The following is a 141,713-nucleotide window of genomic DNA, read 5'->3' on the forward strand; positions in this document are numbered from 1 at the left end:
CCTGCCACAGCGCCTTTGCCTCTGCCAGTCCCCTGACCAAAATGCTCACAGTCTTTTGTGGCCATGGTAACATCATGTATGCTTCATCACGGAGAGCTGGGCATAGACTGTAGGTCCATCTACACCAGCAGGACACCTTTACTTCTAGAAGGAAAGACCCTGGATCCACCCATGTTCCATAAGGTGACAAAGTAGACAAATACATCTGCCTAACTTCCTGGGAAACTGCCCTGGAATGTTTCCACACACACAGAACACCCAGGAGAGCAAGCTTGGTAGAGCTGAGGCCTCATTCAGAACGCACCCCGCCCCCCCCCCCCAGGCTGGTCTGTGGCTGGCAGGTGCTCCGTGAGCAAGGACAGAGCCTCTTACACTGGTGTGAGGTGGACAAGGGACCTGAGGCTTATGTCTTTGGAAGGACTAATGTGACAAAACCCAGTCTCTCTCGAGGGGCATGAGGCTGGCAGGTCAGCTTCTGCCAGGGGCTGGCATGGTGACCACCCCATACCTAAGCCTGGGCTTGCTCCCAAACGTCCCTGCTTCTCTTCACTGTTCTCCCAGCTCTGCTTTCTTCAGTCTTGCCATGTTAACCACCCAGCCTGATCTACTTTATGACTCTCTGGAGTGAGGCCTTTCACCTTAACCCTCTCTGCCTGGAAGCACCCTTGAGGCAGGTTGGAGTTAACTCTCTAGGCTGAGTCTGTGGGAGAGCAGAATACACAGGAGTCTGGGCCTGAAATAGGAGTGAACCCATCTGGTTGGACCTCCAGGGCGATTTCCCCAGGTGTGGAGAAGGTCGGTCAGGGAGAGAATGAGGCAACACTCGGAGGCTCAGGGGCTGGTGAGTCACCCAGCTTACGGATTCCCAGAGGTTCTGGAGAGAGACTCACAAAGAGGTCCCAGGGCCTGACGAGACCCCACAGGCCAGCAGGTCCTCCTTCCTTCTTCCTCCCCCTCGCAGCGCGGCCTCTCCTGACCTCCGCGTTGCTGCCCTTTTCCTCCTTGCAGCAGAGTTCCGGTTAAGACAGTTTGTAGGTACAATTGGTAGTGCCCGGGGCAGGGTTCTAACTGGGTTTTTCTGGATGTTTCTGCTGCCCCTGAGGAGGCAGGCCATTATGTTCCAAGTGAGTTTTTAACACTTGTTGAATTAATGAGTGAATGAATCAATGACTTAACACATGGGTTTCCTGTTTTGAATACAGATGTTAGTGCCATTTACAGCTATGTTGCCCAGTACAGTGGGGACCCCCACTTGGTGTAGTCCCAGCTCCCACACCATAGCTGGCTCCCCTCTGTCCCCTCCCCCTTCTCAAAGCTACTCTTGGGGTCAGACTTGGAAGGCCCAGCAACAGCCAGGGACCACCAGCTCTGAAGCAGGACTGAAAGTTTGCTCAGATGTCTTCAACCTGGACGACTTGGACGCTTCACACGGTGTCACAAGCCTCTCTTTCACAGACAGGGCCGTCCTCTAGGCTGGACTTCCCTGCCAACCTTGACCCCCTGAGTAACCTGACAGGACTTTTGGAATCTCTCTTTCCCTTTCCCGCTTCCCTCCCTCCCTCTCTCTCTGTCTTCTTTCTCCCTGTCTGCCTGTCTAAGCTGCCTCCTTTCATCTGCTTGCCTGCCTGCCTGCCCGCCCGCCCGCCCTAACTATCTCAGTAAGGAGGATTTAGGACTTTGGGAAGGCACCCTTCCTCCTTGGCCATTGGTCCATCGCCCAGAAGGGCGCCCCCTGCTGCCTGTGATCAGCCCAAAAGGGCAGAGGTTGCTCTGAGGCCAAACTCTGCGACCCTGGCTGCAGGAAACTTGCCAGGCCTAGGTGACTCAGCACTCAGCCGAGCCGCAGGGACTGTGGGTGGGGGCCTGCTGCCCTCGCCCCTCCCCAGGCTCACCTCCTCCCTCTGCAGGCCCCCTTAACCCGGTTGTTAATCATTAATGTCTCCTTCCAGAGGGAGCCAGCTGACCTAGAGCCTCAGGCCACATCTGCTCCAGGCACAAGTGAGACTCCAGCCAGGTCTCAGTGTCTGGTGGGTGAGAGGGCCCTGAGCTGAGAACTTTCCCCTCCTTGGCTGCTGCTTTTCCTACGCTCAACTTCTCTGCATCTAAGTGGATTTCCCGAGGTCCTCACAAGTGCTGGGAAGCTTAGGTCTAGCTAGGATTCAAACTAAGGCCCCAGCCTCAGGGTCAGGTTGTCTCCCAAGCCCAGAAAGTCACTATGAACTGCTGATTTCACAGCTGCCTGGGTCCGGGGCATCACTGCTCCCCTCTCCACAGCCCGCAAGTCACCCTCTGCTTGCCCCGCAGTCTTTGTCTGTCTTGCCGAGGATGGATGACGAGCCACCGAGGTATTACACCAAATACTGCTTTGGGTTAAAGTAGTTACTGGGTGCAGAGCTGAAGGGACAGCCCCTCTGATGGTTGTTCACAGAGGAACTCTCTCATAAAAATGATTATATGTAGTCGGAAATAAACCAGAAAGTTTCCAGCCCTGGGCTTCCCCGTCCCTAGAGTAAATATAGCTTGCATCGGAGGGACCTACAAGTAGCACTGCAGGGTCCAGCAACATCCTGGTGTGGTTCGTGAAGCCGTCATGCTCTGCAAAGTCTCTTCCCGGAATCAACACAAGATGTCGCTGTTATTCACAATTACCCGACCCCGGGCAAGAACAACTCCCAGCCCTCGGTTTTTGTTGTTGTTGTTTGACTTTATTTTTATTTCTGGTGGAGCCCAGAAATATCTTTTCCACAAGCACATTAAGGTTTGAGAACCGTGGGAAACCCTGCTTCCCTTAGTTCCTCTCTGGGCAGGTCAAGACAAACCTGTCTGCAGCTCGTCTGGTACTCCGGCCCTGCTGCCCTAACTCTGGGCAGACTCTGGAAACCTGACAGTGGAAACGTCCAGACTCCTAAAAAGTTGTCAGAACTGTTTCACTCACACTCGTACCAGCAGTGTGGGTTTCTGCCTCACGCTGTCCAATTTTCTTTCTTCCTTCCATCCTTTCTCCCATTGATTTATTTATTATGTATACAATATTCTGCCTGCATGTTTGCCTGTACGCCAGGAGAGGGCACCAGATCTCTTTATAGATGGTTGTGAGTTACCTTTGCTGGGACTTGAACGCAGAACCTCTGGAAGAGCAGCCAGTGCTTTTAACATCTGAGCCATCTCTTCAGCTCCTTTTGTCCAATTTACAAACTCTTCCCCCCCTCGGTGCCCCCCTCCCCCGTCTGTGTCTGTGTGTCTGTGTGTATATGTGTGTGGTTCTATTGCCTAGCCTTGGGTAGCAAGAAGCACTTTCTCCCTTGATTGACACAGGAAAGCCAGGGAGCAGCAGGCAGGGTGGATATATCCCAGATAAAATGCCAGAAATCTAAAGACAAGGATGTTGGGACCATTTGGAGTCCTGGCCTCCAGCTGCTCTTCCCTGCTAGAGATCTTTACTTTCCTTCTGATTTGAGTTACTGAAAGCTGTGTCAAAGTTGTTTACCAGCTCTGCTTCACGAGCACGTGTTGCCTTGCCTTGAGGATCAGAGGATGAGGTTTTCACCTGTTGGCCCACCTGACTCTGTTGGGTATATAAGCCTCCGTGGTGCTATTGAATAAAGGGCTTCTTACCAGTGACCAGAGATCCGTGTCTCTGTCTCTGTGTGAGTCTTTGTATGTTTCAACCTCCAGCCCCTTGCCCGAAGCTCGCAAACTGTATGGTAGCGCATAGAGCACAGACAGGCATTGTGCGCTGCAAGGGGAGATCATGACAGTAACCAGAAAGAGAAAACCGGGCTGGAGAGATGGCTCAGAGGTTAAGAGCATTGCCTGCTCTACCAAAGGTCCTGAGTTCAATTCCCAGCAACCACATGGTGGCTCACAACCATCTGTAATGGGGTCTGGTGCCCTCTTCTGTTCTTCAGGCATAGACACAGACAGAATATTGTATACATAATAAATATAAAAAAATTAAAAAAAAAAAGAGAAAACCTCGGAAGCCAAGAAGACACCAGAGTGAAATAAAAATACTGAAGGGATCAAAAGCCTATCCGCTCACCGTTCTATGTGCTAGAGTGAAATAAAGTATTGAAGGCTCAAAAGCCTATCCGCTCAGTGTTCTATGTGCAGCAGCATTATTTCGTGACATAAAAATTAAAAGGAGAGGGGGCTGGAGAGATGGCTCAGAGGTTAAGAGCATTGCCTGCTCTTCCAAAGGTCCTGAGTTCAATTCCCAGCAACCACATGGTGGCTCACAACCATCTGTAATGGGGTCTGGTGCCCTCTGCTGGCCTGCAGGCATACACACAGAATATTGTATACATAATAAATAAATAAACATTTTTTTAAAAAAATTAAAAGGAGAGAACACCATGTTAATCAGATTTACTGGGTATAAAATGATAACAAGTTTATCAGCAAGAAGGAAAATGACTGATGTGTTAGCTTTTCCCGGGGAGACGTGAACCAATGACGGGCCAAACATCTAGCTTGGTGAACCAATGAACTCACTGAACTTACAGAAACATGGGTGATCCCAGAATAGATGATGATGTCCCCAAAGCTGCATGGGGGAGGCCCCTCCTTCAGTTAATGCTTTTCCCATTAGCACCCGTGAGACCACGGGGACGAAATTACATGGAGGTGGGAGACAGGTGCTGTAGGAAATGAATGGCTGGACTCCAGGTCAGGGTCTCATGACCCCCGACATTTCCCCTTCTATGAGAACTCAGCATCCCTGGTCATTTTGAGCAATTATAGCCTCTGAGTAAGATGGTAATAATTAAGTTTTGCTCAGAGGGGAGCAGTCCACAGGACATGACTCAAAAATGCAGACCTCGGAAAGAACTTATATAAAAGACAAAGAGAAATTGACAATTGTTCTTATTCTCAGCTGGTCCAAAATGTAACTGCTTGTTTAAAACAATCATGGTACCACGGTCTCCAGTGATTATAGCCTATGTATAACTGAAGTAAACGGCAACATCACCCTAAGGGCCGGAGGGGAATTGGTAAGGCCACCACAAGTTGCTCATACCACACATGGAGCAGTACCCTGCTATCTGAAGACAGATTCTGTTATTACATATTGCGAACTTGAGGGTAACCATTTAGTTTTTTTTAAGAACATAATTGACAAGCTAAAAGAGGTGATGAAATAAACCTGTGGTGGTGGTGAAGCCATGACTCGATGTTTGGAGGTGCTACTGTTCTTACAGGAGACCTGAGTTCAGTCTCCAGGACCCACGTTAGGCAGCTCAGCAGAAGCCTGGAGACCAGCATCTCCTCCTCAGAGCCCACTTCCAGGTGGAAGGCGGGAACGACTCCATGTTGTCCTCTGATTCCTCATGGGTGCCTGACACTTCCAAAAAAACCGAAATCCAAAATAGAAGACAGATCAAGAAAGGAAGCAAACGCTCACTTATGAAGGGACGTTCCCAAACGATCCCAGGAAACAAAGCAAACCCAGGAAGGTGTCAAACAGTTCTTACTTCATAACCAGATAGGACTTAACAGAGTACAAAGTAATTCACCATTGAACAAATTAGATGCTGGAATTCAAGGGGTGAGCACAGGGCGACACGGATGGGTGAGCACAGGTAGGTGCAGTCCGGGAGGAGGACCCCTGAAAGTCACACTTTGAGACCACCATGCACGGGCTACAACGATTGCAATTAGAAAGACCATCTACACCCAATGAAGGCGAGGATGTGAACAGCTGAAACAGGACAGCTCATGGATGGGGCAGCAAGCGAGTGTGATTGATTGACATCCTGCCTGCCGCACAGCAGAAGCCAGCACAGAAGTCAGCAGGGGCTCCGTGTCCTCCCAAGATGCTCATTCACGCAGGCCTTTGTTCATGCAGGAACCCTGTGTGTGCTCCTCACAAGCCACAGCCCCAGGGCCCTGGAGTGGGGTGTTACATAATTGTGTTTTGTTTTGTTGGGAGAAAGTCTCAAGTAGCTAAGACTGATTCTCCTGACTCTGCCTCCCCAGTGCTGGGATTACAGGCATGGACCACCATGCCCAGGTGTGGTATAGGCTTTCATTTATAGGTCTGTCCAGAGTTTGAACAACGGACACCTGCCCCTGCCCTGCTCTCTGGTGGCAGACAAAGACGGTCACTGGAGGGGTGTACCTTTGGTCTGTAATACATTTGTGGGGGGGCAGGTGAAGGGTTTTGCAAGGTGCTGGTGTCCTTTATTTCAAGATGGCTTCACAGAGGTTTTCAGGGGAGATGGGTGATTGCAGACTGGTGGGTCCCTCTTCAGAGGGGCAGATTTGTGGTCAAATGATGCACATTTGATCCCACTGCCTTAGTGACAACTGCATACTTCTGAGAACAAAGATCATTGCTGCCAAGATCTCCTGCTGCCCTGAATGTTTTGCCTCTGTGTGATCCCAACATGTAACACAATTGACATTTGCGGCTATGTATCACATGTAGGCCCAGTGCTGCAGACAGCAGGAAGTGTTAGATTCCCTGGAACTGGAGTCACAGAAGGCTATAGCCACCATGTGTGGCTGGGAACTAACCCCAGTCCTCTTTAAGAGCAGCCTGGACTCTTAACTACTGAGCCATTTCTGCAGCCCTGAGGTACTGTTTAGAACAAGAACAAAAAAAAATAGTAAAAAATAACCATACAGAAAAGTATTAACATGTCTTTATGTATTTTGTACGAGCTTGAGACCTGTTCAAAGTAATTTTGAGCCAATAATTTTGTTCTCTGTAGCCTCAGGCGGCCGGGGCAGGAGAGAGATTTGTCATTCCTTACACATCTGTGCCTTGTTGCTCTGCTGTCAGCTGCAGGAGTTTGTCTGACAGGATTAGCGGACTTGGATCAATCAGAAGAGGGAAGTCACTGGGGCACTCAGCAACCATCCCCAGGGCCAGCTGCAGCACCAGGCTGCCTTGCTTTGAATCACGTCGTAGATTTCCACTTGCTTCCTGTGAGCCCTGGGTGGTTGTTTAACTCATGGCCATGTTCTTCCGTGTGTAAAGTGGAGGTGGCAGTTACACCCAATGTGCTGGTTGGTACGGACTTACTGCATTTAATGATAATTTTAAGTTTTTGCACGTGCATGAGCAACATGGCGCTAGTTGCACAAATCAAACACAAATTAAACTCTCAAGAGGCAAGCTTTGTGGGCATCTGTGGAAGGATTCAGACTTGATGTGGGGGTTGGATCGACCTCTATCTAGTGACTTAACCTGTACTTGTGCAGAAATGTGGTCCTGTGGTCAGCGTCATTAGAGAGAGATACCCTGGACCAGCAGTTCTCAACCTGCGGGGTGTGGTCCCTTTGGGGGTCACATGACCCTTCCACAGGGGCCGCCTAAGGCCACTGGAAAACACAGGCATTCATGATTGATAACAGTAGCAAAATTACACTTATGAAGTAGCAATGAAAATAAAGTGTGGTTGGGGTCACCGCAACATGAGGAACTTCATGAAAGGTCACAGCATTAGGAAGGCTGAGAACCACTTGCTGTAGAAGGGAGAGGCCGTGTGATTCAAAGTCACAGCGGATTCCTGAGCTCTCTAGAGGCAAAGGTCTGGTCAGAAGGAGGCTTGGGCAGGGGGAGTCCACAGGGAGTGGAAGGGAGAATGCAGGGGAAGTCCACCAAGACTGTGGGAGAAACTGAATCCATCCTCATTTATGGTTTCACCAATAGCAGTACTCCAAATCAGAGTGGCAACAGAAGCCAGGTAACTGTTGCTATGTTTACCTGCCTGGGTGACTCTGGGGACCGGGGCATCCAGGAGGAGCACAGCTGAGCGTTGACGCTTCAGCCCTGGGAGCCCGGGCCAGGCTTCTCTGGCGCCAACTGGGCACAACAGGGAGGAGCTCTGGTCAACAGGGAATTCTGAGCCTGCTCCCAGCCACCCAGACCAGGGAGCTGTGGGCTGATCCTGGGTTACCCCCACACAAACCAGGACTGCTGGGGAGCTGAGGGCAAAGCAACTTGGGAGCCTTCTTGAAAACCTAGTTCTGGTTGACAATGTGAGCATCAAGGCTCGGGGCCAGGATGACGGTGATGGAGAGCAGGTGCATGTCAAGGATTTGCCCATTTCTCAAAGGATGCAGAAAGGGGCCCTACTGTAAGTTCAGGCTCCATAATGTTATCAGACTTGGGGGTCACCACTTGTGTATGCTCCAAGTCCGGTCCAGCCACCTCTCCAAAATAAGGCAATTACAAGAACCCAACTAAAAGAGGAAAGCAGAAAAAGGAGATTTATTTAGTGTGGCCACACTGGGAAGAGGGATAAAGAGATTCAGAGAACCCCCAAGTCAGTGAAACCAGAGTTTAAATAGAGGCCGAGGTTATAACATCTAAGCAGTCCTGGTAGAGGTGTGGCCCTGCCCACTGCTGACCCGTCCTAGACTGAGTTTTAGTCTCACCTTGGAAGGTGGACTGGCAAGTGAGAATGGTGTGGAATCTCTTTCCAGCAGAGATCTGGCCGGGGTCTTTCTTTCTCCCAGCCAGGGTGAGAGTCCAGGGGTGTGTGTGTGGGGGGGGGGGGATTACCCTGTCCTATTGGGTCCATTGTTACACAAGAGTCCCTTTAGAGTATCATTGCAGGGTCACCCAGCAAACAGGTGTCCAGTCCAGATTTGGATCCTGAGAAGTGGCCCCTTGAAGGGTATCGACCCTCTCAACTCTGGCTTCACAAGGCTTCTGTCTCTGTACTAGGATCCTGGAAGGAGGGGAACTTCAGCCCCGTCTTCAAGACTTGAGAGCAGACAGAGGACCTTGAACCCTGAGGGAAAGCCATCAGAGGACAGGAAAGAGTTCCAAAAATTTGTCCTTTACGGCCTGGGACTGCACAGATCCACCTACATTCCCAGTGCTTTGAGAATTGCTTAATGTTCTGCAAATTATATGCAAATATATGCAAAGTATGCAGAAAGGATTGTAAGGAAGCACTGACTACCCTGAGGATTAGGGGTTTGGTGACATCACAAAGCAGGGGGGCCGAGTTCCTTCATTTTGGTTTTGTGCAATTTTTTCTTATCCAAACTTTGTCCTTTTATAGAGACCAAATAATTTGTCACCACATGTTCACTAAGAGATGTTTTCCATCAGGGTGGTGGTGGCACACACCTTTGCTGCCATCACTCAAGAGGCAGAGAAGAGTGGATGTGTCTGAAGCCAGTCTGGTCTACAAAAACTAGTTCCAAGACAGGTTCAGAAGCCACAGAAAAACCCTATCTCTAGGAACAAAACAAAGAGAGGAGATGTTTCCCCAAAAATGAACAAACTTGTCAGCAGGTAGTTCTGTGGTTCTCAACCTTCCTAATGCTGTGACCTTTAATACAGTTCCTCATGTTGTGGTGACCCCCCAACCATAAAATTATTTTGTTGCTGCTTCATAACTGTAATTTTGCTACTGTTGTGAATTGTAAGTATTTTGGGAGGCAGAGGTTTACCAAAGTGGTCATGATCCACAAGTTGAGAACAGTTGAGCAAGGTCAACAAGTAGCACTCTCTGTTCTTTGAGTGCAAGCAAGCACCCCTTCACCTGGAGTGCTGCACCCCTTCACTTGGAATGACACCTGAGCTCCTGGTTGTGCTTCAGGCACAAGTGAGACACAAGTCAGGTCTGTGTCTGGTGGCAGAGGGACCCGGCTGTGGCTCAGATCCTTCTCTGCCGCCCCAGATACAGACCTGGATTGTGTCTCCCATCCTACCTGGGGCAGTCCACCATGGATGCTGTCTTTGGATGCAGAGTTGGGGATGCTGATGCACCTGTAATTCTGAAGCAGCTCCTTCCTTGCCCGTCATTGCTGTCTTTTGGATGCATGGTTGGGGATGCTGAGACACCTGTAATTCTGAAGCAGCTCCTCCCTCGCCCATCATTGCTGTCTTTTGGATGCATGGTTGGGGATGCTGAGACACCTCTTATTCTGAAGCAGCTCCTCCCTTGCCTGAGAGTTTGCTTCTGATTCATGTCAGAGCAAAGCTCCAAACTTTGTCTTGTCATTTCTGTTTCCAGTCCTTGCTCCATGAAGCCCCGTGCCTGGAAGCTTTCACAAGCCACTTAGGTTCTACGGAGAGGCAAAAGGGGTCTCTGACCCCAGATGCCCACTGGTGCCTGGACGCTAGGCTGCAGCCCTTTGCTTTTCCTGCAGTTGCTTGGGCAACTCTGTTCTTTCTTCTGTGTGTGGTGGGTGAGATAGTCATAGTGCTTTTGGCTTACCTGCTGGGAAAGGGCCAAGGGCACTAGTTTAAAACAAAACAACAAACAAACGAACAACAACAGCTCTAGAGACCTTGCTGCTGGCACCCCATAAGTTCTAGCAACCAGCGGATTTCACAGAGGGCAAGTTCCTAATCTCAGCACTGAGTGGCACCACACATCTGCACTCTACGCTTAGCCCCAGGGTGCAGGTTCCATCCCTCCTCCTTCAGCCTGGCATGATCTTCTAGTATTTCGAGGTCTGCTCTTCTCTCAAGCAGCCTTTGGAACTCAAAAGGAAACATAATGCAGATTTGCACACTGCACACAGACACGGCCTGACTGCACACAGACCACGGGGACACGGCCTGACTGCACACAAACAGACACGGGGACACGGCCTGACTGCACACAAACAGACACGGGGACACGGCCTGCCTGCACACACACAGACACGGGGACACGGCCTGCCTGCACACACACAGACACGGGGACACGGCCTGCCTGCACACACACAGACACGGGGACACGGCCTGCCTGCACACACACAGACACGGGGACACGGCCTGCCTGCACACACACAGACACGGGGACACGGCCTGCTTCATCCCCTACTTCAGAGAACAGGGGATATATTCGGTGCTCTCACTGACACTGGGTGTCATTGTTAGGCTCAGGAGTTCTGGGAGTTGCTGAGGCCGCAGTGGTGCGGTGGGCAGAAGTGTGGTTCTTGCTTGCCTATTGTTTGTGGGCGTTCCCAGTCCCTTCTGACATCGTGACATCAGCAGGCCCTTGGTTGCTCCTGCTCAGGGATTCTCAGGACTGCAGCCCTATAAGGTGGTGGCCTGCCTTTTGGGTCTTCATCCTTGGTCCTGGGATTGGTCAAAAGCTCACGAGTCAAACTTTAGTTGAGGGAATACGGAAGGGGCTGGGCGGGCAGAGACAAGCAAAGGCTCCCAGAGAGAAGTGTCCCCAGTCCTGCTCCTGGCTCATGGCAAGGCAGCCACTCTGACCCAGGGGAAGGGTGCTGTCAGTTGGTCACCCTTGTCCTGGCTCTTGCCTCCAGTTGCTCTGGCCTTCGCTGGCCTTGGATGGAGGTCGCCTGGGAACTGTAGAGGAGGTCCCTAGCCCGTCCTTTCATGTGTTCGGGCTGCCATGATGTGAGCTTGCCAAGAGAGACATCTGACCTTAAGACCCAGCTCCTGACAGGAGACCCCACTGCCTCTGCCAGGCGAAGGAAGGCAGAAGAACCTGCACACTAACCACCTCCTACCCAAAACCTCCGATGTGCGTGCAGGAGGGGGTTCCAGTGAGTGGTGTGGCCTGGCGTACATTCTTCTTGGCTGAACTTTCTGCTTTCATTTCCATCACAAGTGAATGAGACGCGTCCAGAGCCACCCGCTTCCTGCTATGGGTTCAGCATCCTCTAGGATGTACACAGTGTGGGCTGCTGCAGCTCACTGGGCCTTCACAGGGTCCCATTCCTTCCTCAGGGCCTCTTCACAGCTGCAAGACACACAGTGCTCGTGGCCTAGAGCCAGAGTAGCTTACACGTGGCACCGTGTCCACAGAGCAGAAAGGCAGGGGCCTCATGCTGAGTGGGGTGAAGGGCTCAGCAGGGAGCCTGTGCCAGCCCCTGATGTAACCCAGACTCCTCGGGATCCACTTCCTCTTTTCTCCCTGGACCTCCCTTTGCCCTCTGTGCCTGGGCTTGCTGTGAGGGCAGGAAAGACAGAGAGGGCGGCAGTAAGGGAGTGGAAACGGTGAAGTCGCCGTGGGCCCCGACGTCCAGGAAAAAGTCCTCCCGGAGGAAAGAGTGCATCTGGTTCAGGAACCATCCACCAGGCATCTGGGAACATCTGCCGTGAGAAGATGCGCCAGGAGTCTGGTGGGGTCAGTGGCACTTCACGGGTGGTGCTGGGAAAGGAAGGGGTTCAGATGTCTCCTGGGAACAGAGCTCTCTCTCCCAGCCCGACCTTCTTGCCATCTGAGTCAGGTCACCCTCCCTCATCAGCTAATACTGCTGCTGGCCAAGAGGCTTAGGTGGGTCTCCATGGCAACCGCAGTTGGCCTGCCTCCAGGTTCTGCAGGGAGTAGTGGCTCAGCTCTAGGGACAGACACACACTCCACAAACACCAGCCCAGCTGGGGCCCTCCTCCAGTTGGTGCCTCCAATAAAACATCCTTGATAGGAGAAGCAGAAAGTCCAGGAGGCAGCCAGCAGAGAAAGAGTTGGGGGGCAGTGTGAGGATGGTGCCCACCGTTCTCCCTCTGCCCGTCTGCAAATGCTCAACTTTCTACTTCCCGTAGAAAAGATCAAGGCTCTCTCCTCCTAGACTGGGAAGCGGAAAACAGGACCCCTACATTGCCCCAGAAGGAGGTGGATCTCAGGTAAGTGTGTGTGTGTGGGGGGGGTGTCTCCCTAGAAGTGGCAGCTTCCTGCCCTCCAAGTGAGCAGCTGCATCTTTAGGAGTCAGCCACACTTGGCTATGAACTTGGAGGGGAGACTCCCTGGCCATCTGGGAACCAGACAGTAGGCTGGATCTAGGACCCAGGTGGTGGTGGAAGGCTCCCTCAGTCCTCACTGGTCAAAGATGGGGCCGGGGGTTGCCTAGCCTGGTTCTTTCTTCATAAACTTGTGGGGGGGCTACGGCTGTTGTCTACTCTGGGCAGAGTGAGCCTTGGAGAGAAACCAGCCTTGGTGTTCCCTCTTGTGCTACGCAGAGGACACAGGCTAGGGGAGAAAGCAAATCTCAAATCAGAGGGTGTCATCCATCTGGGAAATGTAAGTTCAGCACCTCTGAAGGGCAGAGTCAAATCTAGACATACAGCAGGGACCAAGGAATGTGTGGTCCCCTCCATAGTGGAGCAGCCTATGAGGTCCCAGAAAGGTACCAGCGAGGGAACCTGGATGGAGGTGGGGAGGATCCAGGGGGTTGTGACATTGGGATGAAGGGAGAGTTTCTTGGAGATTGTCCACCATAGTCAGACCTGAGTACTTGCACCTCTGCCTCAGTGTTAAGAAAACTGACTGAGACTCCACCCATTGACCCGTCTGCCATTCACCCACGTACGGCCCCATCTATCCACATGTACAATGGACCCACCCATTCACCTGCCCTCTCACCTGCCCATCCACCCACCCACTGACCCATGCACCCACCCACTGACCCATCCATCCACTCACTCAGTCTTTCCCCTGCCCACCCATCCCCACACCCAGCTGCCTGTGTAGGTGCCCGTCCTTCGTTACAGACGCTGGAGTGATGGGTCCCATGGCTACTGAGATCCATGCCATCTCTGTGGGGAGCAGTGAGGGCCCGGCTACAGGAGGAAGTTGGCCCTCAGAGAAGGGTTTGAGTGTTGACCAGTGAAGCAGAATTCTCATAGGCCAGGCCCGTTCACACCTGGCTCAGTGAATTATAGGTAAATTTTTCTAATGCTGGAAAGAATCAAGGCTAACTTGCAGCCAGTAAAGTTGACCTTGGGCCTCTGACAAACAGAGCCCGGGAGAGAATTAGTGAGAGAGAGCAGTTACACGTGCTCTCTGGGCCTCTGCCGGAACCCAGGGTCTGGCCTTGGCTGATACTGCTGCTCTGAGAGGTAACCTATGCTCTAGGACAGCCTGGGTCAGGTGCCCTTAGACCCTAGGGTCACCAGGAACGCAGCCCTCTCTAGCCTGCAGATACTCAGCCAAGCTGTGGGAGCCCAGCCCTACAAGGGCAGAACAGCAGCAGCTGGCCTGGGTGTGGCTCCCTCTGGACTAATAAATCAGGGTTCTTGGATGAAGGACAGCATCCCCTTCAGTGTGTGGCACCGGCAAGCATAGTGGTCCCCTCTATTGTCTAGGACCAGACTCCTCTTCCCTTGGGATTCAGGGCAGGCGTGGAAGGTTTCGAAGATGGAAAGCCACTGTCCTCAGGGAGTCCAGAAATGGGTGGAGGAGAGGCTCAGAGCATGAGCAGAGGAGGCAGTGTGATGAAGGGGAGGAGCAGGAGGGGAGGGGAGAGTGACACCTAGGGGCAGTGGTGGGAATGAGGGCTTTTGTGTGGACCAGCCCAGGTGCCCACAACCAGCTTCTTTGGAAGATGGTGGCCAGGAACCAGGTTGGGGTGAAACTTACACTAAGTCGTGGGGTTGGAGGGCAGGGTAGGCTTTCCCTTCTGTTCTACAGACTAAGAAAGCATTTCTGAAATGTTTCTAAATGAAACATCACCCAAGCTGGGTTAGATAAACCAGCTCTATAGAAATGCAGCCAAGGAAATACTCATAAGAACAACTTATAGTGATATCTGTGCTTTTCTAGATAGGTCGGATTATACAATCTAGTGACATACCTAATAAACACCGCGTTTCAGAGTAGCGGTGAGCACACGATATTCACAAATAACAACGTTGAAGACTCGGGACTATATTTTTTATCTTGGCTGGAGGTAAAGTCTCAGGTGTCAGGGTACTCCTGGGCTATGTGGTGGTCATTCCTACCTGGGGGAGATGCTGTATTAAAATAATTTATATTTATTTATTTTATGTGTATGCGTATTTTACCTGTGTGTGTGTGTGTGTGTGTGTGTGTGTGTGTGTGTGCGTGCTCCACATGTGTGACTGGTGTCTGTGGAAATCCAGAAGTGGGAATCAGATACCCAAGAATTGTGAACCACCATGTATGTAGTGCTGGCCCTCTGCAAGAGCACCAAGTGCTCTGGACTGCATAGCTCCCTCTCTATCCCAGAAATGCTACATTTTAAATTAAAGGTGGAAACAAAGTGTTTCTAAGTTCCTAACTTGATTCTCCTAGGACCCCAGGGAAGAGTCCCAGCACTGAGGGCCAGTGACAGGCACAGGTGGACCAGCCTTGTGTTGTGAAAGCTATTGTCAGGCTTAGCTACCTTTAAAGGAACCTGAAACAGGCACCCTCATTGCCCCTCTTACAGATGGGAAAACTGAGACTCCGGTGGTCTGAACATAGACTAGATGCGTCTAGTCTAGTGCCAGGTATGGCTGGCACTCTCTCCTCAGCCTCAGCTTGGACACAGATGTATTGGATACGGCTGGTACTCTCCCCATTCCCAGGATGTCCCATCCGAGACAGAAATTGACCAAAGGGAAGGGGGACCACCAGGCCACCAAGCATATCTGAGGTTGAAGGGAAGGTAAGACTGTGCTCCTTATCAGAAGAGACCCAGGGAGAGAAGAGAGGAGTAGCTACCATTAGAAACAGCATCCATCCTGCCCATCTCCCAGCCACGGGAGAGAGTCATAGCCCCAAAATTCTCATAGACCATGGTGTTGGGGGTCCTCACAGTCTTGGGACCCTCAGTATCATCCTAGCTGGCCTTCATTTCTTCCTTTCCCCACCTCGTGTCACCGTAGGCCAGCATTCTGCATTTTTTCTCAGTCTTCTGGCAGGCAGAGAGGCTGTGCTCACTTCCAGACTGTGTACCTGGTTCTGGGAGGGCAGACCCAGGACTTCACACACCTTCTTTGGAGCGTCACAGAACTCTGGGGCGTGTGCTGCGCCGTGTGCCAGTTCCCGTGCGTAGGTGAGGACCGTAAGGCCTGGCTGAGAATGAGGCAGAGAGTTCTCAGTGGGGGTTTCCTGGTCGTCCTCTCAGACAGTCACACACGGATGGCAGAGGTTCCTTCCATCTAGGAGAGCTGACTCCAGAGGAAGCATTGCAACGACTCACTCTAGACCCCCACCTCAGACTCCAGACACTCATTCCTGGACGCACACTCCCCTAGGGAGCCTCACATCTAGTGCAGTGGAAGGCCCACCGTCTGCCAACCTCAGGCCAGCCCGGCTCTGCCTGTGCCTGTGGTGGAGAATTCCACAGCCGCGTATGCGGACGTGCAGGGAAGTTGGAAGAAAAAGACAACACCAAAAGGCAAACACATATACCCTCAGATAAAACAGCTGTTTTTGCTTATGCTGGAGTCACACATTTGTGTGTATAAACGCCCATGCGTGTTGCTTGTCTGAATGGTTGGAATGTAAGCCTGCCCACACCCACAAATACTCCAGCACAGTCTTCTAACATGCTCTTAGACCCCAGGGCTGCTTCACACCTAAGGAAACCAGCACTCACTCCCCTAGACACCAGGGCTGCTTCACACCTAAGGAAACCAGCACTCATTCCCCTAGACCCCAGGGCTGCTTCACACCTAAGGAAACCAGCACTCATTCCCCTAGACCCCAGGGCTGCTTCACACCTAAGGAAACCAGCACTCATTCCCCTAGACCCCAGGGCTGCTTCACACCTAAGGAAACCAGCACTCAGTCCCCTAGACACCAGGGCTGCTTCACACCTAAGGAAACCAGCAATCAATCCTAGCATCCAGGCTGGTATCTGAGACTGTCAGTGGGGCTGAGTGGGGAGCAGGCCTCCATGACAGGCTCTGAGAGCCCCAAGGCCCTGTCACAGGCTGCAGTGGTGAACTAGAATGTATGGGGCTTTGGAAGCTTGCCCGGAGTTCTGTTCCTGAGGGGGAGCAAGGCCTCCAGAGGGGGCAGTGAGGAGAGCTGAGGAGCAAAAACTACAATCCCGCAGGGCAGGTCACACACAGTCTGGCTGGTCCTGGAGTCTGTCTGTCTGACAGCTGTCTAAAGACTGTCCTTCCCTTCCCTGACCCTCCCTCCCCATCCTGTGGCCTTAAGAACTTAATCGGGCTTACCCCCTAGAGCTTCCTGGAGGAGCAGCTGGCACCCGGGACAGAAATAGCTGCATCAGAAGTCTTGCTGCTGTTGGATCTGGGCCAGTGTGGAGAAGCACGGGGTGGCGGTGGGGGGAGGGAAGGAGGGGGGAAGAAAGCTGAGAATACCCTCCCCTTTCCAGTGAGACTCCAAGCTGGGGCCAGAAGTTTAGGGTTCACAGAGCTCGGTCTCAGGAGGCCCACCCAGCCTTATCCGCTGAAAAACATCTGCCTGTACAGGCCAACTTAGGTCTCCAGGAGAGAGGGACCCAGGAGGCCCCTCTTGAGACCAGCTCTGGTGAGGGGTTGAACACTTCCCTGGGGGTACTGGCCATTTGGACTAAATCTTTTTGTTCATTTGTTTTTTTAACAAATGAACACTTTTTGAGACAGTGTTTCTCGGTGTAACAGCCCTGGCTGTTCTGGAACTCACTCTGTAGACCAGGCTGGCCTCGAACTCATTATAGATCCATCTGCTTCTGCCTCTTGAGTGCTGGGATTAAAGATGTGCACCACCACCGCCCGGTTTATGTTTTCATCTTTTGTGAACTGTCCATTCATTTTATTGGCCCACTTACTGACTCTGTCCTTGGACTTCTTGCTTATTCTTTTAATTCTTTGTGTATTTTAGATATTAATTCTTTGCCATGTGTGCATCCATCAGGTCGAAGGTTCTCTCCTATTCTGTAGCTCCTCCCACAGCTAACTCTCCTTTGAACGTCACCTGCCTCCGTTGGTCCATTGTCGGCCTTATTTCCTGGGCCTCGCCTATGCTTGTGTCTGAAGTGTCCCCTACGGTTTCTCTCACAGTTAATGGAAGTCTGATCACTCTGGAACTGGTTTGCACCGTGTTCTGCGCAGGCGCCCTGTGCACACCTGGGACCGGGGATGGGTCTTCCACTCTGGCCGCCATCTCTCTCAGCCCTCGTGTCTGACGTCTGACGTCTGACGTCTGCCTTCACTCTTACCCTCTCATCCACAACTGCTTCTCTGAACCCCTTTATCACCTAGTGTTCCCCATAGATACTGAGTGCGCTCTGCCCAGTCATGAGATTCAAGTCTCGTGTTCCGTGGAGAGCAGCGCACCCACACACTTCCCTGTTTGTGGCCCTCCACTGAGTGGCTGATGCTTGCTGGATGAATGAATTATGAACAGATAGTGGGTGAGCTGAGTTTTATCGGGGCGATGTCAACCTACACACTTTTAAGTGTATCGGCCTTAATCTGGAGGGATCCGAAACAGCGTTTTCTTATGGGACTGGGCCTGGGGTGTAAGTGTGTGTGTGTTGTGTGTGTATGTTGTATGTGTGTTGTGAGTGTTGTGTGTGTATGTTGTGTGTATCCCCCATAGATCATGGGGATACGATTGTGCTCAGCTGCACATGGACCGTTTCCTGTTTCGGGTAGGCTTAGTGAGATTTAGGGAACAATTTCTCTGGATTCAGTCACCAGAATTCCTTCAGGATTCTTATCACCATGGCTGCATACGTTATTTCTCTGTAATGTTTACAGTGACCTGAGCTTATTCACAACTGCTTCTCAAACAGCCCTATCTTGTTTTCCATAATTAAGAATTCTGCTTAAAGAGATTGTGACCTACACGAGGCTGCACAGCTGTAAGGGGTGGGGGTGGGAGCGGATATTTTCATCTGGATCCCAAATCTCCTCTCTCCTTCTTAGTCTCTTGGGTTTTCCACTAGCTGACAAGGGACACAGGGATGACCCACCCACTTCTCTGTCACAGCAGGGCCTGGAGGACCATGTCCCTCATCCCATGGTTCCGGTGGAATGACACCCCGCCCCGGCTGTCAGCCCGGAGCCCAGCTGAGATGGTGCTGGAGACACTTATGATGGAGCTGGCTGGGCAGATGCGCGAGGTGGAAAGGCAGCAGAGGGAGCGTCGCAATGCAGTCAGGAAGATCTGCACGGGAGTTGACTACAGCTGGCTGGCCAGCGCCCCCAGGCCCACCTATGACCTCAGCCCTGCTGAACGGCTGCAGCTGGAGGATGTATGTGCCAAGATCCACCCATCCTACTGTGGGCCTGCCATCCTCAGGTAACCCTAGCATTGCCCTGGGGACCAACTGTGACCCGAGGGCTCCAGAGAGGGTAGCTGCTGTTGCAGCTGCCTGAGGCACTAGGAGCCGAGCCAGAGAGCATGAGTGGCCCAGATACATGTTAGCTGGGATAGGGCAGGAAAAGGAACCCAAAGGGCATATCAGATGGGGGGGGGGGCGCTTCTTCTGGGGCTAGAGGCAGATCCTGGAGGTCCTCAGGCTGTGATTCCTTCCTTAGGACCTTTCCCCTCAATCTCTCCAAAACTAGTGTCTTAATTATTCTTTTTCAGCCTGAGGTGTGAGTGTGTGTTTGGGGGAGAGGGAACATGGCTCAGCGAATGTGTGAGAGTACAGGGCACCAAATGTGTAAGGCTTGGGTATAGCCAGATCCAGAGCTTAAACCACCTCCCTGAAGCTGTGACCCATCTAGCTCTGTCCGCACTGAATTGGCAAAGGCAGTTTAAAACCAGGAATGATTCCAAAGGAGAAGTTCCTCGTCGGCGTTTCTCTTTGTGGAGGACAAATCTACAGCTAATAGTGTTAACCCCAACTCCTGCAATGGCTGCCGCCACCTGTCCATTCTGTGCTCTCTCTTTGAAATGCTCCCCCAAAGAGGGCTTTGCCCTTATTTTCCCCCTTTGGTTTTGTGGTCTTCTTGCCGGCTGCCTTCCATTCAGACCCTGTCTCCCATTTTCCTGGTTCTACGTGAATAGGAGTCCCTGAAAGTATTCAGAAGAGAATGTGGGGCTGAGGTGGAAAGCCGCAGTGAGGGGACAGCCGTGTTGCCTCCTGGATTTCCTGTCTGCCCCTGTTGAGTGCTGGCTCTCTAGAAGGTGGAGGAAGGCAAGGATCAAACTGATGATTCTTGAGTTCCAGGGAGAAATCTTCATGGCAGAGGAAGCAGCTCTGGAGACACACAAGGACCAAGGAGGCACAATTGTCCTTCCTGCTGAGGAAGGAGAAGGGTCCCTGTGATAGCACAGTGTGTCTATCATCCTGAAGAGACATGGAGCTGGGGGAGCTGGGACTCTGTGATTACACACAATGACATAACCAGACATGCATCTCAGAGCAATCGCCAGGACAGGTGGGACACAGAAAGTCTTACACAGCCAGGCTGCAGTCTCGGTGTGTACCTTTAAGGACTCTGCCCCTCCCCCAGCCTTAGGCTGGTGTCAGGTTACTTTGTCCAGGCGCGTGAACCTTGCAAAAAGGCAGGAAATTGAGGCTCAGAGGTGAACAGAGCTAGGATTTGAGCTCAGTATTGACTGGGACAAGAGTAAGGCAGGGAGTTCCCGGCAGGTGGGGTGCTCAGCCCATCACGTCGTCCCTGCAGGTTCCGACAGCTGCTGGCCGAGAGGGAGCCCGAGGTGCAGGAGGTGGCGCGGCTCTTCCGCTCCGTGCTGCAGGAGGCCCTGGAGAAGTCGAAGCAGGAGGAGGAAGCCCATAAACTGACGCGTCAGTGGAGTTTGAGGCCTCGCGGGAGCCTGTCCTCCTCCTTTAGAAGCCGTGCACGCATCGCCCCCTTCGCTAGTGACATCAGGACCATCTCGGAGGACGTGGAGCGCGATGCGCCACCCCCGCCACGTACCTGGAGCATGCCGGAGTTCAGGACGCCCCAGGCCGACTGACTTGACTGACTTCCGTGGGCGGGCACCTGCTGGAGGGAATGACAGGCCGGTGACCAGGTTGCCGGTGTTGGAACCTCCCCACCTATCCCGAAGACCCACCAAGCAGCACTGCTGACCACAGAGCCGCCTACCCCACGGAGCACAACTGCTTGGCTACAGGGAGGAGTCAGGACTTGAGCCCTATTCCTCCCCAATAAGGTCTCCAGGTCCCAGGCTGATGCAGACATAAGGCCTGGCATCATCTCCTTCCCATCTCCTACCACTGTCTAGAACAGGGGACAAGCGTCTGCCTCCTCCTCAGGGCTTGCATCCTCATCCCAATTCCGGGATGCCCTATTCACCCCCATCCATTCAGGGCATGTTTTCAGATGACACTCACTGCAGGGTAGCCACAGTCTCGTAGTCCAGGACAGCTGCTGGGGACCACAGAGACTGTTCAACTCACTCTTGAGCTAGCAGTAAAAATGGGGACTCCCAAGGGTCTCACTGCTTTTGCCTTAACCTGGTCCCTCTAGTGTGGAACTGATCCTGCCTCTGAGGACCAATGGCTACATCTCCAGCCGCTGTATGTAGTCTTACCTATTCCTTACCACCACACGGGCCAGGTTGGGGTCAAGGCTGCTCTCCAGGAAAAGTAGTTAGGAATAGTTAGGATGATCACGACCCCCACGGTGTCATCATGCGGAGTGTGGCCAATTCAGTTACAGCTTGGAAGCCTCCAGACCCCTCTGCTCACACCTGCCCTCCAGTTTTCCTAGGAGGTGAGGTCACCTCCAGTGTCTGAGCGACCAGTGCCACGTAGTGTCCTACAGCTTCATGCTCTAACTGATGGTGCACGTGTGGGAGGCCTGTGAAAAATCTGGAAGGCGAAGTGCCCCCACACACTCTGGGCTAGAAGTGGGGTTCAGGGTAGTGGGTGAGCCAAGTGTCTGTCTCCAATTCCCAGTGCATGTCCAGAAAACACAAGTGAACCTTATAATAGTGCAAATAAAATGCCACGGGAGGGAAAAAGCACCAGGGAATGAGTGTAGTCCCAGGCTCAGTGGGATGTCTCCGTGTGTGTGTGTGTGTGTGTGTGTGTGTGTGTATCTCCCCTTCCTTCTCCTCTCTTCCTCTCTTCCTCTCCACTCCTCCCTCCTCTTCCTCTCTTCCTTCAAGACAGGATCCGACTATTCTGACTGGCTGGTCAAGTGGTTCTTCTGCTTCAGCCTCTTGAGTGTTGAGGCCACAGAATGGACACTCCTTTTAGGGATCTGGTTTTGGGTGACTTCCCTGGAATTGGGATTGAGAGTGACAGGGTGACTCCTCTCATCCACCGTTGTCAGGATGACGGAGCCGACTGCCTCATTAGTGTAACCCCTTCTAAATAAAAACACCTTGAACGTACCTTCACTAGAAGATACTGAAAAGTTCACTCCACTGCCAAGCTTGGGATGGAGACCCAGAGGGACCTGTGTTGTGTGATGGGGTTCACTTTGATTCCGTGGGTTTGTGGATGCTTCAGCTGTGACACCCAGAACTGAAAAGACTTTGAAAGAAGTCTACAGTTGGGAGGAAATGCTGAGGGAGATGGAGCTCACTGGGCACCCTGGCTGAGGCCCTCACTGTGAGGGAGGGAGGGAGGGAGGGAGGGAGTGAGGGAGGGAGTGAGGGAGGGAGGGAGGTTGGTTCAGAGGTGCCCTTGGAGGAAGACTGATTTCTTCTTCCAGGTCTCACCAAAGAAAGGAAAGCCTGATGTGGTGAACTTGCTTTTGAATGACAGGCAGGGCAGCCCACGGCCCTGTCAGCCTCCTCAGTGCTGTTCTGCTTTGTCCTGTTTCAGCTGTGACATGCAAGCCCGCAAGGGTTCCGGAGCCAGCTCTCTGCACCCAGGCTGTTGAAGGGCCTAATGGCTCTCGCTGCCATTTTTACCTAAACTCAGGAACAGCAAACAAAAGTGTCTGACAAGCAACTGGTGGTGGGGGTGGGAGGGCTGGATGCCTAGAACAAAGATGGATTCTCTATGCAGCCTTTGCCTGCTAAGCTGGGGCTGGAGCTGCACTACCTGAAAACTGCGATTGATTTGTGGGGCTTTTTATTTGTTATGAAAACTTCCAAGTACTAGAAAGTAAAGGGAGCTTGAATAGTTATTAATATTAATAACTAATATTTCAATCAGTTATCTGGGCAGACACTTTAATATGGATCTCAGTTATATTTCTGCACTCTGGAATACTTCAGTATGCTCTGTAAAGAGAACATCCCAGAAGGTGGGGTAAGAAAAGAGTGGCTGGGAATGCGGCACATGCTTTTTTGTCTGAGCACTCGGGAGGCAGAGGCAGGCGGATCTCTGAGTTCTAGGGCAGCCTGGTCTACAAGGCGAGTTCCAGGACAGCCGGGGATACACAGAAAAACACCCTTGAAAAAATATTATGTATTATATGTGTGTGTGTGTGTGTGTGTGTGTGTGAAACATGGCTGTTCTAACTGCTAATAACACTAACACTAACTCTTTCACATTATCTAATAACGAGCCCGCACTGAAATTACCTAGATAGACTTCCTCCAACATACGACTCCTGCGGCTTGTTTCTAAGAACTAGGGTCCATAAAATCCCTCACATCGACAGAAAGTTGTGATTGATTTGCACTCAGTCCTAGTGCTCTGGACCCCTACAATGGAGTGTTGTTTGTGGAGCACCCTAATAAAGGACAGTGACCCTGAGAGTCTCTAAAGATGCTCTCTGCTCAGATTGTCATCGTGGCTGTTTGGGAAAAATTCCTCAACACAGCCAAGATTCTCTCTAATTCTTTGAAATAATGTCCGCAACGGTACGGAAAATACAGCGGTTTGGATGTGGGTCTGACTTAAGGCGTGGTCAGCAGCTGGGGGTGTGGCCAGGAAAGCCGCTCTAGGGCACCTCCCTTCATCAGGGTAGTCTGTGGACTGAACCATCACTGATAGCATGATATGGGGTATGAGGCCTTGCTGGAGGAGGGGGTCACTGGGCTCTGTGTGTGTATGGCCTCTTCACCTGCCCCTCCCTCCACTTTCCCAGAGCCTGGACGCCCTTCCGCCTAAAGCTCCGCCTCACCACAGGCCCAGGTCAGTGAGGCAGAGCGAGCATGAAACTTCCGAAGCTGTGAGCCGAGCCGAGTCCTTCCTCCTCCGTGTTTCCGGGGTAAAATGTCCTGGGATGGGAGAGCAAGCACCACACTTAATCTGCTTTGTGTTCGAAGCCGCTCCTTGCCACACCCATTTGCGGTGTGTCTCTGAGCTTGCAAATAGCAACGAAAAACCATTTCCTCTTTCTTCTCATTAGAGACAGAACTAAAATCCATTAAAATAATTGAGGGGAAATAGCCATAACCATAACCGTAAAGGCAGGTAATGAAAAAAAAGTATTTTATTTTATTTTATTGCGAGGTTAGGGAGAAAATCCAAGGCTCAACCATGATAGGCAAACAATCCACAGCATCTTCAGTGCGGCCGATGTCCACGTCAGATGCCCTCGTTCTAAATTTCACCACGTTAGAAAGCATTCATCCAGTAACCAACAAAGCATGCTACTTCAAAGTTTATCCGACAAACCAGTTTTTAGACAACCATCTGCACGTGTTTCTAGTACAAGCGCACATGTACATGTGTCTGGAAATTAGCTCCTGTTGTTTTCTGCGTTGTCATGTGTATTACATTAAATCAACATCGTGAGATCTAAAGGTGCTAACCGAAAAATAGAAATGCTTGCTAACCCCTTCCTCCCCAAGTTGCTTTGGTCATGGTGTCCATCATAGCAATAGCCACCCGAACTAAGACACTTTCCAACATTTATTGAACAGTTCTGAATACAGTATCCACCTGGGAGCTGGGTCGAGGTGCGACTACCCGAGGGGTTCTCCTCGATGAGATAAAGCTCTGGGAGGAGGTGGGGTTTCCCAAGAACAAAATAACAGGTGTGTGTGTGTGTCTCAGTGAGTCTGGGTTGCTATACTCATTTTGACAATGCCTTTCCTTGCCCACTGTCCCGCTTGGCATGGGACCCTTTGGAGAGAGGCGGAGGCACCCGCACTAGTTCTGCATGGTGTAGTGATCAGGCAACGCTGGACTGTGTACGCAGCAGTGCAAACACTCCTAGCTGTATTACATCTGAGCACAACGCATCGCTCGCATGCCAAGTGGCATTGGGGCTGAAAACCTCCCCGGCTGACTCAGACCGGCAGGTGACAGTCTCTGCAGGACGGAGCCAGGCCAATGTGTATGTTTATGTCTTAGTTTTCAGCAAAAATTCAAAAAACTTAAATGTAAAAAAGCTTATTGAAGAGGATACAAAGAAATATTTTGGGAGCTGGAAAGATGGCTCAGTGGTTAAGAGCCCTGGCTGCTCTTCCAGAGGATTTGAATTCAGGTCCCCAAACTTCCACCGCAGCTCCAGTTCCAGGAGATCCAATGCCCTGTGGCCTCTGTGGGTACTACGAATGTATATGGTGCATATACATTCTTATGCAGACAAAACACCCATACACAGAAACTAAAAATAAATCTTTTGAAAAAAAAAATCCCCAAATGTCTGGGAGGTGAACGCCTGAGAACATCTCAGAATGCCGTTCTGTTCTCAAAACAACCCGCGTTTTCTGGCTGGTCTCCACAGGCATTCATTTCAACTCTTTTCCTAGCTTTAATACTTCTGCCATCTACAGGATGAAAGCCTTAAACTTCTGGTTTAGTTCTTTTTAGTTACAATTTTTTTTCCTAAGTCAGGGAGTTTTTTGAACACATAATTCTGAGAGTAGAGACCCTCAAACCTCCCAAGATTGAATACAGCATGTGAATGCGCATTTTATTTCCAGAGCAAGGTACAGCTTTTACTGAGTGTTCAAAGCGACGTGACTCTGAGCTTAAAGCGTGTCTCTGCACCCGGCGCACGCTGTCGCTCACTGCTCCCGTGCTGGGTCGGCGGCGGAGACGTCTGTGGGTCACAGCCCGCCTGTGATCGCCACTTACTGGAAACTTCCCTCCGACGGCGAAGCCGGAGAACCCGGGAACCCCGCGGACCTGAGTCCCACGGCCCACCGAGCAAGGCTGGGCGGGACTTCCGGGAGCGCTTGCACCCGCCCGGCCGAAACCGCACAGTGCGGGGGCGGGGCTAAGGGCTCTTCGGGCTCCCGCGGTGGCTCGGGCTGAGCCCTCTGGGCGACTTCCGGTTAGGACCCTCTCAGGTGTGGGTTCGCTTGCAGCTGCTTCCTCCCGCGGAGCCTTGTCACACGTGGTGGACGGCGTCAGGCTTTGTAATTCTGTTAGTCGATCGTGAGCAGGGTTTGAGACTACATGTTAATCTGCCCGGGTTTGAGGACAGCTTCCGTCTAGCGTCTTCCTTTAGTGTTCCGGGGAAGTGATTTTTCTTCTCGTTTTGCAGTATTTGTTTCAGGTTTGGCTCAGGCGGTTTTTGTTTTCATACTTTATCACCGTGATGGTGTTTGGTGGCTGATCTTCCTTTTTTTTTTTTTTTAACTCGACCTTTGTGTTTTGGTAGTTTGACAGATAACAATTTTGACTTTTCCCAGGAGCTTAGTACCTCACTGGATAGAACCTCCAAGGGCACCTGTTTCAAGGTGGCATCTTATGTTTCTCCAGATTTCTGGTAGACAGTTTTTTAAAAAAAATTACAATATTCAGCCGCGAGGTGGTGGCACACGCCTTTAATCCCAGCACTCGGGAGGCAGAGGCAGGCGGATCTCTGTGAATTTGAGGTCAGCCTGGTCTACAAGAGCTAGTTCCAGGACAGGAACCAAAAAAAGCTACGGAGAAACCCTGTCTTGAAAAATCAAAAACAAAATTTACAATATTCATTTCCTTGTCTGTGAGTCATTATTATTATTATTATTATTATTATTATTATTATTATTATTATTATTATTATTTTCTAATTAGAAATGACTAAGGTCTCCCAAATATTTTCAGTACCAGTCTTGGAGGTGATCATTATATATTTTCTCCATTGTTTAAAATAGTAGGTTTCCAAGTGGTGATTCCCCACGTGCAGTAAATGAATATGAATTACAGCGCCGTGCCGTTAAAGTTCCCAGAAATGTGGAGACAAAAGCCGGAGATGCAGGAATGGCAACAGATGCTGCATGGCCGTGTGGGGTCTATGGGACACTTTGCCGTGGACCAGAGGCAGGAGCTTGCGGCCTCTATCACCAGCGACTTTAATAACAGATGGGCCCTCCTCACCCTATGAGCCCCCAACAGCGCGTGCTCCCAAGTCAGGCCCACCCCAACACCTACAGGGGGAGCATACCCCTAATTCTTCTCCTATCGGGTGTGTTTTCCACAGCCCGTCCTTCCAGTCCCCACTTCAGCCTGTCCCTGAAGATGCAGACTCAAATATTCACACCCTATTTCCCTACAGGCCAGTTCTACACATCCTTGGCTGCTAATTGCCTGGTCCCCAGCCCCCTAGGATAAGGCATTTCCCAGCCCAGCCCAGAATTCCGTGCTTTCTCTGCTTGCTTATAGCAGTGCAACCATGGCCGACCTCTACAGCACGAGTCTATGGACCTGAACCAATAAGGCAGAAGCACTCAGATCTCCCAGAGAGTGCCAGACGTACACTTCAGATGCCTTACAATATTTGGGAATAAAACAATTTTTTTTTCTTTTAAGACTTTGTAAAACTGGGCAGTGGTGGCGTACGCACATGCCTTTAATCCCAGCGCTCGGGAAGTAGAGACTGGTGGATCTCTGTGAGCTGGAGGCCAGCCTGGTCTATAGGGTGAGTTTCAGGACAGCCAGAGCTACACAGAGAGCCCTGTCTCAAAAAGCAAAAGGTTTTGTAAAAAACTTTTGAACATTTCTTAGCCTAAAAGACAACTTTCCATGGGACATTCGTAAGAACTGTGCAGTAGTTGTGGCTTGAAGTAAACTTTCAGGCTGAGCTTGAGAGAACGGACTACAAGAGTGTGGGTTTTTTTATGGTTGTTTATCCTCAACCTTTTCCCTCCCTGTGTGTGATCCAAGTGTGCACTGGGAGACCCTGTCTGAAGCCAAGCATGTGCTCCTGCCCTGCACTGCCAATGAGTTTTATGTTTTTCTTTTAATTTCAAATTAATGAAACTATGTAATATTAACAGCTACTATTTACTGGTGCAAATAGTTGACACTTTTCTCTATTTTCCTCATTTTCCGAAGACTGAAAAAAATCTCAAGTCAAGCTGGGCTATGGTACCCCTTTAATTCCAGCACTCGGGAGGCAGAGACAAGAGGATGAAGTTTGAGGCCAGCCTGGTCTACAGAGTGAGTTCCAGGACAGCCAGGGCCACACAGAGAAACCCTGTCTTAAAGGAAAACCAACCAACCTGTCGATTGCGTTGGGTGGGTCACTAGTCTAGGGGTTGTGACCCACCCTGCAATCAGTTATTCCAGGGTCATGGAGGGGCGCTACCTGGAAGGGAATGAGCTAAGACAGAAGAAGGAGGCCAAGCATATTTGTCAAAGCCCCCCTTATTAGGATCATGGTTGCTGCTTATATAGCCCCTGAAGGGTAGGGAAACTGGACTCTTGCTGCGTGTTCCAGGTCACGTAGGCCAGGTTTGGACAGGTAGGCCAAGAAGTCACGAGTTGCCACACCTAGTTCCCTGGATAGCTGGAATGTGAGGCGGGTTCCGCTAACAGATAGCTCTCCATCAACAGCTTAATTGGGTGTGGGGCAGGTTCTCTCAATATAACATAATTATGGGTGTGGGGTTCCCTGCAAACTCCCCAGGGTGATGGTTCCTGTAATGATTTTCAGGGGGGAAATGGCTCGTGACACCAACCAACCAAATAACAACAAAACCTAAAGCCAGAGAACAAGAGATTAATGTTGCTTAAAATTAAATTATGTGGGGCTGGAAAGATGGCTCAGCAGTTAAGAGCGCTGGCTGCTCTTCCAGAAGTTCTAAGTTCAATTCCCAGCGTCCACATGGTGGCTCACAACCATCTATACTGAGGTCTGGTGCCCTTTTCTAGCATGCAGGCATACATGCAGGCAGAACATTATACATTATAAATAAGATTAAAAATTGAAATTATGTGTACAGCCATTTCCCCCTCTGTGTGCAAAGGTTCATCCTTTTGAACAATAACCCATTCCTCTTTTCTCCCCCCAAGACTTTCATACTCTAGAAAATTTTTATTTCATAAATCTGATCATAAAATCCAAGTATTAAGATCATCTTAGTAGGGTTTCTATTGCTGTGATAAATACCATGAGCAGAAGCAGGGTGGGAGATTTTCACTTACAACTCCCAGGTCACAGTGCATCCCTGAGGAAAGTCAGGCTGGGAACTCAGGCCAAGGACATGGAAGCAGGAACTAAAGCAGAAGCCATGGAGGGTGCTGCACAGTGCTTTCTTCTAGAACCCAGGACCACCCGCCCGGGCACGGCACCACCCACAGTGAACTAGGCCCTCCCACATCAGTCAAATAAAATACCCTACAGACTCGTCTACAGGTCTATGTTACGGGGGCATTTTCTCGAGTAAGATTCCTTCCTCCCAGATGACACTTACTTGTGTCTAGTTGACATACAAAGCAGCCAGAACAAAGATAATTTGTACATGTAGAGAGAAAACACTTTTTCAAAATACACAAGGCAACGGCCAAACTGGTGTATTGTTCTATGTTGGTGATTCCTGTTTCTTGAAATTTTTTCATTACTTTTCCATTTAACAAAGGAAAAAGAAGGGTAAGAAATAATTCCGCTGGGAATCGGTTGAGTGTCTGTACATCAGCAGTCTGTGACTGCTGAGTCATCTCTCCAGCCCCTGCTGGGATGATTTTCACACCCGCTCTGTCCTGGGGTTTCTCTACTCTGCTCTACCACACTGTGTACACCTGTAAAATTTGCAAGCAAAAACCCTCAACTGTTGAGAATATTTCATTAAAGTTGATTACTTATAAATATGAACTTTAGGTTACCATGTAGGCTGTTAAATTTTATGTTACTCATTCTTAAGCTGTGTAAGGGAGACAAAAATCTGCTACAAATGCTACACTATTGTCCATTGTTCTTAATATTTTTTAAAATACTACACTCACCCACTTTTGTATATTCTATTTTTTTTAAAAATCATATTTACTGAACCAGCTTTTGACTTTTATTGATAAACTATCTTAAATACTATTTCTCTTTCATTAAAAAATACTTTCAGTATGTTGGAGAATGTTATTTTCAGGTGTGTGACTTTTGTTTACGCTGCATTTGTTTAACTCTGTGAAGCTGTGTTACTTTGCCTGTCTGAAACACCTGGTGGGCCTAATAAAGGGCTCGACAGTCAATAGCTAGGCAGGAGAGAGGAACAGGTGGGGCTGACAGGCAGAGAGGATAGATGTGAGGAGAAGACTCTGGGAATGAAAGGGGGGGGGCTTTGACCCGGGTCAGAGGCAGGAAGACACAACTTTCCTCTGGGTCACGCCTTCAGCCGGTAGTCGGTCTAAGGACAGGAAGAAGGAAGCTTCTTCTGTTCCTTGCCTGCTCATTCTTCCCTTGCTTGCAATCCAATCCTTCACTGCCAGTGGAGCCTACTTCTTCAGGATTCCAGCGCCATGGAGACTTCCTTCCAGCCTTGTGGACTGAGCAGCTACTGGCTTATGGACTCTCTGTTCACAGCTAGTCACTGTGGGATTTGTTTTCCTGCCGTCTGTCAATCATTCCAATGAATTCCATACACACACGAGAGAGAGAGAGAGAGAGAGAGAGAGAGAGAGAGAGAGAGAGAGAGAGAGATATTCATTTTGAAAGTTGCTACTCTAGAGAACCCTGACTAATACAGAGATGAAATGGGAGCAGTAGAATGAGGGACCTGCTCGTTGGTTTCCGGCCGCTCAGCTAGCTTAGATCCGAAATAATCACACAGAAACTGTATTAATTAAATCACTGCTTGGCCCATTAGCTCTAGCTTCTTATTGGCTAACTCTAATTAATTAACCCTTAAACCTCCAAAACTCTAAGCCAAATTAAATGCTCTAATTAATTAACCCATTTCTATTAATCTGTATATTGCCAAGTGGCTGTGGCTTACTGGGTGAAGTTCACAGTGGCTGTCTCTGGTGGCTCCATGATGTCTCTCTGACTCTGCCCTTCTCTCTCCCAGCATTCAGTTCAATCTTCCCTGCCTGCCTAAGTTCTGCCCTGCTATAGGTCCAAATCAGTTTCTTTATTCATTAATGGTAATCACAGCACACAAAGAGGACTTCCACATCAAGGGACAACCCCACAGCATGTCCCCAGTCTGGCCTTTTGGGCTGGAGATTGGGTTTCTGGATTATTCTGTGAAAGGGTTGGCTGACCTACCCCTAAAGGGGTCGTGGCTGCCACAGTAGACAGAAAAAAACCCTGGTCATTTGTAGTCACAGAGTACTCAGGAAGGAAACTGCACAAGTTTCTACAAACACCCATTTTCTTGTCAATATATGAATTTAAAAGTTCTCCCAAAAGAACAAGAGTTACTGTTTTACTGATGTTTGGACAGCTGCGACCCACAGCAAATCTCTCACATCTTCTCCACCATAATACATTTGCTCATCTCCACACTATTATACAAATGTCATTTGGCTGAGTTTTGTGAAGCCGCTATAGTTGACCAAAGAAGATGGTTTCCATGCGGTCACACCTAATGGAATCTGCACTTGGGCTCACTAGACACGAACTGTCCATACCTCCTGCACTTGGGCTCACTAGACACGAACTGTCTGTATCTTCTGCTTCGTGTCGGTGGAGAGGGTGGAAATGGAACCCATTTATCAGCTGTTACAGAACTTTGAAAACTGTGCTTACAGACTGCTAGTGACTCTTATAAAATGATAGGTGATACAATTTCCAAGGGTTTGATACTTAGCTCAAGAACTGTGCGCCAAGTACAGCAGGCTGGCTCTAGCTAGAACACCCGTGCTGACTGGGATGGCCTGCCTGCCTCTGGAAGGATGGCTGCTGCAGGCTTGGGGCAGGTGTGGAAGCAACAAGTCAATGAGAAATGCCAAAGCATTCAACTGGGATTTTTTGTTTTGTTTTGTTTGTTTGTTTGAGACAGGGTTTCTCTGTGTAGCCCTGTCTGTCCTGGAACTTGGTCTGCAGACCAGGCTGGCCTTGAACTCAGAGATCCTCTTGCCCCTGCCTTCTGTGTGCACGCACTGCTACTGACAGGACCACCAGAGGCACTTCTTTAACATCAGTGAGAGAAGAGTCCCAGGCCTTACTGTCAAGATCATTAGAATTTTTCAGAACATATAAAAATATAAATAACAGCAATATTCCAAGAGTTTAAGTTTCAAACTGGGGCAGGATCCAAGAGAAAAGGATAACACTCAGACATTAAAGGTGAAGGGCGAAAACCAAGGGCATGTCTGGTCTAGAGCTCCAGGCTTAGAACGCGGTCATCTGCCCCTGCGCTTCCGGACCAAGGTTTCCTATCAGCTAAGATTTACAGATCCTCCAAGTCAGTCAAATCCACGGCCACTTTCAAGAACAGAGTGTCGTCTTTAATGTAGGTGTTCTTGGGGTGCTCCAGGGTAGAATGCGACACAAAGCGGGGGCAGCCAGAGGCAATGTTCATCTCGCCCTCGGGCCGTCTGAAGCTGCTGCTGTTGGGGTCAGCTTTGAACGTCTCCGCAATGTGGTTCTTCTTGCCACTCTGGTCCAGAAGCATCAGGGTCACCCTCTGCCTGAAGGGCCACTGTAACAGCGAGTCAAACTCACCCCTCATTACCACAAAGTACAGGGACAGGTGCGTCCCCTTCCCAGACCCGTCCCCGTTGAGGTACGCTCGAGCGCAGAGCCGGTAGCCACAGCGGCTGGTGTAGAAAGGCTGGCTGAAGACGGACACCACGTGCCCCTCCATGGCCTCCCTCTTCTTCACTTTGTAGTCGGTCACCTTCCAGATGAGCTTGCCGCTGTAGCAGGCGCCCTCCAGCAGTTTGAACCGCTCCTCGTTCTTGTTCAGCTGGGCCTTGTGGATATTAATGTGTGCGTCGTGCTTGCTGGTCTCCCCCTCCAAGACGACTGAAAGGAAAGAACAGGAGCTGCAGCACGGGCCTGCTGTCTGACCGCCACCAGGGAGCACTGGCACGGTTTCCACATGCACGCCGCATACACACGCGCACCGCATACACACGTGTACCACGCACATCACTAACATTAACTCAGCGTACGCCACACCTGGTAAGCTGACACCGAACAAATAAGGTTATGTCTTCTTCACCCCTTACTCGAGCCTAAGACACACTGGGCATTCACCTCAAGTGAATTCTCATGCCAAGCCTTCTGCTTCTTTAACTAGTGTGTGCGTGGGTGTGATGTATTTGTGCATTCTGTGTGCATGTGAGGCTTGAGTGTGCATAGAGAGGCCAGAGCAGATGTTGCTCTTGAGTCTTTTCAGCTGGGTCTCTCACTGAACCAATCCCCAGGGTTTTAGCTAGCTTGTCCCCGGGATCCTGTCTCAACCTGCAGAGTGCTAGGATTACAGGAACCCTCAAGCTTACTCAGAACTCACATGGCTCTAGGGATTCAACCTCCGGCCATGTTTACACAGTCTCCCCAACCCCCACAATGTATTCTACATTAAAAAGATTTACTATCATCATCATTATTATTGCGCATGTGTTAGGTGCAGGCACGTGTGTGCCATGGCATACTCGTGGAGGTCGCAGGACAACTTTCCATTCGTCCTTTCCCTCCACCTGTGGGCTCCAGAAATCAAACTCTGGATGTTGTATTTTGAATGAGCTGTGCCCCGTGAGTCTTGGGCATTGGAATTCTTGGTCTCTAGTTGGTGGTGGTTTGGGGAGAAGGTGTCAGAGGGCTGGAGGTTAGCACTCTCTGCTTGCTGTTTGTGGATAGAGATGTGGGCTCTTAGAGGCTGCTCCAGCGCATGCCTGCCGCCTACCTGCCGCCTGCTGCCTGCCTGCTGCAGCTGTGCTCCCTGTGTGTTGGTGATGGACTTGAACCCCTGTAACCCTGAACCCAAACAAACCCTTCCTTCTGTAAGCCGCCTCCGCCGTGGTACTTCACCATAGCAACAGAAAAGCAGCTGGTACCCTGGTCATCTTGACTGCACGGCAAGTCACCGCTAAGCCCTTCTACTGGCCCTCGTGTGCCTTTCATAGCCAAACCCTCTCCTTGTTTTCTACACCTAAGACAGCCAAGCCAGTCATCCGTTAGCTGTCTCCCTTGGAGAGCTGGGCTGTGACATGCTGGGGGCGTTGGCTCCTCTCCCAGCGGCATGCAGGGGAAGTCAGGAGAGAGAAGTGGACACGCACCTAGTCTCTGGTCACTGGCTTCTAGCAGGGTGATCTTCTGTTTCACAGTGTCAACCGCTTCCACCAGGGACCGCAGGTCCAGTCTGTTCTGCTGCTGGTTAACTGTATGCAGCAGCTGCCGCACCTGCGCTTCCAGCCAGGCCGACTTGTCGATGTGGCTGGTCAGAGCCTGGCAGAGCAAAAACAGCATCATACATGGAAATGAGACCACGGAGTCATAACTTGTTAAGATTGGATCTCAACACACATATTTCACATATAATCCACAATGAAAAGAAAGCGACCCAGGCCAGAGAGAAAATTCAGTGAGCATGGTGATCACCAGCCCCCGCCTTTCCCCCTCCTCCTCTCCCGTCTAAACTCCTCTGGTGAACCTTTGAGCCTTAATGTGTCTCCCCTCTCCACTCACATACATGTTCTTTAGCTTCACCCCTCTTGCCTTAGCACTTCCTGTCCTGAGACATCATTCTCCAGGTCCCCTCTGTAAGGAAGCTGAGACTGACCAGGCCCCTGTTCTGGCCCAGGCAGAGCAGGAAAAGGTCTGGGAGAGGCCTACATGCTCCGTGGCTCTTGGATGGAGGGCAGGAATCTGTCTCCCTTGCTCATACAGTCTTAATTCCATTTTGGTGGTCTCTAATTGGAAACAAATCAGGACTAATGGTATGATACGTTTCTTTTTTCTTGACATGTTCACACACGCACACATATCTGCACATACATGCATATCCCATGTAGAGCATGTTCATGTATGTCTGCATATATGTGTATGATGTACTGAATAACTAGAGATTATGTGTCCTAGATTTTCTGGAACAATATAAATTTCAAATATATTGTCCACATCATATGTCTTAAAATCTTCCACTGGAGAACTTTTATCTATTAAGGACCTGTTCATGATTATCTAACATTTATGGTCCATCAAGTGCTGTTGTATGAACTATTTTAGTGATGTTTAACGCATGTTCTTCCCAGGGTAACCAATGATTTTGCTTTGTTATCTTCAGAATGCAGAACTATGTTCTTGATGTGTCTCAAATGGGGAAATATTAACCCAACATTAATTAAAACCCTAATTTTCATACATACATACTAAAGTATGGTATAAACGTTACATACTAACATTGGTAAATATACTGGGTCATGAAAGCAATGGTGTCACTGTCAGAGGCAGAGGGCCACAACAGACGCAGCCTTCTTTCTGGTGGGGTGCAGGGCCACACACAGAGGAGGGGAGAGAGCCAGGACGGGCGGCTGGGACAAGGTGCGGCTGGGGATGGGGCTGTGCTGGTGCTGCGGGCATCGCCTAACTCTGGCAGCCTTTCTATGCATTCAAAACGGTTTCCAGTTAAAAAGTCAAGAGGAAACCCCTAGGGAGGGGGTCCAGCCAGCGGTGCTGACTAAAAGAAGGATCACAGCTTTGATGGGAAAAGTCATGTCTCTCCTGGATGTTTTTCCTTGCTTTAAAGGATTTATATTACATTTATTGTATTTCACGTGTGTTTTGCCTGTATGTGTGTCTGTGAACCTTGTATGTGCTTGGTGCCTGCAGAGGTCAGGATTGGTACTGAATCCCCTGGAACTGGAGTCATGGCTGTTTGTGAACACCACCATCATGTGTGTGCTTGGGCTGAGCCCTGGTCCACTACAAGAACAGCAAGTGCTCTTACCTGCTGAGCCATTTCTCCAGCCCTTCTTTATTTTTTTTAAAAAAAATATTTATTTTATGCCTATGTGTGTGTGCCTGAGTATATGTATGCAGAGGCCAGAAGGAAGTTCGGAGCCTCTAGAACTGGGGCTGTAGTGGCTGTGAGCAGCTGAGTCAGCACTTCTGATCCAGCCACTCACCAAGCCTCACCTGGACATTTGAGAGGAAACTCCCATTTCTGCCAAACATCTGCGTGAACTGCTTAAACTCCTTTTCGAACTTCTTCACGGTGTCCGCCAGCTGCTGGATCTTGCTTTCTTTCTGTTCGAGGCTCTGATATAAGTCAGAGATCTAATAACAGGCAGGTGAGCCAGGAGAGATGCGTCATTAAGTGTGGGCAGGCCAACGGGGAGGGGGAAGGGGCTTTCTAGAGGGGAAGGATCGGTGTGGTATGCCTTTCCAGGGCAGGGTTGAGTGCCAAGTCCCCTGTAATTCAGGGAAGTATCTGCAGGTACTCCTCAAAACCAGACCCACGGACTGCTCCATCCTTGACCCACGGTGACACCAGCCAGTCAGGGGTGTCACGTGGCTGAACTCGATAAACTGCCTCCTGCACTCTTTCTCTGCATGCTGTCAGACAGCCATGATACCTGCTAGCACCTCGCTGGATTTCTCCCAGCTCTGTCTCTGCCCTTCGAGTCCCCAAAGAGCCCCCTGGGGTAACTATCAGCACGCAAGCAGCAGTGTAGCCAAACTAGGTGGGCACCGCTAAACTTAGACATCGTAATCCTTCTGTGTGCACACATGCTTGTCTGCTACTTCCTCTGCTGTTTTGCACCTCTTCCCTTGAGACAGTCTCTCCTTGAGCCTGGACTCAGGCTGCTGGCTCTTCACTCGGGTCCTCACGCTTGTGTGGCAAGTGCTCTTACGCACGCACGCATCCTGCCAGCCCAGAATTTTCAATCTATTTGAGGGGAACAACCAAAAACCTAAGAGTGCTCTTATTCAGTCTGAACGCTGGTCAGCTTCCATTATACACAGAAAAGCTCTTACATCCACTTTTCACTTTGTCTCATCTGTGTGTTTGTTTGGCTTCTGGTTTTTGAGAGTCTGTGGCCCAGGCTGACCTGGAACTAGCTGTATAGCTGAGGATGACCTAGCTTTCTTGCCTCCACTTTCCAAGTGCTGGAATTGCAGGTGTGTGTACCACACAATACACATACACTCACAGACAGATACTCCCCCCCACACACACTCACAAAAGTCTGCCTGTTTTAGCAACCACAGTCTTCATCAGTTCCTACCTTGGCTGTGATGCTTCCTAGCTGATCCTACCCTGAGACCGCCTACTCTCACACAGGAGTGTTCCCTCCATGGGAGCTGTGATCATCTGGGATCTCACAGCAACTGGATGGAGCCTGGTACCAGTTGGTGCTGGAAAAATATCTGCTTAGTGGCAAATGTTCTGCAGTTCATTCTCCACATCACAACTAACAACACCAAGAGACAAATCTGATCTTCTGTTTCTCCTGCTTCAACGTCTCCAGTGGAAATGGGGGTTCTATACCATCTGATACCATTGTGGCTTCACAGTCATTTCTAACCCGAGTGCATCCTGACCAGCAAGGCTGCACAGCATCCAGCTAACCTGTGTGCATCCTGACCAGCAAGGTTGTACAGCATCTAGCTAACCCGTGTGCACCCTGCCCAACAAGGTTGTACAGCATCTAGCTAACCCGAGTGCATCCTGACCAGCAAGGCTGCACAGCCTCTAGCTAACCCGTGTGCATCCAGCAAGACAAGTACCTGGCTTCCACGAGTGAACTTCCCTCATCCAGAAACCACCGTCTCAGTGCGGTCACTCAAAGGCACAGCCTCTAGGAGTATGTCCTGACCTATGTCACCTACCCAAGTCTTCCCAGTCCCACTGGTACCCGCTGCAACTCATCTCATTCTTCTTACAGCTTGCTTCCACTGGTGTTTCTGTCCTTTTCCTCCACTAGAGTGTTACTGGGCCTACATCTCACTTCTTTATTCTCTGAGCCTGCACGATACCTTACGTGGAAGATGTTGGCTAGTGTTTGATGAAGGGTGTGCCAATGGCCATAGGGCCCACCTGACAGCCCCTCTGCCCACCCTTGCCTCTCACCTACTCCCGTTCTTATGGTGCCCATCTCAGCTGAGCACATTCCCAGGTTTTTTGCCTCCCAAGCTTAAAGCACACCCCTTCAACCTCAGGATGTCTCCACGTTATCTGCAGTCCACGGGCACAGGGACGGCCTCCGCCATCGCCTCTTCCGGCATCTCGATTCCTCTCAGCACTGGAATGCTTGTGTGCCAGGCGCTAGGCCGAGAGTGCAAACACATCTTCTCACTCCCATCTACCACACCGCCTTACAAGTGAGGAAATGGGGCAGGGAAGTGAACTAGGTGGTTGTGCAGCCTGCACTCTCAGGCTCCAGCACCCTCACTGTCAGCACTGTCGTGAAGGTAATGGTAATAATACCCATTTGAACGGTAATGTCCTTCTATTGCATTTTTAAAAAGCCAAACACCTAAGCACATTAGTTCTAACTCTTGGTTCTTAAACCCCTTCTGGAACAAGGCAGAATATGCATGCATAAAATAGTAACTGGACACAGTGTCCAGTATAGTGATACTTAGTTTGTGTTTTAATAAATAAAGCTTGCCTGAAGATCAGAGTGCAAAGCTAACCACACTAGTCAAGCCATACAGGCCAGGCAGTGGTGCACACACCTTTATCCCAGCAGCCACACTAGTTAGCCACAGAGGCCAGTTGATGGTGGTGCACAGCTTTAATCCCAGCACTAGAGAGGAATATAAGGCAGGATGAGAGAGGAGCTCACTCTTTTTCAGTCTGAAGATTTCATAGAGGTAAGAGCTCTCTAGGGGCTGGCTGCTTTGCTTCACTGATCTTTCAGCTTGAACCCCAGTATCTGTCTCTGGATTTTATTAGTCGTGCTACAGTCCAGCTTTACAGAGAAGCTCACTGCTGTCTTGATTCAGTCCATCAGTCCCCGGACATTCCCGACTCACACTTGGGAATTCAGGCACCCTGCCACTCCGTTTCCTTAAACTACAGCACCCTTTATACCAGCCTGTCTGGGCACACGCCCTCCCCCTGCACACTCCGCTTCCTTAAACTACAGCACCCTTTATACCAGCCTGTCTGGGCACACGCCCTCCCCCTGCACACTGTTTCCCTTCAGTGTCAGCCTGGGGAGCTGCAGAGATGGCTCGGTCCTTAAGAACATGTATGACTGCTTTTGCGGAGGATCCGAGGTCAGCTTCTAGAACCCATGCTGGGCAGCTCACAGCTGTGTCTACTCCAGGAGACCTGACCCCCTCTTCTAACCTCCTCACACACCGGCACTCATGCCCACACTCGCCATACACACAATTCAAAATAAGACAAATGAAGGTACAGGTTGGATGTCCTACCCTGTGAAGCCGTCCACAGTTATCCCAGAGTGCCTTGCTGCAGCCCCTGTATCCAACACAGTATTATTGTGTTCCAGAAGGCCCCACCACTTATCAGTTCCTATCTCCACGGTTCTTCATGGGGAGACTATGTCTTCCATGCCTCAGTGTCCCAATCAGTGAGCCCTATACCTTGCATCTACAGTCTATTCAATCAATGAAAAGATGCATAGGAAGAGCATAAGGAACCCAGAGTCCCCTGGGAGCAGGCCTGTGACTGGTTCCTGCTGAGTCAGGATTCCTAATTTTCTCCTGGCTGTGACCCTAAAAAGTCCATACCCACTGTGGTGTGGAATTGGACATCACAGAATAATCTGCAGTGGTCAACTCCTTTTTGACAGTGGGCCTGAAAAGTCTTCCAGAATGGTCCTGTAACATAATAAACGTTTATAGCAACTGTTCCTTAGTGCTAGCTTTGTAGACACTGTGGACGCTCTGGGAACCCTGACAGGCTTGGCAGCCATGGTCAGGGAGTATGTGTGAAGTTAGTCAATGTTTATCAGGTTACAGAGCTTCTCTAAAGCAGCTCAGCTCGACACCAGGACCCCGAAAGCCCACAGGACTTAGACCACCGACTACTGAAATGCTCAGATGGATTTAGTGTAAAAACAGAAAACAGTTAGTCGGGGCTCGCTAGGGATGAAGAGTGGACAGGCTGTGGAGTGTACAGGAAGCCACCGAGAGTGCTGGCTTGAGATCCAGCCACTTACAGGTGACTAACTTCAGGCTTCTTTGCTCTTAGTTCATCTGCAGGAGGCGATGAACCCAAAGAATTCAAAGGCACCTTCCAGCTCAAAGGTTCTGTTACATCAAGGGCGTATCTGGCCAGTAGCAGAAAAGCATGCACCTTTAATTGGCTTACATGGAACCAGAGAGAGCATGAAACACAGGGCAGCTAAGTGTCAGCATTTCCCTGCCCCTTCCCACGCGGTCCCAAGACTCACCTGCTGCTCTAGTTGGAAGTTCTTCTCTAAAACCAGAAGCATGTGGTCCCGTAGGGCTGCCTGCTCATGCTCCTGCAAGGTCCCCCTCTTACCCTTCAATACGAAGCAAAAGTGAGTCTAGTTATTAAGAAGCTCCCCAAATGAGGCAGGCGACAGGTTAACACAAAACCTCAGAAACTTTGCCGACTTAGTTTCCCATGCACTTTTTTTCCCTACATAGTTGCAGGAAAAATGACTCCACTGGGTCCTTTCCCAACTTTAGAATCCTTCAGCATCCAGAACCAAACAAAGACAAAGAATCATGCTGCTATCAAAACTCTCCTGCTGACTTTCTTCCTGCCCTGATGCAGGTATGGTCGCCACTCAGCTCTCCCCATGCATAGCCTGGGCCAGATCCCCCTTCTCCAGAGCGCATTTCCAAACTGCCCTGCAAGCTGTGAGCTTGCAGCGGGTTCTTAACTCCAGCTTCCAGCTTGCGCAAATGTGTTGCACTCAGAGTCACACATTTGAGAGAAGGAATGGTTACATCTCCCCTGACCGTTACATTGTTTATTGGCTGACAGGGTCTACTGCCAGTACAAGCAAAGGTCCATATTCCTATGTTTCTAGGCGAACATCCACCCTCAGCTTCCCTTCAGTGGCCCCCTTGGTAGCTGGATGCTACAAGGAAGGTTCCAGAGAACAACTCCCCTACCCACCCTGGCTCTTGACACTGAGGTTGGCACTAGGACACAGCCCAGTGAGAGGCGGAGCCTAACTGTGAAGTCTTTTCAGCACTAGAAGCAATGCTGCCATACACCCTGAAAGGTAAACCCTGAACCTTCCGCAGCCAGCACAGCCACCCGTTCTCACGATCTATTTAGAGGCTCCTAATGATATACAAGCTGCGGGTGGCGTAGGGACCAAGTACCACGCTCCCCATGTGCTCTACCACTGAGCCACACTCCAACTACTCAAGTATTTTTAAAACTAAAACAATGTGCTTATGTTAAAAATAAAATTGTGGTAATTAGACTTATAGAATATATGGGTTATACTCAGCATGATATTTCAATTTCTATTCTGATTGAATGGAACCTGCCAAAAGGTCCGAAGCAGAGGTCAAACTGTGTTCTCTTTATTTTTTTTATTCAACTTATTGAATAATTATTTTAAAGGTGTTTAAAAATATTGAAAATTATTTTAAAACATGATTGATAATCACTTTATTTCAGCAATTCCCCCCATAGAGAACAAAACCTATATATGCAAATATGTATGAGTGTAGGGGACCTGCGGGCGTGGGGCACACGAATCCCACAGCAGCAGAACGAGTCTCCCTACACATCTACATAATCAGACACATGAGCATGACATATACATATGCACATATGTACGCGGGTAGGAGTTCTGTTTCTCTGGAGAGCGCCAACTCTACTATAGTCCTAAGGTTCTAATATGTCCTTCTGCCCTTCAGTGTCTTGGATAGAGTTAAAGAATCAACTGAGCTCCCCATGATTTTAGCCGTAGAGATGAAGGTGACCCACACCTTACCTTGACGGTACAGCCATAGTACTTGAAGGGACAGTCTTGCTCAGCCTCAGGACACACAGTGAGGTGTTCGTTCACCTGCAAAATGGGACAGCCCATGCTATGGAAACACATGGATAGTTCAACTGCTGGGTATAAGCGGGGAGCCAGGGGGTACTGAGGAGGAAGTGAGGGACAGAAGGAAGAATTCTGGGGTGTGTGTGTGCAGAACTAGGATGCAAACAGAAGGGTGTGCAAGGGACGGCCCCAGAAGACAGAGGTGGAGTCATCACCAGAATCAAGCAGCCCTGAAGCCTTTGGCTATGGTTCTCACCAAACCCATACCACAAGGGTTGCTAACCATTTCCCCTACACTCTCCAGGGAGGGCTGTTGACTCACCTCAGTTCTCGGAATAGTCCTCAGACACTTGTTGGGACAAGACACTGGGTACGCAGGACACACGTTTTCCTCGTGATCCTGAAACAGTGTGTGGGAAACAAAGCCAAGATCTCTTACCTCAAGGTATTCACATGCGCGCCTCTGGAGAGCGTATCACGTGGCTTGCTCTCCATAAGAAATTATAGTTCAGTTTCCAAAAAAGTTCAGAGATGTCTGCTTTCTTGATATAAATTAATTCAACTAAAAAATGAAAAATTTTGAGCGTCTGAAAAATCAGAAGGTTTGTGGCTCAGAAAAGGCAGCCTGGGGATCCACCAGCGAGGTTCCTCTGCACGCCTAAAAACACCTGTGGTCTCTATGTTGCTATCCTGTGCTCCAGCCAAATAGCAGAATCCAGAGAGCAGACATTACCATCACTTCCGCATGACCATGGCCTTGCATCTCACCTCCCGTATTTGCAGCAGGGGATCCAATGCTGTTTTCACCCACGATTAATGTGTAGAGTCCCACCAAGTAAAAGGCGTAGCCTTCTCTGCGGAATCTCCAGCCACTCCCTTTTCCCTCCCCTGTTTGAAAACCCCCTCTCTGCGCAGCCAAGGATGAGCATCCTTGAACTTCAGGTCTTCTGCCTCCACTTTCCAGGACTTCCCACGCCAGAGCTCTGAGAGTACAGCCATGTACCACCTGGTTTGGGGGTGGGGGTCAAACCAATGACCTTATGAATGTTAGGCAAGCATGCTACCGCCTAAGCTCCAGCTCCAGTCCCAGATACAAGACCACTCCTTTTTAGAGATAGGGTCTTGTTTAGCCTGCTCAGACTGGCCTTAACGCTAAGAAGCCAGGGATGAACTGCTCATCCTCCTGGCTCCAAGGGCTGGGATGAGAGGTTTGAGCCACCAGGCCTGGTTTACACCATGCTCAAGATCAAATCCAGGACGTTCTGAATGTTAGCAAACATCGTATCAGCGGAGCCACATCCCCAGTCAGGTAAAGCCTCTCCTCAGTCCAGACAGGTAAAGAATGGACTTCTGAGGCCCATGTGACTCTCACCTGCAGGCTGGTGACCACCACGCCCCTTTTACAGTAAATACACTTCTCCTCTCGGAACCGGCAGTACGCGCTCAGGTGCTCCTTCAGATCTTTCCGGAGCATGGCTTCCCGGCACCCCTCGTTAGGGCAGGGCACGGCTTGGAAGGAGCAGTGCTGAAGATGGTCCTGCAACAGCAACAGCAGCCTCAGAGACAGGGCCAGTGTAGGGCACAGCTGGGCGACAGCCAAGTGCCAGTCGGGCTGGCCTCTCCCTAGCTGTCATGGAGACCCACTGCCTCTTCCTAGGACGGGGCAGGGAGGCACTGGGGCTGGCACTGAAAACTAGTCTGGCTTGTTGGGAACTAGGAGAGGGATAAAGATTGAGTGGGGTGGGGTCTGGGAGGGCTTGCGGGGCAATAACATGAAGCCCATTTAGAGTCCAGTGGCCTGCTCCTGTATGAAGGTGTCAGGTCGTGTGTGTTCTCCCAGCCTTTCCAGTGAGTGTGGCAGGTCTTTGTGGCATTTCCATTCCTGCTGTGTTTTTTCCCAGCCCCATTCCCAGCACTTTCTATTAGTCTCTGCACAGCAAAGGTAGGGCAGTCGGAAGGGAGAGAGGGAGGGGGAGGAAGGGAGGGAGAGGCCATGCTGACTCCACAGAAGTGGGGGGAAGGACAGGTAGGAAAGAAGTGGGCATGCCGACTATAGGAGGGGGTACAGACTAACAATGGGGGAGACACAAGGAGAGAGAAGACAGGTTCCTGGGCAGGAGAAGGATGGTCAGGCTTTGTTTAGTCATCTAACCTGGAATGTTCTTAATCCGGGTACTAGTGAATTGAGGGCGTTCATCCAGGGCTTGTCACGCAAGACCCCGAGAACCACCTCACCACTGCCGGTTACTATGATGCTGCTGAGGAACGAGAACCCATCTCTCACGTGACACCTTCACAGGGCTGCCCACTGGAGCCCACAGGCCAGATGTGGCCCCACTGCCTGTCGACCTCTGTAACCACCTCTTTTTCTGCGCCGTTGCATTCAATACCGCTATGGCTGGTTTGCTCTGAAGGGTGAGGGAGGAGGAAGTGGGAGCCATGCGGAGCTTGCATTCACTCTCCAGATCTTTTGTTGAGGTGTCAGGTGTGCTGGGGCAAAGTGGGCAAAGACAGGTGGGTCTCTGAGGCCAAGGAGCCTGGTTTCCATAGGGAGTTCCAGGTCAGTCAGAGGTACACAGTGAGACCAGATATAGATATAGATATGAAAGAAAATGAAAAACTTCATTACATTTACTTATTTGTGAAGGGGGGGTGCAGGTGGCATGGTGGTGTGTATGGAGATCAGAGACAACGGGGAGGAGTTAGTCTCCTTCATGCAGGTCCAGGAGCTGAACTCGGTCATTAGGTTGAAGCCGGCAGCTTTTCCTGATGAACCATTCCGCCTACCCTCCGGTCAGGCTCTCAGTAGAGGGGCTGAGGAACTGGGGGGGATGCCAAGCCTGCAAAGTCTGAGTCATTTTACTGCTGACTCTTCAAATTTTATTTGTTTACTTATTTACTTAATGTGTTTGGGTATTTTGTCTGTGTTCCAGATGGGTGCCTGATGCCCAAGGAGATCAGAAGAGGGCATGAGATCCCCTGGGACTGGAGTTACAGATGGCTGTGAGCCACCATGTGGGTGCTGGGTGTTGAACGAGGGTCCTCTGGAAGAGCTGATGCTCTTAATCGCTGAGCCACCTCCCCGGTGCCTACTATTAGGTCTTCACAGGAACAGTTGGCCGCCTGTTCCCAAGGGAAAGCAACGGGGTAGTTTTTTTTTTTTTTCTCAGCATGAGATGAAAGTTGTTTTCTTTGCCTATTGTAGTAAGCAAACTGAAAACCCAGACTAACTTGTGGATAGTCCCCTGCCTCACCTGAACCGTTAACATTCACTCAGACAGGGGAGACCCTCCACCTCACCACGCAAGCAAGCAGCAGGAGATGGGAGTGAGAGAGCTTGACAAACGGGAAGAATGCGGATCCTGATGCTCACAGCCGGAGCCGTGCTCTCTCCAGCTGTCTGTCGTGTGTGCAAGCCCCATTTGTTCTTCCGGCTTGGTGACACAGCTGGACAAGACGCCCCGGCTAGGATTCGTCACTCAGAGTGAGCGGCAACAGACGGTTGCCGAGAAAACAACACAGTTCTGTGAGCTCCCCCAGGGAGACAGAGAAAATCCTCTCCACATTTACCATCTCGGTGCCCAGGGTGTGTGTCTGTGTGTGCATGTGCGTGCATGCGCACACACACGTATGTGAGAGAGGGTGTGTGTGAGTGAGTTTCTGGAGGACTGATAAAGGGCTGAGTCACTTGACATGCATGCTGCAGACTGTGTGGGTGTGAGGGGAAAATCTCAGCAGCTGCCAAGCAATTCCCTGGAAGCGGGAGGCAGCTGAGTCACCTGACACCGGGTTGATTAAGCCTGATAGGGCTGTGTCTTCCCCATATGGACGAAACTGTCTTCCGGGACTCCACGTCCTGTACCTGCACCTCCCTGCCGCCTCTGTTAACATCTCCACCTGTGCCTGACTGCAGAGCACGTCCTGTGTGACCTGACCCAGGGCTCTGCCACGGGTCACACCAACAGACCAGAACGCACGGTCCACAGCACCAAGTGACAAAGTCAACACTTGGAGGGAAGAAGGGTCATGCCTGTCTCCATCCTAGGGCCCCACAATGATGCAGCCCTGCGGGATGGTTTTTGTTTCTTTTATTTCTCTTCTCTTCTCTTCTCTTCTCTTCTCTTCTCTTCTCTTCTTCTCCTCCTCCTCCTCCTCCTCCTTCCTCTCTCTCTCTCTCTCTCTCTCTCTCTCTCTCTCTCTCTCTCTCTCTCTCNNNNCTCTCTCTCTCTCTCTCTCTCTCTCTCTCTCTCTCTCTCTCTCTCTCTCTCTCTCTCTCTCTCTCTCTCTCAGACAGGCTTTCTCTGTGTAGCCCTGGCTGTCCTAGAACTTGCTCTGTAGACCAGGCTAGTCTTGAGCTCACAGAGATCCACCTGCTTCTGCCTCCCAAGTGCTGGGAGTGTTCTTTTAGCCTGCTGAGTCCCGCACCTTCTTCTTGACTCAATGATCCCGTAATTTGGGCTCTCTTCATGCTCTGGTTACACCTTCACTCTTGGTGCTCACAGTACCGCTAGATTGGGGACAGTATGAGAGAAACTCAGGGAGCCCTTCACAGGGTTCAACCAGGTCCCATCACACAAAGGTTAAGTCACTAGAAGGAGGCATAGACAACACTGGTCACAAGTGATACCGACCTGGAACCTTCCCAGAATGATCCTGGCGTCACACCCCGGGGCATTTCTGCAGTAGACCTGTAAATTGAGGACCTCTCTTTTGCAGCAGTTGTCTCTGAACACCTGAAACACAGATGCGGTCAGTCTCCCTCATACCATTCAGTACACCTGAAATACAGACATGGTCAGTCTCACACCGTCCAGTACACCTGAAATACAGACACAGTCAGTCTTGCACCATCCAGTACGCCACAGAGGCGCAAAGAAAGCTATGGTGACATTGGTCTTCAAGTCTGCCTCAGAAGCAGACGGAAAGTTCCAGGCAGTGGCTGAAACGGAAATTGTCACAAGACCATATTGAAAGTCAAGGCTGCCTCAGACATGCACTTCTAGGGAGTCATATAACTCAGTGCTCAACACCACAGACTGCAGCCAGGGGAAGCACAGGCTGAGCTTGACCTTACACAGTCAAAAGTCAAGAGGGGCTGAGGCCAAGGGTAGAGTGCTGTTTCCCATTCTGGCGTGTCAGTGCCCCTGAAGCTGTGCTGGTTGGTTATTTCAGCACAAACTGTGTATTTGGTATGCTTCCTCTACAAGGTCAGAGGGTAAATACTGTTAGCTGGACAGGCCACATGGCAGCCATTCTTGAACTTGCTCTGTAGAGATTCCCCTGCCTCTGCCTCAACTCTGATATCGACAAGATTCACACAAGTAGTCACAGCTGTGCTCCAATAGAACACTTATGGAACCAAAAGTCAAACAGCGTATAATTTTCATGTGTCACGGAACACGATTCTTTGATTTTGAATTTTGAGATGACTTATTTATTTGTGCCTGCGTGAGTTTGTAAGCGCCATGTGCATGAAACTACCTCCAGAGGCCATAAGAGGGTGTTTGAGCCCCTGGAACTGGAGTTACAGACCCTTGGGACCTGTTGTGCCATGTGGGTGCTGGGAACCGAACCCTGGTCATCTGCAAGAACTGCGGGTGCTCTTAACAGCTGGACTGTCACTCCAGCCCCTTTGTTTTTTTTTTTTAAAATAAGTTATTTTAAAATAATTTAAGACTCATAAGAGGTTGCAAAAATAGCATAATTTTTGTCTCTTTTTTTTCATGAATGTTAAGAATGTGAAAGCCATTCTCTTAGCTCAGAGGCAAAACTGGCAGAACTTGCCCCAAGGTCGTAGTATGCCTGTCCCTGCCCTGCCCTAATGGGAGACACACAGACACAGACACACAGACACACACGAGTTCTTGGCCCTCTGGAAGGCAAGTACTGGGAAGGGGCTGGTGAATCAGAACAGCTGCTCAGGGAAAACTTCAGGAGGAGGCAGAGTTTGAGTTCCTGAAACACAGAGAGAAAAGAAAATGGGACTGAAGAGACATTTTCAGGGAGAAAATCTCCATGACCCTGAGTTAGATGAGGGTTTCTTTGGAACAGTAAAAGGACAAGAAACAAACAAAACCAAAAGGACAATAGACAACAACAATTGTGTTGGTTAGTTGTTTTTTTTTTTTTTCTGTCAACTTGACACAAAGCAGAGTTACCTGGAAAGAGGGAATCTTAACTGGAGAACTGCCCAGGTTAGAGAGGCGTGTGGCCATGTCTGTGAGCCATTTTCTTAATTGTCAGTTGATATGGGAAAGCCCAACCCACTGTGGGCAGTGCTGCCCCTGTGCAGCCGGGCCTGGACTGTGTAAGAAAGGCAGCTGAGAAAGCCAGGGGAAACAGCCAGGAGGCAGTGTCATTCTCTGTTTTTCTGTGGCCCAAGAGCTGCAGGATTGATGGGGTCGAGAGCAGGAGAGCAGCTGTGGCCTGGATCTCTACAGAGAGGACAGGAGGCGTCGGCCTCCCTAGCAGAGGAGCCACGAGCAGCTGTGGCCTGGATCTCTAAAGAGAGGACAGGAGGCGTCGGCCTCCCTAGCAGAGGAGCCACGAGCACGCTGGAGGCCCTGGGGAGATGACCAAGGGCAACGGCAGGTTCCTGGGCCTCTTGGACAAGCTGTGGGTCATGGGTAGCAGAGCCAGAGAGGCATCACTGCCCATGCCCTCTCTAGCACAGAAAACGGTGAGTCCCGATGCCAGACGCTGAACCTTTTATACTGTTGGAATTCGGTTATGCTTTGATCTGACTATAACTGCTTCCTGGTTTTCCCTCTTGGAATAAGAAATATTTAACTTTTTTTTAAAAGCAGGAGCCCACAGGTTTTATTTGTTTTTGTTTTGCTTTATTTTTCAAGACAGGGTTTCTCTGTGTAGTCCTTGCGCTTAAGGCCAGGCTGGCTTTGAACTCAGAGATCTGCCTGCCTCTGCCTCCCAAGTGCTGGGATTAAAGGTGTGTGCCACCACTGCCTGGCTAGGAGCCCACAGTTAAGAGACTTGGTACTTTAAAGAGATGTTAATTTGTTTGTTATCAGTATTAACATAATCTTGGGGACAAAAAAGAAGGGAACTGTTGTAGTTTAATAGTGATGTACCTGTGTCAAACTGACAAGGGGCAATTGAGCTGGTTAAGGTCACCCAGAAGAGGGAGCCTCAACTGAAGAACTTGTCTGTAGGCAAGCATGTGCGTCATGTTCTTGACTGAGCTGTGCCACCCCTGGGCAAGTGATCCAGAGTTGTATAAGAAAGCAGGCTAAGTAAGCCATGGGGAGCAAGCCAGAAAGTAGCTCGGCTCTAAGGCCCCTGATTCAGTTCCTGCCTTGGGCTCCTGCCCTGACTTCTCTAGATGATGGTTTGTAACCTGGAAGTGTAAGGTGAAGCAAACATCTCCCTCCAGTTGGTCTTGATCACGGCATTTATCACAGCAATAGAGAAGCAAACTAAGACCACAGCAAAACCCACAAATAAGAAAAGCAGATAAACTAAATTTCAACAAACTGAAAACAATCTGCTTCAAAAGACATCACCAACAAAGCGAGAGTAAATCACGTGGCAAGAGAAAAATATTGGCAGACCTGATAACAAAGGACTTGTAATAATTCAACAATTAGAGAAAAACAATCCAGTTAGAATGGGCAAAGGTGGGGCTGGCGGGATGGCTGGGGGGGGGGGTTAAAAACAATTGTTGTTCTTGCAGAGGAACCAAGTTCAATTCCCAGCACTTGCATCTGATGGTTCACAACCACCTTTAACTCCAGCTTTCGGGGATCTGATGCCTTCTTCTGGCCTCCATGGGTACTGCATAGACACACACACACACACACACACACACACAGAATCTTAAGAGGCATTCCAATAGAGGAGACACACAGCTGGGCAGGTAAGATGATAGTGTCACCAGCCATCAATGAAAGTGACCGAAACCCTGGATAAATAAGGATTCACATCCATTGGGAAGATGCGGCCAAAAGGCTGGGAACTCACTTTCCTAAGGATTTGCTACCTAGAACCAGCCTGTGCTGTGTAAGGAAGGTACAAAAGGGGCAACTGTTTTGCAAAACAGACTAGCAGTTGTTGAAATGTTAACCCAGGCATGTGGTGGTGATACACGCCTTTAACCCCAGCACTCAGGAGGCAAAGGCAGCCAGATCGCTGAGTCCAAGGTCAACCTGGTCTACACAGTGAGTTCCAGGATAGTCAGGGCTACACAGAGAAACCCTGTCTCAAAATCCCAAAACAATAGCAACAACAACAACAACAAAACCCAAAACAAACACCCCAAAATAAAAACATAAGTAATTAAAAACAACAACAACTGAGTGTCGACACATTACTCAGGAGTTCCACTCTCAGGCATACGTAGAATTGAACATCTGAGTTGTGCACTTTCTGAAGCCAGCATGTAACAGCAATGTTAGCTTCTTAAAGTAACCTTTAAGGTCATGGATATAGTCATGTATATGAACTGTATCTTTCCTCCAGTCCTGGACACTGAGCCCCAGCTTGATGAACAGGAGCCCACACAAACCACACCTCAGCTTCTAATATTAGATACCAACTTTCCTTGGAGTGCTGGGGTAGATGTATCTATATCTATATATTTCTCATACATGTGTATGTGTGTGCGTGCCTGTGTGTGCCTGCATGCATGTCTGTGTGCCATGTGAAATTGAAGGCCTGTGGAGGCCAGAAGAGGGCACTGGATCCCCAGGGACAGTTGGTTGTGAGTCAGTGCTGGGAACTGAACTCACTGCTCTGGAAGAGCAGCCAGTGCTCTTAACCATGGAATCATCCATCTCCCCAGTCCCATATTTAAAAAAATTAAGATTTGTACATGAATATTCACAACAGCATTATTATTCTTAGCCGTCCAAAAGGTAGGCACACGCAAATGTCCACCAGCTGCTGACAGAGAAACCACATGTGGCACAGCGTACACCAGACTAGTACACAGCAGTAAAGGGAGCGAAGAGCTAACACAGCCAGCCAGGTGGATGAACCCTGGAAAAGGCATGAGTCCACCTATGTGAAACATCCACGAACACAGCTACATCACGGCAGAAACTAGACTGTGGTTTTCGCGGGCTAGAGAGGTTGGGAAGGTGAGGGATGATGGATGTGGGATTTCTTCTCGAGGGTCATTACACACCACAATGGCTACATGACTCTGAACACGTGAAGACCCGTCAAACCAGACATCTGAAAGGTAAACTCTATGATATATGAACTATATTAATAAAGTTGTTGCTAAACAGAACAGTATACAACATTATATCTTAGGAATTAGCCAGAGCAGAGGTGAACCCCAGAAAACATGTTCTACCTTTTCCAGCAGCTCGGTGTGGCGGGAGCTAGTGTAGGAAGGTGGTGAGATCTGAGTGTGGTGTGGTCAGCAAAACCCACTCATGCTCCAGACAGACAGGAGGAGAGTATGACCTGACCCACAGTGGAGGACTGTGGGTAATGAGCTGGGTTCCAACCTGGATGTCACCCTGAAGGAAGGTGCCTTCTCCAACCCCAAGCCAAATCAGTGCCCTACTCACCTCCTGGGGCTTGATGACCTCCTTGTCCACAGGGCAGATGGGCACCGCGTTCAGCTCTCTGAGGAGGAAAGCGAGATGAGGTGAAGGTGTTTAATCTTCACACGTTCTTCCAAGACCATCCAGGCACCGAGCCACCCATTAGCTCTGAGTGCCCAGTCTCTGTATTGGCATAAGCTGAGCACTCTTCCCAGGGGCAGCCTTGCACCCTGCTTCAGCAACGTCACAGTCTTACAGCCTTCCTGAACAATGCCTACCTACTGGCAGCATGCCACCAAACACAAGCCCCCCAGATGGTATTGATGGCCCCATCCCTGTCCAGCATGCTGTACTATAGCCTGCCTCCTTAGATGGGGACATACTAGAGAGCAGACAGCAGACACACACCGCATGTGGTTCTGCACCTTCAGAACCCAAAGCAGCCCGGACACACAGGTGCTAAGAGTGGAGGGAGTGAGGACGTTCTCCGCGGCCCTGGCGAAATATGGCGGGCACATCTAAAGAGTCCCCAAAGCCTGCTTCCATGCCTCTCCTGGCTGCCAACAGGTGGCGTGACCTAGGTTGCTATGGTTTAGATGTTGAGGGTCTCCCCAGCCCCATGTGGTGCCAGGAGTGGTGTTGTTGGAATGCCTTAGCTCTGGAATCACCGAAGAAACCGGCATCTGGGTGGATCCTTTCCAGGAAAGATTCCCTGAGAGGGGAAGCCCTTCCTTTGGAGAGGTCAGCACCTTCCTGCCTAGGATGGTGCTCTTGGGATGCCTTAGCTCTGGAATCACCAAAGAGACCAACATCTAGGGCAATTCTTTCTAGGAAGGATTCCCTCAGAGAGGAAGCCCTTCCCTTGGAGAGGGCAGGGCAGCACCTTCCTGCCCAGGGTGGTGCTGTTGGAATGCCTTAGCTCTGGAATCACCAAAGAGACCCGCATCTGGGAAGAAACTTTCAAGGAAGAATTCCCTGAGAGAGGAAGCCCTTCCCTTGGAGAGGGTAGCACCTTCCTGCCCAGGGTGGTGCTGTTGGAATGCCTTAGCTCTGGAATCACCAAAGAGACCCGCATCTGGGCAGATACTTTCCAGGAAAGATTCCCCGAGAGAGGAAGCCCTTCCCTTGGTGAGGGCAGTGCCTTCCTGCCCAGATGTGAAGCTTCCCAGGGAAAGCAGCAGCGAGTGCCTGCTGTCACTTCCTCCTGCTCTCTCCTGCTCTCTCACTGCTGCCGCTGTCCTTCAAAGGCTTCTGCTCCCAGATTCTTCAGCTCCCAAGGTGTACTGGAGACCAGCGGCTCTCCAGGAACCCTCCAGGCCTTCTGAGTCTGTCTAGGGGTGCTGCGGCATCCAGCCTGGTGGACTAAGCCCCTGCCGGGTTCTCAGCCCTTCCACATGCAAGCAGACACTGTGGGACGGCCCACACTGCAGCGTGAAAGCCCTTCCAATAACCCTCCATGGGTTCTGTTCCCCTGGGGAACCTAATACATTTTGGGGCCCTGGAGAGGTGAAGCCTAGTGGGGGCCCATAAGGGTGTGCCCATGAAGGGGATAGAGGGACCATGTGCCTTCTTCTCCCTTTCTTTTCCTTCCTGGGTGATGGAGGTCGCTGGTTTGGTTCCAGCATGTCCTCCCGCTATGATGTACCTGCTTCATTTCCAAAGCAATGTGCCTGCCAATCACGAACTGTTCCCCCAAAGCTGTGAGCCTAAACATACCCGTACTGAGCTAATTACCTTGAACATTTTGATGGAGTGATGTTACTGCGAGCTTTCCAGCTGCCTTGGCGGTGGGCAGCCCTATGGCAGTCTGGTCTCTTATAGACACGATGGTCTGCTAGCACAAATACATAGTCCTCAAGGCAGGCACCATGAGCCCTGCCAAACAGACAGCTATGGCGACCGATTGTGTCTGCAGGGTGAGTGTCCATGGAGGCGTGGCAAGCAAAGAGGATTACACTTTGGTTCTCGGCCAGGAGCCTGGGAGAGCGTCTCTCAAGACACAACAACTCCCCTAACCTCAATTACAGCCCTGCTGGCCACAGCAAGCTCAGATGCCAGGAACACCTCCAGCTGTCTGGTCAGTGCGGTTAGAGCTGCAGGCCCTGCACACTCACCTCAGAGACAGGATACAGTGCTGGCAGAAGCGGTGCCCACAGCCTGTCTGGTGGGGGTTGTGAAGCACCGAGCGGCAGAAGGCACATCTGTAGCGTTCTTCCAGCTGCTCCACAAACTGGTAGTCTGTGTCGGGCTCAAAGTCCAAGGAAATGGAGTTGCCGGAATTCTGGCGGATGAAGGCACAGGGGACAGCTCCTTGTTCCTCGGATTGGGACATTCTGGGGAGTCAGAGAGGCGGAGCACTTCAGTGTGAAATAACAACCCAAACGATAGCAGCCACCGTGTGTGGGTCATAACTAGCAATCACTATATTCATTATGCAGGATTCTAACAACTTCCTGCCACAAGGGGACACTTGTGAGGGTGCAGAAGGCTGTTAGCTAGGCTTTGTGATGGCCCCTCCTGACGGGACTGATAATCACCTTGAAGACCTTTGCAAGGGGATTAGCTGAGAGAGAACGACACCCTGAACGTGGGGAGCACCATTGCATAGATTGTGGTCCTGGGCCAGATAAAAAGGAGAAAGCCAACTGAGCTAGGATTTTCCTTCTCTGCTTTCAAATCCACAGAGATGTGAGCAGTCAGGCTCCCACCATGGTAGCCATGCCTCCCTGCTGACCTGTTGTGATTTGCTGTATCCCTTGTCTTAGTTTTTTTTTTTTTTATTGCTGTGAAGAGGCACCATGAGCATGGTAACTCTCATAAAGAAAACATTCAGTTGAGGTGGCTCGCTTACAGTTTCAGAGGTTCAGTCCATTATGATCATGAAGGGGAACATGGCGGCATGCAGACAGACGTGGTGCTGGAGCTGAGAGTGCCACATTTTCAGGCAGCAGGAAGTCAACTGACTCGCTGGACAGTATTCTGAGCATAGGAAACCTCAAAGCCCACTCCCACAAGTGACAACTTCCTCCAACAAGGCCATACCCATTCTGGCAAGGCCACACCTCCTAATAGTGCCATTCCCTATGAGATTATGGGAGCCAAATACTTCAGACTAACTACCACCTCCTCAAACCACAGACCAAATAAAGTCTTTCTCTCTTGAGTTGTTTCTTCGGGTATTTGGCCACAGCAACAAGCAATATCACAACTACACTTTACACAGATAGCTCTTCGTCCATCAGCCTTTTTACAGGACACCAAACAGTACGGGCGGTTGGGCCAGAAGCTGCACAGAACACATCCACCCAATGCACGATACGCAAGCGGCGAAACTGTGTTCCCAAGACTGAGAGAATCAGAAAGGAGCTAAGATCTCCCAGGAGAGTCTCACACCGCACACTTGCTCCCAGCTCAGCCTCTCACTTTCTTCCACTCTCTCCGACCGCCATTGCTGTCAAGTAGATGCGTATGTCTCCACAGGAGTCCTCTGTGGAGAAACTCAGCTCCAAGCTGATGGCATCTGGAGGTGCAGCATTTGAGAGGATTAAGTCCCCGTATGTGAGGTTAGCACCCTCCTAGAGAGGGTCCAGAAAGCTCCCTCTCCCCCTTTCCTCCTGCAACAATACAAGGGAAGCCTCACCAGATCTGAGCGTGTTGGACAGTGCTAGCACCCTGTCTAGACGCCCACCCCCAGGCAACGGGAAACAAATGTGGCTGGAGTCGCCAGGGCTACTACACCTGTCACCCATAGCACCAGGCCAGCACCAAGTCAAATCACGTCCCCTCCAAACTGAGGTTTTCTCCTCTACCCATTCTCTAAGCTGCACACCGGGATATTTCCAGGGCTACTATGGTTCAGTCTGGCTTCTCCTAGCTCTAATAAAAATGTCTTCAATGAAAGTTGGGCAGTGGTGGTGCATGCCTTTAATCCCAGCACTCAGGAGGTAGAAGCAAGCAAATCTTTGTGAGTTTGAAGCCAGTTGGTGTGGGAGGTCCTGTCTATGTGTTGCTTTTATTGGTTAATGAATAAAGAACTGGCTTGGCCTATAGCATGGGAGGAGGAAGGCGGAGTCAGAGAGAAGCTATGGAGTCGCCGGAGATAGCCAGTAAGCCACAGCCACATGGTGATACACAGATGAATAGAAATGGGTTAAATTAATATGTAAGAGCTAGCCATCAAGAAGCTAGAGATAATGGGCCAAACAGTGATTTAAATAATACAGCTTCTATGTGATTATTTTGGAGCTCAGCAGCTAGGACAAACAAGTGGCCCCCTCACAGTCAGTCTAGTCTACAAAGTGAGTTCCAGGACAGCCAGGACTGTTACACAGAGAAACCCTGTCTACAGGACAACCTCCCTGCCAAGCCTTGGAAATACTCAGGTCCTCTCTTGTCTTTGTCTACACTCCAGCCACACAGAATTCTTCTAGTTCTTCAGATTCACAGTTACACAGAGACACCCTGTCTACAGGACAACCTCCCTGGCAAGCCTTGGAAATACTCAGGTCCTCTCTTGTCTTTGTCTACACTCCAGCCACACAGAATTCTTCTAGTTCTTCAGATTCACAAGCTTGCCTCTACCACGGGGCCTGTGCACAGCTGCTCTCTCTGCCTGGGACAGGTCCCTAACGTGGAGTACTGCTTTCCACGAGTCTCATGGCTATGGCTGTCTCCCATCAGAGCAACAGCCATTAGCTACAAGAGACCCTCACAAGACTGAGGCCACTGACACTCCCCCACCTACAGGAGGGCTCACTAGGTACAAGAGGCTGATCTGAAGAGCTCATTAGAGGTTCAGGGGGTGGGGGACGAGGCCCTGCCCTTTCCTGAGGTGAGTGGTGAAGGATTGCTAGTGTGGAGGGGGAGACCCTGGCTATGTAGCAGCCCATAGGGTGCCCACGCTCCTGCAGGCTACACCTTGCCCATACCCTTGTCAGTAACCCCAGGTAAACTCATTGGTTCACCAAGCTAGACTGGTCTGTCATTGGACGGACTGGGATCATCCATCCCTTCCAGGCTCCTCTCTTTCGGAAGCACATGCTTGGGCTTTGCCTGGTCTCTCGGGCGTGCTCCCTTTAGGGGGCTTTCTAGATCCCTCCTAGTCTTACAGCTGAAGGAACCATCCAGCATGCACGTGGCCTTGTGATGGTACTTGTGAAAGGCGGGTAAGAGGAAGTCTATCACTATATAATCCTTTCCAGTTTTTGAGTGGGTGCATTACCAAATCAAAAATAAACACCTAAAGCTAAAGAGAACGCGGACTAAGTTCAGTCACCAGGTCCCTTTCCATAGCAACCCCTAGCCTGAGAGTAAATGCACTTCTGTGTGACTACGTGACTGATGTCTGTGTCCCTCAGGGATACAGACAACATCTGTTCTTGCTCGGCTCTGCACCCCGCCCCTTGGACTGTAGCTGTGGGGACTAGGTCCGTGTTGACACTGTGGTTCTGAACGGATTTTTAGGAGGGGACTATGTTGGTGCTGGCCTCAGTGCAGCGATTTTAAATGCGTGTGCATGCGTATGTGTGTGCGTGCGTGCACATGTGCATGCGTGTGTGTGTGCATGCATGCCTTATTCCTACTTTTGAAAATGTAGTAAAACTGCCTACCCAATCTGTGAGTGCACACATTCGAGGCCTTCTGAGCATGCCTGGCCCTCAGGTAAGGATCAGCAGTGATTCAAGCCCTGCTGTGGCCATGGTTTTCAGAGTCCAGCAGACGGTTAAACACAGGACCTTCTATGTGGGCGGGTCAGGAAGGCTTGGCCTGCAGACTCACTCTGATGGGTCGTCCAGGCCTAGCAGCAGCTGTGTGACCCTGCCAAGCAGGGCAAGAGGTGAGCGGTCTCTGCTGCGTGCATCTGCCAGCCTTTCTGTCTCGTGTCTTCTTCCCACTGCAGCCCTGACTCAGTTTTCCTGTGACCCTAACGTCACTCTAACATAAAATCTGTTTTCAGTAAAAGGAGGAAGCCCTAGGCTTCCTATCTGTGTGGGTCTCTCTCTTTTGACTTCTGCTATATTTGAGATTAAAATAGAGGAATTTAAAAACATTTCATTAATTTAAAAAAATTTAATTTATTTTATGTGCACTGGTGTTTTGCCTGCATGTGTGTAAGATCCTCTGGACCTGGAGTTACAGTCACGAGCTGCCATGTGGGTGCTGGGGATGGAACCTGGGTCCCTTGGAAGAGCAACCAGTGCTCTTAATTGCTGAGCCATCTCTCCAGTCCTTCATTAATTCATTAACACAAGCCAATCATATGCTACCATAATTAATTTTTAATGAAAAATCAACGAGTCACACTGTTTAACATTTGTCGTCCGTCTTCATATCATGCTCCACAGGACACAGCCAACCCCCCATCTGGGCACTACAGCATCCTGCCTCAGAGAAACTTCTAGAAAACACCTCTGTGTGTTTGTGAAGGGGGAGCAGAAGTGGCCAACGGTACGGTCTATTTGCGGGTGCAGATCCTCTAAACAGGAATCAGACAGCCCAAGGCAGGGAGAAACCACACCAGGGTTCTCCCACTGCGGCCAAAGCCAGAAGCCACTGGGCTCTCCCTACCTAATTCACCAGAAGCTGGCAAGTACCAGCAATGCGTTGCCAGCAGAAGCTGCTTGGGCACCACGGGTCCCTGGAACTCATTTTGGGAAACACATTTGGTTTGGCCGCTGGGCCTGTGTCCTACAGGGCTAGTGGTTCTATCTGTCATGGACACTCTCTTGCTCCTGGTGAGCAGAGAGCTGGGCATCAGTACTGGACATCTTTCTTTGCTCTCATGTGATTGTGTATTTCCTGGACCTAATCCAAACGCCTTTGCCTGTGCCCGTGAGCCCTGAACGCTCCTGAGTCTACTGGGGTCCAGCCATGGCTTTTCTCTCACCACTGTTCCGAATTCAGTGTGTTTGTTCAGCCATCAGGGATTCTGAGAGTGCAGGACAGAGTTCCTACACAGGAAAGGGAGTGGGGTGTGTCCCGAGGTGGGGTACTGCTCCTTCCTCCCAAGCATGCTCAAGCCTCCACCCACTTGGCTCACACACAGGAAAAGCCCAACTGGTATCTGCTGGCCCTAACGTGCTCTCTAATTAACTAGGTGCTTCCACGTGGTAATGGGGGATACGTAAGCACCCACAGTGTTCAAACCTTCCCCTCAGCGTTACAAGAGCCACGAACAGGACTGGGAAAGGAGTCCAGTTCTGACCAGAAGGGAAGAAGCCATCAATCTCCACGGAGTATGAGAGCCTTTGTGCTCCCAACGGCAGCTATTCTGCAGCAACGGAGCGCACAGATCGCTGGAGAGTTACAGTTCATGCCAAGAAAGGAAAGAAACTGCAGCCATCTGCTCTCTAAAGACTCAGAGTTCTTTTACCCCCTTCCATTTGTAAACAAATGTATCCTTTTTAGAATTCAAGAATTCCTAAGGATAGCCATGAATATCACATTTTAAGTACTTAAAAAAAAGATTTTAGAGTGTGTGTATGTGAATGCATGTCAGATTCCCTGCAGCTGGGGTCACAGGAGCTTGTGAGCTTCTAGATGTGCGAAATGGGACTGAACTCCAGCCCAGGAGCAGCATTCTCTCTTTAGCCTCCAAACCATCTCTTTAGGTCCCAACAATTTAAGTTCTTGTTCACCTTGTTATTTTGTTCTAACTCATTTTTAGGAGACATAAATCCTCTCAGATGTGGAAGCTGTGAACATTTATCTTTCTGCAAATGTCACTTGTCTTAGTCTGAGATTTAACAAAGTAAGATGGTCCTTGCTAGTCTGCCCACACCGACTCCCGAGTCCTAACGCCTGGTTTGAATTCAGAAGTGTTTGGAGAACTTGGGAATGTCTTCAGACATTGTGTTTCTAGGACAAGCCCAAGTGGGTTCCAAGCTCTGGTTCCTGGGGGAGATTCAGGACCTAGAACTAAAACGCAGAGAGAAACAAACACAGAACCAGTAACTGGGCACTGTCTGCCCCACTCCTTCCTAGCTATGAAGCCCCGAGAGAGACCCGTCCATCTCCACCCTGGCGGACGGCTCATCCACTGATTCCTACATAGACACAGCGGGCACTGCCCCCGCGTCAGGTCCTGAGATAGCCAGTTGTCCTCAAGGTCCAACAAGGGCAGGATTCTGACAGAAAACGGCAAGTTACAATATCCAGTGACAAGTGCCACCAAAAGGGACTCTGATGAAGGATTAGTGGAGCCTGGATGAAGCCTAGGAAAGTCTACCAAAGTGCCTCTACTGAGCTCACAAAGAAAGCAGCTCAGCTGGACTGAAGGAGGCATTTTTATGGATGACAAACATAAAGGAATTTCCCAGAGGGCACTGTACAAGTTCTAGATGGGCTAATAATAAACTATATCCAGTGGGAAATGAAAGCAATGGGCCAGTTGCTTGCTGCTTGCTGAAAGCCAGCCTCTACTCTTGCTAGGCTGAGGTCTGCACCAGGAGGTGGGGTGATTGTCTAGGCCGGGGTCTGCACTGGGAGGTGGGGGGATCCGTCCTCTACTCTTGCTAGTCTGGGGTCTGCACCAGGAAGTGGAATGATCTGCCCATCTCTTCTATGCTGGGGTCTATATTGGGAGGTGGGGTGACAGCTGGCACCACAGACTTTTCTTGGAAGGAGAATGAGGTGAGATGATAGAGCAACACCTCGGTGTGACCTCATCTGCTGGTTCTCACCACGCCAGACAGCCCTTCTCCACAGCGAGTTCTTGCCAGACTGGTTCAGCATGGTCCCAGATGATAATTCCGCCCTTGGTGCTTTCAGCCCTAGAGGGCGTGGCCTCCGCTGTGGACCGCCTCATCTCCCAGGAGCCTCATTCTGAGTCTGCTTGGCTCCGCAGGCTGCCCAGTTTTCTGTCACCTGTATACTGATTACTACATAACTGAACTCGCTGTCAGAAAAGGCTCTGAAAGTTGCTGAGATACCAGTGTGGAGACAGCGGAGCCTGTGTGGATGCCACAAGGTTTGCACCTGTCTCTGGTTTTCATCTTGTTAGGCTTGTTGTATGTGGAGGGCGGCTGGCTGGGAACTGTGGGAAGAGACTACTTCAGGGGAGCGCAGAAGTGCAGGACAGCTCCTTTATTTGTTATAGCACAAACAAACATCACCACAGCTGCCCAGCCCTGCTGAGTCGAGGCAGAGCCCTCATCCGGGAAGCATTTCTGAGATTATATGCCTAGGTCAGAAGGAGATTTGAAAGAGAGGCTAGATGAGGACAAGGCCCCAGCTCCAGGAAAAAACAATAAACGGGGGCAGAGGCACAGGAGGAGAAGGAAGCCAAGGGTGTGGGCAGGAGATCTTCCAGGGCCGGCTGCCTTCCAGACCATCTTGGCGGGATGTGTGAGCTAGCAGAGCAAGCCAGATAATTTACCATCTGATGACAGTCATCAGGGTGTGGAGATGGCACCACTGGTAAAGGGCTTGCTTTGCAAGCTTCAAGACCTGAGTTTGATCCCCTGCACCCACGTGTCAAAGTCAGGCAGGGCCAGGGAGATGGGACCGGAGGACCCTGGGGCTCACTGGCCAGCCAGCTTAGACTAGTTCCAGGTCAGTGAGAGTCAGGTGCTAATTCAGAAGACCTGAGGCTGCCCTCCACATGCATGTGCAAACGTGTACATATATACTCCTGCACATATGAACACGTGTGTGCACACACAAAGTTATCAGAATAAATCATGATTCCTCAGATTATACATTTTTATCTGCTTTCAGCTTCCAAGGTCAGGTGCCCTTTGTAATATAAAAACTGCCCAAGGATCGCTCAGCAAATCAACGAGAGGAGCATTTCATGGCATGTGAATTTCACTTCACAAACAAAATAAGACATGATGTTTATCTAAGAACACCAGGAAGTTCCAGTAAAGATACAGAATTTACCAGCTAAAACAATAACAAAAATATGCTCAAGGAATTAAGATTTTTCCTTATAATTTTCTTGTTTGATGGTCACATTTAACGTAATAGATTTAGTGTCTGCTCTCCCAAGACAGCACGTGGCAAAATCCCCAAAGCAGATCCAACCTCCCAATTTGCACCCACGGGGGAACACAATTTCTGTCGCAGCCAAGCGAGACTTAACCCAGGAATCTCACCTACAGACTTCTGTGACCATTTTCCCATCAGTGATAATTGGGTTAAATAAAACCCCACCAGGACTGCGGGGAAGCCTGCGCCCTTCCCACCAGGTCCTCTTTACGGGAGGCGTTCTAGTCAGGGTTTCTAGTCAGGGTTTCGAAGCTGTTATAAACACCACAACCAAAAGCAACTTGGGGAGGAATGGGTTTATTTCAGCTCACAGCGCCACATCCCAGTCCATCACTTGGGGAAGTCACTGAACCAAGCCGAGGTTCTTCCCAAGTTCCTGTCAGAGACAAAGAGAGTTCTGCTGAGATGGAGGAGCAGTCCTTCCAGACAGGGCTCTGCGCTACCCCTGACCCACAGCTGGAACAACACAATTCTGTTCTGCATAGAGCCGAGCAGGGAGGCAGGGGAGGCAGGGGTAGCACAACAGACAGGTGAGATGAGAAGAGACAAGGCCGGTGTGTGAAGGAAAAACTAAGAGCTGCCAGGGTGGGGCTTTAATTCCTCAGAGAAGCGTGATTTCTCTCTAACCTGTCAAGCCCACTTCCTCCTTTCCAGCAGCTTAGCAGCCAGTGACGGTTGAGTGACAAGATGTGGGTGTAGGGTTGAAGGGCGGCTCTGGAGCCACTGACCCACATGTGTCCTGAGGTACTGCTGTCTCCCCCTCAAGTCAGCTAGTGCCAACCACGATATCTCTGAGTCTCCAGGGAAAGCCACGGCAAAGCTTCCCCCTCAAAGGCCTGCTTGCTCCAGAGCTCTGGACCCCTCCACAGCCTCCACTCTGCGGGGTCCCCACTTTCTACAAACTTCCCAGGGCACAGCCACTCCTCATTACTCTCCCGAGGAGCCAGCAGCGCCTGGCTGGGAGCACTCAATCGATGTTTGGTAAATAAGGACACAGGGCCCAGCCTGAGGTCATGGTGCAAAGGGGCCATGAAGATAATCCAGGACAGGCCCAGTGGAGGGGACCCTGTAGAAAAACACGCATGGAATCCAGGTGCTGGAAGTAAGCGCGGGAGGGGGCAATGTCCAGCGTGGCTTCATCACTTACATGCCTAGGTTGTTCTGATTCCCGCACTCCTTACACACCTAGGTTGTTCTGATTCCCACACTCCTTACACGCCTAGCTTGTTCTGATTCCCGCACTCCTTACACACCTAGCTTGTTCTGATTCCCGCACTCCTTACACACCTAGCTTGTTCTGATTCCCACACTCCTTACACACCTAGTTTGTTCTGATTCCCACACTCCTTACACACCTAGGTTGTTCTGATTCCCACACTCCTTGACACACCTAGGTTGTTCTGATTCCCGCACTCCTTACACACCTAGGTTGTTCTGATTCCCGCACTCCTTGACACATGCATTAGCATCACCCCTGGTTTTCAAATGGGGAAACTAAGGCTTGGAGGGGGTCCTGCTGCCTGGGGAATCAGCAGGAGCAGGGGTCCCTCCACGCCTTTGCTTCCTCAGGGCCCACATGGAGGCAGCAAATGTGGAAGACATCTCCATGGACTCTGGGGTAGACCAGTGTGGATTCAAATTCTGGTTTTACACTTTGTTACGAACTCAGGCAATGTACTTGGTCTCTAGGCCACTCCGTTTCATACGCTAATGGTGACAGTGTGGTGACCTCACAGGCCTTTGAGGATAAGTAAGTTAATACTATAGACCAGGAGATGGCTAGCCTGCCAACTCCTTTCGTAAATCAAGTTTTAGCAGAATGCAGCCAGGTCAATTTTTTGCAGATGTTACAATGGCAGAGCTGAACAGGCTAACACAGAGAGTGTAGCCCACATCCTAAAACAGTAACCAGCTTCTCTCTAACCTAAAAGCCTGCTGACCCATCTTTACATGAAAAGCCTCCAATGCTGGGGGGGGGCACACGATGTGCTCCAAGGGCTCTGGAGATCATGAAGCATTTGCAATCCCACCCCCACTGACCCATCACTCCTCACGCTCAGGATAAGATGCCTACCAGACACTCCAGGCTACCAAGTTCAGGAATCGAAAGTGGACAGGAGGGACTGGAGAGATGGCTCAGTGGTGAAGAACACTGGCTGCATTTGCAGAAGGCCCAGGTTTGAGTCTCAGCACCCATGTGGTGGCTCACAACCATCTATAACTTCAGTTCCAGGGGCTCTGATGCCCTCTTCTGGCCTCTGCAGGCACAGACATATATTGGAGCAAAACCACTCATACATATTAAACAAATAAATCTTTTAAAAAAAGAAAAACAAAAGGACAAAACCCCAAGTGAACAGGATATATGACTTAGCCGTGCTGGGCAGCTGGGAACACAGGAGCAAAAGAAGGCAGAACTACAGAACCTGGTAAGCTCTTTGGAGACAATAAGGAAGAGGAGCTGTGAGAGCCACAGCCAGAGGAAACTGAAATCACTCTAGTCAGACTCCAGAACACACACGGCAGTGAGCACAGTGGCCTCCCTTATCTACAGTTTGCTGCTTGTGGTTTCTGTTACCTGAGATCAACCAATGTCTCAAACATTAAGGGGAAAGTTCCAGAAATACATAATTCATGAGTTTTAAGCTGCACACACCATTTCTTGGTATCTTGTTGACATCTTATGCCTTCCTACCCTATATTATTTGTGATATGAACCTTCTCTCTCTCCTTTTTTTTTTTTTTTTTTGAGTGGGGTTTCCCCTAGATATCCTGGAACTCACTCTGTCAATGAGGCTGTCCTTGAACTCACAGAGATCCACCTGCCTCTGCCTCTCCAGTACGTGGATTAAAGGCGTGTGCCACCACGGCCCCGTGGACTTTCTCTTTGTCCAGAGCATCTAGGCTGTATACACTACCCACCTGGAAGTTGTCTTGTTATCAGATCAACTTCTATGGTTTCTCAGAGCTTCATTACTCATTATGGCACATGAATAAGTAATGATCCTGTCAGTTTATTACAGCATATTGTTCTATTTTTTATTAGTTGTTCATCTTTTACTGTGATTAATTTATAAATTAAACTCAATCATATACATAGGAAAAACAAAGTAAGCATAGGTTCAGTATTATTCAGGGTATGAGGTAGCCGCTGGGTATTTTGGAAGCTGGAAACTGGCCACAGACTTGAGCTGAAACAGAAGGCCATGTTTTATGAGTGGCTGCTAGGAAACCCCCTTTCTGGCAGGGAGGCCAGCACTGACCCAGGCCCATGGAGAAAACAAATGGCCTCATTAATTGGACAGAGGCTTATAAGGTCCACTCCCCACCCAGAGACACCCCATATGCCCAGCCCATGTGGTGGGCATCCCAGGGTTGGCTCCAACACTGTATCCTTTAGAGGCTCAGCACTGTCAGGGTAGGATGGCTGGATCAGCAGGAAGCCTCGTGAGGTAATGTAAGAAAAGCAGGCAGAATGGATTTGGGGTGGCCTTTTCCTCCTTCAACGGAACCAGTCAGCCCTGGAAAGACTCATGAGATGTGCTAGCCACGCACTTCACAAGTAAATGCCAGGCAAACGCATCACTGGAGTGGTCAGGAATGATAGCACACACTAGCCCTTGGGAGACTCGGGGAGAGGATACTGAGTCCAAGGCCAGTTGGGCTGGCTGTATATTGAATAACAAGACAATAAAGGGAAAGAGTGAGAAACTGTGTCCAGAGGACTATCCTGGCTGAAGCAGTGCTTGTGAAGGTAATTCTATGGGACCTATAGTTTGATTATTTTTTTAAAATTGTTTATTTTTCTCTTATGTACATGACATTTTGCCTGCATGTCTGTCTGTTCTCAGCATGCATGCAATGCCCACAGAGGCTAGGAGAGGGAGTCCCTGGAACTGGATTTACAGCCGGTTATTAACCATCATGTGCATGGTAGGACACACACCAGGGTCCTCTGGAAGCGCCACCAGGGCAGCCAGGGCTCCTTTAACTACCAAGCCAGCTCTCCAGCCCCTTGAGCCTGATCCTTCATCATCTGTTACAACTTGAACTTTCTCATGCAATCTCCTGCACAGGCCTGTGACCCTGTAACAAAACAACTAGCCTCAAATCAGACAGCTATATGCAGGGAAGATTTTTTAAGAGATTTGCTTGTATGTTATGAGTGTGTTGGATGCAGGTGTGTAAATGTGTGAATGCACTGTGTGTGTGCAGTGCCTGCAGAGGCCAGAAGAGGGTGCTGGACACCCTGGAACTGGAGTCATAGACAGCTATCTCTCTCCATGTGGGTGCTGGGAAGTAAACCCAGATCCACAGTGTGAGCAGCATGTTGTTTGTTTGCTTGTTTTTAATACCAAGCATCTCTCCAGCCCCTGAAGTAAAGATTTAAACACACATTGCTCATCCCTGATCCAAAACACATGGGGGTGATAGTGCTTTTGGATTTTGAATTTTAATTTATTCTAAAAATTTTGGAGTCTTGATACATTTGTATATATGTAACAAGATAACCTGGAAATGAGATCCAAGTTTAAATAAAAAAAAACTCATTTAGGTTTCATATGCACCTTATACATATATCCTGGAGCCAACATAGAGAATGTGTGTACACACTTGCATGTGATTGAACCTAAGGCCACACATATGCTGAGGAAGAGCTATATCATTGAGGCCTAACCCCCCCCCACTTTTTTTTTTCATTTTGAGATGGTGTCCCACTAAGTTGCTCAAGTTAGCCTTGAACTTACTCTTGAAATTGACATCTTCCTGCCTCAGCCTCTACTTGTTCTGATCCTGTCTGCAGTGTGAGCCCCTCCCTCGAACCCCAGTCTCATCTCAGTTACCCAGTGCATTCCTTCACGTTGGCAAGCATCTCACACCCAACACCCAGTGCCCACTCCACCTGGCCCCTGCTAGTCTTTCCCCACCCTGTAAAATGCTGCCAGGTTCACCCTCACGCATTGCCCTTGGCTCCTTGCTACCCCACAACACCAAACTCTGTTGCCCTTTGGTGCCCAGCCAGCTCCACGGAGCCACCCTTCAGTGCACCCAACCCCACCCACGGTGCAGCTGTCACTGCACTGGTGACACTGGCCTCAAGGCTGCTGGATTCCTTTACAGCCCCGTAGCCAGAGTGACCCTTTTAAAGACTGGAAGTTGGTGGAGCCCAGTCCCAACAGCTACATCTACAACACACTCCTGCAGCTAAGGCTCGGGGAGCACAGCAGAAGAGGAGGCAGGAAGGTTCTAAGAGCCAGAGACCAGGGAGTTTGTGGTGATGTCAGAAGCTACACCCCTACAGCTTCACCAGCATGACTACCCAGATGTGAGTGGACCAACAGACATGCCAAAAGTGGATGGGGGAACATTCACAGGACTCAACCCTACACAGAGGAAACCACAGAAACGAAAGAACACTAAGTGGAAGACATGGTGGTCCCCAGGGAAGAGCACACCAACTGCTTATCCAGTACCCAATGGTCACCCCTGAAAACGTATGCACCAGTAACGTTATACAGACTGAGCAGGTTATATTTAGGAATATATACATATGTACATATACATATATGCTTGTAAAACAATGGGAAAAGGTTAGGAATCTGAAAGAGAGCAAGAAGGGATATATGGGAGGGTTTAGGGGAATAAAAGGAAAGTGAGAAATGAAGTATTATAATTCAATAATAATAATAATATTAATAGAAGACAGAGATTATCTCTGTCACTGCTCAGCTCCCAGGGCTGTGTCGAGGGACACTCTGGTAGGAGCCGGCGTCACTAGCAGTCAAGGCCGCTGTGCTAGGACCATCATTCTGTGTTCTTACCGTCTTCTCTCCCGCCCCTTGTCCACTGTGCGGCGACAGCAGACATGCCTCCTGCTTGCCGCCCAGCAGCCATTCAGTCCTGCTCCCTTGCTTCAAACAAACCTCACCAGCCAGCGCAGAAACCCACCCCTGCCGCCCTACTGCAGTGTTCTCTGCAGCACTTGCTACCTTGTACCAAAGTTCGTGCCTTTGCTCTCTGACTTCCCTACCCGAGTGAAAGCGAGTGAAAGCACCATGAGGGCAGGGGGGTTTCCTCTGCTTACTGACCTCCAGGCCTTGGAGCACCACACATCACAGGTAAATACTGAGTGAGATGAACGTTTTGCAGCCAGCTGGAGCCTTTGGGCCACCGAGCACACCACCCAGGGCTAATACTTTTTATGCCAGCTGTCTGTAAGCCTTGAAATCTTACGGTACAAAGAGGCTGGCTAATGGTGGCCTGCCTGGGGTGGCTGAGGATGGAAACAATGTTCCCTACTCATAGGGAAGAGCCATGAAGGAGGCTCCAGCCTCAGAGCACTGGGTGCCTAGGTAAAGGCTGGACGGCTGGGAAGGACGTACACGGGCAGGCAATGGTCCACATCACCCAATGTCCATGGGGCTCTCACCAAGGTCCCACAACCTGAGGAACCCACTACACAAGGTGCTAGGGCTAAAATCCCACTTACCAGGGTCCCTTTCAGGAAACTTCTCGGTGACAACAGTAGGAAGCCAGCCTTTCGCTTTCAGCCCCTCACGTTTTCAGTATCTATTTCAATCTTTTCTCTACAAGCCTTGACCACTCCCTCCAGCCTCCCCGGCAATGTCATTTCCTACTGCATAGAAAACACAGAAGCCATCAGACCAGAACAGCCTCTGCTTCCTGCCACCACACCTGTGTCTCCCTGGGCGGGGGCCCCTGATCTGCCCTGGCCCTCTCACAGTGGCTGCAAAGGTAACTTTTGAATCCAGCTCAACTCCCCAGCCAGCAAATGCCTGCCCTGGCCCTCTCGCAGTGTCTGCAAAGGTAACTTCTGAATCCAGTTCAACTCCCCAGCTAGCAAACGCCTGCCCTGGCCTCCCGGGCAGCATCCGTGGTGGTTTGTTCTCATGCATGCTCACTGCTCCACAGGGGCCACATTGGCCTGCTCTATCTTTCAGCATTCGGTGTGAAGTCTCTCACAGAGCTGCGGAAAGCCAAAGCCTCCCAGCTCTCAGCTGTCCCTGTAATCCCGTGCCTCCTCCCTACTAGCCCGCATCCCCTCATTCCACACAACCTCAGCTTCCCAAGAAGGACTTACACTCTTACCACCCCCAAACTTCTCTTTTCAAGGCCTCTTGTGACTTCACTAATGCCACTGGTCAAGCTGGTCTTCCCCTTATCCGTCCTGGAGGCAGCTTCTGACACAGTTAGTTAACCCCTGACAGCTCAGACTTAACACACACACTTTAAAATACTGAACAGCTTCCTAGAAACCACACTGACATCCTCCCTGAGAGACCCTGCACGATTGTCAACCTCAGACACTACAAAGTCAATGCATCTGACAAGGAGCAGACATCCCTGCCCTAGGTCACTTTCTCCAGTTACTTCTAGGAGAAGGTTCATTTTCTTCCCTAGCCACGAAGACAGCCCAATGTAGCTCACGCTTACGTTCTGCCCACGTGCCTCACGCTTACATTCTGCCCACGTGCCTCACCCTTACGTTCTGCCCACGTGCCTCACGCTTACGTTCTGCCCACGTGCCTCAGACCCCACTGAATTTTGTAGTTTTGTCATTTTGTTCTGCTTCTTTTACACAAGTATTTATTTTCACGTGTACAATTGTTTTGCCTGCGTGCATGTGTGTGCTCCAAAAGAGAGCCTCAGACCCATCGGAACCAGAGTTACAGACTGCTGCGAGCTGCCATGTGGATGCTGGGAACTGAACCCAGCTCCTCTACAAGAGCAGCCAGTGCTCTTAGCCGCAGAACCACGTCCCCAGCATGGCTGTTTCTTCTGTCACTGACTGATGCTGACTTGGGAGATAGGATACATTTTCCTAGGCTGTACCTAAGGTATAGTCCTAGCTTCTCTCTTAGAAGAAGACAGAAGTCCCTTTGAAGTCTCTGCTTAGTTTGGTCCCATTCACCAACCACCTTCTCCGTCTCTAAGCAACCCATTTGAACAAAGAAGAAGGTGGAGGCCTGGCCGGGGACTCCAAGTCAGACCCTACCACTGCTCCCCGCTCCTAGTGACCTGGAGTCCCTGGTTCGCTTCTCCGGTCTGCTTTATTTCCTGCTGCTGGGTCCTTGTGCTGTTCTTCCTCTAAATGTCAGTCTGCTTTGGGTCTTTCCAAGGACCTGGAGTCCTGGCCCTAACTCCCACTCCACCCCTACCCCCAGCTGCCACCTCTGAAGCTGCCTGAGACTCATTCTAGCTAATACCCTGTGTCCTGTCCCAACCCACCACCACCTGAGGTCTCTGGCCAAGACTAAGAAGTGACAGCATAGGATGGCATAATTTCTGGTCTATCCTGGCACATGGAAGTTTATCTGCTAGTCTGTGCTTTTATTTAACCCCAAATGGCTTTAGGCCAGGCATGCTTTCCCCAGATCGATAGATCTCATAGCTCTGCTGTTAAACACACAGCCTTCCTGAGCTCTCACGCACAGGGCTCCGTATGGCTCAGTTTACCTGTCTAGATCTCCAGGTGAAGACTTCACCACCCCTGCAAGCCAGGAGACTACAGATGCTTATGAGACTTGGGCAACTTGCCTTGATCACATGACCACACCCAGAAAGTCAAAACCCCAGATTTGACTGCTTCTTGTGCTGAGGCACCAAATACCACAATGCCAGTATTTGGGAGGGGAGGCAGGGAGATTCCTGCCAAGCTCCAGGGCAGTCTGGGCTACACAGTGAGGTCAAGGGAAGCCTGAGCTACGTAGTGACATTTTGTCTCAAAAATAAAAAAGAGCTATCCAGATTCGAATCCCAGCCTGCCAGGTTATACAACCCACACTCTTCCACTCTGACAGAGACCCTCTGCAGCAGGGTGCAAAGAAAAACAGAATACAGACAAACCTGGGGCCCAAAGAGAGCAAATTGCTACTCCAGGCCATCCAGGAGAGAGGCTGTCCCGAGCCTGGTCAGGGAACAAATGAGAACGGGAGAAACAGCAGTGGGAGATCTGGATGCAGCTGGAGATACCTGTCTAGGGAGCTCTAGAAACATCACGTAAACCAAGGTCACTAGTATCGCAGAAAGCAAGTGTCTCTCCTTAAGAGTGGAGGTTTAAGCCTTGGAGCGACAAAGAACTCCAAGAGAGGAGCCTAGGGACAGAAACCTGATTTCCAGACATAGCCACACTGGCACCTCCAAGGCAGGAGGAGGATGGAAGGAGGAAGAGGGCCAAATTAGGGAGTCCCAGTGGGGACACAGCCAGCTCCAAGGCTGATGGACAGGCTAGCAGACAGCTGCAAGGCGCCTGCTGGCGACAGAGGATTATCAGACCTCGGGAGCCTTCACAAGCCCTCTGAACAGCATCTCAGCAGGTGCAGGGAAACCGTGGAAGCTGAAGCCAGAAGTGCAGACTTCCAGAGAACCCAGGAGAAAAGAAACTCTGGGAAACACAGAGCCTCCAGTCAACAGCGGAGTGGAGAAGGCTGAGACCCAGGGGCTCGGGAGGAGGGGAGGGAAGAGCAGGAGAGCCTGCCTCAGGAAGAAGACAGTGGGTTCCTCATGGAGGTGGAGGTTTCTGGCTGGGTTGGAAGGAGTGAAGCTTGGCCGTGAGGGAAGAAAAGGCTGCGGGGAGATTCCCTCCTGAGGTGCTCTGAATTGGCAAGGAGAGGGGAAACTGACTAGGCACAGGCTGCGGAAACGAGAGCTGCCCACTGGGCTGTCAGGGGCACAGAGGACCCTACCTGCACATCTGAGTGCACAGCACAGGTCTGGGCAGCACAGGTGCACACTGCCTTTGCTAGAACATCACAGTCAGCTGCCTGCAGCAGGCACTCATATGCAAAATGTGCCTGGGACTAGAGTTTCTGTCACGACTAAGGGTGTTTTCACTTTTATTTCGAGGTCTTTTATTCCACTTCCTCCTGAGACAGGGCTTGCCAGAGGCCACACATAGGAATACCTCAATCACTGTTTTCTTAGCAAAGCAACAACACAGAAGTGCTGGCCCAGGCCTGGTAGTGGTGCAGGTGTCCCTGCCCTTGGGATTCCTCTTCTGTCCCGCGGACTGAGTCACCTCGCCCTGTCCCTAACATGCTGTAGGCATTCCACCCGCCAGCCCTCCCAGCCTGACCATAGCTCCTGCCCAGAAGAACCCTGGGAAAGCTACAGCCGGGACATAGGAAGCTTAGAGACTGTATCTGTCCCTGTGTCCCCTTCCTCTCGTTTGTTAAGTCTTTAAACCTGCAGTTTGGGGCTAATATCTGGCTGGTTCTCCCATCACCCCCTGTCTGAAGAATCTTGGCTTCTAGTCAACATATAATGGCAAGAAGGTAGGGGCTGAGTCAGAAGACTTAGGCTTGGGTCTTGCCCACTCCCACGACTGTGAGATTTTTCTCATCACTTCTAAGAGGAGTGGAAGAAAAAAAGCACCTGCCTCTCCCTAGTCTGATATGACTGGTTATTAATAACCTGCATTTGATTCCTGAGATCTAATCATCACTAGCACCTGTCCTCAGTAGCTGGGTGACACACCCCGGAGAAACTGAGTGCGGCTCAGCCAACATCTTTTTAGGCTAACCACTGCCAGATACAGGTCCTGCCCCAGGCACTCGGTTGCTGGAGTGGACAGAGTGGGTTTGTTCACACAGCAGGAGGTGTCTCTAGCAAAATGTTGCCCACACTGCTGGTAACAGATGTCCCAGGGACTTAACGGGAATCTAGGCCCTCTTGCTGACCCGTCAGACTAAACAGGAGGGAGGCAGATGCGGCTCTCTGAGAAATCAAGGTGACGGTCCTGAAGCAGAAACCGCAGAGTCCCACGCCCGGCAGCTCAGGGGTTGTTGACACAGGATGCTTCCCCTCACCATCTGGGGGCTGTGGAAAGCTGCCCTGACTCACAGGGTGTCGTGGGAGACAAGTGACATGAGCCATGGGCAATGGGTTTGAAAGGGACAGCTCCACGCACATCCCGTGACCCCTTTTCCTTCCAGGTCCCCTCAGCAAAGTGGAGGTTATACCTACCTACATGAGGCTCCTGTCTCCCACTGGTCGAATGGGACGGACTCAGAGGCCTTGGCTGCCCTGAGACACCCCAGACGTGAAAGCTCCTACTCCCAGCGGCTGGGCCCCTGTGTCATCCACCCACGTCCACGGGTTCTCTGCTGACGTTGTCCATGCCTCTCCCACACCACAGGCCCCAGTCAGGGACCCTGAGAAAGTCACTGCCCCTTTCCACAAGCTATCGCTCCAGTCCAGGACCTGGGGATGGCCCATCCTGGACTCACCACATGAACAAAAGCTCGGCATTTCCGACCTTCATCTCCCATTCATCTTTCCTGCTGTAATTTTTGCTTTTGTTCAAATCAGTCGTCCAAAGAAGGTTTGGACTCAGACCCTCAGGGGGGGGCCACACGCCTGGCTATGGGCTGTGAAGCAAGTCAGGCAGTGGCCAATGGACTGGAGAGCTCTTACGAACCTGGTCTTTTGCTGCCCAAAGTTATCTTACATACACCCAGAAAGCTCTATTTTCAGAAATGCTTTAACCGATTTCTATGCATTTTAAGTCTTCCCGAACACTTCAAACATTTACAAATGCATATATTCCTGGGAAAAGGAACCATCCTTTTCCGCCCTACTCCAGTTTTCGCACTGCACCTATGCTCAATATTTACTGCAACAAGCTGGTGGCTGTATGCTTTTCTCACCAGCTGTGGAGGGCTGTGGAGAAGGGAGCTTCTCCTCGTTTCACAGACCTCAGCCCACTCCGACCAGCCCAGTGCCTGCAGTGGCGAGATACAGAGTGCTCAAAGTAAATTTGAAATAGCCAAATATGGAAAGTCAGCAGGACGGAGTGAAAAGGCTGAGGAAAAAAAAGAAGCAAACCTAGAGGGACCCGCAACAAGTCCTCAGAACCGTCAGACCCTACAGCTGGGTGGCAAGGGAGTCAAGCAGCGGTGTGAAAAACACTGTCTCCGCCCACGCTGCTGGGTGCTCACCTCCACCGCCTGGGTCTGCTCAAATCTAGAACTCACCTTCTGGAAAGTCGGGCGCTATCTCCAAACATGCACGCACTATAGCACCGGGGCAGGTCTTCGCCCCTGGCGAAGTTCACGTTAACGGGTTCCGCTAGCACAATGCCGGGGTGGGGGTGGGGGTCGGCGAGCGCGGGTGTCCCGGGTCGCCTCAGTGCCCCCGCCCGAATATCACATATGCCTTCCGCTCTCCGTCCGGAGCTGCTTTCGGTTTTAGGGTAGTTGGGACTGTCGGCTTACCGGGCCTTCGCCACCAGCGGGACGCTGGCACGGGGCAGCTTCGCCTTAGAGGCAGACGCCGTCCAGCCCCAGAAGTGGCCTCAGGGAGGGGCGGGGCCGATGATGGGGGCGTGGTCTTGGCGTGCTGGATGGAGGGGCGTGGTCACGACCCCCAAGAGGCGGGGCGAGAGGGCCTGGAGGCGGCCCGGAACTCCTGCGAGCTGGGAGGCTGAGTCACCCACATCCTTGAAGCCTAGCCTTTTCTTTTTAAGACGATCGGTACCTCCTGTGCCTTTGAACTGTAAGTATTTTGCTTTTCAATAAGCCTCTTTCCTGCCCTCCCTCCCCCCAAATCTGTTCTGGAGCAGAAGCGGCTGACTCAAATCACTTCTTCCTGGAGCTTTCTGCAGAGCAGTACAAATCCACCGCCAGCCCTCGTCCTGCTGTTAGCCTAACGTTAGCAGTCTCTGAGAGTCCTAATTAGAGTTCAGTCAAAAGCTCCCCAGACAGCTCTCCCGGTCTACAGAGCCACCTGGTGCCTGACCCCTAGAGGTGACTCAGATGATATACCCAAGGCTAGAACTTTGATCCTGGCCTCCCAACTGCTAAACACATTCGTGCCACGCAGTCACAGCAATTTCAGCCTATAAGAATGAAATGAGAGAGCATCCCAAGTCAGCTAACCGCGGGAAGTACTTAGCCATCCCTAAGAGAAGAGGGTGCTAGGTGCCTTGGAGTGAACACAGGTGTGCATTGGAGCTGGGTAGCAGCTTTGAGGAGTAGATATGGAGTCTGGAGGAGTAGCCAACAGGAATCGGAAGTCCACATGCAAACCTTTGGTTAGCAAGAGTAGACACTCAGTGGGTTTGCTTTGGCACCCGGGATCAGCTTATTCTTGGGAGAACTGAGAGAGCTGCATTCTGGGACTGAGCCCAAGTCCTCCTCCCAGTCTCCCCACACAGCACATCCATTGCTCTGTCTTCCATCTCCCTCACACTACTGCAAGGTGACACAACCCATATATTGATCCTGTCTTCGTTAGGGTTCTATTGCTGTGAAGAGACACCATGACCACGGCAACTCTTATAAAGGAAAACATTTAATTGGGGCTGGCTTACAGTTCAGAGGTTTAGTCCATTATCTTTATGGCAGAAGGCAAGGCAGCATGCAGACAAACATGGTGCTGGAGAGGGAGCTGAGAGTTCTTATACCTTGATCCAAAGGCGACAGGAAGTGAACTGTGTCCCTGAGCATGTCTTGAACATATGACAGCTTAAAGCCTGCCTCCAAGTGACACACTTCCTCCAACAAGACCACACCCACTCCAACAAGACCACACCTCTTAATAGCGCTACTTCCTTTGGGGGCCATTTTCCTTCAAACCACCACAGATGTCTGGTATGAAAAATAACAGCTAGGCTGGGTCACTGGTGCTATGCTCAGCTATGATTCCCTGGTCTCTTTTCACTGACTGAATGAAGTAATCTGCTCCAAAATGAGACCCAAGGTTTTGATATGGTGAAATCCCAAGCTGCAGAGAATACATTTTCATCAAATGGTGGCTGCCAGACTCCATAGACAGGTCTAAATAAGGACACATAGGACTTTTTGGTGGGGTTGGAGGTGTGGAACACACTTAATTTTTTTTTTTTTTTTGTCTGAATGGAAGTTTGTAACCTTGTGTGTCCCTGGTGCTCACGGAGGTCAGAAGAATAAACTGGAGTTACAGATAGCTGTGAACCACCATGTGGGTGTTGTTATTGAACCCAGGTCCTCTGGAAGAGCAGCCGGTGTTCATAATGCTGACATGGTGGTCTTCAGACGTGAGGCTAAGTTCCCAGTTCCCACTGTTGATCCCAGAGTCATGGGCAGGATAACTAAGAGAGCAAACACAGACCCCGGGGTACAGCCCAGATAGAAGGTCATGTGACCTCTCCTAACAGTATTTGATGGTGGCTGGGCATATAGGCTCATGCCCATAATTTCATCTCTTGGAAGACGAAGGCAGGATTGCTGAGTTCAGTGGCATCCTGGGCTACATCAAGACTTGTCGGTTGGGGGCACAGAAGTCCTTGTGTCTAGAGTACCAGGGAAAATAGAAATGTTAGACATACAGGGATCTCTCCTTGAAGGAGAAAATACTTCTTTTATACCCAGAAGGGTGGGAGTAGTTATTATTAATGATCTGGTCATCTTTCTGCTATCTGTAGTCAGAGCTTACCCACCCTGTGCTGTAGAGACAGAGCTCACCCACCCTGTGCTGTAGAGACAGAGCTCACCCACCCTGTGTTTTAGAGACAGACCCCACCCAGAATGTTATCCCAGACGCCGTCCCACCCAGATAGATTTTTATCTTCATTTCCCAGTTACTAGAACCCGTCCCTAGGGGAGATGTCACACGTACTTTGTGGCTTACCGACTTATCTGCTATCTTGTCAGAGACCACACCAGATTATAGCCTTTTAGCCTTGGAACCTGCCTTCATGGTCACATGTATTCTGTAGGGGAGTTTCTTTCTGTGCAGCCACATATTTTTAATTGATTTTTATTGAGCTCTACATTTTTCTCTGCTCCCCTCCCTGCCTCTCCATTCCCCTTCAACCCTCTCCCAAGGTCCCCATGCTCCCAATTTACTCAGGAGATCCTGTCTTTTTCTACTTCCCATGTAGATTAGATCCATGTATGTCTCTCTTAGGGTTCTCATTGTCTAGGTTCTCTGGGATTGTGATTTGTAGGCTGGCTTTCTTTGCTTTATGTTTAAAAACCACTTATGAGTGAGTACATATGATATTTGTCTTTCTGGGTCTGGGTTACCTCGCTCAGTATGATGTTTTCTAGCTCCATCCATTTGCCTGCAAATTTCAAGATGTCCTTATCTTCTTCTGCTGTGTAGTACTCCATTGTGTAAATGTGCCACATTTTCCTTATCCATTCTTCAGCTGAGGGGCAGTTAGGTTGTTTCCAGGTTCTGGCTGTGACAAACAATGTGTGCATCCACATCTTAAGTTTTATGGTGTACCAGGAATGGGGATGATTGTTGCATGCACACCAATATCCAAATTCTATTGTGTATAAATATACCTACCTTAAGCTGCCTGGTGATGTGGGATTCCCCTCTCAATGTTGTGAATATGACTGGTTAATTAATATAGAAAACTGGCTTGACCTGATAGGGTAGAGTAGAGCTAGGTGGGAAAAACTAAACTGAATGCTGGGAGAAAGGAGGCAGAGTCAGAGAGAAGCCATGGAGCTGCCACCAGAGACAGAGACGCCAGAACTTTGCTAGTAGGCCATGGTGATAAACAGATAAATGGAGATTGGTTAAAGATGTAAGAGCTAGCAAATAAGAAGGTAGAGTGAATGGGCCAAACAGTGATTTAAATAATGTGGTTTCTATGTGGTTATTTCAGGAGTCTGGGCAACCTCCTTATGACAGCCTGGCATCAGATTCCCTGAGATTTGATGCAGGTTGTATTCTCCCCTCTTCACAGATGGCTCCTCAGCCTGCCTTGACAGCTGCAGAGACACCCTCACTTGTTTCAAAACAAAGCAAAACAAAACATAAAAATGCCTGAAGGTATACATTTATAGGTGAGAAATAAAGCTGGATGGGGTGGTTTAAGCCTGTGATCACAGTCTTCAGGAGGCAGAGGGAAGAGTGTCAGGAGTTCAGGTCAGTCTCAGATACATAGCAAGTTTGAAGCAGCCTGGGCTGCAAGAGACTGTTTCAACAAAACAAACAAACTAAAACTAACCCTAACCCTAACCCTAAACAAAACAAAAAGTCAGGTGCCTTTAATCCTTGCGCTGGGGAAGCAGGGAGTTCTCTGTGAGTTCAAGGCCAGGCTGGCCTACACAGTAAGTCCCAGGATAGCTAGGATTCTGTAGAGAGCTTCTGTGTCTCAGAAAAGAAGCACATGGCCGTGTAGCACGCTAAGTGTGTCCAGTGTGTCCAGCCCTTGATCCATAGTAGCCCATTGTCTTGGTCAGTGTTCTACTGAGACACCATGACCATGGCAACTCTTATAAAAGAAGCATTTAATTGGGGCTGGCTTACAGTTTCCGAGGTTCAGTCCACTATCATCATGGTGGGAAGCATGGTGGTGCACAGGCAAACATCTGGATCTGCAGGCAGCAGGAAGAGCAAGCTGCTGGGCCTGGCTTGGGCTTTTGAAACCATGGAGTCCACCCGCAGTGACATACTTCCTCCAACAAACCCACACCTCCTCCAATAAGCCAATACTGATGACCAAGCATTCAAATAGATGAGCCCATAGGGGACATTCTTACTCAAACCACACACCCACTTAATTGTCATAATTTTACAGATTGGAAAACTCATCTATTGAACCATTTTCTCCAAACCACAAAACTCCCAGGTGGAAGATGAACCCAGGAAGTCAGGTTTGGGCCTCTTAGCCACGACAGTACCCTGCCCTCAAAAGCAGCGAGGAGTTGGGACCCAAGCCAAACAGCCTGAAGACAGAGGCAAAACTGCGCAGTTTTATTATCTTAAAAATATTCAGTATTAATTTCCATATCATATTTAACTGTAGACTAATTTACTAACCCTTAAACTAGATTCACCTACAAAGACAAGGGTTGGACATTACGCACAAACTCCTCCTGCAGAAGGAATGGGCAAACACCTGATGCTCTGGGCATGCAGCGGGTGCCTACTCACTTCCGGAGTTGCTGCAGCCTGGGCTGCCAGCTGGTGACGAGGGGAGGCTGCCATCTGCTGGTCGGTGCCTTATTTCTCTCATTCTACATGGAAGACTGCTGAGGTCGTGTTAGTGGAGGACAAAAAGCGCACTTTCAATCACAAGAGAGAGAAGTGACCAGACAAGGAGCGAACCTCTTTTCCTTGGGCTTGGAATTGCACCGTTATGGGCTACAGTGGAAAGTATGCTCACCAGGGGACACGTAGAAAGTGTGGCACAGCGGCAGACCAGGGGAAAGCAACCCTGACGGCACTGTGTGTGAAAAGCTTGCTGGTCTCCCAAGAGTGCTTCCTGACCAGTGGCAGACGATCTTTTATATCCCATCAAATAACCGCCCTAGGCTAAGCTTTTTGTTGACTCTTACAAAAAGACAGGCAGCCGGCAGATCTCCCCAAACGGATATAATTAGTTTTGTAAGATACTCTCTTTGGAGTTGGTGAGATGACTCAGTGGTTGGTTAAGAGCAATTCAATTCCCAGAACCCACATGGCAGCTCACAGCTGTCTGTAGCTCCTGCTGTCCTCTTCTGAGTGCTGCTTGCAGTCACAAATTCCTGCCAGAGCCTAAGAAGTCCTCGGGAAGACCCAGCCCCTATCAGTAGTTTCTAATTTGTGAATAACAGCTTGCAAATGCCTCCATGCAGCTACCGCCTCCCTTCACTGTTCATAATTAAGTTGTCCCAGGAAAAAAGCTGTGAGGAAAGGGGATGGAACAAGACTCCTGACAAACAGAAGGGGGGTGTAGATGCAAGGGAGGGTAGGGGGCTGAAGATGAGAGGGTTTTCTTGGAAATGCCATGCTACCCAATACTTGGTGTGATGATTAGAAGATGCAAATAAAAGACCCCCAGGAGCCACGCTCCTTCACGGAGGGCCTGGAGAAGATGTAAGCTAGGGGAACTGTACGTGTGACGGCTCATCGTCACTGCAAACCACACCTGGAATCAACTCAAATCCAAGCAGTTTGGGCACCCTGTGACAGGTTTTCTAGATTGGGAAGGGCCATCTCAATATGAACCACGCCTTCTGATAGCAAGCCACCTAAAAGGACACGGAAGAAGTTTTCGTTTGCTTTTTCCTGCTTGATCCCACTCTCGCTGGCAAGGCCAGCTATCCTGTTGCTGAGACATTCCTTCAGTGGTATCAGGACCTACTTCTTTGGGATTCCAATCCAGACTGAAGATCAGCAGCTCTCTTGGACACCAACTCCAGGTCTGCGTGTGGAGACATCCTGTGACTTGGCTTTCGCTGGGCTGCTCAAACCCTGCCTGCAAGCCCCTCTAATAACCCTGAATCTACATGAAAACGTCTTTTCATACTCCCACAGGTCAGCGGCCGTGAAACAGATCGTTGAACTAATACAGCAAGGCTCCAAAGCTTGACTGGGTTCTTCCTGCACTCAGTTACTACCACCTTACAAATAAGGTGATCCTGTAGGTGTCGTTTTGGTTTCTTGTTCATATTCTCCCTGCAATCAGAATGTGGTTGTCATTTGTTTTGGGCAAGCCCACAGGAAAGGACAAATCTTCTCGAGTCCTAAGCTACCTTCTTTCTGAGGATCCTGGTGTCCCTATGCTGCCAGGGCCAAGAATATTTAAGGGGCAGGAGGGAACATCAATAGAACATACCTAGCTAACAACTGAATTTTTGTACTTTGAACCAAAGCACTTCGTAATTTTAGAAGTAACGACTGTGGCGGTCCACGATAGAGTTTTGCCTTCTCTCACTTTCTTGTGTGCGGTTCTACTCAGCTGTCAGCTTATTCTTGGCCGTCACTTAACTTGGTTCCCATCCACATTACCGTGACTTCCATACTGGAATTAAATACCTTTTTCTTTAATTTTAACCGCTGTAACAACAGTGTGATTTATTTTTAGTTGCACTATGAAAACAGTTCGGTGTAGATCTCTGAGAAAGGATGAGTTCAGAATTGACAAAAATGGCCATGAAGAGAGTTCTAGGCTTTGTTTTATATCAAAAGCCTGCATTCAGAATTTCACAGTGAAGAGGTCCTAAATTCTCATACAGAATGAGATCATATAAAAATAGAAGACGTGGACACCTTTAAATCTTTAATCCTTTAGGCAGCAAGCATATTACTCTTCCAGGCCAAACACTGCTCAAACAGAAAAGGAAAATAATGACGTGCAAAATATTTACAAAATATGCAAAGCACACAATCAAGACATCTCACTATATACATGAATCATATTCTAATGGAACTACGGCTTTCCTACCGTGTGCTCTCGTGTTTGTAAGTAAAACTGCAACACATTCCTCTGATACAGCACCTAGGCCCATGTCTGGGACACAACAGGCTTTAAAGGAACCACAAGATACTGGACATCTGGACAGACGCTGGTGCTGACCATCTGACCGACATTTCCCCAGACTGTACTGATGGTCTACTGACAGGAGACAAGACGGTGAAAGCTGGCACGGTGTAATACTAACACACAAGACAAGTGCTGAAAAGGATGCTCTAGACAGTCTGAGATACACAACCGTCCTCCATGGCTTTTAAAGTAAAAATACGTATAAATTCTTTAATATTACTTTTGAATCAGCTGCATTTTATATGGGACATAAACTATTAAGGTGATCCAATAAGAGAAAAAAGGGCCTCTCCTGCAAGCCACTCATAATTGTGTCAGAATGGAGGGTCCCTATGAAGGAAACCTTGAAAATTAAAACTGACCAATGAGTTTAAATCTAGGGCTCTTTAAGGTGGGGGAGCCTTTACACTCAGGGACACATGACATCTTTGATGTGGACAGTCTGTTGCAGACACTAGCAGTCTATCCCTCTGCAACAAGCCATGCTTCCAATAAGAAATCACTGTATCAAAACTATCAGTAACACACTGTTGAAATGCTAACACTGCAAAAATGGTCTTTGTAGGTGCTAATGATTTCATGTTGGGACAACAAGACTTTCAGTCCTGTTTCTTCATAAAAACGGTCTTGGGACTTTAGTTAACGGCACAATTATTGCAATACCACAGACTCTCAACTTCATCTTGTGAAGGGTGCTGAAGATTTAACCATAAATCAAACCACAAGCACAGGTTGGCTGCAAGGATTGCACCAATGTATCCAAATGTACAATAGAGATTTACCAAGAAAAAAAGCCACCCTTAGTATTAAAGGAAGACCCTGCTAATGAGTATGAGGGCGACTTGAAGCTCAGAAGATAAACTGTAAAGAATGGCTTCCATAACCACCATCTCTACATAACCGACAAAATACGCTCTCTTCTAAATTCCAAACACAGGCGATACTAGCGAAAAGCAAATAGCATTTAGAAACTTTTTTTAAATTAACAGTTTTGAAGAACTTAAAAAATCATCTCTCACCAAATTATAAGTCCTTTTTCTGCAAGTAAATGATTCCAAACCTCTATTACTGATAGACAACCGGGTCAATGACCTTTAAACAAGGACTTTACGCTAGGACCCCAAACTCTGTTAAAGGATTAGCAGGTTCAATACATTCTTTGTGGTTTCATATAATTGCTTTGCAATTGATTTAATTGCTTTCTTTTAAAGGAATATATTGGAATTCCTTTAGAAAAAAAGCAACATATTTTGAAAAAAGGGATATGAAGCTATAATTTCTTAAATATGAACATATCAAAATCTGAAATGCAGGCTATTTATTCTTGCACTCCTAACATAGGAAAGTGTTTTTTTTTAAAAATTTAAATTAAAGAAAAAAGCAAAAAGCTAAAAATCCTTAAGGAATTTAAGGAGTTTTTAACAATTCTTAAGTCAATATTTTTGTACTAATAGCTTTGAGTATGAAGAGGCAGGAAAATAAGAAACCTCAACAAAATAAATACAGTAAAAATAAACATCCCCTCCCCCATATATAGAATCCTTTTCCTCCCATGAGATCCCCACTGGTCAACACTTGGAGGCCGAAGCGAGGCTCCCCGTGGTGTCACACCCACTTCCGCTCACTAGCTCGCTCTTCCGCTCCATGGCCACAGGACTCGTTAGCAGCCTCGGTACCTAGGAAGGATGCTTTCCTCTTGCAGCAGTCTAATGACGGGCGAGAAATAACTGCCACGTTCTCCAGTTTACTCTAGTGCAGAGAGGACTGTGATTCTGTCTGTATCCCAATGAGTGAAGGTGGCTGCTGGCCACCAACTGTGGTCAGCACCGGTCTTGGGTTCAGGCGGGGAGGCACAGAGTTAGCAGGGCGAATGAGGGGTGGCGGGGGCTGGTTGAGAGCTGGCCGGGGTTGGATGAACCGAGCCTGCTGCTGGAGTGGAGGAGGTTGCCGGTGAAGAGCAGGGGCGGCAGGCAGGGTTGGACGAAGAAGTGGTGGAGGCTGGTTCAGAGTGGCAATGGGGACTGTGGGTGTTGGAGTGGGTGATGGGGCAGGAGGTGATGGACCCAGAGTCCGAGGAGCCTGTGGGGTCTGTGCCTAGAGTGAGGAAACAAAAATACATGTATGAGATTTAAGTCCTAACAAACTTGATACACTATAGTTTGGGCTGTCACAGGAAAAAAAAACAAACCAAAACAAATAAAAAACAAAACAAAAACATAACACCGGTGTTTATTGGAAGCACAAGCTTCTTTTATTTTTAACAAAACAAAAAATAAACCCTTCCTTCCCCAACAAAACAAAACAAAACAAAAAAACCCAACAAAACTACCAAACAGACATCTTTATTAGTAAGCAGTTTAACAGCAGGACCAGAAGTCGGCATGTCATAGGGACTTGGCATCACCAGAGAAGTGTCCCCGAGGAAGTGCGCGCTTAGCTAGTCCTCACACAGCACCCTTACAGAACGCCACAGCCACACCGAAGGGTGACTCCTCAGCTCAGGTTAGCTCAAATTCCAGACACAAACACACCTCCTCTTCTTCATCAGTGCTCTTCCCTGACGGCACTTTAGAAGCACTTTCTGTCTCCTCCCCTAAAGCGGAAGCCTGGGTTCCTTGTTCCGCTTCCCACTCCTGCAATACCTCCTCTAAGTTAAACCGGCGCCTGTAGTTTACAAAGAAGTTCTTCACTTGGCCAACAGTCTTGTTGCCAATTACATCTGCAATAGCTTGAAAATCTTTACCATATTTGCGGACACCTGGAAGGCAAAGTAAATAATACACCTGTGAAGGATGAGTAGGAGAGCCGTGCGCAGCACACATCATGCACACACACACCAGCAACCAACACCCTTGCTAGAAACTCTGTCCCTCCTCAGAGTGGTGTCATGTCATCGAGCCAGCCGCTTGCCTTCGGCTGAAGACTCAGACTTACCAGTTTTTACACACTCAGTTATTTCCTCCACTGCTCTCTTCCACGCTCAAATACAGTCCATTTATTGTAAAGCATTGAATTCTTTGTTCCATCCTCAATTCCACAATCACTTATTTCCCTAGTAGCCAGTCACCTAGATTCGAGCAACACCGTTTGTAAACAAAACTGGATGGGCAGAAGCCACCTCTCTACCCCTCGATGGACCGAGTGGACCGCGTGGCTCCCCACAGTGAAAAGCAATGCAATTTGGGGCTAAATAGTAACAACTTCACCATGATCAAGTGCCTACCCCACCAGGTGACTGACAAATAGAAGTAACTAAAATTATAAAATCAGAGCTATGGTGATCTGATGGGCTAAGGAAGGGGCCTTCCATCCCTTGGGGCCTTGTGTGGGGGACTGCTGGTCTGCGCTCGCCACTCAGCCTGAGACTTAGGAAGGGCACACACTGCTTCCAGCGCATGCTATGGCTAAGGGAAGGCAGTGCTGATCTCACAGCTTCAAATGCGTGGTGGTCTGCTGAGGTCAATTCTAAAAGACATACAAGGATTCATATTGAAAAAGAGATGTACCTTGCTCAAAATACAAAAGTTTTGTTGTATACTCTGATAACTGTATTGATCTCAGAAAAAAAAATCATTCATGAAAGAGATGGGAAAGACAACGAGAAGGAGGCGTAAACAAACACCACCTAAGGCAGCCAGAGATGAGCGGGAGGCCAGGCTGCGCCGCTGACATGGAGGTAAGACTCAGAACACTAACCCAAGGGGAAACGATTCTGCTTTTGAATTCTACTCTTATTTAGAACTGAGAATCTGGGAACAAATATCTCCAAATAAATTCACCCGATGGGTTTGGCCAATGGGAAGTCAGTCCCATTACTCTGGAGCTTTTTGAATGAGAAGTCTGGCATTAACACTGACTACACTGTAAACAGAAGAGGGTTTATAAGCTTGTGTGTTCTGTCCTAAAGGTAAGGTGTGCGTGACAACACAGACGTCAGTTACACAGTTTAATCAACAGAGATAAATGTATACTTTCTTTAAATCCAAACCGATTTTCACAGCTCAAGCTGAAGCCTAACAGTGACCCAGTTACACTGAGGGTTTCTATGGAAACAGAAATCCCGGGCTACCCATAATAGTTACTGTTCACATGCAAGTTCCTCGCTAGTGTTCTTTAGGAAGCCGCAGCACTAGACGACTCTGTGCCATCTAAACGCAAACTTGAGAACAGGCGAGAACTGATTAGAAGCCAGACAGGACGTTCCCTCAGCACTAATTTCCACAAGGGCCACTTAAATTACACACCCCGCCCACCCCACTCCATCTCACCCCTCCCCAGGAATTTGACTACTTTTGACTGTTCCCTTCCTCCTTAATCTTCTCTTGGTTAACAAGACTGATTTGGGCACCAGCACTGTCATATTTGCAGAATTATAGACTCTAAACTGCAAAGTACTTCCGTGAGAGCAGTGTTTCGGAAGACTCTGGTGCCAGACTTTCCTCTGCTCACTCGGGCATGTTTGTGATGAACTCAGGCGAGGATCTCACTACCCTGAGGACCATCTGGCTTGCTGGATGACCCCAACTAGTGTTCTGAGAACAGGTGTACCCAGATACCAATCTCCTCAGCCTGCAGGGCAGGCTTTGCAATAGCTGAAGCTCCTGCGGTTGCCTTTAGACTGCAGCAGTCCTGCTTGTTCCTATGTCCTGACAAACTCCAGTTACTCACCACAGTGTGGAAAAACCTGGAGAAAATGCCAAACAACCAGCGGTACTGCAGGACTAAGTCTGGACAATGTGTCCGGGAAATGGGATTTTCTTTATCATAAATCTTACTTTGCCCGTTCTTCTTCAAACTGTGGTGGCCACACACAGTGGTTTGAAGTGTGTGTGTGTGTATGTGTGCCTATGTGTGTGTCTATGTGTGTATTTACACATGCCTATGTGTCTGTATGTGTGTATGTGTCTGGGTGTGTGTGTGCCTGTGTGTATGTACGCGTGCCTATGTGTGTGTGTGTGCCTGTGTGTGTGTGTGCGCGTGTGTGCGTGCGTGCCAGAGGAAGTCAGAGGACTAGCTTAAATGTTGTTTCTCAAGTACTATCCACCTAATTTTCTGAGACAGGGTCTCCTCTCCCTGTGTCCTGGAACTCACCAAGCAGGCTTGGGTGGCAGAATCCCTGGGACTGGCGAGTCACTGCCTCCCAGCACTGGGCCTGTGAGTGCACACTACAATGCTACCATACCTGGCCGTTTTTCTTTTCCTTCTTTCTTTTTTCACCTTGGTTCTAGGGATTGAACCAAGGTCCTGTGCTTTACACTTCCCTGGCCAATGGTGGGGCTGCTATAACATCTTTGTACTCCCTGACAACTCAACAATCTACTTTGCTAGAAGAGGGAATCCTTTAAAAAAAAAATCTACACAGAGCAATGGGCTTCAGCATATTGTCTGGAAGGTGAAACCCTAAGGTCTATATTGTGGTGGGCAGCGGGCTGGTGTCCTTCCTGCGACTGCTTCTTCAGAAGAGTCTCCATCAGGTAGCCAGAGGACAACTGGGTGCAGTGAGTGGCCAGGAACACCTAGATCACGGAGTTCCCCTCTGTACCCTGCGGGAGAGGTGGCCCATGCTCTTCATGTGGTCCATAACAACAGGCAATCTATTGCTTCCTCAGCAAGGGGCTTATTTACAATGGTTAATCTATCATGGTTAAGGAATATCTGAATAGAAAGTCCCACCACCAAGGGTAAGAGGCCAGTTTTCAAAGGGCAGTGGAGCAAACATCTGGGGACCCCTCGAGAGCCAAAGTTATAAATCCCCGGAGAGGAAAATGCTGTTCTCAGTCAGCTTTCCAAACTTCCTGTTCCTGCCAGTAATTACTTTCAATACTGGAAAGAATTTTTGTCTCGGAATTCAGAAAAATGGAACCAAGGGACTGTGACCATCACGTTTTATGAAGGCCCATATCTTCCCATCACTATTCAACGTTACCCCACATAAATACACCGCTACACAGAAACTTTCAAACAGCTCCTGTTTTTCTTTTGTTAAGGGTAATTTTCTCACCAGTAAAGACTGACACAGCCGTTACCAGAACAATCTCAGACTGTGGTTCCTGCAGTGGGGACTATGTCCACGCACGCTGTAGGAGCATGCAGACCGTGGTTCCTGCAGTGGGGACTATGTCCACGCACGCTGTAGGAGCATGCAGACCGTGGTTCCTGCAGTGGGGACTATGTCCACGCACGCTCTAGGAGCATGCAGACCGTGGTTCCTGCAGTGGGGACTATGTCCACGCTCGCTCTAGGAGCATGCAGACCGTGGTTCTTGCAGTGGGGACTATGTCCACGCTCGCTCTAGGAGTATGCAGACAGCGGTCCCCAATTGCAGTCATGGACTCAGAAAGCCAGAGAGCACAGCATGGACACTGCTTCTGGTATTTGGAGATAACAGAAAGCTAAGTACCCAGAGTGCTGAGGGGTCAAAGGCAGCAGGGGACTTCCCCCTGCTTCTCACATCAAAATTCTTTAGAAGAGAAATTTAATGTGTTTAATATAATTGGGGAATGCAAATTTATCAAAAGTCTATTTTTGAAGTAGTATCTAATAATTTTTATTTTGAATAGATTTAGAAATAATAGTATTTTTGAAATGGTATCTAGAACCTCTGAGACTGTGGGTTTCGTGCTCCAAGAGATATATTTATATAGTGAAGTCCAAATCATGTTTTTTCCTTCCACTGACTCCTGCTTCTCCCTGGGTCCTGTACTCACATCTTCCACATTGTAAATTTTATTCCATTGCAAAAACAATGGTAAATTTGGATAATTATCTGAAGGAAGCACACCAGAGGCTGGCGGACTCTAAGATGTCCACACTTACATCCTCTGTTACAGCACAGGGGTTTTTCTGTATGACAGAAAATACTAGCTTCTATGTTCACCTCCTTTGATCATTCATGGACTGGATCTGATGGAGGAAGGTCACTGCTTAATTAATAAAGAAACTGCTCTTGCCTGGACTGTTGCATAAACTGGACACAAAGAACCCACAGAAAAGGACTGCTGAACTGGCCTAAAGGTAAGATGGTCTTTTGGGGTTCCTGATTTATGAAAGACATTTTGCAGGACACAGCAGATAGTGACTGAACTGCCTTTGAAATTTCCTGCTTCATGGAAATGTCTCTGGATACTATGGGCCTGTAGGCCAAAGATGGATACCTCAACCGTACAGAGAACTTTGGGTAACTGTCCAGGCAGCGAGATGTCTCTGTCATTTCTAGAGTTTGGAAGTTGCTTATTTCTTGTTTGCTTAGGTAATATTGTATCTTTCTGGAGTCTTTGATGGAGTTGAAGAATAGTTAGTTATAGTTACAGTTTTCCTTAGCTTTGATAAAAATAAAATATATGTAAATATTGTAATTTTTACTTGATAACTGTTTTGTTATATGTAATTTTGCTATGTTAAAGTTAAAGCCTTCCTTTTTTCGTTTAAACAGAAAAAGGGGAAATGATGGAGGAAGGTCATTGGTTAATTAATAAAGAAACTGCTTGGCCCTGATAGGTTAGAACATAGGTGGGTGAGTAAACAGAACAGAATGCTGGGAGGAAGAGGAAGTGAGGTAAGACTCCTCAGACAGACGCCATGCCGCTCTGCTCCAGGGCAGACGCGATGAAGCTCTGACCCAGGATGGACGTAGGCTAGAATCTTCCTGGTAAGCGCACCTCGTGGTGCTACACACATTAATAGAAATGGGCCAATCAGTGTTTATATGAATACAGTTTCTGTGAAATTATTTTGGGGCATAAGCTAGCCAGGCGGCCTGGAGCTGAGTGGCAGGAACACAGCCCGCAGCTCTTTCAACATGGATCTTTATATTTTCAATCAGAGGTCAAACCAACTAACTGCCTTCTGATTTATGAACCATTCTAGTTCTGGGTTTTTCAATATGAGATAAATCTAAAAAGGCCATTTCTAGACTCACAACTTCAATTCTCTTTGAAAGACCAGCAGTGTGAACTCTGGAAGAGACGGTGAATTCGGCACACGCACAGCCCCCTGGACACACGGCTTCCAGTCCCTGTTTCAGAAGCCCTGGCAGGTAAGTTAAAAACTAAAAACTAAAGCTGACATCTTGATAAAAGTTAGTTTTTCTTGAACTAGCATTCAGAGAGGTGAATCTTTTACGCACTAGAAAACAAATATACTTCTGAGGTGGACGAGAATAACAAGAGCAATGCTCACACCACACTCATTCTGTGTGACACAGAAGTGTATGTTTTTCTGAGAATAGCCAATAGCCAATAATTGTCCCATCACATGAAAAAGGCCACGCACGTGGGAAAAATAGGAGAAGAGCTGTTCTTACTGGCGCACCAATGATGTCCCAGTTGGACTCCCAAAGAACGCCACTGAGATCACAGCAGAGCTAGGATGAACACGAGGAAGTTACAGAGGCAGACTCAGTCCTGCCAGAGCTGACTGATCCCTGGTTCCACTTTCCACTAGGGAAGAAGGAAGGGGCAAGCTTCCCCTGTCAGGAACCATGGTAACAGCAGAAAAGGTAGGATATAGGGTTTAAACCTAGGAATGAAAATGATCTTGTTATGCTTCTCGGTTTTAAAAGAGTTAGCAAAAAAGTATATTCCGATCGAGTTCCTGATCTCAACAATGGCGCCACTCATTTCTCTAGGTCACCAGAGCAGTGCATCATGAGCAAGATAAAGCATAAAGCATTTTACAAAAGGTGTCACAGCAGTTCACATGTATCAAATATTCAGAATATAAAATGACACACAAATTAAAACATGTTAATATCAAAACAATTTATTATTGCTTTGCAATACTGAAGCGGCTACTAAAGGATTTACCACATAAAAGTTTATCGTAAGTATTAAAGAAAAAAATTGCTTGCTAACTAGCATCTTACTAGCAAAGTTTACATGTTAAATATACATACCTCAGCCAGTGAGCCTCAGACACAGGGCACTGCAGTACTGTTTATGAGATACACATCTAGCAATCTAAATGTGTGGGCACAGAGGGCCTCTTGGGCCTTCCTAGAACTACTACTTCAGACACAGAGAAATGCTGCTTTGTTTCATGTGCTAACAATAGAAACAAAAAGTCCAAACAAAAGGAAAACAAAAATTCCAAATAATTTTAGTCTAAAGAACTAAATTTGAGGCATCAGCACATTATTTTAGAAGAATCTTCAAAATCCGAAGAGCAAGCATACTTCCAGGCAAAGGGCTGTTAGAGTCATTCACTTAGCAGTGACTGTCTAAGCGTGCGTCGTAGAGCCCGCGCACGCCTGACTCAGCATCAGCACGCTCTTCCGCGGCTTCAGCACTTTTAAGCTATCTGCACACACACAGCCCAGGCTGCATGCAGGGATCTCACCACCGCCCTTTCCTTGAATGCAGCTTTGTATAGTCCAGCCAAGTTGTTAGATTCAGTGAACTCTGCCCCTGAAAGCGGTCAAATCTCAAGTGCTATGTGGAGAAAGATTACTCCCAATTTCCCTTGGCAGTTCTCTTCAGAAAATCCTTTGCTTGAATAATTTCTATTATGGTACAAAATTAATACACTAGCAAACGCTGGAAAGCAGGGCTCAGTTCTTATCAGGCGGCACTTCGGGGAGGAGAACGGGCTTTGCCTGAGTGAAAGGAAGGCCTGCTCAAACTCCTGGGAGAGCTCTAAGCCACCGTTCTAAATGCCACGATGCAACCTCTAGACAAAGAGAAGGCCGAGTGTTTGGATATCACAGACTGTGTGCTCACACGTCACTGGAGTCCACGCTCACAGCAGCTAAGCTCCATAAGAGAGTTCTTAGGATTCAACACAGTGAGCTCACCAAACAATAGGCAGACCATATTTAAATTACACAACAAATTCTGCAGAAGGTTCATCTTAAAGAGTAATAAAATCTATGCTGAACAAAAAGTAAGCAATTTGCCCTTAAGCAGCTCAAACAGAAGAAACCCAAGTGTACAGTGTTCCCCATTTGCCCGTGGGCGCACGCCACTGAGAGTTCTCACAAACAGCGCCAGACAGCGCACTCCGCTGGGTGTGCAGCCCCTTAAAGGCACACAGGGGTCTATCTCTTTGTAAGGAATGACACACCGGAAACACATAGTTAATATTTTCATGACCTCACACTTACCAAGTAGAAAACAAAGAGCAATTAGATAAATAAAAAGCTTATAGTTTATGTTCATAGCGAGTCATCAATGTGACAGTCACACACCCTGGAGCTGAACAGTCAGGGTGTGCGGTCCCGCTTCTGAAGGAGGGAGGAGGTACGGAAGCCCCCTTGCATGACAGTCAACAATGAACAACAATCACTGCTTATCTTTAGTATACCTTGCACTGCTAGAAGCTGCTCCTCTGTGGTCCAACGGGCATTAATTTTCTGATTTGACTACAAAATTAAAAAGAAGTTTCCTAGTGAGGATGTGAAGGCAGACATTTTTCCAACTTGCTTTTCAAAAACGTTTCACCAAATCACAGATATGAGACCGACATGCTGACTCATGGGCTTCATTTTCAGAAGGGCTGAACACGCCTCGAGTTACCTTTTATCCACACACAAAGATAATGCCAGAAAAATGCACCCATTTGGGGACTGAACAACACCGATATTGCACCATTTTCCAGTACAATGTTCCTATTCCATATCACAGATCTGGTTTTGGCCCAGCTTTTAACGTTCATGAGACCATTTTCGAGAGGGTCCGTGACTCTAATATTTCTTGGCTTCACATTAAGTAAAAGCTGTGCTTTCTTCCATTACAATTGTAAAAATCAGACTAAGAATGGAGGAAGCCAAGTCTGAAAATATTTCTTTAAATTTCCGAAGCAGAAAATGATTCATTGATAAGACCTTTTATTTTTTTCAAATCCCAGGACCTCTTAATGTTTCTCTCAAAGTCACTGTTAAAAATCCTACAGCAATCACCACCGAGCCAGACTCCAATTCACTGAGGAGTAAGTCAAGAACCTTTCATAGTAGAGGGGGAAATCAGTACACCAGCTCACGGATGACCACAGGACACACTGCCAAGGTAAAGCAAGCTGGCACAGTACCTGGACCTACTGGGAAAGTGAGCAGGCAGCGTCCTTCGAGACGGGACATCAGCTCTCACCTCTGGGGACACCAATGAGACGAGGCCTATACTTCTAATAAACAAAGTATTCAGAAGAAAGAAACAACTTCAAAGTCAGAAACAAAATTTTGAGAGACAAAAGGAAAAAGGTCTGGAAGAGCAAGGAAGGAAAAAAACCGAAAAATAGAAATAGAGAATTTCAGGAGAGATAAAAAGAGCACAGCACACAGTCCAGGCAGCAACTAGCCGGTAAGCTGCAAGGACCCTGAGGCAGAGAAGCACAGTTTCTGAGGCACACAGAGTTGACCAGTGGGGCCTGGGGTTGCAGGACTGTGTAATTCCAGCTGCTTGGGAGGCTGAGGCAGGAGGATCTCAAGTACTAGACCAGGATAGCTACAGTGTTCAAGGACAGACTAGACAACTTAGTGAGACCTCTCTGTCTCCAGTGAAATAGGACACAGACCCCAGTACCCTCCCGTCAGGGAAAAGGAATCAATAAAACCAACCTGGACACCCAAGCAGTTCACAGAAAGAGAGCAGCGTGGAGGAGGGGCAGAAGCTGAGCTGGCGTGTGAGCTCCCAAGCCGTTAGGTGGAAGCCAAAGGAGCTCACTGCCAACTCCTGCAAATCGGTACCGGAACCATTTAAAATGGGTCCAGACATTTCAGAGTGGTGGTGAGAAAGAAAAGGGCCTACTGCAACTTAATCTGACTTAGAAAGCAAAAGCATTATAAACTGGCCCGTTCTTCTCATAAAATAAAGCTTTTATTTACTGTTGTCGTGTGTATGATGCATGTCTATGCCGTGCACACATGTGGATGTGTGGAGGTCTGAGAACAACTTTACGTAGGTTCCAGGGATCGAACTCAGGTCTCCAGGCCTGTGTAGCTCCTTTGCCAGAAGAGCGCTCTTTAGGGCTGGCTCATCTTAAGGCCATTCATGACGTGGCCACAGGCTTTCACTTGTTTTTAGCACAGCTTTTCTGACTACAGAATGGAACACTATGACTCTTTGGTTTTGAAAATCGTATGATCATAACATGGGGCTTTGTTCTTTGAAGCCTTCAATATTTTTCTCAAGCCTTTAACTCTTTGTTGATCAAATCATTCCTTTTGAAGTCCTGGCTGCCATTCTGTTCAACTATTGCTTCTGAGGGAGTTATCTGTCAACAGTCTTACAGGTGGTGGGAGCCGTTCTCTTGTACAGACGTCATCAGTTTTCATCTGGGCCAAGTCTAGAGTCTCCTTGGTTTGTACTGCATTTGCATTTTATCAGCCACGGTAATGGACGTGCACAGTGCTGAGGAGGTTAATAGGGTAGCCAGCACCTCACTGCTGGCGGGTGAGTTCTCCTGCACAAGCAGCAACACTTGCTTCATAAACTGCTAACTGCTCGGAGGATGATGGGAGACAGTGCCCAGGGTCAGCAAAAACTGACCAGTGACTGTGACGTCTGCTCAAGCCCAAGGGAAAAGGGAGCAAAAATGAAACAGAAATACAGACACTATAAAAATGCCTTTTATGTAGACTTTAGGCCTGTCTGAAAGGCAGGGTCCACAGGCAGAGTCCTGAGGTCTGGGTGGGAGACGTCCTCTTAGCAGCACTGCAGGGTTAAAGCAGAGCAAAGGCCGCTCACCGCTCACCGTAGTCCTCAGCCTGACAAGTGATAGCTGTGCTGGCAGCAGGGAGGAGGGGGGGGGGATGTGCAGTGGGGGCGTGGCTTACACCAGGACAAGACTTAAGCCTGGAGAACCAGCAGAAGGTGTGGCTGAGAGGTGCTCATGGGAGATGGGAAAGGTGAGTGTCGGTTGGGACACACTGGGACTCAGGTGGAACTCAGGTTCCGCACGATAAAAACACAGTCTTCATGTATCCAATCCATTTCTGAAGGTTTGAGAAGATTTTATAATGGAGTCATTCATATATTACTTAAATGTAAATAAAGTTCTTAAACAAGCTACAAGCTTTCTTTAAAGAAGTAATGTGTGTCCCGTCCAAAAGGACTCCTGAGTGTTCTCCCACAGGCAGCTGAGGACACACACACTGTCCATATACTTTCACCAGCCCTGGGACAGAACACTGGGTTTTTACCTGAACCCAAATATGGCTGTTAAACTCATGTAGACGAGTGTGGCAGAAAGACAAGCAGCATCCTTAAACACTAGGAACTGCTCGCACTCCAAAGGGATACACTAGAAAGTGACCAGAGAAACGGGACTCAGTATCCAGGCCATGACTGTGCTCCCTGGGTATAGACTGGGTAATGCCATCCAAGGAGCTGGTGGAGCTGCTACCACACCTGCCTGCTGCCCCTCTACTTCCTCAACTGTTTGAATAAAATTCTGATGTATTTATGATGTAACTTGGATGCTGTGAAGGGATGAGATTATATTTCCCCAGGAGAAAAAGAGAACTTAGCCCATGCCTGTGTGCGTGTGTGTAGAAACTACTACTGAGGGGAGACAGTGGTAACAAGAGAACGCGGTGTCTCGGTGGCTAAGGAGAAGGAAAAGGAGGGCTAAGCACCTAAAACAGCTTCCCATTGGAGGGTCTGGTCTTCCGCGGCAAGTTAATAGCCTTTAAATGTCACCTCTGGGTGGGAGACTGCAGGAGGGAGATGCCAAAGCTGGTTAGGATCAAATGTCTGACAAAATGGAGACAGGGAAACAGGACAGACTAAAGAGAAACAGGACAAGGCATTTTAAACGTGAGAGAGTCCTTTAAGTTATCAACTCCAGAAACTTTAATTTGAAGAAAGGATAACTAGAGTATGACTCGTGACTGAAAACTAAACTGTGGTTGTCACAGCGACCTGAATCTGGAATGCCTAATTTAACAGTAACTATACAAAATAGAACAATAATAGTGGCAGAGCAGGCCGACCAGACACCAGGCCCTCGGCTCGTCTTCGTTTGCCTCTCCATTCTGTCAGTGGCGCGTTCCCATTATCTGGGAAGAGCTGGGAAAGTCACCAGTTAAACTTCCTGCTCGAGGCTGGGAGCAAACACACGGGATGGGACCCCAGTGTCATCCCTTCCGGTATAGCTCTTCCCCCTTCCCTGACCCCCGGATTTCACTGCTTCCACCTGTCCACGCAGTCATGAACCACACACAGCTCCTCCACCCCAACACACGTGGATTTCTAGCTTTGAAAATGGCGCTGTCTCCTGTCCTCATTCCTCTGCTACCCTGCCAGATTCACTTCTGACTGCGCAGCAAGCACGTTTGCCTACTGCAGTGTCTCTTGCCCGGACACTGCCAAAGCAGCTTCCCTAGGATGATGCCACTTCCTCACCCACTCTTTAAAGAAGCTTCAGTCCCCCCCCCCCCGCACCTAATTCAAAGGCGCAATTCTTCTTCTAGCTCCACAGCGGCATTTATCTCGAAGCACCCTGCTTGTGACCCACACCAGGTGTTCATTCTTCTCTGCAGCTAAGATGCCTTTCTAGGCAGAAACGATTCTTGAGAAAAGACGTCTTTTTCTTCCACCGAATCTCAGCATCAGCTCACCTGCCACCCTCCACCGTTACGCTCTCTCTGCCTACCCCGCTGAACTCTGTGTGTGTGCACATTTACCTCTGTCCTCACCACAGCGTCTGTCCTGAGGGGCCCAGCCAGGGTAAGTAATGCCCGGCTGCTTTCCGAGAGCGTTTCTTTCTAAGTCTACACGTTATCGGTTTATCAGATAATATCTAGATTACAAGTACTTTTTAAGCAGGTATGTCCTGTTCTCCCTCCACCTGCATGCCCCACCGTACCTAAATACTGCCTTACATGAAGGGCATTAATACATAGTTGTAGAAGTGAACTATTTTCTTCATCCCAATTTTATTCTAGATAATATCAAAATCCAAAACCAAATTAATAAGTAAAGCTCCTCAATAATGATGAGAACTGCGTCTAAGGCATAATCCCTCCAAGTTATTAACAGCTTTGATAAGGTGAAGTCTAATCCAAGGGGGAAAGGACTGCCTTTCGGTGTCTTTCATGTGATCAAACCAGTGTTTTAGAACATATCCATTCAAGTTGCCCAGTCCTGAAAGCAACAAGAATATGAGAAACACAAGTGTGCTGTGGAGATTTTCTGGATGATAGTGCTCTGTGTACCTCAAGTCAGACGAGATCATTAAATCAGCCAAGTGCACCCAGACGTTGGTGAACCCATAGACAACGGTAAAGATTTTGGTGATTTCATTTTGCTCATTGTTCTTAATTCAAAAGATATAATAAGTGTTTGATAACTTCTATCCCAGTAGCTGACTTAAACGCGAGAATCTACCAAACAGTTTTGCTATTCTGTGACACTTATTGTAAGCTGATGGTAGCACCAGGCACACCGGCCAGTCGGGTCTACAACCCCAGGCTAGCCACAGGAGATGCTATTGTTCACTACTGGGTGATCTCGAGTAAGTTGGCAACCCCTCTGAGGCGCCGGGCTCCTCACATTCAGTTGCCCAGCTAAAGACCAAGGAGGGAGCCCACAGTCAAGACGAGCTGCTTATGGCACTTTCCCATCTTATGCCATGGTAATGACTGAAACTAGCTTGTAATGCTAGAAAATTGAGCGTTAGAATTAGTTTTTCTTGAGATTTGGTACTTTTTATGTAAAATTATCTGGGCTTGTTTTCTTGTGAGAGAAAAATGTTGATTATAAGTTACTCAGCCTTTCCCCACACCCCTTGGAAATTTTAGTAGGACATCTAGAAATTCTCTATTTTATTCAAATTCTTAAATATTTATTTTTGTTTTTAAATTTTGTGTGGGTGTTTTTGCCTGCATACATGTCTGTGTAGCTTGTGCATCCTAATGCCTGTGGAGGCCAGAGGACAGCATCAGACGCCCTGGGCCAGGACTAGAGATGATTGTAAGTCATTATATAGGGAACTGAACAGACAGTGCGCTAAACTACTGAGCCATCCATCTCTCCAGCCTCTAATTTTCAAACCATGGCATAAAAGTTCTCATGAGTAGTTCCACAGTTTTGTTTTTACATATATGGCATTTATTCACTTATCCATGCAGTGTGTGGAGCACGCACGTGCCTTGGTGCATGTATGGAAGTGACAGACAACTTTCAGGACCAGTTCTGACTCCATCATGCGGTTCTCTGATGCCCTTACTCCCTGAGCCACCCAAGCCAGTCCCCTTCACCCTGGCCCCGCCCCGCCAAGCCAACCCCCTTCACCCAGGCCCCGCCCCGCCAAGCCAGCCCCCTTCATCCCGGCCCCGCCCCGCCAAGTTTGTTTTGTTTTTTTGAGACAGGATCGGTCTATGAAGGGCTGGCTGTTCCTCTGGTCTCTGCCTCCTGAATGTTGACATTTAGGTGTGCGCAGCCACAGCTGGACCCTGCCCTGTGCTTTATACCCGTTGTATTCATATAATCTCTAAGTTATGAAACTATTAGCATATGAAATTTGGCCTTATATATATGATTAAATATAAAACAAACAATTCAAATTTTAAAGTTTCCTCTTGCAGTAACACATGAAAATAAAATATTTTGTGCTATGCCTCCCCTAATTCAGTGCCACTGGAGTGTATTTAGTTTACTTAGGGGCTTGAAATGAGATCCCAACCTATGCATTTCTCCTTGTTTCCCATAACCTAACCCTGATGTGGGGAGCACTCTTTATCCTACTGCCCCTCCCAACCCCCCATCTTATCTGCAGATATTTCAGTCAGACGTAGGAGACACAGAAAGGACCCACAGGAACACAGACATAGAAAGACCAATTCAGAATATGAATCATAACTTGGGAGTCTTTAAAAAATCAAAGATTTTACAGCTGAAACTTTTGTAAGAAGATTTCATTGAATTTTAGGGACATTTAAATTCTACTATATTTACCAAGAACAGAGAAACAAAATACAAATAAGGCTGAAAAAAATGGGTCCTATCTTTATCTATGAGATTTTGTATTTTCAGGCAGAGTGTATAAAAAATATGCACAGTAAAATCTTCATTGAAATATGAGCACCAAATAAGTGTTTTAAAGTAAGATTTTGTTTAAGAAAAATCCCTTGGGATTTATTTTTGGTGCCGAGTCACGTGGCAGAAAAGGGCCCCCAACATGTGCCAGCCTTCTCACAGACCTCCAGCCTCATGGGCTCACTCTCAATGATGGTTTTCAGAGTATTTGCTGAGGGCAGGGCAAGTGAGTTAATTTAAAATAAAAAGATCAGTCAAGACTCAAAAGATAACTACATAAATGAAAAATTCAGCATGATAAATTGTCCATATTGTGAAAACTTCAGAGAGGACAGAGTGGAACCTGAGCACCGGGTAACTCAAAAGAACAGGGGGTTTAACCACAGGGGCTGTCAGCATCCTACCTCGGGAGGTTTGAACTCTTCAATTCCACCTTCCATTTTCTGCTTAAGTGCACTGTTTACTTGCTTAGCATTCTGAACCTTCACAAAACAACAAAGTTTGTGTCAGACCATGTACTTGGTACATTTTTACGAGTACAGAGAAGTGAACAGAACATATATCAAACATATATCAAAGCCATCTTGGGTTTCGGTTCAGGGGAACAGACATGATTATCACAGCGAAGCATGTCATGCTGCCATTCAAGGAACACATACCTGAGAGACAGACAGACAGACAATAACACACATGCAAACACACACGCGTACACACACATGCACACACGCACAGGCACGCGCACACACATTTCATGGAGGAGCAGTGCTGAGTGGGATCAGGGCTCCACTCCTGGAAGGCCAGCACCTTCCTCTCATCCTAGGCAAGCTACTCTCATCTTAATGACAAACTTTTTTTTCTTTAAAAAAAATCCAAATATGATTCAAATGAAAAGTCCTGTCATTCTTTTTGTTTGTTTCTAATTTATTTAGAGACAGGGTTTCTCTGTGTAGCCCTGGCTGTCCTGGAACTTGCTACGCAGACCAGGCTGGCCTTGAACTCAGAGACCTGCCTGCCTCTGCCTCCCAAGTGCTGGGATTAAAGGTGTGCACCACCACTGCCTTGCTAGCTCTGTCACTCTTTAAGCACCCACAGAGCACATCACAGTCTTTATAGCCAATGGCAGCTGGCCTACACAAAGATTAAACTATCACCATTTCTCATTACCATAATGTTGACAAAATGGTAACTGTTCCTACAATAGCAATGATGATAATGCCTAATATTTGCTAGGTATAAAACATATCATTCTTTAACATATCATTCTTGATATGTTAAAAATCCTTCAATTCTCACAATCATTCTGTGTGGTAAATACAATTAGTTCTGCTATAACACAACATACATGTTCTCAAAAGTCACTATATTATGTAAAATCTTCAATTAAAAAACCCGTATCTTATGGGGAAAGGATACTTTGGGGCACAACATTCAAAACCTTCCATGAGAAACATGAAAAGGCAGGAAACTAGCAAAGATGGGGTTTTATGTACTCTAAATGGTTAGGAAATGTGTAAATGCTATGGTAGAGACGGCACGTGACCCTCTAAGGATGTCCAGGCTGATTTGAAGATGGGTGTCAGGCTGACTGCAGCTTCTGAGTTACTGTCCGTGGCAGGATGGCCACCTGTAATTCTCCCCACATTTGACAGCAGATGTGCGTGGTTCCCAGCACACAGGGAACCGATACGGCTGCCACACAGTAGCGGTTGTGACAGTGCTCAGTCAATCTGGTGTAGTTTTTCACCAACAAAAAATATATATTGGCCAACACAAAATTCATCCTATGCTCAAATTGTTCCCCAGTCTATCAAAGTACTAGAAGAAACATCGGAGCCGTTCACAGAAGATAAAAACGTAAGGCATGCAGAAGTGAAGAAACCTTTCAGGGCAAACATGTAAGAGGTACGATCTGAATGTAAACCAAGTGCAAACTCCAGTCAGAGGCCTGCACGTGAGCACTGTCTGCTTGCTGCTCACTGACTGGTCTGGTTCTCACCAGTGTGGGCAGTCAGATAAGCATTAGGTTATGCATCACTTTTTTTTTTTCAGCCAGGGTATCTGGAATAAATCACCAGATGGTTTAGAGTAAATTAGCTGGCCAAGTTAGAAAGCCGCACAGAGGGAAAGGAGAGGGGGAGAGTAAGAAAATAAAGGAGGTGTTTGGTGGGCGGCGGGGAGGGATGTTCCAGAGGAGACAGAACCTAAACCAAGTTTTAAAGCATTCAGCCAGCAGCTAAGGTTGGGGGACAGAATGAACTGTAGGCAAGTAGCATTCAGGAAAAAAGGAAGGATATTGGACCAGAGCAAAGAGCCAAAGAACCATGTAGTACACCAAAGAATCTCAATTTTGCCTAAAGACTGAATGAAATTGAAGACTTTTAATCAAGAAAATACGATCACACTTGCCTTTCAGAAAGGTCTGTTTAATAGGAATGCAGAAGACAGAAGTGAGGTGAGAGTTGAGACGAATACAACTCAAGTCAGAAATATTAATTACACAATTAAGAAACCTCTCCTCGCATACCTTTAATCTCAGCACTCGAGGGAGAGGCAGGTGGATCTCTGTGAGTCTGAGGCCAGCCTGGTCTGCAGAGTGAGTCCCACGACAGTCAGAGTTATGTAGAATGACAACATCAAACAAACAAACAAAAAACCAACAAGAACAAAAACCAAAAACTAGAGAAGCTTGGAAACAAAATTGAGACCCTTTTTATCAAGACGACTATGGGAACAAAAGGGATCTTGGATGATGTCAGTTGAGGAAGTGCCTGTGTGTGGCGATGCTCACAGATGGGAAATACAAGTGTGGAGACAGCCACTCGTCAGCGCAAGATGAGTGCTGCTAATATACACTTCACTGTGGCACCCATCAAATGAATAACCACGGAGAGAAGCTTGCGGGTAAATGGCTCCCAGCTAAGCGCCTGAGCCACAAAGGCTGATGACCTTAGTTATGAAGATGTGAGGAGAAAACCGACTCCCGCAGGTTGTTCCCTCCTTCATGAGGGTGCTGTACATGGCATGCACAAACACAAATAAATAAGAAAACAAACAAATGAATAAAGGAAAAAAGAGCTAAATTATGAGGAAATGCCCTAAGAGCAGAAGTCAAATTGCAAATGAAAACAATAGGCCTCCTCCCTCCCGTAATTGCAAAAGATTACAGGAAAAGTAGCTAGAACAAGGGTTCTCAACCTGTGGATCGTGACCCCTTTGGGGGTTGAAAAGACCTTTCAAGAGGTTGCCTGAGACTTTCAGAAAACAGAGATAAATTACAAGGTGGTTGATAACAGTAGCAAAATTACAGTTATGAAGTAGCAACAAAATAATTTTACAGTTGGGGGTCACCACAGCATTAATGGTGTATTGAAGGGTCATAGCACTAGGAAGACTGAGAACTGCCCATCCCAAGATTTCCATGAAGGCGAAGTGCTATAGTTTGGAAAACGGGAATCTTTGATGGCAAAACCAAGTAAGAAACAGATAAAGTGGATAAGAAAGGCCAGATCCTATAAGCTGTGTGGACAGCTCACTATTTCCTCCATGATCTTGGTTCCAGCCCGGGATGCTAACGCCTGTCCAGATGACACAGAAGCTGCCTAGGGGAAGACAGGCTGAGGTTTGCTTAGATGGACTGATGTAACCACTCGTTACCGCAACACTCTTTTCTATCAATAGCAGTTGATTTGCATAAGGTCTATGGGCAAACCTCAGTGCTTACATACGAGGGTCTTAGCATTAAAAAGCCATGTGGGCATTTTAAAAACATTGTTACTACTTCAGCCCACAGTGAGGACAGCAGCAGTGGTGGTGACTCACTAAGGAGACACAGTGTGTCAACCTACACACAGCGCTACAGGCAGCGTTCAGCAACCTGCAACAGTATGGCTACTGTTCCTTGTTGTACAGGAAAACTGTAGGCTAGAGAGTGAGCTATGGAACTTGCTTAGAATCAGTGCTGATGACAGCCATGCTGGGATTTGCATCTACACTAGCAGAGGAATTTCATAAAGTAAACCAAGCTTGGGATGTGGCTCAGGAATACAGTACGGCAGCTGAGGCTGTGGAGTCAAGCCCATACCCTGAAACAAACCCTGCCACCCCTCCCCCAAACCAAACATTGTAACATCTAGAAAAGAACATCTGCAAACTCTAGAGTTCAACCTAAACAAACACAGATACAACGATGGACAAAGTCATAAAAGACACCGTTTCTGTAAAATACCTGACGCTTTAGGGAGATCAGCTCCATGTCCAGTTGTCTGAGGATGGTGTTGGCTGCATTGGGACTGCAGGAGACAGCCACCACGTCCTCCTGGGTTAAATACATGCCCTTGGGTGGGCGGCACTTGGATCGCTGCGAGTGGTGGCGGTGCTGCAGACTCTGGTACTCCCTCCTCCCGAGGCCAACCTTGCTGGCTTGGACAGGCTGCTCAGTGCTACCCTGGGGAGAGCAGGTGGAAGAGCAGAGACTTTGTTTCCATAAATGTATGCAGAACAAACAACCTCCTGCAAACAGGAAGACCTCCTGCACTGCAACATTCCCCACAAGCTTTATTATTCACGAGTCCGAATAAGACACACACACTGCGGTGCGCTGACACTATAACAAAACATATACATAGTTTTTGATTTTTCAAGGCAGTATCTCCGTGGAGCACTGGCTGTCCTGAAACTCACTCAATAGACCAGGGTGGCTTCAAACTCACAGAGATCCTCCAGCCTCTGCCCCCCAAGTACTGGGATTAAAGGTGTGTGCTACCACCACCCAGCGACAAAATATATTTTTGATTAATTCAATAAAATGTTTAGTTTCTACATCTTGAGGTCTATGAATACTGAAAAAGAAAGTTACACTATAAAATTTTCCCATTTGCTTATACAATGAAGAGCTGGGCAACAACCCTGCCCCAGACTATAAATTATACATATAAGGGTCTACAAAAAGAACAAAAGACAGTCTAGGAAATATATGTATATATTAGGCAGCTGGTAAAAAAAAGAGAGGTTTTATTTTACTTGGAGTTTCAGAACAATGTATGGCGTTGGAGGTTAGAATGGATACAAGATGACCTTGATTCTGATGGTAGGGACGTTGTCAAATGTATGCACGTGGCTTGTAGACAATAAAACTCTAAACCCAATATTAGGTATCAGTTCATGCCCCAGAAGAGTTAAAAAAAAGTTGTCCAGTAATGATGAGAATGAGCTCCTAAGTAGCATTAATATTTAATGTCCTAAAATGGAAACACCAGCTTCACTCTGTGCTTCTGAGAAGAATCCATTAAGACCTGACACACATCTTACTGATACATTGAGAACTTCCTTCTTCAGGAAGTGGAGTTGAATCCATACAGCTGTGTAGTCAAGTGTAATTCACCTTACTGCTGGAAACTCAAAGCAACTCAGGCAAATCTGACATTCAGAGAGATGCCGCATAAAGTCTTTGGATCAAAGCTGATGGTGACTAGAGATCCTTTCTCAGCAGTGGGGTCGTGCAGGACATGAGAGACAAGGGCAGAACGCTAGGAGCACCCATCAGTGTGGAAAGCAGGGAAGACACCCCCGTTGGTTCTGCCCCGGTTCGCTCCGCCACAGGAGAGGGCTAGAAGTGGTCTAGAAGTGGTCATGCCCATAGCAGTATTGGTTAGAGAAACAACTTTGAAAAGTCTTCCCTGAGAACTCCCAAACAGAGTCCTGCCTCAGACAGGTTTAGGCCCTAAACATCTATGATCTTTGTAGCCTGAGAAGCCCCACATAAAACATTTTGGAGGCATAGGATGGTGTGCCTAGACACACTCAGAAGCAAATGCAGAGGCTGTTTGCAAGAACAGGGATGTGTATGAATTTCTAAAGGATATTCCTCAGGAAAAAGCAAAGAAAGGACAGAATCAATAAAGAATGGTGACCTAAATAATCAATAAACATATATGTTAAAAAAAAACCTCAAATTTAAGTTTGAATAAGTTAAAACCAAAACCAAAACAAGATGTAACTGAAACTGTGGGTTTTACACAGATCAGTAGGGTTTGGAGTCATGGCGTCTGCTGGCTAGAAAGTCTGGGAACACCAGCACTAGAATCTAACCTAAATATAGGAGACAGAGTCTCCTGGGTCCACAAGAATAGAAACACAGGAATAGCCACCTCAAAGTAGCAGTAAAAGAATGGGACAGATACTCCTCTAAAGTAGGCCACAAAGGAAGGAAGCCAAGAAAGGCAAACAGATCGGATGGGAATGGGCTCAGCAAGGAAAGAGTTCACGGTGCAGCATGAGGACCTGGGCTGTGAACCCCAGCCCCACACAAAGGCTTGGTACAGCAGCAATCCATAACCCCACACTGGGGATGCAGAGAGGCAGGAATCCTTGCGGCACACTGGCCAGTTTGTCTGGTTAGAACAGCAAGCTCAGTGAGAGACCATGTCTCAAAAGAAAGAGGAGAGGGAAAAGAAAGGAAGGAAGGAAGGAAGGAAGGAAGGAAGGAAGGAAGGAAGGAAGGAAGGAAGCAAGCAAGCTCTGGCCTGAACACCTGGAAGTGTGGATGAGTGCACTAGACAGACGGACACACATACACCTGAACAAGTACTTTGGTTCTAAGAAGGCTACAGCAAGAAGAGTGAAAAGAGTTAGAAAAACAGGAAGAAATCAACTTCAAAAGTGAATCGTGGGGCTAAGAGCCACTCAGTGGTTCAAAGCACGCCCTGCCCTTGCTGGGGACCCGAGCTCTGTCACCAGTACCGACACTGGGTGGTTCACAAGTGCCTGTGACTCCAGGTCCAGGAGATCCAAGGCCCTCTTTTGGCTTCCGCAGGCACTTGTACTCAAAATGCATATATTTAGATGCTGCGCATGCGCACACACACACACACACACACACACACACACACACACACACACGATTAAATCTGCCGATGGCTCAAGGAAGCCAAAGTCAAGAGGACGGGAGTGATGAAGAGATTAAGAAATCTGAAAGCAGCTGGCATTCTAAAATTATTAAAATCTAAAAACTAGGAAAGTTAGAAAACATCAAAGTAAGGTCATTTAGGATTTTAAAACGTCATTAATGGAGAAACTTCAAGGGAAGGGCTGGACTAATTGGGACACGGGGTCTCCTGACAGAGACAGTGGCGGTAGAAATGACACACTGTTCAAAGGCGGACCCAGGTAAACACAGACGTGCAGCCCCTCCACTCCAGGGCTGTGCCCTGCTCACTGCTCCCCTCGCCAGCTTCTGCCTGTCCACACTCTGAACATGTTACAAATCCAATCCTTACCTCAGGAAACAGCATGTGCATCAGCTTAGCCTTTTCTTAATGACTGTAAGTCTCCTTATCACCAGCACACTGGGGCAGCTGAGCACTTTTCTATGGGGTCCTTCCACCTCTCCCTGAGCCAGCGTTCAGTGGTCACTGCTCTCCATATACCTGCTACTACTTTCTAATTTGCTATAACATGGAAAAAACATTGCTGAGAAAAATTGGGTAACAAAACCAGAAACCCTAAAATTTTACCTAGCAAATCTTACCATGTAAAGGTGTGTTTAATCTTTTTCTAAGGGTTTTAACTTAGTCTAAGGGTCGACTAAGAATTGCAACTGCGGCCCATCTGTGACCAGAAGCAATAACCCAACACCACTATGTAACGGCTCAGTAGTTTCCAAGCTTGAAATCTCCACTGAAATCTACTTCCTAAACCAATATACAGAAAGTCTTTCTTCGCTTCCCCAAAGATTTATTTTTTATTATTTGTCTGTGCGTGTGTTTGTGTGTATGCACACTGAAGCAAGAGGTGTCGGACTTCCTGGAGCTGGAGTCCAGACCTGAGTGCCAGGAACCTAACTCCAGTCCTCTGAAAGGGCCGTAAGTGCTCTTAACCACCAAGCCATCTCTCCAACCCCCGTTCTTGTCTTATTTTTGAGACAGGGTCTCAGTGTGTAGTCCTCACTGGCCTGGAACTCTCTAAGTAGATCAGGCTGGCCCCAAATGCACAAAGATCTGCCTGCCCCTGCCTCCCAAGTGCTGGTACTACAGGCCTGCTTCACCACACCTGGATTTGGGGCTCTTTACCCCTTACTGCAGTCAGTCTTTACAAGCAGGCTACTCTACAGTGCGAGGACCTAGGGATCATCACCTCTTTTTTGGCTTCCTTCTTTGGATCATAGTCACTGTCGTTCCCGTCCATTGGGTGAGTCTCTTCCACATCATCATCACTGAAAGAAACAACAGATCAGGGGATCTTCTAGTAACTTTACTAAAGGTTCCTAGGGATTGCCACTGGGGACAGCTGTGCCCTGCCTTTCTTCAGCTCTAAGAAACAGTCATCCATTGCGGCATTGTCAACTAAAAAGTAAGAGACTTGGTGGGAAGGAAACTTAGAAGTTCCACTTGGAGAGAGGGCACGTGCAGTGAGATGTAACTGGTAACTTCAGCTCTGTCTGCACGTGGTGTAAAGAGACAAAACGCAATCACAGTAATGGGGACTTTAGCTACTCAGGAATGTTACTTCAGCAACTGAACAATGACCATTTTGCACAGAACACATTCTTTAATACATTTGTGTGTGGAGGGCTGGGGATGGAACTCCACACACAAATGCTAGTGCTCTACCACTGAGTAACATCCCCAGGGTGTCTTTCGTTCACACTGAGCAACCAATGGTAGAGCAGCCAAGTCCTTACAGTCAAGACTGACCACTTGGCTCTTCAGCTCTGCAGTGGCTTCTGTCTCATGGAACCACCCCCAGCAGCGCAGCAAGGTAAAGCATCCGACCCACCTGTCACCCTGATTGTGTCTGTTGGCTAGTTTACGGGCCTGGCGATCCATCAAACTTGTCCTTGAGCGAGTTTTTTTCCAAGAATAGTAATACTTTACAAGACTTGCAATTGTCTTATCTGGAAGCTTAAAAAAAAGTCCTGTTATTATTGAAAAGTTTAATTCATAAACTCTGACCAACACATGAATATCAATGTCATATTCTTGATAAACAAAGCATAAATGAAAACTATGTCATGGGTACCTTTATGAATGACAAGAACCTAGACTTCTGAGTGGCCGGGTGGTGGTGGCGCACACCTTTAATCCCAGCACTCGGGAGGCAGAGACAGGTGGATCTCTGTGAGTTCGAGGCCAGCCTGGTCTGCAAGAGCTAGTGCCAGGACAGCTAGGGCTGTTACACAAAGAAACCCTGTCTTGAAGAAACCAAAACTACTTCTGAGCAGCAGGGCACAGTGAGCCTGAGAGTCATGAATGACAAGAACCACAAAGCACAGTTAATAGTAATAGAACTCCACAGAACCGATGTCACCGACACGGCTGAACCAACGTCTTGTCTTTTCCTGAGGGGAAGGGAAATGTCACAAACTAACTAGATGGGAAGGGTTCCCGAGGTCCCCAGCATGGCCACGCCAGCATTCAGTATCTGCTTTCTTTTCTCTAGCTTACAGCCTGTGGTACATGACCGAAATCAACGTATGTCGGCTTCGGAAAGGAGGTGGGGGACACGGGGAGAGCTGAGGGGAGACGTGTGTAGATACAGTGCACATGCATTCTCGCAAAACATTAGATTAAAAATATAGACTTTCATATGCAAAATGAAGGAAAATCCTAGAGGTAAAAATAGAAACAGTCAAAAATAAACTTAAATTATTATTCTCCCCAAAAAACAGCCACCAAACTTAGTAACTATAACTTCTTTGAGATCAGATAGAAACCAATGCCTTACTGTAAAAGCATATACCTGATAGCATATACCTGATATGCACAGGTGACTGTAGAAAATACAATATGCAAATACACCCATTTCAAGAACTTTTTAATATTAAAATGGAAAACATTTTATAATTAATAGGTAGGCAGTATTCAATAGTATTATAATCATCCTAACAATAATTTGAATAAGACCAAAATATCACTGTACCATTTGTTGGATCCTGTGAAAGCTCTTCCCGTGAAAACTAAAGGCTTGCTCAAACAGGACTTTGTCTTCCACCGTCCACTCATCCGGAAAGGGGGTGAAGTTTGGGAGGTCCGCAAGGGACTTCTCGATGTCATGTTTGTGCCAGAACAACATGCCAAGTGCCTTTGAAGAGAAACCGTCCCCCGAATCTTAATGGACCTACGTCCGCCACTCTTAAGAGCTAAACACAAATCAGATTAAAATTGAGTCTGTGACTTCAACTCAAGACAAACTGAGTTATTTATTTTAAGTCGAAGCCTCAGAACAAGTGCTTGTGCCTGTCCTATTCGATGCAGAAGAAAAGAGAAACTCTAAAGCTCACGACAAGACCTTTGCTCACATCTTAGCACTTTGTCAACGTGTAGGAAAACAGCCTAAAAGAAAGCTATCCAGTAAGGAACGGCAATCAGTAACAACAAAATTATCAACTATAACAGAAGAACCAGAAATATTCAGTTGGATTTAGCAGAGGAATATCAAGTTTTAACCTTTTAGAATTATGTTATGTGCTAAACAATTCTAAGACTGAAGGGCACTTTCACTGCAACAGCCTCAACTGGACTATTCTGTCACATATTTAATAAAATATTAGTGTGTTTATTTTGCTGTTACCATAATGTAAACATACAATTATCTAAAAAAAACTCAGTGACTTCATCAGCAAGTCATTTCTAAAAGTGCACACTGTTCCCTCTATTTTAAGTGGTGAGGCCCTACCTTTCCTAGACAGTATTTTAGTATTATTTAATGAGTGAGTTCTCATTCTGTTAAAAAAGAGACAGAATTTTTAGTGGTGAGTTTAAAAGTAAATTTCTTTATTTTGATAATAAAATTGTAACATAAACATGAAAATAAACCAATATTTACTCATATTTTGGGAGATTAACCTTCTCCAATATGAACAAAGAAGGCATGCCTCTAATCCCAGCACTCGGGAGGCAGGGGCAGGAGGATTCTGTGCATCTGAGGACAGGCTGGTCTGTAACCGAGCTCTAGGACAGCCAGGAAGACATAGACAGACAGACAGACAGACAGACAGACAGACAGACACACAAACAAGATGGGTAATAGGGTTGACTATAATCCCAGCACTGGGGAGTCAGAGCCAGGATTCTGTGTGTATGAGGACAGGCTGGTCTGTGTACTGAGCTCTAAGGCAGCCAGGAAGACATAGACAGACAGACAGACAGACAGACAAATACAAACAAACAAGACTGGTAATCGGCTTGGTTATAATCCCAGCACTGGGGAGGCAGAGGCAGGAGAGACACTGCAAATTCCAGGCCAGCCAAGGTTTTATAGCAAGACACTGTGTCAAAATCAGTCAATCAAAGAAAAAAACCTAAAATCATAAAATAGGCCACCAAAAGCTTCAAAAAAGCTGTGAAAGGTTAATATGTTTAGCTCTAGAAAAGCAGGTCGATTCCAGAAACTTCCAGTGCTGCACTGTGGAGTGAGCGCCCAGAGACCCACTTACACAGAGCTGATCTCCCTAACAGCAGCCTACCCCTTCTACTAAGGGATTCCGAGCACGGGTGAGATACTTGGCAAAATGAGCCTTAAGAGTGTCTACTTCAAAGCAGGAGACAGTGGCATACACCTACAGCCTGGCTCTGGCAGGATGATGGCCAGCCTGGGCAGCGCAGTAAGACCTGGCCTTTTGGGATAAAAAGAAAAGAAAAAAGGTGGAAGTGATTGACAAGACAGGCTGACACTGACTTCCGGCCTTTACAGGCCCACATATGGGGACATGCTCCAGCACACACATGTGCACACACACGAACACATACACACACTTCTCTCCGTACCTGTTCGACATTGTAGCCATGCTTCTCCTTCGCAATGGCGATGTATTCGTCCACTGGAAGGGAACAAGGTCATGTCACTACTTTCACAAACTCCAGTCTCTCAGATCTGGTTTTTTATTTTTTTTTAACATGGTAAGATAATTTATCATTCTGAGTTAAAAATAGCCAAAGCTAGTACGAAATGTCACTAAAGGAGACTTACACACAGAATCAGCGACTCCTCACCTGCTGGAGGTAACAGGTTAGTTGGTAATGAGTAAAATTTTACTTGACCTAATAACCTTATGACCATATATGATATAATTATTACTAAGTTAAGTGACATTACTGTAATTATTTTTGTATGCTGACAATCACCCATGTGGAAGTAGACAAAGGAACCTAATCACATTGTAAAATCCTAAAATAATCCTTGAAATACTTGGCTGTGTACGACCCTTTCATATATATAAAAGGCTGACTCATCTGTACTTCTGCAAGCTGTCCGAACAGCGTGCTGTGTGCACACGCATCCTTAACACTCCTGTGAGCTCTCCAGAATGGTGTGCTGTGTGCACACGCACCCTTAACACTCCCGTGAACTGTCCAAACAGCCTGCTGTGTGCACAAACATCCCTAACACTCCTGCGAGCTCTCCAGAATGGTGTGCTGTGTGCACACGCACCCTTAACTCTCCTCTTGGCTCTTCCGCTTGTTTTGCAGTACTTGGGTCCTGTTTTCGCTTGTCTGCCACACGTGATTAAATGAACAGAGTAATTCAGACAAGCAGTTTTCAGAGTGATGTGCTGGCTATTTCAAGGCCTCACTACAAAGTAATCTGTTACCGTCAAAATTCACTCTGTGGTGTCCACAGTCACTCCTTTATCCTTTAAAAATTATTTTTACACATATGCATATGTAATTAATTCTTTAAACATATTTCTAAGAAGCAGAACTCTTAAGAATTTTGACCCTGGAGTGGCTACTGTCTACCTGAACTTGCTTTTCTGTCCATTTCTAGTACTTTTAGCTTTGGTGGGGTCATTTGAACTTTTATACCTTAGTTTCCTGCTCTAAATTCATGATTAAACAATATATTCTCCCATGATTGAATGAATTAACACTCAGAAGATGTTCAGGAGTATTTGGCACTTCCTAAGTACCTCTAAGGATCTGCTATCATTACTGAACATTACAGTTTAATATATTATAAATATGCTAGAAAGCTATTTTTAAATGGGTGCTATATTATATTTTCCCAAGTATAATATACTTTCTGAAGTTGAAGTTTTATATTTTGTTTAGACTCTACTTAAGTAAGCTACAGACCTAGATGGATGGTGATGAAATATAACAAAAGTCTATCACAGTCCTTTCGACAGCCAAGTTCATTACTACCAGTTGACCAAAAGTGGTTCAGCCCCAGCTGGGCATTAGAACCAAGACAGGGCTTTAAAAGTACATACCGGCTTTGCCCCTGAAGATGTGGGCTAGTCAGACACTAATACTTTTAAGGTTCTAACACACGATATAACCGTGGCTGACCATTGCCACAGGCCTGCTCTGGACGTCCCTGTGGACACCATTCTCAGGGTCATGCTACCTTTCTGCAATTTGGCTTTCACTATGTACCAGCGTACCAAACAGTGACATCCCATGACACCGTGATGCCAATTTTATGAATGAAAACCTCGGCAGGCCATACTGAGCAAACCTCTTCTGGGTTCTTGGTAAGTGTCTCTGACTGAATGCCTCCAGGGCACGGGATCCCAGCTTAACAGTGGGTGACCTGACCTAGTACTCTGGAGCTTTCAAGTCAGGAGGATTTCTAGGTGCAGATGTATACTCATACTCATTTTCTTTCTTTCTTTTTTGCATTTAGCTGCATCGATACCACGATTAGACTCTACACACAGGATATACAGGACATGGCTATTTTTCTCCAGACTAAATAAATCACAAGACATAAGTTCAAAAGTTGCTAGGACAATTCTTTTAAAGACAAGCTTATTTGATGTCTGCTCGAAGGGCTGTTTAGTGTAGCTGCTGTTGTCATCCATAAACTCGATAGCTGAATGGAGGGTGGGATCTTAGTGCTGTTACCTGTATGTTTCCTATATCTGGTGTGCCGCAAAGGATTCCGGTCTGCTACATCACACTGAAGTCTAAAGCCAGAGCCTGATTCAGGGGTCCAGAAGGTCTCCGTCCAGAGTGGAGAGCACAAGATGGCCTGACGGCTGCTGAAGTCACTTCTCTCACCTCGCCTCTTTAAAGTGGGCATGAGAGTGGGCTCTCTGGAGGCTGAAGGCATCTCTCTTACTGCTCCATAGACGGAGGCAAAGCCTGGGCGGTTGTCTACATAACTCCCTCCCCTGCTTGAGGGTTTAAGCAGCAAAGCCATCAGAGCCTAGGTGTTTGCTTTCTTCGTGGGCCTGACACAAACTGAATGACCAGATTCACTATCCTTCAAAAGGAAAGACATTCTCATAGAGGAAACAAAGGCAATTCAACTCTTAAGAGAACCTAAAAGACTAAAGCACAAATGCAAATTACATTTTCAACAGGCCGATTCCCTGTGGATCTTAGCGTTTGATCTCAGAAAAGAACTTACGTTTGGCATCTGGGACACTGTGGTAAGGCGACCACACAAGCATCCCTCCATTGTCTTTATCTGTGTACTTGGTAGCACCTGAGGAAAAATGAATTATTTTGAATATGATAGCTTTGTATTTATATTCCAAGTAAACACAAGCAAAATCTTATGTTTCAGTATAATACCTGCAAAGGACAAAGGCACAAGGAAACAGGAAGTTTATGAAAGTCAGCAGAACACTCGGTTGTGGATGGAGGACACTGTGGCTCTCTTTAAAGCCGCTCTGAAGCAACCCCGCCTTCCCTTCCGGTCACCTGTCTGCTGGGTGGGGAGCTTCATCAAAACTGACCTTTCCCCTACAGAGCGCCTGCCGCACCCGTGCTGTCTAGACAGGGCGCAGCCGCTGCGACTCAAAGAGGAGCATCTCTCCTGGCGTGTATCGGATCTCATCCCCAAGTCTGCTAGCTTTCCTTTCCAAACTCAATTCCACCACTCTTCATGGTGATAAAAACAAGTGCTCCAAGACAAAGGCATAAAAGTTAACACATTTCTTCTTCACATGATCTGGCTGAATCTAGAAGCCCATTGTCCTCTCCTAGTTATTTCTCGTGTTAACCAAAGAAGTCCAGAACATCAAGCCTCACGCCTGTAGATACTCTAATAGAACAGGAGTCTCTTTCTGGCTTCTACCCAGTCCTTAGCTACAAGTCAGTTAAACTACTAACAGGACGCTCTGCTGCCAGGTGAGGACCACAGCGTTTCATGAGGCAGGTATCTACCTAATACCAACAGCCAGAATTTCAAATTAACCACATAAATACTAATACAATTCAGAGGTTAAACTCAGATTATTGTAAGAAATTTGGAATACAGACATTCCTTACTACATTTTCTATACAGAGAAATCAGCTATGAGCCAATAACTTACTTCACTTTCAGAGACTCATCATACACTACGACTAAATGTACTTATTTAGGTAAGAATTTTTACTTGGAAGATTCATACTCATATGATTTTAAACCTACATTTTATGATCTGAAAAATTAAGGTTGGTGAACAGGTTATCTAAGTATTAAAAAAAACCCTCAACTATACAAATACAGTTAAAAAGCAAAACCTTTGTATTGTGTTGTATCTTTAAAAAAAAGAGGCAAAAAGAGGAACTTAAAATCTTCACAAATTATCTGATCAGAAGTTTATTAATACTGAGATATTCTTTAAAAACTGGTGCATATCTGTAATACCATTCTTTGGGGGGCAGAGATGGGAAGATTGGGGGTTCAAGGCCATCTTGGGTTATAGAACAATCCTATCTCAAAACAAACCCAATCCAGTGCCAGCAGGTGTGTGACACACTCAGGAAGGGGGATCAGGCGAGAGAGCTTCAGGGTGTGTGACACACTCAGGAGCAGAGGTTTAGGAGAGAGCTGCAGGGTGTGACACACTCAGGAGCCGAGGGTCAGGAGAGAGCTGGAGTTTGAAGCAAGCTTCTGTAATAAGAATTTAGTGAAAATCTTCCAACCAACCAAACAAGCGAACAAAATGCCAAACAATAAGGTTAAAAAGAAAACCAAACAAACCAAAACAAAATGCTTTGAATTTTAAGAGATTTAATTTTTAGTTATGGGCCTCACAGGTTAAAAACCAAAACAATAGACAAACAAACAAAAAACCTTCTAAATGCCAAAGTCAAGTAACTCAAAGGAAATGAAACAAATGCCAGCCAAGCCTTTAGCCTAGAAAATCAGTTTCCAGCCAATATCCTAACTTCAATTCTTTGTCAAGGAACAGATTCTTTTTACACAATTGTGTAAAATTGTGACAATAAGATCATGAAAACTTCTTTAATAGAACATAACAGAGCATATAGAAGCTTCCATTAAGTCTCAAATCTTAATGTATTCCATGATAAATAAATGTACTTTCTTGCACCCCATTCTTTTTTTTTTGTAAATATTTATTTATTTATTTATTATGTATACAATATTCTTTCTGTGTGTATGCCTGAAGGCCAGAAGAGGGCACTAGACCTCATTTCAGATGGTTGTGAGCCACCATGTGGTTGCTGGGAATTGAACTCAGGACCTTTGGAAGAGCAGGCAATGCTCTTAACCGCTGAGCCATCTCTCCAGCCCTTGCACCCCATTCTTTAAAAACATGTTTCCATATAGTATGTGTGTTGCTGTATACATTGCCGCAGACCATGTACGGCTACCCGAGATAGAACCCAGGCTTAGTGACAAGCACCTCTTTCCACGGAGCCATCGCACTGGTCCATGAGCCTCATTCTTGCATTGCAGAAAGTCTGATGTGTCTTATTAAATAGCTCTTCTCAAACAAGTATTGCTTTTTCTCCATTTAAAATACCAGTTATGATTCTCCCCAAGTTTTTCCATATTGTGACTAAGGGTCGAATACGACAGAAGCCAGCATCCTACGTGAGGACAGTAACCACCTCTAGTGTGGTACGATAGAGGAGTTTATGTGAGTGGCCCAACGACGGAGAAGGCGCAAGTAGGCGCTTTACCATGTTCTTTCCCTAACTACAGACCCCAACCTTTTCAACTATACATCACCCAAGAAATACTGATGTTTACAAGAAAGAGTATAGATTACAGACTTCAGACTCCCAGTCACTGCAAGCGTGCCACCTTGGAAATATCTTCTTGTGCCTCGGTTTCCCTCATCTATAACAACAGGAATATATACGAATCTACTTCAGCGCTGCTCAAAAGGAAAACTGGTAAGCTGATGATGTACACGCATGGGACAAGCAACTACTAAGACACAAAGTGTAAGGAATAAGGTAGGATTTCTAGTCTAGTGCAAAGTGTAAACACAGCAATCTGTAACTTTCCAAGACTGTCTTTGAGAAATCAAAGGACTTCGGTGAACAAATAATTAAACTAAGAATTTAGATCCTGAAAAGTGGTCTCAACACCTAAAAATCTGTCTATAAACCAAACTAGGTTTTATATTATATTCTGAGTTTCTAGCTTCAAATGGGGTGAAGATTTTCCTCATGATATGGAAGCATGAATAACTTATGTGTGCATACGCATGTGCCTGTGTGTATGCACAAACCATGTAGTAGTCAGAGGTCAACAGAGAGCACCTTCTTCTGCCAGGCTCCCGTATTTGTACTTCTGATACAGGGTTTCTCTACGCAGCCCTGGCTGTCCAGGAACTGTGACTACATGAAGCAAGTCGGCCTGCCTCTGCTGGAGTCAAGGGCATTCACCACCACTCCTGACTACACCTTTTTTTTTTTTTTTTTAAAGACAGAATTTCTCACTGAACCTAGAGCTCACTGCTTCAGCCAGGCTGGAGAGCCAACGAGCCCCAGGAATTATTTCCACCTTCCCAGACACGGGTATGCAACACCAAAGCTGACTTTTCTGTGGTGACAAGAATCTGAGCTGAGGCCCTCACGCTGTCTACTGAGCTCTCACCGGCACCAGACTTTCAGACTTGTGAGCTTCCCATTCTCTTTCTCAACATAACCTGCCTGAAAAGTCACCCGAGGTCTAAGTTATACTGTAGTCTCCTAGTGGAAGACTTCACCTTCTATCACCAACTATAGCCAGAAGATACTAAATGGCCCGATCCAGAAATAAAGAACACGCAAGTTTAAACTCCACAGCAGCCTGAGTAGCATCATGAACTTCTGCAGCTCCGCTCGGTGCTTTCTAGGAAAGCTGTAGCCCTGTATGAAGGACTACATCACGCATGTTCTAGGAATAAATGTCCTTTCACATGGAACAAACATGCTTCTTCTCTTACAGAGCCGACTCCAGGGTTCCAAGCTTCTTGTTAAAGCGCTCCTCTACTGCACAACCACTGCAGTGTTGGCCAGGCGTGCACTAACTCACTGCAGTGTAGGCCAGTAGTGCACTAACTCACTGCAGTGTAGGCCAGTCGTGCACTAACTCACTGCAGTGTTAGCCAGTCTTGCACTAACTCACTGCAGTGTAGGCCAATTGTGCACTAACTCACTGCAGAGTTAGCCAGTCGTGCACTAACTCACTGCAGAGTTAGCCAGTCGTGCACTAACTCACTGCAGTGTTGGCCAGTCGTGCACTAACTCACTGCAGTGTTGGCCAGTCGTGCACTAACTCACTGCAGTGTTGGCCAGTCGTGCACTAACTCACTGCAGTGTTGGCCAGTCGTGCACTAACTCACTGCAGTGTTGGCCAGTCGTGCACTAACTCACTGCAGTGTTGGCCAGTCGTGCACTAACTCACTGCAGTGTTGGCCAGTCGTGCACTAACTCACTGCAGTGTTGGCCAGTCGTGCACTAACTCACTGCAGTGTTGGCCAGTCGTGCACTAACTCACTGCAGTGTTGGCCAGTCGTGCACTAACTCACTGCAGTGTTGGCCAGTCGTGCACTAACTCACTGCAGTGTTGGCCAGTCGTGCACTAACTCACTGCAGTGTTGGCCAGTCGTGCACTAACTCACTGCAGTGTTGGCCAGTCGTGCACTAACTCACTGCAGTGTTGGCCAGTCGTGCACTAACTCACTGCAGTGTTGGCCAGTCGTGCACTAACTCACTGCAGTGTTGGCCAGTCGTGCACTAACTCACTGCAGTGCTGGCCAGTCGTGCACTAACTCGGGCCAGAGGAGGCTGAGCACTCACAACACACTGGACATAGATAAAGAAGCAGACGGTTGGGCAGGCAATCAGGAAAGTACTTTGTATGTGTCTGTGCCCGTGTGCACGGGCGCCCGCAGAGGCCAGAGGAAGACATCAACAGGACATCCATGACTTCCTCTCCCAATCTCTGCCTCATGCCATGAGACAGAGTCTCTCACCAAACTTGAAGCTTGCCATGACGGCAAGATGGGCTGGCCGGGGAGCTCCTGCAGCTGGTGTTGCAGGCATGTGCAGCCACTTCTGGCTTTCACGTAGATGTTGGTGATTCAGACTCAAGTTTCCTTGCCAGCACAGCAAGTGTTCTTATCAACTGAGCCATCTTCCCAGTCCCAAGTAAAGCATTTTTAAGTATGCAGATACAGTATGGGAGAGTCTGTGGGCAATTTGCACAGAAATGACTCAAAAACAAGAACATAATACACAGGTATTTTATAACATGGATACTATCACATTAATGTTTATATATAAATAGGTGAATTTAAAATAGAATTTTATTTCAAAGTGTTAATATTTTAATATACCAAAGATTACATTCCTCACCAGTCATTTAACTCAGCAACAATAAGAGATGTCAACTTTAAAAACGTAACGCTTTGTCTCTTCAAACTTCTTCTATGGGTCTGCAAATCACTGCATCCTACTTATTTTCACTTAATCTTGTCATGTACTTAACAGTCTCCCTTTTATGAACAAGAAAAGGTCAGATAGTTCATCCCAGGTGAACTGTACCTCAGAGACTCGAGGGCTTACGGTCACCAGGCAAAGCCGCTCCTCAGGGGCAGCAGAGTTAAGCAGCAAATAAAAGAACTGGTAAAACAACCAATTTATAGCTGCTAACCCTCAGAACTAGTTAACAGTAGATTTACAGCTGGTAACCCTCAGAACTAGTTACACTAGATTTACAGCTGGTAACCCTCAGAACTAGTTAACAGTAGATTTACAGCTGGTAACCCCCAGAACTAGTTAACAGTAGATTTACAACTGGTAACCCTCAGAACTAGTTAAAAGTGGACTTACAACTGGGGGATGACACTCAGAAATCCAGTTAGCCAATCATAAAGACATCGGCACAACCACTTATGGCAAACTCTCCCTAATGGCCACCCTTCAGGAACTTCAACACAAACTTCTCCCGGGTTTCTGAGCCGGGACAGTAGAAATTCATTCTCTAGCTCCATGCTGCGCGTTCTATACGACCATTATCATCTCTCTAAAAACGCTGACTGTTCTACATTCTCATCGCAACAGTCCCAGCACCTAAGGAATTTTCTTCCCTGTGACTTACATCTGCGGCTAAGGTGAATAATTTCCATAAAACAGTGACTTATGGGGGGAGGAAGAGACAAGTGGATCCCTGAGTTTCAGGCCAGCCAGGACTGTGCAGACAGACTCTGTGGGGGAGAGAAGGGCCCACTCTCTCAGCTTCTATCATCAACTAACACACTTCCCTATTCTTCCACTGTCCACAGTAACGCCTAAGTTCTCACCTAACTACACTAAGTCAGCATGAAATAAAACCTTTGCAAAACAGCACAACACTTAAACAGGAAACAGCGTTTCCTTGAGAAAAATACCTTCATGATTCACATGAAAAGAAATGCTTCTAACTGTGTCTCGGACTGCACTGTTAGGCAAAAAGTAAGTGTATTTAAGTAATATCCTTATTCTATTAACCATGCCAATTACGTCAGAGTGAATACACTGGAAATTCTAATTTAGACACAGTAACATCTCATTGGGGTCTTGCTACCCTTCACAGATGTTCTATGTAGGTGGACAAGCAAAACCTGATGAATTAGGTTAGTAAATCCAAACAGTGACATGTAAGACCACCTAAAGAGATGAACTAGTCTTCCCGGTTTGAAATCTGTTGCACGATTTATATTTAAAACGACAAATGCTTTGGTGCTAACACACACAAGCAAGCCCCTCATCACGTCACACAACCAGGGAAATACACGCTGACTGAAATTGACCTAACTGGGCAGAAAGATAGGTGTGCTTATGATGTAAGTCAGTGCTGAGTGCCATCTGGAAATGACTTCACCAATATTAAAAAAAACTGAGTACCAATGAAAGCTCCAAATCGTTCTTCATAATTATGAAATCTAATCTTTACTGAATAACTGCCATATGCCTACTCATTTCATCCTGGCAAGAGCTCCATGCAATAGCTTTTTACAGCTCGGAAAACTGAAGCTCAGGGAAGGCCAGTGACTTGCTCAGAGCACAGAAACAAGAGTTGAGAATTAAGTTCGGTCTATGCTTAGGCGAAGGTGTCTTCTTTCCAATGTCTAAGTCCCGAAGCATGTAGGTAATGTGGCAGAATTCACCTACGAGCTAGCAGTGCCTGCAAGAATACTTATCACAAAACATTTAATACTATTGGAAGCCCACCACTGCAAAAAATATTCCAACAGCTGTCACTTTGAAGGTAACCCAAATCTGGTGAGCACTCTGATATCGATCACCAACTGCAGGACGCGGTCCTAGTCAGGCTTTTAACTCACTACTCCACCCTTCTCCCTCCAGAGAGGGGCTATTTTACCTAGCTGGTGGATAGAACATACTGACTAAAGCCCCTGGTACTAAACAGACAGGAGTGGTTTCCTTGTGAGATGTCAAGTAAGCCCTGTGCATAGCTAATTTACAACTCGAGCGGCTGACTCTGACAATGCTGTTAGAATGTGCTCTGGACAAAAACTGACCGCAGGAAAAGTGGGAGGGCGGTCCAGGCAGGGCAGAGCCCACTGAGCTCGCGGCGAGTCTGGCTGGGTTAGAGCAGCCAAGCACTCCAGGCCCAGAGGCTCCAGCAAGGGCGCCTCCATATGCGGAACTCTCGCCCAATCCCCGAGCAGCCTCGCATCCCGTGACCGACTGGGAGCCTGTTTGGAGAAAAGTAGAGAGGGAGCCCGCAAGCTGAGCTGGCGGAGGGTGCTGGAACTGGCTGCTCCGGAGAAAATGTCTCCTTGGCAGCCGCGGCCGCTGTCCTGCGGTCTGGCTCTCCCGGGCCGGCTCGGCGTTGGGGGAGGGAGGACAGGGGGGCGGTGTCGGGCACGGGCGTTTCCCCGCCCAGGTCCACACCGCCGCGACGGAAAGAGAAGCCAGGATTCCCGAGTGCGCGGGGATCGCGGGGCTCGCCCTTGGCCGGGGCGGATGACAGCAGCCCCGGGCTGCCGAGCATGGGTCTGCGGAGCGCAGCAGAGTCCCGGGTTCTCCGGGCGGGTCGGTGTGGCATCTGACCTGGGGTAGGTTCACGCACACACCCCGTACGCCCTCTTCTGCAGCCCTCCGCTCTGCAGCTCCCCGCGCCCCGGGCCCCGGACCCGCGACCTCGGTGTGATGCCAGCAGCGTGCAAGTGCCGCGGGAGGGAACCATGTTCACCTTGCCATGCACACAGCTACCCCTACGCCCTGTGTCACTGCCCAGGCGAGCCTTTCAGCCTCCCAGCCCGCGATGCCTTGCCCTGCCCTGCCCTGCCCTGCCCGGCCCTCTCTCGGTGCTCCCCACACCCGCATCCGTAACTCCCCCATTCCGAAGCCGGCCACCCCACAGCAAGCCCGGAAAAAAAAAAAGGGAGAGCGAGAGAGACGGGGTTTTCCTGTGAGCAAATATATCTACCTGGATCGAATTCAGGGATCCGAGCTTGGTATTCAGCTCCGACTCTCATCCCAACATCTGCAAAGCAATGCCAAGAAATATGGTAAAATGATAATAAATAAGGAGAGGCGCGGGGAAAGGCAAGGCAAGAGGCTCTCCAGCCGCGAGAGCGCGGGCGAGGCCGCGGCCGGGTGGGGGCGGGGAGGCGCGGGTCGCGGGCTGCGGCGGCACCGGGAGTTCCGGCGGCCGCGGCTCGGCTCCGAGGGGAGGAGGGCGCGGGGAGGGGGCCAGGCGGGCGGGGCAGGGAGCGCGGCGAGGTACCCCCGTGCTCGTCGTCGCTGCTGCAGCCGCTCTCGGGCTCCGAGAAGTGCAGCCCGCCGTTGGCCGAGGAGCCGCCGCCGCCGCCGCCTCCCGCCGGGCTCTTGGCGCCGCCGTTGGCCGATCGGTTCTTCCCCAGTAATTCGGGCCCTTTCTCCATCATGCCGGGCATGGTAGAGGAGGGGGAGAGGTGGCGTCAGGGAAGGGGGCTGACGGCTGACGGGCGCGGGCGGGAGCGCGGAGGAGGAGGAGGAGGTGTTAATATGGAGCCGCCATCAGCGCCCCGGTCGGGCCGTAGCGCAGTCGCCCCACAACAACCCGCCCCGGCCCCGCCTCTCCCCCCTCCCCCGCCCCGCGCCACCCGGCCGTGCGCCCCTCGCGGCCGCGCGCTCCTCCCTAGGCGGCCCCGAGCTCTCCGCCTTCGGGGGTTCCGCCCGGAGCCCCGAGACCCTGCGCGTGCGGCCGGCGTTCCTGAGCGACGGCGGCTCGCGGCCGACGGGCGAGGTTGGGAATCAGGCCTCGCTGCTAGGCCGCACGGAGGGCGGCGATCCAGATGCTGGACCCTGTCCGAGCGGAAGAAGTCGGCCCGCTGAGCGCGGCCCTAGACAGGCGCTGCACCGGTGGCAAACAGCGGGGGATGGCGGCTGCTCAGGGGACGAACGGCCGGGGGGCCGGGGATGGTGGCTGCTCGGGGGACGAACGCCGGGGATGGTGGCTGCTCGGGGGACGAACGGCCGGGGATGGTGGCTGCTCGGGGAACGAACGGCCGGGGATGGTGGCTGCTCGGGGGACGAACGGCCGGGGATGACGGCAGCACCGGTGATGAGCGGCGGGGATGGCGGCTGCTCGGGACGAACGGCCGGGGATGGTGGCTGTTCGGGGAACGTGCGGCGGGGATGGTGGCTGCTTGGGGAACGTGCTGCGGGGATGGTGGCTGCTTGGGGAACGTGCTGCGGGGATGGTGGCTGCTTGGGGAACGTGTGGCGGGGATGGTGGCTGCTCGCGGAACGAGCGGCCGGGGATGGTGGCTACAGCCGGCTGCTCGGGGGAATGAGCCGCCCGGGATGGCCTCAGGTTGGCGGTTACTCGGGAGAGGAGATGGCCACCTCTGGCCGCGTTCTCTCCCTCCCATCTCGTAGTGGACTTTGCACTGCGTCCCTGGGACCCCGGCCCTAACGACCTGCTCATCTCAGCACTGAGGTCACTTTGCTTTTTTCTTTTGCCAACTAAGAAGTGAATACCATGAGTGTGGAAATAAAATGAGGACAGAATCCTGCCCTGCCCATGGTGCCCTGCCCATGGAGTGCTTTCTGGGTCGACGCTGAGGAGTGGTCTGGAGCAGTTCTTGAGAGAGTAGAGCCCGGCGCGGAGGGAGGTGAGGCCAGCTGCTTGGTTGGAAGAGGATCGTCCTGGTGGCCTCGTCTGAACTGCATTTCTTCACCTGAAATGCTGCCTGGCCTCGGAGGGCTGGCTATATTGTGTTAGCCTTTCTGTCTCTGGAGGAAGTCGGAGGACTCACGTGCAGATGTTCTGCAGAATTTGGGAGCAACAGTAAAATGGTTTTTGCAGGACAAAGCTTTCCTTAAGAATTCCGTTACTGAGAAATAACATATTCACTGAAGAATTCAGCCAAGAAAACTCTGGGATACAAATATTAGTCAGGCCAGGTGTCTGAAGGAGGGAGTATCCTGCCCAGGCGCAGAACTGGTTCTGATAATGGAAATAACTGAATCTCTCTTTTGAGAGCCTTATATGCACCTGCTACTTACTGGAATCACAATCAACCCTTTCTAATCAAATACATTCCTGAGGAATAATTTAATCCCATGGTTTTATTTTCTACAAGGAGAAATGTCCTGGACAAATGAGGAACACTTGCTTTGGGCAGTTACATTCTTCATTGTGAAGTTTACATTGATGTTTTGTTTTTTATATTCTGGCTGCTAATGAACATGACACATCTCAGTCCTGGAACATAGGCTCCTTTGGTCCTGGAACACAAACGTCAGACCCTGCCTAGAGGAAATTAAAAAACAACAACAACAACAACACACTTGAGGCCTATTACCAGGCTGGCTTTCTGGCACCCCAGCCCTGCATGCAACACTGCCCCCCCCCCCACTTTTCTGTAGAAAGAAATCTGAAGATTCAAGGACCTTTGTGACAGTGTCGTCTTGATTAGCGAAAACCGTTGGCATAAAATGGTTCTACTGGAATATAGAAAAAGATGGAACAAAGACAGCTATGTTCACCTTTGGGGAAGGGATTTGGGGTGAAGGTTTGTGTATGTGTTTAAGGAAAACAAATTCCTCTTTTGCTCCTCAAGAAAGGGAAATCACCTTAAGCTTGCCTGCCTCAGAAGGATGATACTAATGGACCCTCAATGGCTTCTCAACACATAATGAGGGCTGAGTAAGAACCCCAGGGAGAAAAGCTGGGAAATGCCTGCTTCTGAGTGCATAGAGAGGACTGTGCCCCAGTGGAGAAGCGCTCTAAGGGTTCGTAATGTCCAGGGAGACGGGGAAGGGGACTGGTCTGTTGGCACAATTTAAAATTTCCTATTTTAACATTTAACATTCTCAGAGTTACTGGGACCAAAATAGGGTAGAGGTTGGGGTTGGATAACTAGAATAGTGCGTACCTGTCGCTGCCTGGGCTTGTCCTTGACAATCAGGTCAGTTCCAGAAGAAGCAAGGACATAGGCAGAGACCTTTGTTTCAAAAAAGACAGTATTTAGAAGGCCAAGGGATTAAGGTCCACCAGCTCTTGGGATGACTTGTCATGTTACCCCCAGGAATGAGTCTTGTGAAAGACACCCAAGAACTCTGCTGACAATAGTGCTAATGATAGCATCAGTTCAGTCCTCAGACTCCTTTGAGAAAAAAACCCAAGCCTGGTGTAGTGGGTTGGGGAAGGTGGAGAAAGGTCAGTTGGTAAGTTCAAGGGACCATGTCTTCAAAAGCAGGATGCTGGCACCTAAGGTTTAACTTCTGGCTACACACACATAAAACTGGCATAAGATAGAAACCCATGACATGTTGTAGAAAAAATTGTAGTGACTTTGGGGCAATTAATATCCATGTATTAAAAAAATCCTTGGTACTTCTCATTTAAAGGGTCTAGAAGATGGCGCAGTGGTTTAGAGCATTTGTTAGTCTTGCAGAGGACCCAATTTCATTTCTCAGAACCTGCATAGTGCCTCACAACCATCCATAATTCCAGTTCCAGGGGATCCAATGCCCTCTCCTGAATCTGAAGGCACCAGTCACACATGATCCACACAAATTCATTCAGGCAAAACATTTATACACATAAAATGTAAAAAAAAAAACAAAGACAAAAACAAAATAAAACCCAAAAACCTTTAACAAAAACTTAGATTGTGGGCATTGTGATAAAAGATAGCACTTGGGGTAGTCAGTCAACATAATTTGTAAAAGAAACAATCTAGGTACAGAAAACAGTATAGGAAGAGCAAACCATGAGTTCAGATATTATACCAGAGAACTAAGAATGGTTGGGTATTCCTGGACTGTGAAGAGAACGTAGAGCAGACAATGCCTGAGCCACACGAAACCATTTGATATAGACAGAGGGCTAGGCAAATCGTCCTGCAAAGAACCAGAGAGGTCTCGGCAGAAGGGTCACTGGATTCCATTTCAGAGCTGAGGTGGAGTTTGACAAATCTGCCTGTTACAGTGGTCAGGAAATGAGTCTGAAGTTGTGGCAGTGGTAGCAAGACTAGAGGAAGGGACAGCCAGAAAACTTAGGTAGAATTGGAAAGATCTGAGAAACTGAATTGGAATAAAATGGAACGAAGGAATCTAAGCTGGCCCCAGTGTTCTGGCTTGGGAGTCTGGGTGATTGTGTCAGCCACTGAGATAGAAACAACACTGCACAATTTCAGGAGCGGTATGGTGAATTTATTTTGGGGTGTATTGGGCACTTAATGAGATACCCAGCATGCAGCTGGATGTGTGTGTATTGATACTTAATGAGATACCCAGCATGCAGCTGGATGTGTATGTATTGATGCTCAATGAGATACCCAGCATGCAGCTGGATGTGTATGTATTGATGCTCAATGAGATACCCAGCATGCAGTTGGATGTGTATGTATTGATGCTCAATGAGATACCCAGCATGCAGCTGGATGTGTAATGGAGATCAGAGCAGGAGAGAGGGATTTCTTTGGGGCTGATTGTAGCTGATCAGAGTCTTAAGATCAGTTTTTGTCTGTTTGCACTACTGTAACAAAACTAGCCTGGGTGACACTATAACCTGTTTTTACAGTTGAAAAATAGTTCAAGGCGCTGGTGTGTTTGCTGTCTGGTGAGGGCTTTCTGCTTCATAAGAACACTAATTCAGCTAATAAGAGTCATATTCAGCCCTATGACTTAATAACTTCATTTATTTTAAATTTTTTTATTCATTTTACATACTAACCACATTTTCCCCTCCTCGCCCTCTTCCCACTCACCCACCAACACCTCTCACCGACCTCCATCCACCTCTCAGAATGGGGAGTCAACAAAGTCTGGCACATCAAGTGGGGCAGGACCAACCTCCCTTCCCTGCATCAAAGCTGTGCAAGGCATCCCACCATATGGAATGGCCTCCAAAAAGCCAGTTCACGCACCAGGGATAGATCCTAGTCCCACCGCCAGGGAGGGGCTAGGCCTCCTAAAACTATTGCACTGGGTTTCCAACATAATAGATTTCAAAGAAGCACATATATTTAAATCATAGCAAGACTTAACAGATCCCAGGGAGGGCAAGTGAAGCAAAAACCAAGAACAACAACATTGAAAGATGAAAAAAGGAATCCTCAAAAGCTTGAGGACAGGGGAATCGGAATATGGCTGGATGTCATTAATTCAAACCAAAAGTCCAGAGAGGTCTGAAGATAACCGTGATGACCAGAAGCCCATTGAGATAGAACTCAGATTCTTACAAGAAAGGTCTTGAGTGGTCTGGATGAGAGCAGTTCCAGATACTGATGGCCCAGAACAGCCACACTGCGGTGGATCAAGAAGGAAACAGGAAGAAATACAGTGTGAGTCTGTGCCAGCGATGTTTTCATATAGGCAACAAGGAAGCAACAACACAGAAGGAAATAAAGGTATACTTAATGTCTTGAAACAGCAGTACAGTTTGAGCCACCACCGCCCCATGTGTGTGAATTTTAAAATCTGAGGTGTTAATTTTTTCCTTGCTGTGATAAATACCTGACTTAAGGGTGGGAGGTGCTGAGTTCCACAAGTTATGCAGTGAGATTTCAGCTGATAATTTACCGGAAATACACATTCAGATGGAGACAAGCCCAAACGCAGGCATTGGGAGCACCACCTTTCGAACCATGGCTATTCTTGCTGTGGATCCTTGTGAAGCCATACTGCTCCCCTCTGCAGTGGGCCTCAAAGCGGTGTAGCAATTATTGTGCACAATTTTCCCTCTGTACAAGTGTATTGGATGCCTTTTCCCCCACACTGTGAGACCCTGGTGTGAAAGTAAGTAATGCGGTCAAAATCGTTGTTCTTATAGTCAAATCTCTGCTCCATTCCCGGATGTAAACTTAGAAGCCAGCTCCCCCCAGTTGTGTTCTATGGCAGGACATTTGGCCAGGACAAGAGTTTACAGAAAGACCACCATCGGGACTTCACAAATAGGTTTGTTGCTTCATAGCCCCCACAGGTAAGGAGGACTGGGTGCCCCGGATTCACCCTCAGCTGATATGGGGAAGTACAAACCTAGTTAACCTGCTTTAACTTTAACAGGCTATTAATACTCCGTATTTACTTTCACCTTGGTTTATGGATACAAGATCTTAGTCTGGGAGATTAACTGTGTCTTAACCCTGAGAGATAACAGGAAAAGGCTGTAGATCACTTGACCAGCTTTGGAGAAAGGTAATTCTTTTCACAGCGCCATGGGAACAAACACCACCATTTGGCCTGGGCAGCTTGAAAGTGTCAGGCTCCAAATTTTATACTATGTAACTACAGGTCTCCCCTTTGTTGTAACCGCTTAGGGTAAAGGTGTAATTCTACCGAGTGGTGGTGATGCACGCCTTTAATTCCAGCACTTGGGAGGCAGAGGCAGCTAGCTGATCTTTGTGAATGAGTTCAGTGCCAGCCTGGTCTACAAAGTGAGGTTCAGGAAAGCCAGGGCTTTACATAGAGAAACACTGTCTCCAATAAACCATAAAAAGAAAGATGTAATTCTTAGATCTGGATCTGAGAGGTCCCCTTTAGCCAGCTAACATTTGATGAAAATGCTAATTCAGAAGAAATGTTGCAGTTTATTCCAGTTGCCATGGCTACCCTGTTGCTGTTCCCAGAGCTACTGTTGCAGCAAGCTACCAGAGAGCCAGGCAACACTGTCTCTGTGTTTTCCCCCTTATTTACTTTTATTGATTACAAACTTCTAGCTTAATTAGTCACACTTAGGAATGTAGTATAGCACGCGAACTCACCTTTTCCCTTCTTAGAATTTAAAGCTCCTTAGTTGACCTTTTTGCCTCTCAGAGTTGTCAGGGCATTTTACACGCCTCGCCTTCCTTGAGCCATGATGTAAGCTGACAATTACTGCTTTGTGCAGCTCTGTCTATTCTACAACCTTGAGAAATTCAAGCCTTGTAACCTTGCTCTTGCCAGAGAATTGCTGGTTGTGTGTGTATATGAACTGGAAACTTCAAAATGGCAGAAAAATAAAGAGAGGACAATAAAGAGATTGGCTTGGAAAAACACGTGTGAGAGAATTCATTCACCCTCAGAAAAAGTCCTTTCCCCTTGCTGTTGTGTCCAATCTGAACCCGAAGAGGTTCTTGGGGCTGAACCCCAAAGGCTCGTATTAGAAAGGGATTATTTTAGCTTGCAGTTGAAGGGCTTTTGTCCACCACCATGGGGACGTCACCGTGGCAGAAGCAGGAGGCAGCTGGTCTCATGGCATCTACAGTCAGGAAGCAGAGAGAGATGAAAGCCAGTCTCCAGTGCTCCTTTTCAGTTTGGGGCCCTGGTCTATGGAATGGTGCGCTCCTCATTTGGGGTGTCCCATCCAGCCCCCCCACAGTGGTAGTCTTGAACTGTGAGCCAAAATAACCGCATTGCTTTTTAAAGGGCATTTGTCTCCATAATAGTGGCAGGAAGAGAGTTGAACAGACACTATCTCAACAGGTGGGTGTGGTAGTGTGCCTTTAACCAACAGTCAGGAGACAGAGCTCTGTGTGTTCCAGGACAGGTAGGGCTACATAGAGAGGTCCTGTCTCAAAACAAAAAAATAAACAGAATATAGCAAGATTGAAGAAGACACCTGACTTCAACCTCTGGCTTCCACATACACATACATACCTGTTCACAACCTGACTTCAACTTCTGGCTTCCATGTACACATGCGTACCTGTACACAATTTGCAATTGAACATTTGCACACAAATCACAAAAAGAATTTTATAGGTAATTAAATTACTTATATTTATTAGTGATGCTGTTGACTTTTGGTTTTTAATTTTACTTATGAGACAAGGTTTCTCTATGTAGCCCTGACCATCCTAGAACTTACTATGTACACCAAGCTGGTCTTGAACACACAGAGATCCACCTGCCTCTGCCTCCTAAGATTAAAGGCATGTACCACCACACCTGACTCCAAGGCTTTTGGCTCCTTAAAACCAGTACACATAATGGAATTTAAGATCTTTTCAGCAGTGAAGCATACCTGCTTATATCAAATGTTGGCAAATTTTGAAAGTATTTTAAGTGAAAAGTCGTTGGGCAGGGCTGGGGAGATAGCTCACCCAGTAGATAAATTCTTGTGGACCTGAGATCAGCCCCCACAACCTACATAAAAAAGCTGATCAGCTGGCCTAGTGGACTTGAAGTAAAGGCAAGTGAGATAGCCTGTCTCAAAAATGCGTATAGTGATCTCGAGACGGCCCAGTGGTTGAGAGCATGAGCTGCTTTCCTAAAGGGCTGGAGCTCATTTGCCACTGCTCAGATCATGGCTCAAGACCACCTGTGACTCCACTCCAGACACTTCTGGTCACTGCTTGTACTCACGTGGAAATACCTCCCACAACATAAGCACGTAATTTAAAATAATAAAAAATTAGAAATGCGTAAGGCCTAAGGTTGCCCTCTGGTCTCTACTAGCACTCACGTGAGGGTGCACACACCTACAACACGTTCTGATGTGGGATTTCCCTCTGTGTGCGTGAATATCATTGGTTAATAAAGGAACTGCTTTGGGCCTATAGCAGAGCTATAGGGGAACAGAGCTAGGCAGGGAAAACTAGACTGAATGCTGGGAGAAAGGAGGCAGAGTCAGGGAGAAGCCATGGAGCCACCATTGGAGACAGACATGCTGAAACTTTGCTAGTAGACCATGAACTGTGGTGATGCACAGATTAATGGAGATGGGTTAAATTAAGATGTAAGAGTTAGCAAATAAGAAGCTAAAGCTAATGGGCCAAGCAGTGATTTAAATAATATGGATTCTGTGTGACTATTTCAGGGCTAAGCAGCCGGGAACTAACTAGAGGCCTCCTTAGTACAAATTGTCACTAACATGGCTAACTAAAATCCACTTAAAACCTGAGAAAGCTTAAAAAGTGATTTTAGACACAAAAATAAGGAGTTTAACACAGCTTTTTGCTGTTTGCTGGCAGCATGCTGTAGCTCCTTTAAGAGAGGTTTTCCTGACTCAGCAGTAGAAGGAAAAAAGCTGCACTGTTTTGAAATACCAGCTTTCTGGGCCGTGCTGCCAGCCCTACCTCTGGCTCTTTCAGGAGACTGAGAATTTGAGTGGGGCTTGTGAGCAAAGTGCTAGGGCTTGCTTGGTGGCAACATGGACTGGCTGTGTGCCTAGAGATGGGGCAGTGTGCATGGCTCTCAGAGGTGGCAAGCAGCTCCGCCATGCTGGACTGAGTGAGGCAAGCAGACAGTGCCATATTTCCCCTAGCAATGGTGCAGCTTAAGTTTTTAAGAAGCGCTTAGCATTTTAAGAAGTGCTTCTGGACAGTAAAGAATTACAGATACACAATAGGACAGATTCAGAAATAAAAGACCTCTAAATGGGTCACAGTGTTAGATAAATGTACATAGGCTTGAGAGAGAAGAAATAGAGAGTTATAAATGGGAATAAATGGTTTATAAAAAAAACAAAGTCTTTAAAGAGACAGAGTACACAGACGGTCATAGATTAAAGGAGTAAAGATAATAAATTTTAAAAAATTATAGAGTAAGAAAGGCCATGTAAAGATGGAATATGCATAGTCTGGATTATGTATATTATTGCGTCTTCTTTGAATTTTTTGACTGTGAAGGAGCTAAGTACAGAGAAACATTACATTGTATGGCCTGCTAAGCTAAACCAACATGTATATTATAAAGGTATCTTGACTTCAGAATTTGGGTCTAAGGATATATTGCTTTGGAAAAGAGGTTCTTTTGTTTCCACAGAGGATGAGAACCTGTGGGATCCTCTCAGACTAATGTGGTTTGATGGACCAAGAACCCCTGAAAGGTTGCCTTGAATATCCATTAAAAAATACTTCACCCAACAAAAAGCAGGAAACAGTTTGGAGAGAACTACACCCATATTCCTAAATATTGTTTATAATTTTTTATATTTAAAAGGGATATGCTATAGATATTTGCATGGGTATGGATCTTGGTTTATTGATACAAATTTAAGGTCAATTTTGTTTTACTCTGTATATATTTCTGCTCTTGATTAAGGTATTGTTATTGTACAGCTCATCTTAAAATATAATGTATAATTAAAAAATATAGGTTAATAGATAATCATCTATAATAGTCAAACTTGTAGTCATGTTAGTTAGATTTTCTAGATGTACAGAGATATATTTCAGATGGATAGGTATTCTTTAAATCTTTCAGAGACCTTCAGAATATGGCATTTAAAATGTTTTAATAACTTAGGAGTCCTTTCATGACAATAAGACACATCTGCTCCTGGAAGCGCCAATCTACTTCAAGAGGAACAGGGGCATTGAAGAGGCCCCTTATGGAATGTGTTAGCCATTTGGGCAAGAAACTGTTCTTGCTTGGACTACTTGATGAACTGGACATGCAAGATCCACAGAGAAATGACTGCTAAACTTGCCTAAAGGTGAGACAATTTTTCAGGGTTCATGCTTCATGAAAGAGTCTGCTAGACACTATGGGCCTGTAGACTAAAGATGGATGCCCCAGTGGTACAGAAGAACTGGGTGACTGTCCAGGCAGTGAGATGTCTCTGCCAATTCTAGAGTTTTGGAAGTTGCTTACAATGCACTTCTTGTTAACTTCTGGAGTCTTTGATGGAGTTGAAGAATCGATAGTTATAGCTTTCCTTAGTTATGATAAAAGATAAAATAGATATAATATTGTAACTGTAATTCTTGCTTGATACATGTTTTGTTAAAACCTTTTTTTTTATTTAAACAGAAAAGGGGAGGTGATGTGGGATTTTCCTCTGTATGCTGTGAATATCATTGATTAATAAAGGAACTGCTTTGGGCCTATAGCAGAGCTATAGGGGAACAGAGCTAGGCAGGGAAAACTAAACTGAATGCTGGGAGAAAGTAGGAGGAGTCAGGGAGAAGCCATGGAGCGGCTGTTGGAGACAGACATGCTGAAACTTTGCTGGTAGACCATGACCTTGTGGTGATGCGCAGATTAATGGAGATGGATTAAATTAAGATGTAAGAGTTAGCAAATAAGAAGCTAGAGCTAATGGGCCAAGCAGTGATTTAAATAATACAGTTTCTGTGTGATTATTTTAGGGCTAAGTGGCTGGGAACTAACTAGTGGCCTCCTTACTACATAAGGTCAGTATATATAGCTACCCACATATGCTCAGAATGTTTCTTCAAGAGTACATAAAAACTGGTTACCTCTGGAAGTTGTGCCAGAATCTGGGATGAAAAGTGGTCTTTCTCTTCTTGTGTACTCTTTATGGTTAGACTCTTTACCATGGGTCTATGTTACCATTTTAAGGGATACATGTTTATGGAATCAGTCAACTAACAGATAAAACAAATTGTTATAATGTAAATAAAGAGCTGTAACAGGACTTCAGAAGTAGAACGGAAGAGGAGAGCGTCTGTCTGCTCATTTACAAAACTGGAGGTTAATAGAAAGCATAGAAAAGGTCCTGTTTGTTCATTTTATCCTGTTTCCGAATGATTTCCTATTACAAATTTTGCCAAAGAATTTATTCTCTTGTCTTTCCTGAAAAATAGCAACTTCAGAAATGTTTATCTGTCTGCATTTATATTGGCACATTTATCTTCTGATCTCCCTCGATAAGAGCCCTTTAAACTGCTTACAGTACTGTAGGGCTTCTGTAGCTCACAGTTCCAATCTATCTCATGTTCCTCCTGAAAACCAGTTCCAAAGGGTCATGAGTCATATGGTTATGGTTTGGTTTCAATGGAGTGATCCTACTTCTCAGGACTGTAAGCCCCTCGAGCCAAGTGAGTGGCCAGGCCCCTCCCCGAGAAACTCTAACTGCCAGGTTCCACTCACAGAACACTCTAATTGCCCTAACTGATGGACCCTGCCCCATCCTACACAGTAAAAAACAATCTCTGGACATGAAATCCCAACAATCTCCACCCTCGAAAGCTCCACCCTGAAAACTTCCACTCCCTTTCCACAGAACTGTAAACTCTCTGTCCTATTCAGTTTGCTGCTGTTTCTTGCTGGAGCAGAGGCAGCCACCCTCCTGGTTCTCCCCTCCCTATAAATCTCATGTGAGGTTGGATGTGTGGTGTGACTTTGTGGTATTCCTTGGCTTCCAGCTGCCAGGATACCTTTCAATCTGAGCTGCAAAGCGTGCATTGGGTGACACCGATAGGCTCTCCTAGGGCCTGCATTTTCGCTCATGGTCTGAGCTATCCTGGGACTCTACCCCTCATCTCTGGTGCTCCTGCAACAACAGAGCCATCTTATGGCTCACCAGACAGCTCAGCACCCCACCAACTAGCAACAATCAGGTAAGTTTCCCCTTTGGTCTGTATAAACATTTTGAGTCTGAGGAAGTGACCATTGAGAGTCCAGCACCTCTCTAGTACTCTTGGAGGCAGAGGTACCCCCAACCATGGTCTTTAAGGCTACACTTGACCCCGCTCCCACCCTTGGAGCTGCAATTCTGCAGTTTCCTTAGGCCAAACCAGACTATTGTGCCCCTTCCTGCCCTCTTCTCCCACCTTTTCCCTGGAGCTACCCCCAAATCCCACGGCTCCTTTAGGCCCTTGTGACTTTTGTGGCCCCATTTCTGTGGATGAGTGATGTAGGTGGGTCTTCTATCTGTTGCTTTCATTGGTTAATTAATAAAGAAAACTGCTTGGCCTGATAGGTCAGAACATAGGTAGGCGGGGAAGACAGAACAGAATGCTGGGAAGAAGGGAAGTGAGGTCAGATGCGATGAAGCTCCGACCTAAGATGGACGTAGGCTAGAATCTTTCCCAGTAAGCCACCACCTCGTGGTGCTACACTCATTATTAGAAATGGGTTAATCAAGATGTGAGAATTAGCCAATAAGAAGCTAGAACTAACAGGCCAGGCAGTGTTTAAAAGAATACAGTTTCTGTGTAATTATTTCAGGGCATAAGCTAGCCAGGTGGCCAGGAGCCAGGCAGCAGGGAAGTGGCCTGCAGCTCCTTCTACAGATGAGACCCTTTCCCTAGGGTTTTTTCCTTGCCGTCTCACTTCTATGGAAGCCCTGGTATCAAGCACCTGTGTCTCCGCTGTCTTAGCCAGGCTAAGCCCCTGACTCTGTTGAGTATGGGGATGACCCACTGACCAACTTGGTACTTGTTCCATCCTCCCTGAGTCCTGGGGACACCCACAACTACATAGGCTACAGCGACCTTCTCCGTCACCACCCTCATCCATGGGAAGGTGTCTTCCACATCCTCTTACTCTCCTGTAGGATACCTCTTAGAAAACCTCCACCCTCTCCCCCTGAAGGGCCCTAAATGTATTTGCTTTTGTAATCAAATTTGGCTTCAATACCCCTCAGATAATCAATCCAAAGGGCCATCTTATATCCTAACATTATTTGGGACTTTTACAAATTCTGTGAGCCATGTGGGGTGGGGTGTGGGTGGAAAGAGGTTTCCCCTCCCCTCCCCCACACATTGTGTAACTGTTCTGCCTATTAAGTTACCATAGATGGATCTGTAAGTTTGTTGCAAAGTGGGAGCTAGGAGACCTAGCAGGAGGAGGAGAATGCATAGGGGTAGGCCAGCTGCAACATGCACACACCTGCACACACCCTGCACACACTCCTCACCAGCTGGTGCTTCTCTAAGCTCCCTCCTGCAGCATCCTTTGTCTATAGCCAGGACATGAAAATGTCCTATGGCTAAGGCTTCTTTGTTCTCAGCTTACTAGATACAGTTTTACAGGGATTCTGGTGTCTTTGAGGTATGAGTGGCATCAGACTGTTGTTTTATGCAGCCCCACTTGAATTAAAATCTGACTCTAGAGTTAGGGTTTGGTTCTTCCTCCTCTAGACCCAAGCATGCTTGTTTAAAGATTTCTTCCAGAATCTCTGTCCCATATCAGATGAGCCACTTGCTGTTTGACAGAGAAAGGAGAGCAAAACAAATTATAGGGACTGACTATTCCCAATGGGGACTATTGCTTCTCATCTTATACCCCTTATACCCTTTTGGTATTGGTTTAATCCTAAAAATTTTGCTAAGGTATAACTTTTATCTCAAGATTTGTAAAACTATTATGTAAACTTTCTATACCTCAAGATTTGTAAGCATATTGGGTCCGAATAAAACCTTGTAAAATCTGTAACAAAAGGGTTAATTTAAAACTCATAACACCAGGAATGATAATTAAAAATCTGTATGTAGGAAAACTTAAAGGAAAAGCGTGGCTTGCTGCCACCTTAGCTACTGTTCCCACACTGGGATGGAGGTAGCTACATGGTAGACAGCCATCTTTGCTAGGGTTGGAAAGGATGGACTTTTCCATGTGACCCCACTTCCATCTTGATAAAAGTGACCTTGTGATGTAAGCCATTCAAGGACAAATAATTTCTCCTATGAGACCCAAACCAGATGATTCTTCCACTATTTTCGATTATGTTAACAAGCCTCAGCCCACAGTCCCTTCTCTTCCTCTCCAGCCTCTCTGGTTTCTCTTTTTCCTTTTATCAGCAATATGCTGGCTGATCAGTCAGGGCTGAGGCAATTCATGACCAGGACCCTGAATGAAATTACAACACCCCAGGGAGCATCCTGGCTGGCCACCCTTAAAGAGGTAAATTATGTTTAAGAGGTCATCCAGGACAAACTTGACAACACACCTAAGTCCATAAACTGCCTCAAAAGGCTCTCTTACAGTATGCCAATCTGGATATCCCAAGACCCAAGATAGATGTGGGATTCCCCTCTGTATTCTGTGATTACCATTGATTAGTGGGGGATCAGACCTAGGTGGGGAAAACTAAACTGAGAGAAAGAAGGCAGAGTAAGGAGATGCCATGGAGCTGCCGGAGGGGAAAGATGTGAGCTGCCCGCTGGAATCTTGCTGGTAAGCCAGTCACATGGCAATACACAGCTTAATAGAAATGGGTTAAACTAAGATGTAAGAGTTAGCCAATAAGAAGCCAGAGCTAATGGGCCAAGCAGTGATGTAATTAATACAGTATCTGTGTGGTTATTTTGGGTCTGAACTGCCGGGTGGTCAGGAAATGAACTAGCAGCCTCACACTACAACCAATGAAAAACAACTCCTTATGACCCACTTCTCCCAAAGTTTCCCTGATGTTTGAGCCAAGCTTAAACATCTAGAGAAAGGACACTTGACTCCACAAGCAAAAGTCTTAGCAAGGGCCTTTAAGGTGTACCATGGGAGAGATGAAAAATCCTGAAGCAGAAATACCTGATGCGAGCGAAGGCCTTTCCATTGGCTATAGCAACTGCTCAGGTTAACACCTGGTTACATCCTGATAAAAAAGATCAAGATTGCCCAAAGAACCTGGAAGCCCTAATTCAGCCAGAAGTAGTCTAATGGTAACATCACCCCCTTTCCTGTAACCTGATTGTTATTGATTAATAATAAGCAAAAAAGGGGGATGTAAGCTCCTCTAGCCATAGTAGTGGCCAGGCCTCTCCCCCAGGCCCTCTAACTGCCAGGTTCCACTCACAGAACACTCTAACTGCCCTAACTGCTGGACCCTGCCTCCACCCTACAGAGTAAAAAGCCAATCTCTGGCTGTGAAATTCCACCAGACTCTACCCTGGAAAGCTCCACCCTGAAAAACATCCACCTCTTTCCCAAGAAACTCTATTGAAGCCCTGGATCCTGTTTAGTTTTCTGCTCTTTCTTGCCCAACAGGAGGGCCGGTCATCTGTCTATGTGTTACTTTCATTGGTTAATAAAGAAACTGCCTTGGACTTTTGATAGGCCAGCCCTTAGGTGGGTGGAGTAGACAGAATAGAATGCTGGGAGGAAGAAGGCAATGGCGCAGACACTGTAGCTCTCCTCTCCGAGATGGACACAGGTTAGAATCTTCCCGGTAAGCCACCACCTCGTGGTGCTGCTACACACATTAATAGAAATGGGTTAATCAAGATATGAGAGTTAGACATCACTACACAGAGGCAGCCACCCTCCTGTCTTTTTTTCCTTCCCAACAAATCTCTTGTGTGAGGTTTGATGTGTGGTGGGACTTTGTGGTGTTCCTTGACATCCAGATGCCAGGATACCTTTCCATCTGAGCTGCAGTGCTCACGTTTTCTGCATTAGTTGCTTTTTTTGCTGCTGTGACAAAAAATCCTGACCTAAGCAAGTTGGAGGGTCTGTTTGGTTCAGAATTCACGTCAGGCATATTCGTTTCTGTGGCTTTGACAACTCACTGTTTGCCAACGGCAGGTTAAGGAAGAGCGTTTCTGATGGCTTCTGGTTCCAGTGGCAAGAGAGTCACTCATGGTGGGGTGGGGGCATGCCAGCAGTGGCAGGAGGGAGCAGAGAGAGCACATCTTCAACCACAGCACAAAGCAGGAAGTGGGCGGAAAGTGGGCAAAGCTTTAAATGCGGAATCTGCTCCAGCAACATACTTCCTCCATCGAGCTGCACCTCCCGCAATTGCTCCACCCAGTGCCACCACCACCAAGGGACCTGTTGTCTGGCCCTCACAGCTCCTGGCTATATCATAACATGCCATGCAGGGAGAGCATGGTGTCAGGAGCGTGAGGCGGCTGGTCACATTGTGTCAAGCCAAGCAGAGAGCACTGATACAGTTTGCAGGCAACAGGAAGTTGACTGACTCACTTGGGCAGTATCCTGAGCATAGGAAACCTCAAAGCTCTCTCACACAGTGACACACTTCCTCCCACAAGGCCATACCACTCTAACAAAGCCACACCTCTGAACAGTGGCACTCTTTGTGAGATTATGGGGGCCAGTTACATTTAAACTACCACAGGGGGGATGGTTGGCTGCTTTGTTCTGTTGATGCCTTCAAGTCCTGGATGAGCCTGACTTCTTAATGGAGGCCAGTCAGCTTTACTCAACTTGCTGCCCTGAATGCTACGGTCATCCAGAGCATACTCACACTCTCAGGATGATGTGATCCTGTGCACGGTGACAGTGACAAGTAAACTCGTCACCACAGCCTTTTTGTGCCGTAATCACTGCAAATGGCTGCTCTCTGCTTCTTCCACTCCCCCTCCAGGAAACAAGAAATGTCCTCAGTAGTTGGTATTAGTTCACTTCATGGAGAGGAGAGGCAGGTGTGCAAGGGGGGGGGGGAGAGGTGCAAGGTGAAGGCACAATGCGGGGGGATTCTGAAGAGAGAATTTCATGTCCTCCTCTTAGAGGTATCCAGAGGAGAGGGAAGTGTTGGGAGCTATTGGGGGCTATGGACCCCCACACCCTGAATTTCCTGTGAGTGTCTTGTTTTTCCTGTGCTTGCAGCTGCTCTGAGCACGAGACCCTGATGGCAGGCTGGTGGGTCTGCAGCTGAAAGATCCCGAGAGCTAGGGCAAGGCCCAGAGCCCTATAAAAGCTTTCCTTGAGCACAATAAACTTGGCATTCTTGTATCAAGGATGACCCATGTCTGTGTCTCTCTGTCTGTGTGTGCACATGTTTTTAGTCTCCAGCTTAGTTCCAAGCTTGCGTACAGCCCTGTAGTGGCAGGCACTATGGCAGCGTACTGCAGAGTGTAGTGCGCGCCATGTGCTTTGCATAGGGCCGCGTATCCTGAGACAGTAGGCATGGTTAACTAGTAGCCTATGCTATGCTGCCCACAGTCAGGTTGCCTCTGTTTGATTCCACAATACCAGCAGGATAATTCGGTACTCTGTGACTGCAGGGTCAGAGCAGCTTGCCTCCCTCTTGCAGCTGGTAGTGCCTTTGCAGGGAAGAAAGACTGGGGATAGCATGCGGCCTGATGTGTGAGGCTGTGATCCGCGACTCAACAGCTGAGTGTACTGTTGCGAGACAAACTAGTTCTGTACAGTGGTGTCTTTTTAATGCGAATACAGAAAGACATTTCTATCCAATGGAATAGAATAGAGACATGCATACAAATGTTAAAATCAAATAAGTATTTATAAAATTTTACTATTGTTCTTCTACATTGAAATCTGTCTTTTAGATCTTAAGTTGGTTGATGGGCTTTTTGGCTAATTGATTCTCAATGTTTTATTCCCCATTTTTATTTTAAAAGACTTATTTATTTTTATTTTAAGTATGTATATGAGAGTCTGCATGCATGTATTAAATCATGCATGTGCCTGGTGCTGGGGGAGGCCAGAAGAGGGCGTCAGATCCCTTGAAACTGGAGTCACTGTGTTTGTGAGCTGCCACGCGGGTGCTGGGAGCTGAATTCACATCCTGTGCAGGAGCAGCCAGTGTTTCTCACCCCAAGCATCCCTCCAGCTCATGTCCCTATTTATTAATAAAACAGGAAAGGCTTGGCTGCTTCTTAAAGTTGTTCTTACCCACTTTTAATGTCTTGATTTGAAAGACAATAAACACACACCAAATCCAATAAATATCAAGGCTTTAAAATTCATTCCGCCATTTATTTCACAAGTTTACTCATCATAAATGTGGGGTAGCTGGGAAACAGGTGAATAACAGATAGCTCATGGCTTTAGCGGACCCGCAGTCTTGCAGAAGAACTGAGCACAACCCGAAATGTCAGTTTAGAAGATCTTTCTGGCCATTCACCCCACTTGCTTCTCCTTTTACAGGTGGAAATGGAGATCAACCAGGTGGGCAGACTGTTATAACTGGATCGACCGGCCAAACGGAGTCTATCCAGGTGACCGCTGCTGTGAGCGTGTACCTTGCTCCAGTGCAGCCTCAGAGAAGAATGCAGCTGGGCATACTGCTGTGAGCATGCACCTTACTCCAGTGCAGCCTCAGAGAAGAATGCAGCTGGGCATACTGATGGCCATTGACCGAGGATTACTCTGAGGCTCCCAACAGCCTCTGCTCTTTTTTGCTTAAACGTGTGTGTGTGTGTGTGTGTGTGTGTGTGTGTGTGTGTGTGTGTGCTCACGGAGGTCAGAAGAGAGCATCGGAGCCCCTGGAGCTGGAGCTGTAGGCTTTTGTGATCCACCCAACACAGGGGCTAGGAACAGAGCCCTGGTCCTTCACAAGAGCATCACGCATCCCTAACTGTAGAACCTTCTCCCTGGACCCACCCACTGTGTTCTACAGTCACTCCTTTCTTTCCTTCAGCCAGGAATGTTTCAGATATTTTTCATGCCTCCAACTTTGCTGCCCACCTGTCCTTAATTTTCATCGGCGACTTTCACCTCACACTACCCGTTCCCTGCTTTGCTACCCCCAAAAGACGACATGCTGGGCACCAGAATTGCTTTTCTTCCCTTGCAGAGATCATCCGGGAGGTGGGGTGCAAGGCCAGGTCCTACACCTCCCCAGCTGTCCACTCTTCAGGCAGCACATCCTTTAGCCAGCTGTACTTTCCCATATTCATTTCTGTGAACTGAGATGCACTGCTGGTCACTGGGGTGCAGTGCTCTTCGTGGGACTGCACTGCTGGTCACTGGGGTGCAGTGCTCTTCGTGGGACTGCACTGCTGGTCACTGGGGTGCAGTGCTCTTCGTGGGACTGCACGGCTGGTCACTGGGGTGCAGTGCTCTTCGTGGGACTGCGGATGTCAGATTGGAGGTTTGTACTGGCTGGTTTGTGTGTCAGCTTAACACAAGCGAGAGTCACCAGAGAGAAAGCTGCCTCAGCTGAGGAAATGCCTCCCTGAGATCCAGCTGTGAGGCATTTTCTCAATTAATGATCAATGAGGGAGGGCCCAGCCCATGGTGGGTGGGACCATCCCTGTGCTGGTGGTCCTGGGTTCTATAAGAAAGCAGACTGAGTAAGCCATGGGAAGAAAACCAGTAGGCAGCTCCCCTCCATGGCCTCTGCATCATTTCCCGCCTCCAGGTTCCTGCCCTGTTTGAGTTCCTGCCCTGACTCCTTCAGTGGTGAACAGCAAGGCTGACATGTAAGCCAAACAAACCCTTTGTTCTGCAACTTGCTTTTTGGTCATGGTGTTTTGTTGCAGCAATAGAGACTCAACTGATGACAAGAAATGAGAGTCTCTTCCAACAGACTGGCCCAATTTTAAAACTGGAATTACCTGTGTGGGATAGGAAAGGCTAGAACTGCAGCAAATGGGCTCTGAGCTCTCTGTAGCCTTCTTTGCCTGAGGGCTTTTCTGCGCCCTGGGCCTTTGCTGCAGGCCCACAGGACACTAAAGTGAGCACGGATTCACCCCCAGAGGCCATGTATGAGAGAGAAAAACAGTTTGTTCTCTAAGGTACCTTAGTCAACTTAGGTCCAGCTACAAAAATCAGAAAACACCAGACCCCTGCCAAAGCCTTCTCCACCCAAACGAGAAGTCTAGAACAGAAGTTCACAGTCAAGTTCACGTGCATCTGAGGAGCTGCAAAATAAATAGGTTGTAAAAACGCAGAGATAAAAAGCACATGCTGTTTATGCTGGGGAAAAGATACGATCTAAGCAGTGAGTAAGGTCGTCTGTGCTGGTTATAAAGAGGAGGATGGGCTGCAGGTTAGGGTCACAGACCTCTCTGCATTCAGCATACCTGCCGCTCTAGGCTGATGCCCAACCTGGCAAAACTGCTCTGGGTCCCCTGGCTCTTAGGAAGTGAGGATCGTTGTTTCTCACACATGTACGGTAGGAGTGGACTCAACCCCGGCTGGGTTTGGCTCAGTTTCGCAGGACCTTCATGCAACAAGGTTGGTTCCCCATCCCCAGCTGAGGCAACCAACTGTGCCTAACCCTTAACCACCACATTCCTCACTTCCTGGTCCTGCTCTTCATCCCCACATCTGTCCTTGTTAGAAGCACCTAAAGAAGGGTGTACAAACCTCAGTCCTTGACCCAGATTCTTTTCTCCAACAGAATCTTACTGGGTACATTAAGCACACTTAGGGGCGGCCTTGTGCCCAGAAGTAGATGGCAGATTGCCAACACAAATTGAACTGAATGATATTTATTTTATTTTATTTTTACTTTTTTTTTTTAAATTCTGCCTCCTCCCAGCCTCCCATTTCCCTCCCCTTCCTCCCACACCACTCCCCTTCTCCCCACTCCTTTCCCCCTCCCTCTCCAGTCCGAAGAGCAGTCAGGGTTCCCTGCCCTGTGGGAAGTCCGAGGTCCTCCCCGCTCCATCCAGGTCTAGGAAGGTGAGCATCCAAACTGGCTAGGCTCTCACAAAGACAGTAAGTACATGCAGTAGGATCAAAAACCAGTGCCATTGTCCGCCATGTTCAGAGAGTCCGGTTTTATCCCATGCTTATTCAGTCCCAGTCCAGCTGGCCTTGGTGAGCTCCCAATAGATCAGCCCCACTGTCTCAGTAGGTGGGTGCACCCCTCGCGGTCCTGACTTCCTTGCTCATGATCTCCCTCTTTCTGCTCCTCATTTGGACCTTGGGAGCTCAGACTGGTGCTGGATCCAATGTAGGTCTCTGTCTCTATCTCCATCCATCGCCAGATGAAGGTTCCACCCAGAAGGAACTCCTCAGCACTGAAACAGGGACGCCTGGTAGCCCAAGGACACCACGGACAAGGGCTAACGTGGGGAGCAGGGTGGGGTTGAGTAGAACACAGGAGACCCTGCAGCACAGGCTGAAGGTGCCCGCACTCCCTTGCGGGGACCTTCAGACCTGCCCAGCAGGCAGACACTCACCACCTGGGTCGGAAAGAGGTATCTTGATTGAGGGAGCCCTTATGGAGTTAGCAAGAAACCTGGCTCTAGAAAAATTCCCAGGAATCCACAAGGATGACCCCAGCTAAGATCCTAAGCAATTGAGGAGAGGGTACCTACCTAACTGGCCTTTCCTGTATTCAGACTGATGATTATCTTAAATATCACCATAGAACCTTCATCCAACCACAGATGGAAACAGAGGCAGAAAACCACATCGGAGCACTGGACTGAGCTCCCGAGGTCCAGTTGAAGAGTGGAAGGAGTGAGAATATGAGCAAGGAGGTCAAGATCATGAGGGGTTCGCCCACTGAGACAGT

General features: G+C 48.1%; 3 protein-coding genes across 12 annotated transcripts; 1 reads left to right on the plus strand and 2 right to left on the minus strand.

Annotated features, from left to right (window-relative positions):
• The first annotated feature begins 12,316 nt into the window (after nt 1-12,316).
• Rd3 (RD3 regulator of GUCY2D) lies at nt 12,317-21,900 on the plus strand. Of its 2 annotated transcripts, none has more exons than XM_050148210.1 (3): nt 12,317-12,556; nt 18,603-18,914; nt 20,252-21,900. In XM_050148210.1, exons 2-3 carry the CDS (start codon nt 18,619-18,621, stop codon nt 20,544-20,546), a joined length of 591 nt encoding a protein of 196 aa, XP_050004167.1. In that variant the 5' UTR covers nt 12,317-12,556; nt 18,603-18,618; the 3' UTR covers nt 20,547-21,900. The 2 variants fall into 2 exon arrangements, with proteins under 2 accessions (XP_050004167.1, XP_050004168.1); XM_050148211.1 differs by having other exon boundaries at nt 18,606-18,914.
• Nucleotides 21,901-31,757: 9,857 nt separating this feature from the next.
• On the minus strand, nt 31,758-73,338 carry Traf5 (TNF receptor associated factor 5). 3 transcript variants are annotated; one of them, XM_050148267.1, is made up of 11 exons: nt 73,238-73,338; nt 53,126-53,344; nt 51,036-51,093; nt 46,131-46,232; nt 42,872-43,036; nt 41,822-41,899; nt 41,446-41,520; nt 39,913-40,005; nt 35,678-35,818; nt 33,820-33,988; nt 31,758-32,563 (listed from the first exon to the last, which is right to left on the minus strand). In XM_050148267.1, exons 2-11 carry the CDS (start codon nt 53,341-53,343, stop codon nt 31,986-31,988), a joined length of 1,677 nt encoding a protein of 558 aa, XP_050004224.1. In that variant the 5' UTR covers nt 53,344; nt 73,238-73,338; the 3' UTR covers nt 31,758-31,985. The 3 variants fall into 3 exon arrangements, with proteins under 3 accessions (XP_050004224.1, XP_050004222.1, XP_050004225.1); XM_050148265.1 differs by having other exon boundaries at nt 72,998-73,324; XM_050148268.1 differs by lacking the exon at nt 73,238-73,338 and adding an exon at nt 67,492-67,584.
• A 6,659-nt stretch (nt 73,339-79,997) lies between these two features.
• Nucleotides 79,998-120,486, minus strand: Rcor3 (REST corepressor 3). 7 transcript variants are annotated; one of them, XM_050148270.1, is made up of 12 exons: nt 120,159-120,486; nt 119,859-119,915; nt 111,597-111,674; nt 109,007-109,059; nt 107,160-107,321; nt 106,017-106,141; nt 105,375-105,453; nt 101,470-101,688; nt 97,649-97,726; nt 90,574-90,631; nt 82,917-83,032; nt 79,998-82,368 (listed from the first exon to the last, which is right to left on the minus strand). In XM_050148270.1, the coding sequence occupies exons 1-12, from the start codon at nt 120,325-120,327 to the stop codon at nt 82,024-82,026; spliced, it is 1,539 nt and encodes a 512-aa protein (XP_050004227.1). In that variant the 5' UTR covers nt 120,328-120,486; the 3' UTR covers nt 79,998-82,023. The 7 variants fall into 7 exon arrangements, with proteins under 7 accessions (XP_050004227.1, XP_050004226.1, XP_050004229.1 ...); XM_050148269.1 differs by having other exon boundaries at nt 82,806-83,032; XM_050148272.1 differs by lacking the exon at nt 82,917-83,032.
• Nucleotides 120,487-141,713: the final 21,227 nt, after the last annotated feature.

Source organism: Alexandromys fortis, unplaced genomic scaffold, assembly GCF_014885135.2.
Source record: "Alexandromys fortis isolate MF-2015 unplaced genomic scaffold, M_Fortis_MF-2015_v1.1 scaffold_62, whole genome shotgun sequence".
In the NCBI taxonomy this organism is placed as follows: Eukaryota; Metazoa; Chordata; class Mammalia; order Rodentia; family Cricetidae; genus Alexandromys; species Alexandromys fortis.

Excerpts from the sequence above, each read along its gene's own strand:
- Traf5 (XM_050148265.1), bottom strand. The coding sequence starts at position 73,029 with ATGTTTGGAGATAGCGCCCGACTTTCCAGAAG. Across the intron at positions 46,233-51,035 it reads AGGTCATCAAGCCCCAGGAG|GTGTTCAGAGACAACTGCTG; the intron begins GTGAGTAGGGCA and ends TCTGTGTTTCAG. Across the intron at positions 32,564-33,819 it reads AGCCAGTGACCAGAGACTAG|TCGTCTTGGAGGGGGAGACC; the intron begins GTGCGTGTCCAC and ends CTTTCCTTTCAG.
- Rd3 (XM_050148210.1), top strand. The coding sequence starts at position 18,619 with ATGTCCCTCATCCCATGGTTCCGGTGGAATGACACCCCGCCCCGGCTG. Across the intron at positions 18,915-20,251 it reads TGTGGGCCTGCCATCCTCAG|GTTCCGACAGCTGCTGGCCG; the intron begins GTAACCCTAGCA and ends TCGTCCCTGCAG.
- Rcor3 (XM_050148269.1), bottom strand. The coding sequence starts at position 120,327 with ATGCCCGGCATGATGGAGAAAGGGCCCGAATTACTGGGGAAGAACCGA. Across the intron at positions 111,675-119,858 it reads GATCCCTGAATTCGATCCAG|GTGCTACCAAGTACACAGAT; the intron begins GTAGATATATTT and ends ATTTTTCCTCAG. Across the intron at positions 106,142-107,159 it reads TTCACAGGATCCAACAAATG|CTTCCAGATAAGACAATTGC; the intron begins GTACAGTGATAT and ends CTTTTTTTTAAG.